This window comes from Bubalus bubalis, chromosome 4 (genome assembly GCF_019923935.1).
Source record: "Bubalus bubalis isolate 160015118507 breed Murrah chromosome 4, NDDB_SH_1, whole genome shotgun sequence".
Lineage (NCBI taxonomy): Eukaryota > Metazoa > Chordata > Mammalia > Artiodactyla > Bovidae > Bubalus > Bubalus bubalis.
Genome location: NC_059160.1, coordinates 164,752,503 through 164,896,234, shown reverse-complemented (window position 1 = coordinate 164,896,234; position 143,732 = coordinate 164,752,503). Strand labels below are relative to the sequence as shown.

Here is a 143,732-nt window from a genome sequence, read left to right as displayed (position 1 = left end):
CCTGGCTCTCCCTCCCCCTGCCCCAGGCTGCTCTGCCCTTTCCTGGCCCCTCAACTTCACCAGCCCCAGGGCACCCAACAAAGCCTTCCTCCTGCAAAATCCACCAATTGCCAATGTTGAAAACATAGAACACGCCAGGCCCCAACCTGAGGCCCACAGAGGAAAATCCTACCCCACTATTAACAGACCAGGTAAACTCAGACCCAGAGCTGTCCTGGCCCCAAACCTGGGCTCTGCCCTGCTCACTTAACAAAAAAAAAAAAAAAGCACTATTTTTCAGAGAAGTTCTGGGTTCATAGCAAAATTAAGAGGAAAGTACAGATATTTCCCGTATACCCGCTACTCCCCAGCAACACACAGCCTCCCCCCAACCAGCTCCATTAAATGGCACATTTGTTAACACTGATGAACATCGTCATCACCCAGAGTCCATGGTTCACATCAGAGTCCACTCTTGGACATTTTACAGGTTTAGACAAACACACAATGACGTATCTACCATTATGCCATTGTACAGAATTGCTTCACATTTCTTGGTACCCCTCACTGCTAGAGACCCAGGATGACCAGTGGATGTGAGCTGTGTAAAACCTTTGTGCTGGGCCTTGAGGGGAGGGGCAAGGCTTCTGTCACCTCACACCCCTGCCAGTAGGCTGTGGCCTTGGGGTCATGGAGCTGAGCTGCCAGCTGACTCAGCTGTTGAGCAAACTGTTGAAAGCACTGTCTCTCGGGCTGTCTCCATAGCAGCCTCTGGGCACACAAGCACATCCCTCCCTCTGCAGCCTGCCCAGCCCCTTGAAAGGCCCATTGTGTGATTGTTCCTGGGAGAACAAGGTGAAGTTGAGGATGAGCCCATCACAGAGTGGCCCCTGGGCACCTGGCACTTGGAGGTCTGAGCAGAGGTGACTAAGTGAGTCAGGGCCGTGAGTTCTCCGAGGAGCGGGAGTAGGGAGCTGGGGAAGGGTGCCCAGGTATTGGGAGACAGGAGTAGCAGGGTCCCCAGCCCCACCTTGTCCTCTAGCCTGGGATCCCTGTGTCTTCAGGCAAGTTCAGCTCGCAGGAGGGCTGCACACAAGAAGCTGGCCCACAGGACTGACAGGAGGCTTGTTAGTTTATGCTGAAAAAGATGCTACCTCCAAAAAGATACGGGAGTCTGAAACGAGGGTAGCTGCCGCCTACTCTGCTCATCTCATCACACAGCATCCTGTCCTCATCCAGAGATTAAGAACATCTCACCAGGTTAGGACAACAGGGGTGGCCCATTTCTGGGGCCAGTGGCTCTCTCTGACTCTGCCTTTTGGGAAGTAGGCCTTTCTCAATGAGCTCTCCTCCTGGGTACCTGTTAGTGACTCTTGGGTCAGCCCAGGGGCCGCCTTGGTCCTACGAGGGGTGCAGCCACCCTCAGCTACGGGGTCCCTGACTGGACGCTGCTCCCAAGACCTGTCAGTGCCAGGATCTGTGCGATCCTGGGCTGTCACCTTCCTCTTGCTCCAGGGGGCAACCTGCTGCCTCTTCTTGGTAGCTTTTCAGACTTCCAGGTTATTGTCAGAGTAAGAAAACAACTGTATTCTGGTCAACCTTCCTCTGTCCCCACAGTTCTGCCTTCCGGCCGCCGATGTCCTTGTCTCTCAGTTCCACTTGTTGCATATATTGATGGGACCTCACACACAGCTTCCCTGGCCCACCCAGCCATTCACAGAACTTCAGAGTCTTGTTCCTGGAACCGTTTGCTGAGCAATTGCATAACCTTCCAACCACTCTTCCTGCCTCCAGTCCCCATAGCACAGGCCAGGGACCTCTGAGCAGAATGCCTGGCGCCCAGCTCCCAGCCACCCACAACTCCAACCTCCCATTAACACATTCAAAGTCTCAAAATCTGGCCTTGACCCATCTCTCTGGCCTTGCCTAACACTGATCCCATTCTGTCCCTCTGAACTCAGGCCAAACAAAATCACCCCTGTTCTGTTTCCTCGCCCTGACCTTTGCAGTCTTGCAGCATTCCCCAGCCTTCCTTCTGTCCTCTCCCAGGCGACACTCTTCCCCAAGCACTCTGAGCCCCAGGCACCTGCACAAAGCAGCTTGCCTTCAGCTCTGGGGCTGAGGCATTGGCCTGTGGGATCCAGCTTTCTGGTTAACCACAGTCAGCAAGCTGAGTTGGGGCTTGTGCGGTCTCCCTATTCTCCCCTCTGAGACATCAGCTCAGAGTCTTGCAAGTAATACGTCTGCAATCATTATTTCCAAATGAATGATATGAAAATGATCCCAGCAGACAAACTAGTTATTTTTGCATGGGACAGTGAACTTCTCAAGGACAAGATCCCTTGACCTCAACAGACAGGAACCCATCCCTTCTGTGTGTGGAGCTGGGCCACAAGATATGCGTTTGGAAACCAGGGCCCTGCTTGTGGCTGTGCCATCAGGAGCGGTCACTTTGTTTGTCTATGTCTTGTTCGTCACTGGTAAACAAGGGCAATCATACCTCTTCACTGCATCTCATGGGGATCCAGTGATGAAAGTAAAAGGATTCAGCATAGCAGCTGCACATAGTAGGGTGGCAGATGGGGAGGCCAGTGCTCAGATAACGCTCATCCAAGGAGCCCAGTGGGGCAGCCACTTGGTACTCTGTAAGGCTGGCCCCAGGTACTTGCTCATCTGCCTCCCTGCCCATCTCCAGGCATGGCCCTGCTCAGCTGAGCTGAGATGCTAGACAGTGAGTTCATACAGAAAGAACTCCCACCCTCCTGCAGTGGCCAGGGGCAGAGCCCCGCCAAGGGCTGACCTTACCTTGGAAGTGGACGTAGGCATTGAAGAGCAGGGTGCTGTCTGGGCTGACCGCTGTCAGTGGTCTGCCCATGTTCCACCCTGTCACTGACTGCATAAACCTGTTGATCTTCTCAGCAGCGAGATTTGGGTCCGTGGACAAGTCTAGCGAGCGCGGGAGAGTGATGGGGGCAAAGGAAGAGAGGCTCTGCACAAAGGGCTGCTTCAGGTGCAGGCCAGGGGCTGTGAACAGGCCAACCACCGTGGACAGGAGCAGCCTGGCCTGACTGCTGGCCCCACCCTGGGTGACCAGAAGACCCTGGATGGTCTGCAGGGAGGACAGGACCTTGTGGCCATCCAGCCGGGAGGTGCAGCCCTGACCCTCTCCAGGGACACCCAGGAATGCCTGTAGTCTGCTGGCCGTGGGGTCTAAGGCCCCCACATAGAAAGAGGTCAGGGTGCTGAAGAGGGCCACTGGGGAGAACACAGCCCCACTGGCCACACTCCATGTCTCGCTCAGTGTCTTGTACATGTGGAAGCCCATGAAGTTGAGCAGCAGCCCCACCTCTGAGGCCCGCAGCCGATCTTCAGCCTCTAGCTTCTCAGTGGCTCGAACCAGCTGTTCCCACAGGGCCTCTTCGTCCACTGCGGATGACTTGGTCTGAATGGGTACAGGTGTGAAAGTTGGGTCTGGAGGTGTCTCCACATTGGGTTTCTCCAGCTGGTCACAGTTGCTCTTGCTGTAGACGAGGAGGTGGAAGGGGTGTACATACACCCGGTCGCCAGCAGCCAGGCCAGCCCAGGCCAAGAGGCAAAGGATGGCAGCCCCTAGGCTCAGGCCAGCAGGAGCCATCTCTGACCGAGCACTTGCTTCTGCTATCCTGAAATATTTTGTGAAGAGTTAAAAGGGATTATTACGTGTCTTCCAGCAATATTCCCTGCAACCAGTCAGCACATGAGACATCCATCCCTGTCTCATAAATTTCAAAGAGAAAAGTGGGCAAAAGAATCTACAGATACGCTCCAGTCGTGAGTACACCATCGTGGGCTGACCTGTGCTTTTGTGGGGCTTTATTTCAGGGTTGGGTTTGGGTTTTATTTTGTTTAAAGTTTAAAGTGGTAAGGATGTCTGAATATTAAGACATTTGTGGATTTTAAAGAAAAATACGAAATGGGGTTATTTTTAACGTAAACACATGTTTTCACAAAATATTGCAGGTGTTTTTGTCAAGAATATGTAAGCGGCTGATACATTTTTACCTTAGTGGTATGATGCTTCAGTAAATAATTACATAAACATGTAACAAAAGAGAAATATGGAAGCATCTTAATTTATTTTTAAAGGAACACTTTGAGTAAAAAAAAAAGTATCATGATAGTTGTTATGCAGAAATTTAAAAATTCATATGTCAAAGTTGATGGAAGAAATTTTTACATACTGAAGTATGGAGAAATCATTCTGGTTTATCCAAAATGGAGCTGGTGGCCACTGTGGATATTGTTTCAGATATGTTCATATATCACTGAGAACTTGAATTTTCTGAACCATAACAAAGTCAAGACCATAGTCCTAGCTGCCAGCTGCAGCCTTCTGGTCTCAAGGTCTCCCCTTGTAACTATGCAACCATTTTGAACCCCAACCAATCCTTGCTTAACAAACACCCTTACTTCTTGCCAGTTCCAGTCCTAGTTCTTGACAAACAACGTACCTAATTTTGCAGTTCTCGCCTTCATAAGCCTCCTCTGTTTTGCTGTCTTGTGGAACACGACTCAAGTGCTTCCTGAATCTCTGTCTCTCTGCAACAGGCCTCAGTGTGGCTCAAGTAGAACAGTTGTCTATTCTTATAGATTATTTATTGATTATTTTTGTTAACAAAGTCCTGACCCCTCGTGCCTCAAAATGTGACTGTATTTGGAAACAGTCTTTAAAGAGGTAATTTAGGCTAAATGAGGCCTTTAGGATGGGCATTAATCCAGGCTGACCGGTGTCCTTATAAGAAGAGGAGATCAGGACAGAGGGAGAACCGCATGAAATTACAAGGGGAAGATGGCCAGGAGACCACCTGCAGCCAAGGAAAGAAGCCTTGGAGAAACCAACCCTGTCAACACCTTGTTCTTGAACTACCAGCCTCCAGAATCATGAGAATACAGATTTCTTCTGTGTAAGACTCCAGTCTGTGGCTCTGTGGTGGCAGCCCATAACACCAATATGCCCACCTGTTCAAGGCTATAAATTTTCCCCAAAGAACAAAATGCGGGGCAGCAGGGGTCTTTGTGGGGCTCCAAGCCCTAGGGTAGGTGGTGAATCATTGGGATACAAGACCAGCTCTCACAGAGGTTTGTCCTGTGTTACAAATTAGCCTGACAAGAAAATAACCCAGCTGTGTGGGGAATGTGCCCATTTCCCCAGCTGAGGTGTATAATTTAGAATGGAGATCTCACATTTGTTTGGCACATGACAGTTCACAAAAGCTCTTTCCCAAAGATTATCCAGTCTAACGTGTCACGTAAGCTAAGATTGTTTCACTTCTTTGCAGACACAGAAAGGGGAGTTCTGAGATACAGAGAAACATCCCCAAGCTCATGTTACAGCAAGGATGTAACAGAGATCCGATTCCAACCTACTTTACTCTCATAGGGTATTCTCCATCCCGGTGCTCACAGGACTCACCCAGAAAGCCTGAGAAACCAACAATCTGAGTCTCACCTCCAGAGATGCCAATTAACTGACCCTGGGAAGGGTCTGAGAAAGGGTTTTTAGTCTACCGGTGGTTCTAATATGCAGCTGGAATTAAGCACCATAGACTCAACCTGGGGAAGCCCAGACATCCCTGCCTGTCTCAACCCCTCGCTAGCTCGCACCCGCCTTGCGGAGTAGATCTCCGAGGGACTCCAAGTCATCTGTGCCCAAGCCCATTCATCAACAGTCAGATTTCACTGGCCTGTGCCCAGTTCTCCCGGGAGGCGCGGCAGAGTAGAACCTCCGCCTGCCTCACCTGGGGCAGGTGGGGTGGGACTCGGCACCTCTGCCTCAGCCTCACTTCCAGCCAAAAGAACGGGCGTGGGCTGAGCTCCTGGGAGAAAAGGCTCCTGGGTCAGCTCTGCTGGCTTTTTCTGTGATGGTTCTCCCTGAGAGATGAATATGCCCTTTATGGGTTCATTCAGCTCTAGCAGTTTTTATATGACACCTCCTTCATTTTGAGGGGAGGGGAGTGCCGTACTACCAGGTAACCGCTCGGCCTTCCCATTTCCCTCCTCACTCTCCCCTGCCCTCCCAGAGCTGGCCTGGGGCTCCTTGGAGCTACAGTACATCACCACCAATTCCAGGTCGCCTCGAAGCCTAGCTGGTTCCTGCACACCCACGCACGCCTGGTCAGGTGTGGTGACTGCAGCTGCCTGGCGAGGGCCTCTGGCTGACGCGCGTGTGTACTCACTCTGCTCTAAGTGTCAAATTGCCAAGGGAACTCTGACCTCTGATCTTAACCCCCACCTACTCCCCTTCCAAGCTGTATGACTCCACCCACTGTTCCCACAAGGAGTTACACAACACGGAAGAAAAGGACAGAAACTTCTCTCTTTAAAGGCCTTCCTGTCAGGCAGGCCTAAGTTGCCCGTTGACACCACTCCTGGGGAGACTGGCAGGGCCTGAGTGTGGAGAATCCTTCAGGAGCAGGCCTAAGGGGCCTGGGCCAGCTGCCTCCCAGCTGCCTTCAGGCCCAGACCCATTTCAGGAGATTTGCCAGGTAGAACAGAGGCTGTTGTTTGCTCTCAGTTGTGGTCGGTCTCACTGGCCTAGGTGCTAAGTCAGCACACAGCCTCCCAGCCCGACAGCCACGCCTTGGATTTTCTCTTCCACCCGCCTACACCTGGCCTCCCCCTCGACCAGCCTCTCCTGCGAGGCTTCTTACATCTCAGGGCTTGTGCTCAAGGCCAATGCGGACGGTAGCAAACCAAGTGCAAGGCTGCTCACGGTTTCAGGGGCGTCAGGGTCAAGTCTGAGCCCTCACAGCAGCCTACCTTCCTGTCTGGGCCTCCCCACCGCCGGCTGCGCCCTTCCACTGGCCCTCCACGCCCGGCACTCTGGACTCACTCCTCCTGCCCTCCTCTCCTCGCCCCGTGGCGCTAGCCACCTGCAGCTCTGATCACTGAGTTACTCATGTGTTTCTTATGCTTGGCATTTATCGCCTGTCTCCTTCCACACACATGCAAATCCTGTAAGACTGAGGTTCTTGCTCTGTTTTGCTTACTGATGTGTCCCACATTCCCCAAAATACAATAAGTGGTGGCTAGATGATGCTGTCCTGCACATGAAGAGAGTAGTTCGGAGACTTGCTCAAGTTCACACAGCAAGTTCGAACTCTACTATTCGAACCTAGAGCCCCTGACTCCATACTCCACACACTTAAGCACTGATCTATACGACTTTTGAACAAGACTGTGTCTCTTTAGTTTACTCTAAAGCTTAGAAAGCACTCTCAGGTTGTACTGGCACCCTTAATTTATAGCATAGTTCCCGAGGAAGGGAGACCAGGCACTGCCGTTGGTTCCACTTTACAGATAAGCAAACCAAGGCTCAGGAGACAGAGTGATGAGGTTGACCGCTCAGACCCGGGCCTTGAACCCAGGACCAGAGCCAGCGCTGCCTCAGAAGAGTGGCAGGAAAATAGACCACTGCTCCCCTGAGCCCTGTGGGGACGCAGACCCAGGCTCACTGAGCCTGCCCTTCTCCCCAGCTCCACTGCCTGCACAAGCCTTGCTTGTCCTCTGGCTGGAGGAGGACCCAGGGGACTCCTTCTGCGCTGGCCCCCTAGCACCCAGTCCTGCTCAGAGAGAGCGGAGGACCTGGCCAGCCTGCCTGCTGCTGAAGGGAGCAGTTCCTCTGGTGAGACCCATGATATGCTCAGGGGAGGGACAGCCCGTGCCTAGGGGAGAGGCACCCTCTGAGTCTGCAGTGGTAATGTCGCCTGCAGCCCAGGTCACCACTGTCCCCTGGTTCCTGGGTGCAATTTAGCCACCGGCTTCCAGCAACTCTCTCCCATACCTGTCGACCACAGCGCCCAGCTTTCTCCTACCAGCAAACAAGGCAGCCGCATGAAGAGAGCTGGGGAGGGGTGTGTGTGGAGAGGGCCCCCACTCACCTTCTGCTCTCGTCCTCAAAACAGGATGGCCTCTTCCTCTGGCTGGGCCACTGAGGCCCTATTTATGTCTGAGGGGTGGGGATGGAGCGGTTCCCAGAGCGTCCTGTGCTCAGGCCGGGGGGAGGGTGTTTACATGACTTGGCCAGGCCGTGGGGGTGGAGGCCTCAGCAGCCTCCCAACTAGAGGGACAAATGCCAGGCCAGGCGACTCTTAGGATGGGCCTGCTTCCAGGAATCCAGGGTGATCGATGCACTGTTGCCGCTGACAGGGAACTGGCACACAGTCAAGTTACACATTTACTGAAGTTTGCTTGAGTCGGGACTGCTGTTATGGGACACGGGAGCATCCCATGTGGGTTGTGATGTGTCTCTCCCCCCGGGTGTGATGGCCAGAGGTCAGCCACCCAAGCCTTGAGACTGAGCCCCCTTGGGGTGTGCTTCTGAGAGGCCCCAAGAACATGTGGGCTCATGGGCCCAGCAGGAAGGGGAAAGCCCTACTCAGGTAGCCTGGGTACCTGACCGATGGCCTTGAGTGGCTCAGTGGTTGTCCAAATAGCCATTGGGTACCCACTCCATGTAGAGGCCTCTGATGGAGATGGGGAGAAACACACAACCCAGCAAAGCACACTCTAGAGATTGTGATTTATCCGGGGAGACCACTAGACAGCAAGAGTAGGGAGACGGGAAGGTGCTCACAAATGCTTTCAGATTGTGAGACAGTTTAGTCTGTTAGAGCTGCAGAAGCTTTCAAAGTTCTGTCTGTCATTTGAGTCACACCTTGAAGGATAAATAAGTTGGTTCTTTGAGGTTAAAGAAGGGCTTTTCAGAGGTCAAGGCTGATAAGGCAATAGCAGAGGTGGGAAAGCGTGGGGCGTGTCTAGCGGTCACCAGCAGGCCCGGGGCTGAGGGGGAGGTGCAGTGGCAGCAGCAAAGCTGCTTCTGGGCTCCCTCCTCCTCCCCAGCCCTGACGAGAGGACCCCAGACACAGAGCCGAGCCGCAGGCCGGGCTCCGCAGGAAGTAGAGTTTCTGCACAGGATGCCAGGCTGGGTCTGGGCCGTGTAAAGTGAGTGAGGGAAGGAAGGATGTTGATTAGTGCCAGACACCATGTGGGAGGGGAGAGACGATGCTGAGGAAGGGACTGAAGATGCCTGGGTGAGGCGAGGGGCATGATGCTGACTTCTGCTTTAAAAAATGTTCTCTGATAGCAATACTGTCATGAGGAAAGATGGAGAGGGTCCAGGCACCACATTTCCAAGTTCAGGCTCCTGAGAGAATGATAAAACCAATAACCCCGAGAGGGACACAGGAGGTACAAGAACTCTGGCGAAGGACTGTGCAAAGCTAAGTTTGGATGGTATTCTTTCAAGGTGTCTATTGGAACTCAGTGCTGAATACTTGCTTAGATGGTTCCAATGCTCAAGAGGGAGATCCAGGCTGGGGACACAGATGTGGAAGGCCAAGGCACCACCGTGTAACCCAAGGCCTGCGTTAGGAGGTGTTTTACCCAGGGAGAGTCAAAGCAAGGAGAGGAGAGGAGAGGGGAAGAAGGGAGAGGAAAATCTAGCGAGAGAGGGAATGAGAAAGGAGTCGGCCACCACAGGAGGGATCCAAGGGGGCAGTGAAAGAAACAGGAAGTGGTATTCAAGAAGCCAGGAGGTAGTTTCGATAGGTGAGGACTTAGGGCCTGAAAGAGGTCTTTGGGGCAGAGTCATTAGTACTGAGATGTCTCCTCCCAGACTATTTTGGATCAATCATTTACTAATGTTTCACTGCTCACCAGAGGCCAGGAGGAGCTGAGTCGGGATCACAGGCAAGTTGGAGAGCAGCCTCAGGGAAGGATGAGGGAGGGCCCAGGCTGAGACGGTTTGATAAGACCTCAGAAAGAGAAGCAGGTAGATGGAGCAGTGAGCTGCTCTTTATTGAAATGTGATCATGAAAGAAGAGGGTTATTCTGTATTTTCAACTTTAAAATAGAAGGATGAAGGAATTAACATTTATTCAGTGGTTGCTACATGCTGGGTATATAAATCTTTCAACATGGCTGCGATATAGATTTTACTGTACCTCTCAGGGGACGCACACTGACTGAAGCCGCCCCCCCAGCCAGGCACCATAGTGACCATTTGATGAGTTGTTTTACGACAGGAGGTCTTGGTCAGGGACACAGAACTAATAAGCCACCACCCACCGGGGGAGTTCAGGAAAGGTCTAACACTGTGTGTCCAACCACCTCCGAGTCCTTCTTGCTGGTGTCCATCTTGGCTGAACAAGGCGTGCACCACCAGGAAGGACTCTGAGTCAGAATGACTGGCTAAGGACAACCTGGAAACTAATCCCATCACCATAAAACCCGAGACTGCGAGCCACGTGTCAGAGCTGTTCTCCTGGGTTCCCTTACCTACTGCTCTCCACCCGGGTGCCCTTTCCCAATAAAATCTCTTGCTTTGTCAGCACATGTGTCTCCTCGGACAATTCACTTCTGAGTGTTGGGCAGGAGCCCACTTTTGGGCCCTGGAAGGGGTCCCCCTTCCTGCAACATACCCACTTTCCAGGAGAGAAAACTCAGGTCCAGAGAGGCTCAGCTACTTTCTAAATGTCACCCAGAACGAGTCCAGGTTTGCTTGAAACCAACACCCATTCTTTTCATATCACTTTTGTTCATTTGTCCACCAATTATTTATTGAAAACCCGTTACATGCCAAGATTGGAATTCATCTCTGAGGTGACAACTGGAGGCAAATCAGGCATGATCACCACCCTCATGAAACCTACAGTTTTGCAAGGTGTTAGGATTAATCAATAGTCACATAAATAATGATTTATTTGCAGTTTGGATAAATGTTAGGAAGAAAAAGAATCGTGAGCAACCTGAGGATGTAACAGTAAGCCTGGTCTAGCCTGTATAGTCAGGAAGACTCACTTGAGAAGGGAGAAGTCAGGACAAGACCTTGAGGATGGGTGGAGTGGCCCCAGGAGCAGTGCTGGGGGGGCTGGGCCCGCACTGCCCAGGTCGACCTGGACCCACATCTAACAGTCAATGATTTTTTTCAGCTTTTACTTTGTATTGGGCTGTAGTCGATTAACAACGTTGTGATAGATTCAGGCGAACATGAAGGGACTCAGCCATTCTTGTACATGTATCCATTCTCCCCCAAACTCCCCTCCCATCCAGGCTACCGCATAGCATTGAGCAGAGTTCCATGTGCTAAATGGTAGATCCTTGTTGGTTACCCAGTTTAAATACAGCAGTGTATACATGTCCAAACTCCTTAACTACCCCTTCCCCCATCCTTCCCGCCCTGCAACCATCAGTTCGTTCTCTGTGATAACAGTCTGTGATTCTTGCAGAGATGGGTCAGACTAAGGGATGACATAGTCCCATACCATCCTGGGCAGGTCTCTATCCTGCTGGGCTGTGAGTGTTTTCTCACTCCTCTCTCTGCCCTGAGTGACCATGAGTGCCCTTCTAGCCCTAGGACTCCCTTACTGTCTGTTTAGTAAACTCACCTGGCCCTGCATCTTGAGAAAAAGATGCACTCAGCCCAGGGGAGGGTCTTGGCTGAGAAGGGTGCTCTCCCACTTGGCAGTCCGCTTTCCCTTCAGGCACTTGGTGTGGGCATCACAGACGAAATTTAGATTGTGCTCGTCAGTGTAGAATTGAAACGGGTCTTAGCCTCGCTCTCAAAAGGGCCAGAATGTTTCACAAAAATGACAGTATTAGGTTGTGGGGGGATATCTGCTATCTAGACAAATCATAACGCACACATGTTTATTGAACTAGTGAATTTGGGGAAGGGCCTTGAACCGCAAATATGTGTGTTACTAGATTTTGCTGCATCATTTCAAAATGGCTCAACAGCAGTGGAGAAACTGAATCCTGAAGAGCTGAATCTTGGGACCAGAACTAGAAAAGGCCTCCCAAAAGTTCCACCCTTAGATCCCACAAGCCACTCTCCAGGCACATTCCTCTAAATGTTCTAAGTTCTCTGACTCCTGGGACCTGTGGAGTGGGAGGACCATGACCTGTGTGGTCCCTGGTTCCTGTTTCTCCCCTTCAGGGCACTCATTCTTCAAATGGTACCAGGGTTGATCATATGTCCAAGTAGCTCTGAGACTCGTGCCTATAGAACATGTCAGTTAGAGGAAGGCTGTCTACTAATGAGATCACTCTTGCTGGCTGGCACAAGATTGGTTTCACTGTCTGTGTGCAGCAGGATGTGGGGTGTGTGCATGTGTGCATACTTTGTGGTGTGTGTACAGATGAGTGGTATGTATGGTGTAATGTGTGTATTTATGTTTGGGTGTGGATGTAGTGTGGTGTGCGATGGTTTATGTGTGTGATGTGGTATGTGATATGAGTGATGAGGTGTGCGTGTGTATGTGATGTATGTGTATGGTGTAGCACGGTGTGTGTATGTATGTGTGTGAGGGGAAGTGATGTGTTCATGGTATGTGTATATCTGTGTGGTGGGCTGTGCATGTGTATATGTATGTAGTATGGTATGTGTAGAAGCAGAAGATATTAAGAAGAGGTGGCAAGAATACACAGAAGGACTATACAAGAAAGATCTTAATGACCCAGATAACCACTATGGTGTGATCACTCACCTAGAGCCAGACATTCTGGAATGAGAAGTCAGGTGGGCTTTACGAAGCATCACTACAAACAAAGCTAGTGGAGGTGATGGAATTCCAGTTGAGCTATTTCAAATCCTAAAAGAGGATGGTGTAAAAGTGCTGCATTCAATATACCAGCAAATTTGGAAAACTCTACAGTGGCCAGAGGCTGGAAAAGGTCAGTTTTCATTCCAATCTCAAAGAAAGGCAATGCCAAAGAATGTTCAAACTACTACATAATTGCATTCATCTCACATGCTTGCAAAATAATGTTGAAAAGTCTCCAAGCTCAGCTTCAACAGTACGTGAACTGAGAACTTCCAGATATTCAAGTTGGATTTAGAAAAGACAGAGGAAACAGAGATCAAATTGCCAACATCGACTGGATCATAGAAAAAGCAAGAGAATTTCAGAAAAACATCTACTGATGTTTTATTGTCTGTGCCAAAGTCTTTGACTGCATGGATTGCAACAAACAATGGGAAATTCTTAAAGAGATGGTAATACCAGACCACCTTACCTGCCTCCTGAGAAATCTGTATGCAGGTCAAGAAGCAACAGTTAGAACCAGACGTGGAACAATGGACTGGTTCCAAATTGGTGAAGGAGTATGTCAAGGCTGTATATTATCACACTGCTTATTTAACTTATATGCAGAGTACATCACGTGAAACGCTGGGCTGGTTGAAGCACAAGCTGGAATCAAGATTGCAGGGAGAAATATCAATAACCTCAGATAGGCAGGTGACACCACCAGATGACACAAAGTGAAGAAGAATTAAAGACACTCTTGATGAAAGTGAAAGAGGAGAGGGAATGAGAAAGCTGGCTTAGAACTCAACGTTCAGAAAATTAAGATCATGGCATCCTGTCCCATCACTTCATGATAGATAGATAGGAAAATAATGGAAACAGTGAAAGATTCAATTTTGGGAGACTCCAAAATCACTGCAGATGGTGACTGCAGCCATGAAATTAAAAGATGCTTGCTGCTTGGAAGAAAAGCTATGACCAACCTAGAGAGCATATTAAAAAGTAGAGACATTACTTTGCTGACAAATGTCCATCTAGTCAAAGCTATGATTTTTCCAGTAGTCATGTATGGATGTGAGAGTTGGCCTGTAGAGGAGGCTGAGTGACAAAGAATTGATGCTTTTGAACTGTGGTGTTGGACTCTTGAGAGTCCCTTGGACTGCAAGGAGATCAAACCAATCAATCCTGAAGGAAATCAGTCCTGAATATTCACTGGAAGGACTGATGCTGAAGCTGAAGCTCCAATACTTTGGCCACCTGGTGAGAAGCACTGGCTCATTGGAAGAGTGTGTGTGGCGCACAGCTGAGCAACTGCACTTACTGACCGATGCTACGTGTATGTAAGTGTATGCTAGGGTGTGATGCGTGTGTGTGGTATATATGTAGGTGCACAGGGTACATGTATATACATATGGGGTATGTGTGTGTGTGTGTGGTGGCATGTATGTGCATATGTGTGTGTGTGTGTGTGTAATCTATCTACGTATGTGTGGCAGTGTTTGTGTATGTATGTGGTGGCGGTGGTGGTGGTTTAGTCACTAGGTCATGTCTGACTCTTGTGACCCCATGGACTGTAGCCTGCCAGGCTCCTCTGTCCATGGGATTCTCCAGGCAAGAATACTGGAGTGGGTTGCCATTTCCTTTTCCAGGGGATCTTCCCAACCCAGGAACCAAACAATCGAACCCAGGTCTCCTGCACTGAAGGCAGATTCTTACCGACTGAGCTATGAGGGAAGCCCTGTATATGTGTGGTGGGATATATATATGTTTGTGGTGTATTCTGTGTGCATTTATGTGCACTAGGTAGTGTGTTTGTTTGTGTTGTATATGTATATGTATGTTTTTGTGTGTATGTACATGTGTGGTGGGGAGTGTGTGTGTGTGTGTGTGATGTGGTATATACACATAGGTGTGCAGAAAAGGCTTTTTGCAGTGTGATGTGTGTCTGTATGTCAGTGGTGGGGTCTGGGCAGTGGTGGGGAGCTGGGCATAGTGACCGATAGCTCCCCGCCCACACAAACGCCATGTGGCTCTTCTGTGAGCCCATCCTCCCCGGACGACTCACCCAGATGTTTGGCTCCTGGCTTTTCACCCAGTACTCTCTAAACTGGAGGGGGATAAACACCATGTTTACTCCCAAAGAATATCCAATTCCTTCCTCTGTTCTCCAGTCTTTCCCTGAGTCCACGAGTTGCTGGTCCTGACCCCTTCTACCCATCTTCCTGGGGACTCACTGGTTCCCCAGTTCATGCCCAGGTTAGCCCCTGACTCTGCTGGATGGCCACTCCTTTGTGGGCTCAGTTCAAAGGCTCTCCTCCCCATCTCTAGCCTTGGCCATGCCCACCACACCCAGGTTACCTCCATCTCCTCTGGGAGCTTCTGCAAACCCTACCCTTGAGTAATTCTCCTTGGAGAGTCCTGCTCACTCTCAGCTGGGAGGGAGCCTGCCCATGATCATACATCTTTTAGTATATTTGAAGCAGCTTCTCAGGGATCACAACTCATACCAAAGTTCATTCCAGCTTTGTCATGATGAGAGAGGCTCTAAACCAATGAAGAAGCTTCTGTCTTGGTAATGATATGTTATTGGGAAAAAATAAGGAAATAATCATTGTCAGGTAGAACACAATAAATTATATCTGCTTACACTTTCTGCAGGATTGGTTCAAGTCCCTTGATCAACTTTCAAGGGTGACTATCAGCTGGATGGGTTTCCTATGTGAGGCTTTTAAACTCATTAAAATAAATCAGAAAACTGCTAGAGCACTTTATCAGCATTTTATCAAGAATGTAAATTATCCTTGGCTGCTACTGCTGCTAAGTCGCTTCAGTCATGTCCAACTCTGTGCGACCCCATAGACAGCAGCCCACCAGGCTCCCCCGTCCCTGGGATTCTCCAGGCAAGAACACTGGAGTGGGTTGACATTTCCTTCTCCAATGCATGAAAGTGAAAAGTGAAAGTGAAGTCGCTCAGTTGTGTCCGACTCTTAGCGACCCCATGGACTGCAGCCCACCAGGCTCCTCCGATCTATGGGATTTTCCAGGCAAGAGTGCTGGAGTGGGGTGCCATTGCCTTGGAGCACCTGTTCCAACAAACCACAAAATTTTGATGCAGATTTAGGACAGGTGGTGCTAGTGGTAAACAACCCTGCTGCCAATGCAGGAGACACAAGAGACACGAGCTCCATCTCTGGGTCGGGAAGATCCCCTGGGGAAGGCCATGGCAACCTGCTCCAGTATTCTTGCCTGGAGGATCCCACGGACAGAGCAGCCTCTCGGGCTATAGCCCATGCGGTCCCAAAGAGTCAGACAACTGAAGCAACTTAGCATGCACGATTTAGGACACGTTCTTTCCGGTAGGTGCTGTTTCCTGTGCTTTCACTGCAGCAGTGGGCGTTAGGGACAGTTTATGTCTGGGTGATAAGGATTTGAATGAAAGTAAGTGGTGGCTGTGGACAACTTCACTTAGAGTTGGATCCACAGACCCAGCGTGGGACCAGTCAGCAGTCATGGGCTGCAGTGACGTAGTGGTGAAAGATGTCCCTCAGGCTGATGATGTTCAGGTCTTTGTGGATCAAGTCTGTTCTGTGCTTGTGAGATGAGCCTTAATCCAAACCAGAATTCCAGCTTTCCCAGTTCCTGACCAAACATCCTGTCATGGGACAAACACACACAGAACCACTGCGAAGTAAAACAGCCAATCCAGGAAAGAAGAAGTGATTTATTTACACATGTGAGGCAATCCCACTTGGAAGCAGCTTGCAGGAGGTAAGGAAACAAAGAAGGGTAAACACAAGGACTGGGATTCTATTTTTACACCCAGGACAAAGCTGCTTGTTTCACAGAGGATTTGTCTCTGCCTGAATCAGACAGTCTTACATGCTTTGTTCAAGACACATAAGCACTAAACTCATTATTTACTGGAACCAGGGGACAGGGAGAAGCTCCCTGTCCTACATCCAAGCTTTTCTGTTTGTGATGAGGACACTCCCACCCTCTCTGAGCCCTCGTTGCTGCTCACCTTCAGCAAGTGAGCTGGGACAGACCCGAGGGTCTGCCTTTGCAAAAAAGGCTCATCAGGGGAAAGTCCATTTCTTTCCAATAAAGAGCACTAACATATTAATACAAAGAGTTTTCTCAGTTGGCTCAACGAGCTTTAGATTTCTGGTAAATAAAACAAAATTGTCCCAGCCTCCCATTTCCCCAGGAGGAATCGGTAGGGGGAGAAGACAGTCATCATCCGTATAATGATGCTTGGGGCCGCACCTGCAGACTGCTGTATGCAGCCTTTGCTGGCAGAAGTGTGGCTGCTGCTTCGGAGGCAGCAAGCCATGGACTGGAGAAGATAGTAATTTGGCATAGCAAGTTCTGGCAAATGTGATTGGATCATGTTTCAGGAGTTATAGCCAAACTGATGGCTTTTCTTGGTCACTGAGTGCAGTTGTATAAATAAGAAGTGGTTTATCTATCCCTGTTAATTTTAACATTAGATGACAAAATTCGTGAATTCAGTTCCACTTTCTTGTGAAAAGTGGTGATAAACTTTATGCCAAACACAAATGGATACTGAATCCTCCTCCTACACTTTTCTCCTTTGTCCACATCCACGTAAAAACTGAGAAAAATAAGCACTCACTTTCCTAGCCTCCTCTGTAACCATTAGTAGCCAAGTAAGAGATTTGTGGCCAATGGGAAATAAACAGAAATCTGCCGAGGGCTTCTGGAAGTGTTTCTGCTTTCCTTTTATTAGCAGAATCAGTGGCTCAGACTCTATCTACCCCTTCTTCCTCCCTCAAATGTTGATGTAATGTCTGGAGACAGAGCGGTCATCTTGCAACCATAAAACAACAAACTTAAGGACCAAGGCCAACAAGAACACTAGAGTGGAGGGACAGATAAAAACCTGGGCTTTTGATTGACACGTAGAGCTGCTAAACTAGTACCAACAATCGCTCATCTCTAACATCTACTTGTCTGGACACAATTAGGGGCATTTTTAGATGGTTACATGAAGCTGAAAACATCCATAAGTAATTAAATTACAAAAATTTTAATCCCATCCAGAGGCCAGAAGAGCATTTTTAAAAAATTCAATTCCATTGATACAGTATATGTCCTGTCAAATTTCAACCTCTTTGTAATGGGTTTTCCATTTTACATTGTTTCAGTTGGTTTTATTTTAAAGGGAACATGCAAAATATAATGAAGTATATAGCAATTTCCCAATGAAGTTCAGGACTTAATCTGCTATGCCCAGATGAGGTTAATGACTCTAAACCTTGAATGAATAACAAGGTTAGTGTTATACCTTCCTTTGCTATTAGTTTTTATTTTATCATATAATATGCTTCATCCATAATTAGCCCTGTGATGAGGGTCTGGACAATGTTTCTGCCTCCATTTTCAATAAGATTGGAAAATGATTACCATCCCTATATCCATTCACAGGAGGGTCATGGTCCTTAATGTGATGCTGCAAGGTTTTGAGTTCTTGGAAGAAAGTAGGTATGATTTCATGATACACACATTGTTGGTGTGCAATGTTCCAATCACAGCGGCCATCCTGAATGACTAAGTGAAAAGAAGCCATCTCTAATGTGTATTCTAGGAGCTCCCTATTTATAGTCATCTAGCCCTGGGATTTCTTTGGAAGGAATGATGCTAAAGCTGAAACTCCAGTACATTGGCCACCTCATGCGAAGAGTTGACTCATTGGAAAAGACTCTGATGCTTTATGGAGGGATTGGGGGCAGGAAGAGAAGGGGACGACAGAGGATGAGATGGCTGGATGGCATCACTGACTTGATGGACGTGAGTCTCAGTGAACTCCGGGAGTTGGTGATGGACAGGGAGGCCCAGCGTGCTGCAATTCATGGGGTCGCAAAGAGTCGGACACGACTGAGTGACTGAACTGAACCAAACTGAACTGATGGTCAATCCTGGAGAAGGCAATGGCACCCCACTCCAGTACTCTTGCCTGGAAAAGCCCATGGACGGAGAAGCCTGGTAGGCTGCAGACCATGGGGTCACTAAGAGTAGGGCATGACTGAGCGACTTCACTTTCACTTTTCACTTTCATTCATTGGAGAAGGGAATGGCAACCCACTCCGCTGTTCTTGCCTGGAGAATCCCGGGGACGGAGCCTGGTGGGCTGCCGCATGGGGTTGCACAGAGTCAGACACGACTGAAGCGACTTAGCAGCAGTAGCAGCATGGTCAATCCTGGCAAGTAAAGGATACTTTTATAAAACAAATAGAATGAACATCCATTCCAGGAATTTGCAAACTATAGCCCATGGGCCAAATCTGGACCATGTGCAAATAAAGTTTTATTGGAACACAATCATACTCATTAGTTTTCATACAGTCTATGACTGCCTTCAGGCTACTACAGCAGAGATGACTGGTTGCCACAGACAACACATGACCTGCAAAGTCTTAAATATTTATTACCTGGTCCTTTTTAGAAAAAGCTTGTTGACTCTAACCTAATATGTTAATTCAGATTGCCAATAAAAGACTTGCATATTCTCTCCTTTTAGTTAAAAATTAGCTTTGTAAAAGTATCCTATATTTATAGCCCTTATTTCATGTATAATTCACATCATTTCATTTCTAGATGAAGAGATTACTAACCAGAGAATTCTGAATATAATGATACAAACAAAAAACAGATAACATAATGAATATGACAGGTAGAAATAGTCTACATAGCCTATCCACTGAGAATGGCTAGAACATCACGTTATAAACTTAGTTACCAGATGAAATTTGATTTTAAAAAATACAGTTGGTAAAATTTAGAGCTGAAAAATTTAAGCCTTGGATACTGGATTTGACCAAAGTGGGGAAACAAAGAAAAACAAAAGGAAATTGTGTATCTGGCCATAAAAGAAAACTTTCAATCGCAGAAGCTATTATCAGGAAAACTGAATGATGACAGAATCTTATTGATTAACCAGCTCTTCATTATAAACTCTAAATGGAAAATAATGTATCCTTATGAAAGGCACTTCTGAGAAATAAAAATGGAAAATTTTCATTAATTAATTTTAGAAAAATAAAAATGATTTAACCACAGTATATAGAAATTAAGGAATTAAATTGGCTTGTGAAGTGAAAGTCATTCAGTCGTGTCCGACTCTTTGTGTCCGACACTATACAGTCCATGGAATTCTCCAGGCCAGAATACTGGAGTGGGTAGCCTTTCCCTTCTCCAAGGGATCTTCCCAAGCCAGGGATCGAACCCAGGTCTCCTGCATTGCAGGTAGATTCTTTACCAGCTGAGCCAGAAGGGAAGCCCAAGAGTACTGGAGTGGGTAGCCTATCCCTTCTCCAGTGGATCTTCCCAACCCAGGAATTGAACCAGGGTCTCCTGCATTGCAGGAAGATTCTTTACCAATTGAGCTATGAGGGAATTTATTTCAGACTATGCTTTTTTCAATGAAAATTCATTAGGAGTCATATAATTGTGAATACAGTGTTACTTAAAATGGCACATTCTCACGTATCCTGTTTGTTTTGTGGGTGCCTCCCTAGTTCAGAAATGGCCCTGAACAGACCTGAAGAAACTTTTCTGTGTCAGTAGAGTGAGGTGCTGTGAAAGCAGATACAGAAATACTATTTCCAAGTCTATTTTTCCATTCAGACTCTCTTGCCCTCACACTACTGCAAGTGAGGTGGCTGAACTCCACGTGTTTGCTTTGGCACGCATGCAGTTGGGAAAAGTCTACCAAGGACAGTTCCGCTCACCATTTAATAAGTTTAGATAAGAAGCAGCTGTCGAAATGGAAAAAATGTTATCACCCTTTTCCCACTGAAGCCCAGCATTGTGATGATAGAAATTCTGTGCTTGTGGGCCTGAGATGCTATCTCTTATGAAAACCAAGCTCCAGAAATATTTATTTAATGATCAGCTTCTCTTCTTTGAGAATCATGGCAAAGAAATTTGGAAAGAGAAAAATTAATGCCTTCCTACTGTAAATGAGAAGGAGCAGAGGACTCAGAGTGTGGGGGGATCTGACACTGCCGGACTGCGGGGAAGACTGCCAGGACACCAACAGGAGTCTGGGTCCCTCAACACCCCACCCCCACAGTTTTGTGCAGAGAGCTGAATAGCCCCTCCTGTCTGAACATCTGTGTGAGAAGTACCCATGAGAGTCGCTTTGGTCATCTTCACCATAAGAGGGACCAGCTGCCTTATAACTGGTTCAACAGCAGATGGTCAAGCTAACTGGACATAAGACTTGGCCTTACATGTCACACTACTAGCCAAGGTGAGAGAGAGCTCTATTTGGTTTGTACTTGCAATATTTTAAATAATGAAACAAAAAAGGTTTAATTGACTATTTATATTACTTTATTATATCCTTAATCATAGTAGATGATGTGACTCTCTTCTGGCATCCTTTCTAAATATCCTTGTTCCATAATTCAGTAAAGAGTCATCTGTATATATTTTTCAACCTGAAAGACTCACAAAGGTCCACACGACCCAGGGTCAGCCATCCCATTCTTCCTCAGTTTCAGATTGTTTTCACTCCCCAGCTCTCAACAGGGCCTCACCGAGCCCAGGTACCATGCTCCCGACCCTTCTCTTCCCACCTCACCGTTCCCTTGGATCTCAAAATATTTTCCAAGAAGATACCAGGGCTATCTGAGTAAGGAATAAGGAATTTGGATGAAAAACCCAGAAGTCTTCCCTTCTCCCTCTCTTCTAGATAATCATGTCTTGGTGTCCTTCTCAAGTCAAAGTTGCCATTTCATAATCATAGTCATATCTGTACCATGATTGATGAGTGGTGGGAGTTTTGGGAACCCCAGCAGGCCTTGGGGAGCCCTAAACTCATACCAGTGGTACCCAGGTGTGACTCTGATGCTCAGAAAAGACTATTTCTCATCCTCACGATTCTAGGCAAAAGGAAAATACAACTTCCCTTAGCTCTCTGCTCCAGACATTAGAGATCCCCTGTGCCAGGAACTGATTCTCATATGTGAATCCAATTGGGTGACCCACCAGGTCAGGGCAGAGAGAGCAACTCATAACACCAAGCAACCAAATTGGGAATCCCAGATGTCTTCACCAGGACGCAGATATCCAACTGCACTCACTGGGTTATTCCACAGCCATAAGCTGAAACTATCAGTCAACGGTCAACAAGCATTTACCGAGCACACATGGACAGACCACAGTTGCGGGGAAATCAGAAAAACTGAGAAGAAATTCTAAATATAGCTCTAAGCCATGAAGGGGGAAAACCTAAGTGGCATGCATAATCCATATAATCAAAACAGGTTCAAGATGAAATAGAAATCCTAAGTAAATGAGAAGAACATAAAACATTCAGTCAAAATTCTCCCCTTTTAAGACACCATGCTGGAGTGGAAAAATGACAAGTTCTCTCCACTTGTAAAGAACCAATAATTCTCATCTTTTGTGAATCATTATTGAGCACCTACTCTATGTTAGGTCTTGACCTAGTGCTAAGGACACATACAAAATAGGAAATTCTCCAGCCTTCTCCTGTCTTATGCCAAGCTGAAAAGGTAATATTTATACACATGAGAATATAACCAGTGAAATATTAGCAACAGTAATAAGATGCTGTCGTTTACTAGGCACTTTTGATATCCTGACATCTTTGTCAAACACTTTACATCCACTTCTTCATTTCATTCTCCATCATACAGTACGCAGCACAGGGTGGCATGTACTATTTGCACTGTGGTTCTTTCGGTGCAGGAATTATTTTTGCTTTTGCATCATATATTCTTTAGATAAAGTCAAAGAACATATCTGGTGCATTTTGGCATTCCATGAAATCCCTAGGAGAAAAATTCCTGTTCCATGGTTTATTGTGAGGATAAAATTAGTTAACATATGCCAGGGTTTGGAAGAGGGCCTGGCTTGCAGCGAGTGTAGTTTAAGCATTAGCTGAGCTGCACTCACTCATTAGAGGTCAGCTGGTGGCCTGATTCTCAGCCAGCAAGCTGGGGAAAGAGAGGAGATCCCCCCAGAGCTAACTTGTCTAGGCTCACAGCAACAGCAATGCATAGGCAGGCTGACGCTCTCCTGACCTGCAGCCCACTGCCTCTGCAATTTCTCCACCAACTACCTTGCAGACCCCACTGCCCTTTGGCCACCACTTTCCACCTGCTCCCTGGACTTTCACCTACACTCAGCAAAAGCCTGATTATGCCTGCCCTCTGCTCTCCTGGGCTTCCAACACACAGTGGAACCTGTGTAAGGACAGATATAAGTCTAAAATCCTTCCTGTTAAGGGTGGAAAAGAGATTCCCTTCCCATCCTTCTTCTCAGAGCATTCATCTTAGAAAATGCCTCACTGTAAGTACTTTCTCTTCCTTTTGAAATATAAATGTTAAATGAGACAGCACCCTATCTCCCAGTTCAGTGGGCACCTGGCTCCAAGTTGCAAAACCACCTCCTGTCATAAATATGTGAGTTTGTTTTTCCACTGCTCTGTCACAGTGAAGGGGCTTGTGTAACTCGATAAAATTGTGAGCCATGCCATGCAGGGCCACCCAAGATGGATGGGTCATAGCTGATAGTTCTGACAAAACGTGATTCATGGAAGGATGGCAAGCCACCCCAGTATATTTGCCGTGAGAACCTCATGAACTGTATCTAAAAAGATATGACACCAAAAGATGAGTCCCACAGGTTTGAAAGTGTCCAATATGCTACTGGGGAGAAGCAGAGGAGAACCACTAATAACCCAGAAAGAATGACGTGGCCAGGCCAGAGAAGATACAGCTCTCAGTTGTGGATGTGTCTGGTGATGGAAGTAAAATCTGATGCTGCAAAAAACAATATTGCATAGGAAACTGGAATGTTAGGTCCATGAATCAAGGTAAGTTGGACGTGGTCAAGCAAGAGATGGTAAGAATAAATATCAATGTCTTAAACATCAGTGAACTAAAATGGACAGGAATGAGTGAATTTAATTCAAATGACCATAATATCTACTACTGTGGACAAGAATCCCATAGAAGAAACAGGGTAACCCTCATAATTGACAAAAAGAGTCTGAAATGCAGTACTTGGATGTAGCCTCAAAAATGACGAATGATTTGGGTTCATTTCCAAGGCAATTCATTCAACATCACAATAATCCAAGTCTGTACCCCTACCATCAATGCCAAAGAAGCCAAAGTTGATCAGCTCTATGAACACCTAAAAGACCCCCTAGAACTAACACCAGAAAAAGATGTTCTATTCATCATTGGATATTGGAATGCAAAAGTAGGAGTAACAGGCAAGTTTGGCCTTGGAGAACAAATGAAGCAGGGCAAAGGCTAACTGAATTCTGCCAAGAGAATGCATTGGACACAACAAATATCCTTTCCAAAAACACAAGAGATGACTTTGCACATAGACATCACCAAATGGCCAATAGTTAAATCAAATTAATTATGTTCTTTGTAGCTGCAGATAGAGAAGATGTATTCAGTCAGCAAAAACAAGACATCATGCCGACTGTGGCTCAGATCATCAGCTCCTCATAGCAAAATTCAGGCTTGAACTAAAGAAAGTGGGAGACCACTAGGCCAGCCAGGTATAACTTAAATGAAATCCCCTATGAATATGCAGTGGAGGTAATGAATAGATTTAAGGGATTAGAACTTGTAAACAGTGTGCCCGGAGAATTATGGATAGAGGTCTAATGTTGTACAGAAGGCAGAGAACAAAGCCATCCCAAAGAAAGATAAAATCAGGAGGGCAAACTGGCTGTATGAGGAGGACTTACAAATAGTTAAAGAAAGACAAGAAATGAAAAGCAATGGAGAAAAAGAAAGGTATATCCAACTAAACGCAGATTTCCAAAGAACAGCACAGAGAGACAAGAAGCCCATCTTCAGTGATCAGTGTATAAAACTAGAAGAAAACAACAGAAAGGGAAAGACTAGAGATCTCTTCAGGAAAATTGGAGATATCAAGGGAAGATTTTGCCCAAGGCACAATAAAGGATATAAATGGTAGAGACTTAGTAGATGCTGAAGAGATCAAGAAGAGATGGAAAGAATACATGGAAGAACTGTACAAAAAATCCAAATGAACCAGATTGCTACGATGGTGTGGTCTGCCACCCAGAGCCAGACATTCTGAAGAGTGACTGTCTGGTGGGCCTTCAGAAGCACTGCTGTTAATAAAGCTAGTGGATGTGATGGAATTTCAGTAGAACAATTCAAAACCAGAAAGGATGATGCCATCAAGGTGTTGCATTCAGTATGTAAGCAAATCTGGAAGACCCAGCAATCGCCACATGACTGGAAAAGGCTGATCCTCATCCCAATTCCCAAGAAGGGTAGTACTAAAGAATGTGCTAACCATCGGACAATTGCACTCTTCTCCCATACTAGTAAAGTCATGCTTAAAATCTTTCATGCTAGGCTTCAGCGTTATGTGAACCAAGAACTTCCAGATGTCCAAGCTGGGTTTAGAAAAGGAAGAGGAACCAGAGATCAAATTGCGAAACTTCACTGGATCATAGAGAAAGCTAGGGAATTCCAGAAAAACATCTATCTCTGTTTCATTGATTATGCCAAAGCCTTTAACTGTGTGGATCATAATAAACTGTGGAAAGCTCTTAAAGAGATGGGAATACCAGACCATATTACCCGTCTCCTGAGAAACCTATATGCCGGTCAAGAAGCAACAGTTAGAACCCTGAACAACTGATTGGTTCAAGATTGAGAAAGGAGTATGACAGGGCTGTCTGCTGTCACCCTGTTTGTTTAACCTATATGCTGAGCTCATCATGAGAAAAGCCAGGCTGGATGAGTTACAAGCTGGAATCAAGATAGGTGGGAGAAACATCAACAACCTCAGGTATGTGGATGAAACCACTCTAATGGTAGAAAGTTAAGAGGAACTAAAGACCCTCTTGATGAGGGTAAAGGAGGAGAGTGAAAGAGCCAGCTTAAACTAAATATTAAAAAACCCTTAGATTGTGGCATCCAGTCCCATTATTTCATGACAAATAGAGGGTGAAAATGTGGAACTAGTGACAGATTTCCTCTTTTGGGGCTCTAAAATCACTGCAGATGGTGACTGCAGCCATGAAATCAGAAGACATTTGCTTCTTGGCAGGAAAACTATGACAAACTTAGTGTGCTGAAAAGCAGAGACGTTACTCTGCCAACAAAGGTTCGTATTGTCAAGGCTATGGTCTTCCCAGTGGTCTCCTATGGTTGTGAGAGCTGGACCACAAAGAAGGTGGAGCACAAGACAATTGATGTCTTTGAATTGTGGTGCTGGAGAAGACTTCTGAGAGCTTCCTGGACAGCAAGGAGATCAAACCAGTCAATCTTAAGGGAAATCAACCCTGAATACTCATTGGAAGGACGATGCTGAAGTTGGAACTCCAGTATTTTGGTCATCTGATGGGAAGAATGACTCATTGCAAAAGTCCCTGATGCTAGTAAAGATTGAGGGTAGAAGGAGAAAAGGGCATCAGAGTATGAGATGGCTGGATGGCATCACTGATGCAATGGACATGAACTTGGGCAAACTTAGAGATGGTGAGAGACAGAGGCAGTCCATGGAGTCTCAGAAGAGCCAGGTGTGACTGGGCACCTAAACACTAGCAAGGCCAAGTGGCCAGCACAGATGTTCCCCAGTTACCAAGTAAAGCTGGATGAACTCTGTGTGACCAAGATGCAATCAGGTCTGTTCACATGAGGTCTGATTACTGTTTATCATGAGAACATACATGGGATTGATTATATTTGCTTGTCTGTAGAAAAAGGGTAAGGTTGCTTCTTGTTTTTGCAGTCCCTTAGTAGGTTTCCTGTGATACCCACAACATTCTGGGGTAATGTTTATTCAGTAATAAAAGTGTCTCCTTTCCCAGCTACTTTGTGGAGAGGATTTTGGGGGTTGGGAGATGACTGTGGCCCCAGCGGTGCCCTGTAACTGCAAGGTTGCTGCTGAACCCATGAAAAGATACCAGGATTCCTGGCCTCCCGGGGAAAAGAATTCAATCTGGGGCCAGAGACGAGGCTTGATCGCTCAGAGGTTTTGTGCAATAGAGTTTTATTAAAGTATAAAAGGGCTAGAGAAAGCTTCTGACACAGACATCAGAAGGGGGCAGAAAGACTACCCCCTTGCTAGCGTTAGCAATGGAGTTATATACTCTCAAATTAGTTATTACAGTGAATCAAAAGAATGTCTGGAGGTTGTAAAGACCTCACCAGACCTACTCCCCTAATTTACATTTTGAGATAACAGAATTAGCCAGAAGGTTTTTTCCATAGACTGTCCTCAAGCAGGATACATTATTGTTATATAATCTTAAGGAATGTAGAGGGGAAAAAAAGTTTGTCCTTTCTTCCTCCTTGAGAATTCCAGACCCTTCTCTCCTTGGGGACCCCTAGACTTCCTATCAACCTGCCTAGGAAATGACTGTCTCATAACTCTGTCTGACGTATGCGTGGCTCCTTCCACAGGCCTTCTGACCAGGCTTCCTGTTTTCCCTGCTGCCCCTTCCATCTATTATTTATGTGGCTCTCAGTGGAAATCAAATCACATCAGAGAGTGAGAGTACATAACTCCATTGCTAATGCTAGTAAGGGGGTACTCTTTCTGCCCCCTTCTGATGTCTATGTCAGAAGCTTTCTCTATCCCTTTTATACTTTAATAAAACTATTGCACAAAAGCTCTGTATGATCAAGCCTCCCAGAGTTAAAGTCCCCCAAAGGCAGCTTTCCCACGAGCCAGCTGCTGCCTGTCTCTACACCTCGCCCTGAGCCCATCCCTGTCCTCTGGACTCCAGCCATGCTTTCTCTGTCCCCTGAATACAGGATCTCAGTGCTGCCCATCTCCCCACCTCTCTGTGCCCCTCCCCACCCCACCACAGCAAGGTTTCTTTCTGGATCCGAAGCAAGGGCTCCTCACTACTCAAATCTCAGTTCCTTTGCTTATGAGGGTGTGCTTTGCTGGGCAGTGTACCTGGGGCAAGCTATTTTTGGAGCACCCCAGAGGCCAGGCTGTTAACTTCGAACTGGAGTATTTTCAGAGTTTGCATACTGGTTTTTAACTCTTGTTCTGTTACTATGGAAAGATTTAAGATTACTTTTTCCAATTCATAACCTCTGAAGTTTGGGAGCAAGATCTTCAACACTGAAAAGAACTCGGAGTCGTGATACACAAGCGGATTCTCTACAATTTCTTAACTGGCACAATTATATGGCACCAATATTATGAACAAAGAAGCCCAGGTTTATAACTTGGTTGGCATTTGGGGTGAAGAATTTGGTGACAGAAGAAACCAAGTGCCCAAGTCTATGTTGTCCAGACCATTGAGATGGGAATTCTTTAAATAGTTTCCACATAATTTTTTTTTTTTTTTTTTTTACAAAAAGTGTGCTTGTCAACAAGTTTAGAATGGAATCTGTAATTTCCAGGGGTCTGGAGCATTCTATGGCCATTGTCGTTGGTGTCCCCAGACCTCCATTTCCCATGTGCTTCTGCCAATATTTGAGAACAAAACATATTTGCAAAATAGCTGGTACAGGAGGCCTGTCATTTGGTTTTGGTAAATGTATGGTTTGGTTCTTTCACTTAACCAACTAAGTCCAGATTTTTGATCCACCCATATATAGTCTGGGTATTGGTCAGCTTAATTATGCAAGGTAGGTACAGTTCCTCCAGGTTGTACAAGGATGGTTTATGAGCCCTTCGGAACATGTGATTTGGCAGACATTTGTGCCAAAAAGGGAGGTGCTGGAGTTGCTCACATCTTTATTGAGAGGTTTGAGGATGCCACCCATGGGCTCAAACTTCAGGGTTTGATTGCAATGTTGTCCTGGAATGTCACATGTTCCTTTTCAGTGAGAAGGGAAAGTTTCTATTGTCCTTATCTGAGTAAGTGACAGACCACCCTAGGGCTTCTGTGGAGTTTTCTGGGGCCCAAATGACACTCCAGAGAGAAGACAAAGCATGACACTGGACCATTCCTGGAGTGAGTTTTCTGCTAAAGGCCCTGCTGTATGCCCAGGCTCCTGGTCTAAAGGGATGGAAGCCTTGGCAGTCCGTGGAAGGCACACCCCATTTACCTGCTGGCAATGTTAGGCTTCAGCTACACTTGTTAGTTCTTATATCTAGTGAGTTATAGCATATTTAATCCCAGAATGGCAGGTTTACAGATGCCAGAAGGCATTGGTTGTCTAAATACTAGTTCAAAAGACATCAATTCATGTTCCCTATTTGGAGTATTAGAGATCACAGAAAACTAACCAAACTAATCAAATGGATCACAACCTTGTCTAACTCAATGAAACTATGAACTATGACAGGCACAGCCACCCCAGACAGACAGGTTACGGTGGAGAGTTCTGATAATACGTGCTTCACTGGAGAAGGGAATGGCAAACCACTTCAGTATTCTTGCCTGGAGAACCCCACAAACACTATGAAAAGGCAAAAAGCTATAACACAGAAAAATAGATATGACATACACGCATGCACACAAAAAGATATGACACAGAAAAGCCTCCCCAGGTCGGTAGGTGCACAGCATACTGCTGGAGAAGAGCGGGGATACAGCCCCAGAAGCAATGCAGAGGCCAAGCCAAGGGAGAAGCAACGCCTGCTGCAGGTGTGTCTCGTGGTGAAAGTAGTCCGATGCTGTAAAGAACAGCACTGCACAGGAACCTGGAATGTCAGGTCCATGAATTATGATAAATTGGAAGTGACCAAACAGGAAACAGCAAGAGTGAACACCAACATTTTAGGGATCAGCGAAATAAGATGGACCTGACTGGGTGAATTTAATTCAGATGAAAATTATGTCTGCTACTGAGGACAAGAATCCCTTAGAAGACATGGATTATCCCTCGTAGTCAACAAAAGGGTCCAAATGCAGTACTTGGGTGCAATCTCAAAAACAACAGGATGATCTCTGTTCATTTTCAAGACAAACCATTCAGTATCACAGTAATCAAGTCCACGATCCCAAACACTAATGCTGAAGGAGCTGAGTCTGACTGGTTCTATAAAGACCTACAAGAACTTCTAGAACTAAACCAAAAAAAAAAAAAAAAAGATGCATTTTTCATTATAGGGAACTGGAGTGCAAAATTAGGAAGCCAAGAGATACCTGGAGATACTCCAAGGTAAGTTTGGCCTTGGAGTACAAAATGAAGCAGAGCAAAGGTTAACAGAGTTTTGTCAAGAGAATGCACTGGTCATAACACCCACTTCCAACAACACAAGAGATGACTCTACACATGGACATAACCAGATGGCCAATACCAAAATCAGATTGTTTATATTCTTTGCAGCCAAAGAAGAGGATCTATAGATTCACCAAAAATAAGAGAAGAAGCTGACTGTGGCTCAGATCATGAACTCTTTATTGCCAAACTCAGATTAAATTGAAGAAAGTAGGGAAAACCATGAGACCATTCAGGCATGAGCTAAATCAAATCACTTAAAATTATATGGTGGAAGTGAGAAATAGATTCAAGAGATTAGATCTGATAGACAGAGTGCCTGAAGAACTATGGACAGAGATTTGTGACATTGCACAGGAGGTCATGATCAAACCATCCCCAAGAAAAAGAAATGCAAAAATGCAAAATGGTTGCCTGAGGATGCCTTACAGATAGCTGAGAAAAGAAGAGAAGGTAAAGGCAAAGGAGAAAAGGAAAGATATACCCATCTGAATGCAGAGTTTCAAAAGACTAGCAAGTAGGGATAAGAAAACCTTCCTAAGTGATCAGTGCAAAGAAATAGAGATAAAAAATAGAATAGGAAAGACTAGAGATCTCTTCAAGAAAGTTAGAGATACAAAGGGAACACTTCATGCAAAGATGGGCACAATAAAGGACAGAAACGGTATAGACCTAACAGAAGCAGAAGATATTAGAAGAGGTGGCAACAATACGCAGAAGAGCTGCACAAAAAAGACCTTCACGACCCAGATGATCACGATGCTGTGACCACTCACCCAGAGCCAGACATCCTGAAGTAAAAAGTCAAGAAGGATCACTATGAACAAAGCTAGTGGACGTGATTGAATTCCAGCTGAGCTATTTCAAATCCTAGAAGATGATGCTGTGAAAGTGCTGCACTCAGTATGCAAGCAAATTTGGAAAGCTCAACAGTGGCCACAGGACTGGAAAAGGTCGGTTTTCATCCCAATCCCCAAAAAAAGCAATGCCAAAGAATGTTCAAAGTACTGTACAATTACCCTCATCTCACACACTAGCAAAGTAATGCTCAAAATTCTCTAAGATTGGCTTCAACAGTACATGAACTGAGAACTTCCAGATGTTCAAGCTGGATTTAGAGAAGGCAGAGGAACCGAAGATCAAATTGCCAACATCCTTTGGATCATTGAAAAAGCAAGAGAATTCCAGAAAAAGCATCTACTTCTGCTTCATTGATTATGCTAAAGCCTGTGACTCTGTGGATCACAACAAACTGTGGAAAATTCTTAAAGAGATGGGAATACCAGATGACATGACCTGCCTCCTGAGAAATCTGTATGCCGGTCAAAAAGCAAGAGTTAGGACCAGACATGGACTGGTTCCAAACTGGGAAAGGGGTATGGTAAGGCAGCATATTGTCACCTTGTTTATTTAACTTATATGCAGAGTACATCATGTGAAATGCCGGGCTGGATGAAGCACAAGCTGAAGTCAAGATTGCCAGGAGAAATATCAATAACCTCAGATATGCAGATGACACCACCCTTATGGCAGAAAGCAAAGAGGAAGTAAAGAGCCTCTTGGTGAAGGTGAAAAAACAGAGTGAAAAAGCTGGCTTAAAACTCAAGATTAGAAAAACTAAGATCTTGGCATTGGTCCCATCACTTTATGGCAAATAGATGGTGAAACAATGGAAACAGTGGCAGAATTTATTTCCTTGGGTTCCAATAACTCTGCAGATGGTGACTGCAGCCATGAAATTAAAAGATGCTTGCTCCTTGGAAGAAAAGCTATGACAAATCTAGACAGCATATTAAAAAGCAGACATTAATTTCCCAACAAATGTCTGTATGGTCAAAGCTATGGTTTTTCCAGTAGTCGTGTACAGATGTGACAGTTGTCCCATGAAGAAGGCTGAGCCGAAGAATCCCTGCCTTGACTGTGGTTCTGGAGAAGACTGTTAGAATCCCTTGGACTGCAAGGAGATCAACCCAGTCAATCTTAAAGGAAATCAACTCTGAATTTCATTGGAAGGACTGATGCTGAAGCTGAAATTCTGATACTTTGGCCACCTGATGCAAAGAACTGACTCATTGGAAAAAGCCCTGATGCTGGGAAAGATTGAAGGCACAAGGAGAAGGGGCATCAGAGGATGAGATGATTAGATAGCATCACCAACTCAGTGGACATGAACTTGAGCAAACTCCGGGAGAGACTGAAGGACAGAAGAGCCTGGCATGCTGAAGTCTATAGTGTTGCAAACAGTCAGACAAATTCAGCAACTGAACAGCAACACAGATGAGAAAGTTTGTCAAAATTAGGTAAGTCGAGAGCTGGGGGTGTGGATAAAGCTTATTTTAAGTTTTCAAAGGAGGTCCATGTCTCTGGAGGTCAGGAAATGGGCTCTGGGGTGGTCTCTGGGAGGCATCCATGCAGAGGCTTAGCAAAGGCTGCAAAATTAGAATTTCATTGGCAGCAATAGCCACTGCTGATGGCTACTAAGATTTAAAATTCTGAATCACTACACTGTACACTTGTAACATCTAATATTGTACATCAACTCTACTTCAGTTAAAAAAAAAAAGGAGAGGGGAGTCTATATAGATTCAATTCCTGGCTTTGCATCCCTAGAGAGGAGCATTGAACTACACTTGGAAATGGTCTCTTCTTTTTTCAGTAGCATGAATATGTTCTACACTCAGTAACAATCCTACTTCATTTGCTTGTGAAGCTCAGAGTCTAACTGGGACAATTTTTTTTATTTTTAAAGAACTCATCTCTTCAGAGACATTTAAGTCAAGATGAGTTTCCTTTTTTTTTTTTTTTAATTTTATTTTATTTTTAAACTTTACATAATTGTATTAGTTTTGCCAAATATCAAAATGAATCCGCCACAGGTATACAAGATGAGTTTCTAGTAAGGAAAGTAGAAGATTTGAGATTTGGTCTGAGAGCAAGGATGAAAAAATGTTTTTCTCATTACAATGTACAGTGGCATTAAATTTACACAACAAATCTGTGCTGAAAAGATTTGCTGGTGAGCAGTTAGAAAGTAGAAAGGTGGGTGCTCAGAGGACCTGACATTGTGGGGAAGAGCTGAGGTGTGTGCAGGGACCCAGCCCAGAGGCTCCGACAGCTCAGATCGTATCAGAAGTGACAGGTAGAGAGAAATCCTCTGAGCAAAAAGAAAGTCACACCAGTGTCAACTGCGCTCTCCAGTCCCCGGGCCTCCATCTTAAATCGAACGGCAGCCTCTGGGGTTTGACCGAGGATCTGCTGACACCCTCGCTTTGGAGAAAACTGTCCCTCAGGTGGAGACAATGAAAATTCTGGGGATGCTGAGGCCTAGGAGGGTCTTTCTTTAAACTTTCCTTTCTTGTAAATTCAGGGCAATTTCTCTCCCAAGGTTCTGCCTTCTTGAAAACTGGCAATTGCATGCAGGTACATGGAGAAGGCACTGCCTGACCTTTAAATTATCCTCAGAGTCATACTTATTTTTCCTAAAGATTCAAGTTGCAAAGCAGGAATGTGTGTGTTTGTGTGCTCAGTCGTCTCTGACTCTGTTACCCCAAGGACTGTATGCAGCCTGCCAGCCTCCTCTGTTCATGGGATTTTCCCAAGCAAGAATACTGGAGTGGGTTTCCATTTCCTTCTCCAGGAGATCTTCCCAACTCAGGGATCAAACCTGCATCTCCTGCATTGGCAGGAGGATTCTTAACCATTAGGGCCACCTGGGAATCCACCTGAAAGCAAAGCAAGAATGGTCGCTTTTAATTTCCTTCCCTTCCTGCTTTCCTATAAGCTGTTTCCAAAGAATTACATGACAGTCTCCACTATTATGTTTAATGGCTGTCCTGACTAATTAACCATGCTATTTTGAATTTGCTTTTTTATTATCAAAGAGAGAATTTCCTACTAAGTAGAAATTAGGAGACTAATTTCTGAAGCCTCTGCTAGGGTTTCCAGATTTAAATGCAGTGAGACTTTGAAAAGTTTGTACAAAAGATTCAACAAATAAAATTTTTTAAAGTTCAACAAAGGCTTTTGGATGTTCTCTTTTCAGAGTGCACAATTTCAATCTCTGACCAATTAACTCAGGAGAAAATGCCTCTGAAATTGCCCCTACTAAGCTATGGTTTTTTCCATTAGCCACGTATGGATGTGAGAGTTGGACCATAATTAAAACTGAACACCGAAGAATGATGCTTTTGAACTGTGGTGTTGGAGAAGACTCTTGAGAGTCCCTTGGACTGCAAGGAGATCAAACCAATCAATCTTGAAGGAAACCAGTCCTGAATATTCATTGGAGGACTGATGCTGAAGCTGAAACTCCAATACTTGGGCCACCTGATGTGAAGAACTGACTCATTGGAAAAAGACCCTGATGCTGGCAAAGATTGAAGGCAGGAGGAGAAAGGGACAAGAGAGGATGAGATGGTAGTGTTAGGTAGGTAGAATAGGGAAAAGGAGTCCAAAATGGCGGTGGCTAAAAGACAAGGAAGGTCAAAGGAAGGTCCGAGGACCAGAGTGAAAACTTCAGGCAGAACGAACAGCACTCCGGGCTAAGCCCAATTTGCATAGGGCAGGCCCAGGTGGAGGGAAAAAACATATAAAAGGAGGAGCCAAAGCGCTTTCTCATGGTCTCTCTCTCTCTCTCACTCTCACTCTCTCTCTCTCCCTCTCCCTCCCTCCCTCCCTCCCCACACACTCCTCCACTCTCTTCTCTTCGAGTCTTGGATTCTCCTGCTATCTTCTAAATAAAATGGAGCTGTAACACTGATTTGCCTAAGAGCTGTAGCACGGTTTGTCCAAGACCCGAGAGCTGTGACGCGCTGAGGGCTTTAATGTCTGTTGCTCCAAATCTTTGTTGTGATGAGACAAAGAAGTGAGGAACATACACTCGCGTGACAGTAGGATGTCACCACCGACTAGATGGACATGAGTTTGAGCGAACTCCAGGAGTTAGTGATGGACAGGGAAGCCTGGTGTGCTGCAGTCCATGAGATTGCAAAGAGTCGGACATGACTAAGCCACTGAACTGAATTGAAACCTTGCATATTAGCCTGCAGTAAAGCCATCGCTGGATTTCCCTGGTGGTTCAGAAGGTAAAGAATCTGCCTGCAATTCAGGAGACCCAAATTCAATACCTGGGTCAGGAAGATCCCTGGAGATGGGAATGGCTACCCTCTCCAGTATTCTTGCCTAGAGAATCCCATGGACAGAGGATCCTGGTGGGCTACAGTCCACTGGGTCACAAAAGAGTTGGACACGACTATGCAACTAACACTAAAGTCATTTTCTGGTCATTGACAAAGGGCCTGGAAGAGGGTGTGGCCATCTATTACCTCTGGTTGGGTAGAGGGCTTCTTCAGGGGCTGCCTAGACTGTCTGATAACTATAGGATGTGTGCTCAGTCCCTCAGTTACGTCCAACTCTTCACGACCCCACGAACTGTACCTTACCTGGCTCCTCTGTCCATGTAATTTTCCAGGCAAGAATACTGGAATGGAGTGCCATTTCCTACTCCAGGGGATCTTCTTGACCCAGGGATTGAACTTGTGCCTCTCAGGTCTCCTGCATTGACAGGAAGATTCTTTACCACAAGCACCATCAAGCTACAGTGTAGTTGTGGGCAGAAAGAATGCCTGCTATTAGCCAGTCAAGGGGTCTATGGGTGGGATAATGAATAGCAATTAATCTTTCCAATTCCTCTATGAATTTTGTTGGATCTTCTAAGTGGCAGTAAGAGCATTTTAGATTTTCAAAGTCAACTGCTATCCAGGGGACTCGAATTCTCTGGCGTGGGGAACATTTCAGGGCATGACCACAGAGCCTTGGAGAGTAGGAGGAATCACAGGGACAGCCAAAGGAGCTGCCCTGCTCTTGGTTACTTCTGCTAAGCTCACGTCTGACTTTCAGCATTGACACAGGTAACCTCTGTGACCCTGGCTAGAGGCCAGGCCTGAATGCCCTCTGCAAGTCTTCTTGAGGAAAGGAGGTTGAAGCTAGCAGTTAGACGTTTTCTGTAGAAGCTGGGGTCTTAGGATCTAAGGGAACTGTTTGAGGATTTTGCAATGGGGGTTAAACCAGGGACCGAGAGATCCAGAAGACCTTCTGTGGAATCAGGGAGTTAGGAACATACAGGAGTATAGGAAGGAGGAAAAGGGTTTGTTTTTTTTTTTTTAATTTTTATTTATTTTTTATTGAAGGATAATTGCTTTACAGAATTTTGCTGTTTTCTGTTGAAAAGGGGGATTTATATCAGATTTAGTTTTTAATTTTGTTCTAAGTCTGACTGTGTTCTTTCATTTTATTAAGGGAGTCCCTGAGCCTAGGTATTATAGCCCTTCTTTGGGTTTTCTTTTCAATTTGATCCTCCCAAAATACCAGTAAGGCAGCTGCTTAGTGTTGATGGAAAATTAGCCAGTCAATGTAAGAGAGGAATGGAAAATCTTCATTTGAGCCAAATTTGAGGCTTACTAACTGGGAAGAACATTTCAGAAAGCCACGGGAACTGGTCTACCCATTAGCAGTCCAGACACAGTTATGTTAGTGTTTTGAGGCAGAAGGCTGGACATCAAATGACATATTACTGACAGTTTACACAATCCAGATCTAAAGTCACTGTGGCCCCTTAGAAGATCAAGAAGGAATGTAACCTTCAAGGAGTTGTCTTGCTGATGCTGGGAGAATGTTGCTCCTTATGGTTGAGTGGGTATTTCTGCCCACAGGAGAGGTTTGGTGAATGCCTAATGCAGATACACACGCACAGTATGGAGAGAGAGGAGGCCAAAGTGTAAAGAAGATTTTTCTATGTTTAAAATTTCTTGTCTTGCCATAAAATACAAATTTTTATTTCACATTAACCCTGAAATTTTTTCCAGTTTCTTTTCAATTCAAAAGATCTGTCTTTTGGCCACTGATGAGTAAGAGCTCCATTAGAGTATTTATTCCAATAGCAACTCAATCTGAAAATTAGCCAGACCCTACGGGGCTCCGGGGCATAGAAGCCTTTCTGTGTCCCCTGTTACTTGTTTGTAGGGGACAGACTCCACCTTCCATGATCTTTCCTGAGTTCCAAAGGGCAGGTTAGAACAGTCGCTAATCAGGGAAGGGAAGGGATGCACAAACAAGGGAGGAACAGTTAAGAAACAATACTGCAGCCTTGAGGCAGAGTCCTGGTTCCACCCCAAGGGATATACACAAGGCATATTCCTCAAGGGATACACTTTTGGGCTATTTATAGAACTAAAAGCCCCAGAGAATGGAAGATGAACCAATCCTCATTCCAGAGAGAAGGTCACAGTTTGATAATCTTGAGGACAAGAAAAGTTTATCTGGAGACCACCTGAGACCAGATTAAAGGAGTACAGGCTCTGCGCATACCCTAATATTATCAGCAATCCCACCCTTGAACTATTGCTATAAAACTCCTTGACAAAACCTCCCAGGTTAGGAAACAGTTTTTGAGGGTCACAAGCCTGCTGTGACCCTTTTCTACCTCAGCTAAAACTCTGTCTCTGAGATTTGATTCAGCACCACTGCACAGAGGTTGAGCTTTCAGGATCAATTTCAAGAAGCCTATTTATGAAAATAAGCAGAGGTAATTTTCCAGGTTTAGAATAAATCTTTGCCACTGATGCAAGAGGCATCCCTGGTGAGGCGGCAGAGGTAGACCCTATGATTCAAAAAGGTATACTTCCAGAAATAGTCTAACAAAGTAAAGACCTTCATCGCATAGGTGGTAAGGATGGTATAGTGAAAACAGTACCCCTGGTCTCCAGCAGAAATGCGGGGTAAAGAAAGTCTTAGTCAGTCATGTCCTACTCTTTGTGACCCCATGGTCTGTCCATGGAATTCTCTAGGCAAGAATACTGAAATGGGTTGTCTTTCCCTTCTCCAAGGGATCTTCCTAACCCAGGGATCTAACAGGTCTCCTGCATTGCAGGCAGATTCGTTATTGTCTGAGCTACCAGGAAAGCCCCAATTGTGGGGTACCTCTGCCTACAAAGCTGCTAAGCTATGGCACTGGGCAGGTTCTACTGGAATGGGACATTTCCAGCAGTAACAAGAGGCAAATGTTGAGACAACAAACATACAGGAGCCAGCTGTGGGGCTGGAATGGCTGGACACAGAGAGTGCTGCTTGTGACTGTGTCTCAGAACGCTGGTCTACTCAACTGGCCATGAAATGCAGCCCCTCTAAGTGCACCTTCTAGAGGGCAGAGACCAGAGAGAGTTAGCCAGATCCGCCCTGGCTAACCAGTCAAACTCTTAGGGACATAGAACAAGACAGAAGGGAAAATTTCATCCAGTTTTTTTTACATGCACTTGAACAGCTTTGCCTAGGTCTTGGGTTTCTTGGAATCAAGATAATGCCTGAGGGGTTGGGGGCTGAGTAACATTTTATAGAGTATCTGTGGCATGGAAATTTTCTTGAGGTTGGTGGGTGAACTAGTTGTTTTGCTGAAAGTTTTCACTTTTGTCTCAGGCTCAAAAGATTTGTTGATAAAATAAGCTAGAACTAGACTTGGAACAACAGACTGGTTCCAAACAGGAAAAGGAGCACGTCAAGGCTGTATATTGTCACCCTGATTATTTAACTTCTATGCAGAATACATCATGAGACACGCTGGGCTGGAAGAAGCACAAGCTGGAATCAAGATTGCTGGGAGAAATATCAATAACCTCAGACATGCAGATGACACCACCCTTATGGCAGAAAGTGAAGAGGAACTAAAAAGCCTCTTGATGAAAGTGAAAGAGGAGAGTGAAAAAGTTGGCTTAAAGCTCAACATTCAGAAAATGAAGATCATGGCATCTGGTCCCATCACTTCATGGGAAATAGATGGGGAAACAGTGGAAACAGTGTCAGACTTTATTTTTTGGGGTTCCAAAACCAGTGCAGATGGTGATTGCAGCCATGAAATTAAAAGATGCTTCCTGGCTTCCCTGGTGGCTCAGAGGTTAAAGAGTCTGCCTGGAATTCAGGAGACCCGGGTTTGATCCCTGGGTTGGGAAGATTCCCTGGAGAAGGAAATGGCAACCCACTCCAGTACTCTTGCCTGGAGAATCCCATGGAGGGAGGGGCCTGGTAGGCTACAGTCCATGGGGTCGCAAAGAGTCGGATACGACTGAGCGACTTCACTTTCACTTACTCCTTGCAAGGAAAGTTATGACCAACCTAGACAGCATTTTCAAAAGCAGAGACATTACTTTGCCAACAAACGTCCGTCCAGTCAAGGCTATGGTTTTTCCAGTGGTCATGTATGGATGTGAGAGTTGGACTGTGAAGAAAGCTGAGCACTGAAGAATTTATTCTTTTGAACTGTGGTGTTGGAGAAGACTCTTGAGAGTCCCTTGGACTGCAAGGAGATCCAACCAGTCCATTCTGAAGGAGATCAGTCCTGAGTGTTCTTTGGAAGGAACGATGCTAAAGCTGAAACTCCAATACTTTGGCCACCTGATGTGAAGAGTTGACTCATTGGAAAAGACTCTGATGCTGGGAGGCATTGGGGGCAGGAGGAGAAGGGGATGACAGAGGATGAGATGGCTGGATGGCATCACCGACTCGATGGATGTGAGTCTGAGTGAACTCTGGGAGTTGGTGATGGACAGGGAGGCCTGGTGTGCTGCGATTCATGGGTCACAAAGAGTCGGACATGATTGAGTGACTGAACTGAACTGAACTGATATACAAATAAATAATACAAGTATTTATCATAGAATTATTTAGCTTAATTTCAATATACTAACATGAAAAGAAAAGAGAAACAGAAACAGCAGAGGATACATCACCAAATTGGGTTTTGACCAACATCCAGACTCAATCAGCATTGGGAAGTCCTGTGTCGCAGCACATCTGGAATCCCAACCGGGAAAAGGTCCCAGGCAGTGACTCCACTCTGTGGGTGAGACTTCAAAGACTGCCACTCAATGTTCCCATTTATAATCCCAGGAAGCAAACAGATATCATCATCAATCTTTGAGCAAAACTGCAGCTCTGGTATTATGTTAAATTTTATAATGTTGTTTGCTTTGTTCTGAAATCTTGGACTGTTGCTAAGTCCAGGGAGTCCTTGGCCAGATCTCCTCCAGGGACTTAAAAAATTCCAAGATCCCTATCTATCTACTGTGTTTCTCTCCTGACACTCACAGCAGGCGTGGCTGGCACCTATAGCAGTAGTCAGGGCAGCGTCCAGATGGGTTAGAAGCAAGGTCAGAGGCCTGCTCTGCTTGTCTCTGAAGCCTAAGCAAGACTATCTATTTAATTTCCCTAACACTAGAGTCAACCTGATAGGTTCAAAATGAAGCAGGGAAAAAGCTAACAGAGTTTTCCCAAGAGAATGCATTGATCATACCTAACACCCTCTTTCGACAACACAAGAGACGACTCTACACATGGACATCACCAGATGGTCAACACCGAAATCAGATTGATTATATTCTTTGCAGCCAAAGATGGAGAAGCTCTACACAGTCAGCAAGAACAAAGCTGACTGTGGCTCAGGTCATGAGCTCCTTATTGCCAAACGCAGACTTCAGGTGAGGGAAGTAGGGAAAACAACCAGGCCATTCAGGTGTGACCTCAATCAAGTCCCTCACGACTATACAGTGGACGTGACAGATCCAAGGGATTAGATCTGATAAACAGAGTGCCTGAAGAACTATGGAAGGAGGTTCGTCATGTACAGGAGTCTGTGATCAAAACTATCCCCAATAAAAAGATATTCAAAAATGCAAAATGGTTGTTTGAGAAAGATTTACAAATAGCTGAGAAAAGAAGAGAAGTGAAAGACAAAGGAGAAAAGGAAAGATACACCCACCTGAATGCAGAGTTCCAAAGAATAACAAAGAGAGAGGGAAAAAATGCCTTCCTCAGTGATCAACACAAAGAAATGCAGGAAAACAATACAATGGGAAAGACTAGAGATCTCTTCAAGAAAATTAGAGATACCAAGGGAACATTTCATGCAAAGATGGGCTCAATAAAGGACAGAAACAGTATGAACCTAACAGAAGCAGGAGATATTAAGAAGAGGTGGCAAGACTACACAGAAGAGCTATATGAAAAAGATCTTAATAACCCAGATGATCACAATGGAGTAATTACTTACCTAGAGCCCAATTCCTGAAGTTCGAGGTCAAGTGGGCCCTAGGAAGCATCACATTGAACAAAGCTAGTGGAGGTGATAGAATTCCAGCTGAGCTATTTCAAATCCTAAAAGATGATGCTGCAAAAGTGCTGCATTCAATATACCAGAAAATTTGGAAAACTCAGCAGTGGCCACAAGGCTGGAAAAGGTCAATTTTCATCCCAATCCCAAAGAAAGGCAATGCCACAGAATGTTCAAAGTATTGCACAATTGCACTCATCTCACATGCTAGCAAAGAAATGCTCAAAATTCTCCAAGCCAGGCTTCAGCAAAATGTGAACTGTGAACTTCCAGTTGTTCAAGCTGGAGTTAGAGAAGGCAGAGGAACTGGAGATCAAATTGCCAACATCATGAAAAGGAAGAGAATTCCAGAAAAATATCTACTTCTGCTTTAATGACTATGTTAAAACCTTTGACTGTATCACAACAAACTGTGGAAAACTCTTAAAGAGATGGGAATACCAGACCACCCGATCTGCCTCCTGAGAAATCTGTATGCAGGTCAAGAAGCAACAGTTAGAACCAGACATGAAACAATGGACTGGTTCCAAATTGGGAAAGGAGTTCGTCAAGGCTGTATATTGTCACCCTGCTTATATAACTTCTATGCAGAGTACATCATGTGAAATGCCAGGCTGGATGAAGCACAAGCCGGAGTCAAGATTGCCGGGAGAAATATCAATATCCTCAGATATGCAGATGACACCACCCTTATGGCAGAAGGCAAAGCAGAACTAAAGTACCTCCTGATGAAAGTGAAAGAGGAGATGAGAAAGCTAGCTTAAAACTCAACATTCAGAAAATGATGATCCTGGCATCTGGTCCCATCGTTTCATGGCAAAAAAATGGGGAACAATGGAAACAGTGAGACTTTATTTTCTTGGGCTCAAAAATCACTGCAGATGCTGACTGCAGCCATGAAATTAAAAGATGCTTACTCCTTGGAAGAAAATCTATGACAAACCTAGACAGCACATTAAAAAAAAGACATTACTTTGCAAACTTCTATATAGTCAAAGCTATGGTTTTTCCAGTAGTCATGTATGGATGTGAGAGTTGGCCTATAAAGAAAGCTGAGCACTGGATAATGATGCTTTTGAACTGTGGTGTTGGAGAAGAATCTTGAGAGTCCCTTGGACTGCAAGAAGATCAAACCAGTCAATCCTAAAGGAAATTAGTCCTGAATATTCATTGGAAGGACTGATGCTGAAGCTGAAGCTCCAATACTTTGGCCACCTCATTTGAAGAACTGACTCATTTGAAAAGACCCTGATGCTTGGAAAGATAGAATACAGGAGGAGAAGGGGAGAACAGAGGATGAGATGGTTGTATGACATCACCAACTCAATGGACGTGAGTTTGAGCAAGTTCTAAGAGTTGGTGCTGAACAGCGAAGCCTGGCATGCTGCAGTCCATGGGGTCACAAAGAGTTAGACATGATTGAGAAACTGAACTAAGCTGATCATGTAATATGCCTGGCTGGATGAATCACAAGCTGGACTTCAGACTGCTGGGAGAAATATCAGCAACTTCAGACACAAAGATGATAGCTCCCTAATGGTAGGAAGTGAAGAGGAGTTAAAGAGCCTCTAGATGAGAGTGAAAATAATGGTTTAAAACTCAACATTCACAAAAAGTAAGATCATGGCATCCGGTCCCATCACTTCATGGCAAATAGAAGGAGAAAAAGTGGAAGCAGTGCCAGATTTTCTTTTCTTGGGCTCCAAAATCACTGGAGACAGTGACTGTAGCCATGAAATTAAAAGACGCTTGCTCCTTGGAAGGAAAGTTATGACAAATCTAGACAGCCTAATAAAAAGCAGAGACATCACTTTGCTGACAAAGGTCCTTATAATGAAAGCTATGGTTTCTCCAGTAGTCATGTACAGATGTGAGAGTTGGACCATAAAGAAGGCTGAGCAGTGAAGAATTGATGCTTTCAAATTGTGGTGCTGGAGAAGACTCTTGAAAGTCCCTTGGATGGTAAAGAGATCAAACCAGCCAATCTTAAAGGAAATCAACCCTAAATATTCATTGGAAGGACTGATGCTGAAGCTCCAATACTTTGGTTCCCCGATGCAAGAGCCAACTCATTGGAAAAGACCCTGAAGCTGGGAAAGACTGAAGGCAACAGGAGAAGGGGGTGGCAGAGGATGAGAGTTAGATAGCATCATGGAGTCAGTGGACATGAATTTGAAAAAACTCTTGGAGATAGTGAAGGACAGCAGAGCCTGGCATGCTGCAGTCCACAGAGTCTCAAAGAGATGGACATGACTTAGTGACTGAGCAACAACAACAACAATGCTTAGGAGCGGAAATGCCAGGTTATACAGCATATGTTGTGAAATAAAACTCACATTTTATGGCAAGAGAACAAAATTTAATCATAAAACCTCTTCTCTGCCCTTTGACCTCCTCTCGCCATTCTGTGCCTGTCTGTTGTTCAGTCACTAAGTCGTGTCTGACTCTTTGTGACCCCATGGACTGCAGCCCACCAGGCTCCTCTGTCCATGGGTTTTCCCAGCACCAGGCACTGACCAAAGCCCTCTCCATGGGCAGAAATGCCTGCCCAACCATAAGGAGCAACATCCTCCCAGTATCAACAATTCCTTAAAGATAGCATCCTTTCTTGGTTTCTTAAGGAGCCACTTAGATCTTTATTGTGTAAACTGTCAATATGTCATTTGATGTCCAGCCCTCTGTCTCAGAAAACTTATATAACTATGCCTGGACTGCTATTGGGCAGAACAGTTCTCAACGCTTTTCAAGATGTTCCTCTCAGTTTATAAGCCTCAAATTCGGTTCAAATAAAAAGTTTCATTTCTTTTTTAAATTGACTGACTAATTTTGTGTTGACTCTGTTTAATCATTTGAGGAACCACCAGACTGTTTTACAAAGTGACTGTTTCATTTTAAATTCCTACCTGCTTGCATGTTTTTAATTACTTAAATTAAATAGGAAATTATATTCATAATCAGTCATAGTAACTGAACTTGTTACTGTGGTAGCTCATACCATAGTACTCAGATGAAAAAATAAGTCCTATCAAAGAATAAATGATTATTATGTTACTTTGTGTCTTTACAGCTATGACTGACAGTCAGTGACTTTTAAATTATCTTCTCATAGGAACCTAAGCTAATGCATTCCCTTTGAAAGTTGGATCATAAAGAGTTCTATAAGAATTTATGAGTGTTTTCTCTTTATCAGAGAAATGCAAATCAAAACCACAATGAGGTACCATTTCATGCGAGTCAGAATGGCTGCTATCCAAAAGTTTACAAGCAATAAATGCTGGAGAGCGTGTGGAGAAAAGGGAACCCTCTTACACTGTTAGTGGGAATGCAAACTAGTACAGCCACTATGGAGAATAGTGTGGAGATTCCTTAAAAAACTGGAAATAGAACTGCCTTATGACCCAGCAATCCCACTGCTGGGCATACACACCAAGGAAACCAGAATTGAAAGAGACACATGTACCCCAATATTCATCACAGTACTGTTTATAATAGCCAGGACATGGAAGCAACCTAGATGTCCATCAGCAGATGAATGGATAAGAAAGCTGTGGTACATATACACAATGGAGTATTGCTGCCAAGTTGCTTCAGTCGTGTCCAACTCTGTGCGACCCCATGGACTGCAGCCTACCAGGCTTCTCCGTCCATGGGATTCTCCAGGCAAGAACACTGGAGTGGGTTGCCATTTCCTTCTCCACAATGGAGTATTACACAGCCATTAAAAAGAATATATTTGAATCAGTTCTAATGAGGTGGATTAAACTGGAGCCTATTATACAGAGTGAAGTAAGCCAGAAAGAAAAACACCAATACAGTATACTAATGCATATATAGAGAGAATTTAGAAAAGTGGTAATGGTAACCCTGTATGCCAGACAGCAAAAGAGACACAGATGTAAAGAACAGTCTTTGGGACTCATCGACTTGATGGCCACGGGTTTGAGTGAACTCCGGGAGTTGGTGATGGACAGGGCGGCCTGGCGTGCTGCAGTTCATGGGGTCGCAGAGAGTCAGACATGACTGAGTGACTGAACTGAACTGAACTGGAGAGGGCGAGGGTGGGATGATTTAGGAGAATGGCATTGAAACATGCATATTATCATATGTGAAAAGAATCACCAGTCCAGGTTTGATGCAGGATACAGGATGCTTGGGGCTGGTGCACTTGGACGACCCAGAAGGATGGTATGGGGAGGGAGGTGGGGGGTGGTTCAGGATAGGGAACACGTGTACACCCGTGGTGGATTCATGTTGATGTATGGCAAAACCACTACAATATTGTAAAGTAATTAGCCTCCAATTAAAATAAATAAATTTAATTTAAAAAAGAGTTTATGAGTGTTCTTTATCACTGAGCCACCTAGGAAGCCCTAGCCTAAAGGAGGCAGACAGTTCTTTCCCTGAGTCACTCATCCACACAAATGTAGCATGTTTGCTGCCTACTGCTGCCTTCCCAAATCAAGAGGATACACGATTTATGAGAATGTGACAATGGTATATTAAAGAGAGGATAGTGACAAAAGAGAAGGCACAGGAGGAGATGCTGAAGATAAACCTTTACCACAAAAAGATAAGAATCAAATAAGATCTATGTCACATAATTAACTATGCAACTGTAGCTGTAAGAGAGAGGTCCAATGAGGCGTTTCCAATTACTTCAATTAATTTAATAACCCAGAAGTATTATACTTGGAGAATACATCAGTTAAGATCAGTTCAGTTGCTCAGTCATGTCCAACTCTTTGCAACCCTGTGGACTGCAGCACACCAGGCTTCCTTGTCCATCACCAACTCCTAGAGCCTGCTTAAACTCATGTCCATAGGGTCGATGATGCCATCCAACCATCTCATTATCTGTTGACCCTTTCTCCTGCCTTCAATCTTTCCCAGCATCAAGGTCTTTTCCAATGAGTCAGTTCTTCGTATCAGGTGGCCAAAGTATTGGAGCTTTAGCTTCAGCATCAGTCCTTCCAAACAATATTCAGGACTGATTTTCTTCAGGATTGACTGGTTTGATCTCCTTGCCATCCAAGGGACTCTCAAGAGCCTTCTCCAACACCACAGTTCAAAAGCATCAATTCTTAGGCACTCAGCTTTCTTTACAGGCCAACTCTCACATCCATACATGACTACTGGAAAAACCATTAGATGGACATTTGTCAGCAAAGTAATGTCTCTGCTTTTTAATATGCAGTCTAGCTTTTCTTCCAAGGAGCAAGAGTCTTTTGATTTCCTGGCTGCAGCCACCATCCGCAATGATTCTAGAGCCCCCAAAAATAAAGTATGTCACTGTTTCCATTGTTTCCCCATCTATTTGCCATGAAGTGATGGGGCCAGATGCCATGATCTTTGTTTTCTGAATGTTGAATTTTAAGCCAGCTTTTTCACTTTCCTCTTTCACTTTCATCAAGAGGCTCTTTAGTTCTTCTTTGCTTTCTGCCATAAGGGTGGTGTCATCTGCATATCTGAGGTTATTGATACTTGTCCCAGCAATCTTGATTCCAGCTTGTGCTTCATCCAGCCTGGCATTTCACAAGATGTACTCTGCATAGAAGTTAAACAAGCAGGGTGCCAATATACAGCCATGAAAAACTCCTTTTCCAATTTGGAAACAGACCATTGTTCCATGTCTGATTCTAACTGTTGCTTCTTGACCTGCATACAGATTTCTCAGGAGGCAGGTCAGGTCGTCTGGTATTTCCATCTCTTGAAGAATTTTCCACAGTCTGTTGTGATCCACATAGTCAAAGGCTTTGGCGTAGTCAGTAAAGCAGAAGTAGATGTTTTTCTGGAACCCTCTTGCCTTTTCTATGATCCAATGGATATTGGCAATTTGACCTCTGGTTCCTTTGCTTTTTCTAAATCCAGCTTGAACAATTCTCTATAATGAGAGGATTTTTTTATTATGTCTCCTTCAGCTATAGAAAAACTTCACAAATTTTTATCTCAAGTAGCAAAGAACCTGATTTGTCAGCAGTAATTCATGTTAGTCATGCTCTTGCTACTGTGCCCTGTTTGCAAGTACCAATGACTTCATTGCTGTTCCCAGTAATTAAAAATACCAAATGCCCAGTCATTAATATTGTTAATAATAGGACACATGTGAGGAGAAAGTATCTCTTTTGTTCTGCTTAGCATTTTGTGTTACTGAATCTCAAAAATCACAAAAATGTCAGAACCGGAAAACTATATGGGAAATAAGTAGTTTTTAACCCAAGGGGAAACAAGCTCATTTGGGAATCTGCTGAAAAATGTAGACTTTTGGCTAGAAAAATGAGTAGCAACCATCAATAGTATCAGGGCTGCTAGTTAGCTATCCCTTACTCAGCTTAACCAGTAGGGCTGTGAGTGACAACCAGAAACCCTTACCTGCAAGATTCTCACAGAACAGATGACCTTAGAGTCTGCTGGTGGGGCAGAAAAAAATTGTAGGTGGTCAGAGGCTCTGGAGATTAGCCCCTCCAGGGCAGGCAGGCAGATCGCCTCCAGTGGCAAACAGTTGCCCGTTTAGAAAAATTACGTATTAAGGGATCTTCGGGAGCTGACTGTTCCGAGGGGAGTCTGAGACTCAGGCTCAGAAAGAACAAAGCCAGAAACCACAACTGCCTGTAAGGAGGCTGCCTTAGAGAAATGCTGCTGTCACTGACGCTCACAGAAACATTGCTCTCCAGCCGGTCCTTCCTTCCTGCTTCTTTCTTCTCATCACCGGCTCTGGATCAGCCTCACACAGGAGCATCTGATGAGCAGGTCCCGAGTCAGGAAGCCGGGCCACCAGGAAGACCCAGGAATGAGATCTGCTTCCAATGAGACCCAGGAATGAGATACGGGGCTTATAAAATGAGCAACTCTCTAGCTAGGAAGAAGGATGCCAGGCAGCCCAAACACAACAATTTCCACTATTAGGGAGGGGATGGCTGAGACTGAAGAGCTGGGGAAGTGACTGATGGAGAGGCCTGGCAGAGGCTTCTCACTGGGGGAAAATGTTGGATCCAGGCTGAGCCCTGGGAAAGGGCAATGCATGGTCCGGGATGAGAAAATGAGATAACAGTTACACCAGATTTGGTCCTTCCCCAGAGGCCCCGAGGCCCCACCCTGGTGCCCTGGATACATAAGATCCATCCCCCATTCCTATGCCACTACTGGAAAGAAAGGGAAAGGAAGACGATGAGTGGGAGAAATGGACCTTATAGAGTGTTTAAACTTTCAACTGACTGCTAATTTACAAACAGATGGACAGAGAGGGAGAGATTATTTTAAAATGAAAGATTGTGACATACAGCAAAATTTGAAATGAACTTTTAGCACTGTATGGAACAGGAGCTTCAGAGCAAGAGGAGATAAAATATATAGCTTAAAAATTAAAGTTGGAGTGTTTGCACCTTAAATTATGGGGAGTAAACACCCAGGGTTCAAGTGACCCCAATTGCTGTGCACAGGGGCCCCTGACAGCCCCTGGAATGAGATCAAGTGGCAAAGAGAGAAGCGCTGGGACAGGAGAAGGAGCTGGGGAATATTTATCTTCTGCAACACTTTTTTTTTTTTTTTACTTTGTTTTCATTGAAGTATAGTTGATTTACAATAGTACATTAGTTTCAAGTTTACAGCATAGTGATTTAGTATTTTTATGGATTATACTCCATTAAAAGTTATTACAAGATAATGACTATGATTCCCTGTGCTATAGAACATATCCTTGCTGTTTATCTATTTTTTCTATTTTTTATTGATGCATAGTTGATTTACAATATTGTGTTAGTTTCAAGTACACAGAAAAAGTGATTCTGTTACACATATATATGTATATATCTGAATGATTTTTTAATTTTTTTAATTGCAGTTCTTTACATGACACTGAATGTAAATCCTGCTATTTATCTCTGTTACACATGGTAGCATGCGTCTGTCAATCCCAACATAGGAGTTTTGAGGAGTGGAGCTCCTTCTTAGGGATGCAAGGGCAATTTCAACAGTGTCAGGTTAGGCCTAGAGTTTACTGGGGAAAGTAAGCCTGCAGAGGAAGCTGTGTTCCACAACAGAGCCTTCAGGCAGCTTCCTCAGCTCTGGGAAGTGGGAGGGAAGTTCATGATCTGTATCTCCAAACTGGAATCACTCTGGAGCCAACAAGGCCCATGACTGGGAGGAGGGCATGGGGGTGGTGGGCAGACGCCTGAAGATGATCTCTCGCTCTGTGATGTGATGCCTTTGCCAGGCTCATTCCCACCCAAGAGATGATGGACTCCTGCAGGGGGAGGGGTGGACAGCCCAATGAGGGATGGCAGGCCGCAGGGAAGAGAAGCGGGAGCCTTGTCTGGTGGCCAGGTTTGCTGTATGAATTTGGGAGGTAAGAGGCGGCACACAAGCCCTCACTTCACAGGGCACACCGTGATGTGCATGCCCACAACTGGGCCTCCTGTGCAAGCCCAGACTTCTGGGGGAGGCCCCAGGAGGGGGCAGAGCTCAGCCAGAGCAAGGACATCACTGCTCAGCTGTGTGCTTCAAGCTAGACTTCTAAGTCTATGACAAGGTTTTGGACAGCTGGACTATTGATTGAGAGCAAAGGATTTCTCAAAACCCACAAGTGACACTTTTTTAACATCAAATCTTGGAGAAGTAACTGGAGAGTAAAGCAAATGGCCAAGGGACAACAGTTATAATGTAAAAGTCATTTCCACCTAAGAGAGAAAGCCTCCTGGGGCTGGGAGCCATGAGGACTTGGGGAGGACCACAGCAGCGGGTGGGCTGAGCAGAGGCCTGCTCCCTGCACCTGTAAGCTGACAGAGAGCCCGCAGCAACAGAAACACCGCAGACGGTGCTCACTCTGAGATGACTCGGCTTTTGCTGTGAGAGTAACTGAGACAGTCATGCTTAAAACTGACAGAAAACTTACTGCATTGGGCTGAACGCTCTGTAGAGGGCCAGGATGTCTGTGTCTTCCATGCAGTTTTGGAGCTCAAGGGCTAGCGGGAAAGCAGGTGCTAGAAAGGAGGGAATAGCATTTCTGTACACGTGGGATGCAGGGTGTGAATTCTGAGACACCAGACCCGGCTTACTGCAGAAACTGACGATTCTCACCCTGGGTGTGTGGAGCTCCTTTGTGCCTGCTGTGAGTGCCAAGTACTGGGGCACAGGTTGAAGGAGGTGGCCAGGACAGCCAGTACGGGAAAAGTGCAGGGTGTTCCGTGCTGAGGGAAGGCAGCCACCAGGATCCGAGGGCAGGGGGACTGGGAGTCTGAAAGAGGAAGATAGGGCAATGGCAGGGCCTCCTCCTCTGTGAAATTTGCCTGTTGTCTAACCACCGCTGGGAGTTACCCTTTCATGGACATCTCAATGTAAGAAGAAATTCAACCAAATAAGCCTAGGGAGTTACGAGTGAAAACGCTGCCCCTGTGTTCAGCCCACCCCTCTCACTGTGCCTCATGTAATTCCCTGGTTCTGCTCTGTGGCTGCCTGGTACCCCATTTCATGGCTGGTTGGACCATAGCTGTTTTATTTATCATCCCCCCAGAGGTGTGTACTGAGTGCTTTCCAACTTGTTTCTAAAGTGAGCAATGATGCAATGAAATGGATTAACTTGAACATCCTCACTTTTCAGGGGTGCAGGTTTGTCTGCAGGATAAGTTGCTAGCAGTAAGTGGTTGGATTAGAGAGTCTGTGCGTTTGTAATTTTGATATTAATAAACTGCTCTCCAAAAAAAATTATTCCCATTTCACTCCCACCAGCTATTAGGAGGGAGTTTCTGTCTCAAAGTTTTGAAGCTGTCTTCCAGGTCTGCCCCTCCATTCTCCATTTGCTCAGGTCCAATCTTGCCCTCAGTGAAGAAGTGATTTTCTGAAGAGAATCTGCCTCTTCCTCTTGCGTTCTCTCCTACCACACCTGGTGTGAGCCATGGCCCCACTCACTTGGGCACCTGTGTGGGCCTCCCAACCCCCTCCTGCTTGTACCTTCCTCCACCTCTTCTCCACATGCAGGCAGCGGGGTGCACACCTCACCCAGAGCCACAGGCAGCTCCTTATCCCTTCCCACAGGCAGCCACAGCAGAGCGCCTCCCACTGCAGGCTCATACGCTGTGCACACCTGTCTGCTCTGCTGTAACTTCCGGGTCCACCTGAGTCCCAGGACAAGGTCTCTGCACCCAGGTGAAGATTCAGAGCACTGTTCTTGGGTTCTGCCCAGAGGCCTCACAGATCTACCCAGGGAGCTTCTTGAATCCCGCTGCCCTGCTGCACACACACACACACACACACACAGGCTTACTCAGGCCTCTGCTGGAGAAAGAGAAACATAGCCGCCTCTGCAGGCCAAGGGTGTGGAGGAGAGAGGAAGAAAGGACGGGAAGTCCCCTGGGCCAGGGTGAGGGTCAGTTAACCTGGGGGGTACTTTACAGTTGATCTTTAAGGGAGGAGCACGGCTAAAATGATGAGTGGTCCCTATGGAAACCTCTAGCTTCCCACCTCCTGGTTGCTGCCAAGTGGGAAGAGCTTGTGACAGGAAACGTGCACTGTCCTGCCCTGTTTGTGAGCAAATCTGGGCCTTGCCTTCCAGAGGGCACTGCTCTTCCCAGCGTATGTTTGGGGCTGCATGGAGGAGGCTGAGATCCCCCTGGGCCTCCAGATGGCATGGCTTGAGTTCCTCTAAATATTACACCCAGTGAAGAAGCAAAGGTTTGGAACATTCAACTGAGAGGCTCAGGTATGGTGTCTGCTTTCTATGTTCCCACAGCAAATGTGCGTCCAGCTACTCTTGCTGGGCTGAGTGGAGTGGGGCTCAGAGCACAGGGACGCAGCCCTAAGTTGGGGCAACAAGCTCTGCTGAGTGCCCGTGCCTGCGACACGGTGAGGGGAGGGAGGGGGGAAAGGCGGCCACTCTCTCCTAGGGACCCTCCCAGCAGCCCCTTGCAGGGGCAGGCAAGCAGACCTGCCAGGGCGGAGTCCTGGCAGCAGGCCTGTCCCTTGCACTGAGATGATGGTCCTGGAGAGCAAGGGGGCGGGATGACCTATAGGGGGCTAGGGCATTGCTCAGTCCTTTTAGTGAATTTCCCACTCCTGGACATTTTTCCTTAGTCACAAATGACAATGCAGTCTCTGATTACCTAAGATAAGCTTTAAATAAAAAGATGTGTTCATCCAGTCCACAGGCGAGACCAACACGGAAGGGCAGGACCCCTCACCTGAAGAGTTAGGGACACTGTATTCAGACACACATTCCTAGAGCCTGGGGAGAGTCCAGTATCCCGTAAACCCTTTATGACATTCAGATTGTGCTGAATTTCACTTCAAGGTTCTTTCCCCCAGTCTTGGGGGGGGGGGGGTTGAAGGGGAAATTCTGAAAAATCTGGGCTGATGATCATTTCCCAGACCAAGGTGTCACCAGAATGGATGACATTGTCCAACCTCGCATTGTCGCATCTGTCTCCCTGGCTCTTCTCCTCAATTACCTGGAAACAGAGATGCCCGACAGGATGCCTGCAGCCCTACCATCTCAGTCCAGAATCCTTTATTGTCTGGTCAAAGAAACGGAAGAAGTCTTTATTAGAGGCAGCAAAGGAGGCTCAGGAGGGGCGTCCTGAGATTTGGTGTCTAGGATGGGGCAGGGGCAGGGGGCAGACGGGGCAGGGGACAGACGGGACAGGGGACAGACGGGACAGGGGACAGACGGGGCAGGGGAGGAGGCACCTGCGGCTCCCGACCAGCCCACACACTCTGCTGGCTGCTTTGCTCCCAGCCACACATCTCAGCCCTCAGAGTCACCTGTTGTTCAATTCACTGCAGAACTGGGGGCAGAGGGCTCTTGCCCAAGGTCACCTCAGGCGAACCTGGGCATCCAACACGGATGTCCCCAGCTTCAGTGTCTGTACATCCCTGAGGACTATATGCAGGATTCACTTGACAGAAAGTGTGTGAAGTCAAGTGACCGTTCCTGGGAATGGGGGGGAAGGGGTCATATGAAAACTCATGCCACAGTTTTCTAATCACAGCTATTATTCCAGACATCTTGACTCCACAGTAAAGAGCTTATAAGCCCAGGGTTTCACACGGCAGCTGGGATTTTTATTAAACTGCTGCCACTGACCATCATTTCTCCTCAAATGTGAGAGCCTTTTGTAGAGTTTGGCAGGGGAAGGAATTTCATTAATGCAATGTCTGTCTTTGCAGCTGTTTTCCAAGACCAGCTGCAGTGGATGACGGAGACAGAAGAATCCATGTCCTGGGAGAGGGGAGGTGGACGGATGTCACCTGCAAGCGGACCCACATCAGGGTCAGACCCACCCAGCTCCGGGTGGACGAAAGTCAGCCCTTCTGCCGGGTAAGCGGAGTCGGCCTGGCCACAGTCCTGCTCTTTCATCCATACAGCGTCGTGGCTGCATTTGCTCTTCAGCCCGAAGCTGAGTAGTTGCAGCACAGGCCGCATGGTCCACCAAGCCAGAAAGATTTACTCTCTGGCTCTTCACAGAAAATGTTCGCCAGCCCTGCTCTACATCAAAATGTGAGACTATGAGCAATCTGTCCATGTACCATGGACTACTGTGACTCACTGAGATCCCCTTCGCCAACAGAACTCCACGTTTGTCTGATTTAAGAAGTGAGTCAAGATCACCCCGTGCCCTCTCCCCACAGGAAAGCCAGCTCTGCCGCCACCTGCTGGAGCAAGTTGGTACGGCACGCTCTTTCTCCATAAAGCAGTCTCTCTCCCACCAGGTCTCTCCCTTCACTAAGCAGAGAGCACTGCTCCACCCAGGACTGGCCCAGCCTCAGGGCTCCCCCTGTGCCTCGGGAGCCTCCGGGAGGGCGGAGGGCTCTGGGACAGTGTGCCATCAGGGTGTGCCCCATTTCCGTCTAACGGGGAGGTTCCCAGAAAAGCAGGTTGAGGTCAAGGGCCAGTCAGTCCAGTGCTGCCGTGCTGACTCCTTTTGCATGGCACATACATCTCATCTCTTCCCATCCATCACTGAGCCTGAGCCCATGGTCTGAGGACAGCCATACCTTACCTCTACCGGGCCTCAGGGCCTCAGGAGCCTGCCACCCCCAAAGATGCCCACATCATCTACTCTTCCGGCCAGAACTTCGAGGAGCTGAGGCAGGCGTGTCTGGAGAAGGGCGTCCTGTTTGAGGATGTGGGCTTCTCAGCCAACAGCACCTCTCTATTCTACAGCGAGGGGCCCCAGATCCCCTTTGTGTGGAAACGGCCAGGGGTGAGTGCTGACAGGAGGGGTCAGGGCAATAGAGAGGGGGTATGCAGTTCGGTGCCCAGGATGGGCAGTGAGGAAAGGGCAAGGGGGCGGGCGATACACAAGCTGGACTGAGACACAGCTGCCGAGCCCACTGCCAAGGAGTTGTGTGGTGTGACGGCTGCAGCGGTGTTCAGGGGCCACCAGCTGCTCTGGGGGTGCCCCCTGCCCCCTGTGCCCCGCCCCGTGATTCCTCGAGACCCGGGACTCAGGGTCAGAGACGGTCTTGTCAGTAGGTGGTGAGTGGCAAGCAAACCTTTATCCAGGAGTGTCAGGCGACATGTCCCACTACAGCCCAAGAGTACACATGCAGAAACGGGTGGGAGGCGGTTCCCTGCAGATCCTTCATGCTATTACTGAGGTGATGCCTGGGCTGTGCTCAGTGTGGACGGAAGATCACTCAGCAAGCACTTAAGACGTGTGATGGACAGACGGCATGTGCAGCAAGAGTTCTCTCCCTGAACCACTTCCCTTTCAGGAGGGGAGCAACTGTCTGTGCCACGCTCCACCCCACACCAGCAGTCCAGAGGTGACGGTCACAAGTGGAACCAACTGGTGCCTGGGACCAGGAGTCAATGTTTGCCATGCTGGATTGGTCAGGGCTCAACCTCTGACCATGGAGAAGGCAATGGCACCCCACTCCAGTCCTCTTGCCTGGAAAATCCCATGGACGGGGGAGCCTGGTGGGCTGCTGTCTATGGGGTCGCTAAGAGTCGGACACGACTGAGTGACTTCACTTTCACTTTTCACCTTCATGCATTGGAGAAAGAAATGGCAACCCATTCCAATGTTCTTGCCTGGAGAATCCCAGGGACGGGGGAGGCTGATGGGCTGCCGTCTATGGGGTCGCACAGAGTCGGACACGACTGAAGCGACTTAGCAGCAGCAGCAACAGCAGCAACCTCTGACCAGGCACTGGATGGCTCTCCTTTCCTTGGGATGGGTCCTTGTCTGAGAGCATCTCATGTGGGGCCAGGATGCTGTGGGCAAGGCAAAGGGTGGGACCTAAAGGGAGACCCTATGGCAAAGCCTTTGACTGTGTGGATCACAACAAAGTGTGGAAAATTCTGAAAGAGATGGGAATACCAGACCACTTGACCTGCCTCTTGAGAAACCTATATGCAGGTCAGGAAGCAACAGTTAGAACTGGACATGGAACAACAGACTGGGTCCAAATAGGAGAAGGAGTATGTCAAGGCTATATATTGTCACCCTGCTTATTTAACTTATACGCAGAGTACATCATGAGAAACGCTGGGATAGAAGAAGCACAAGCTGGAATCAAGATTGCCGGGAGAAATATCAATAACCTCAAATATGCAGATGACACCACCCTTATGGCAGAAAGTGAAGACTAACTGAAGAGCCCTTGATGAAAGTGAAAGAGGAGAGTGAAAAAGTTGGCTTAAAGCTCAACATTCAGAAAACTAAGATCTTGGCATCTGGTCTCATCACTTTATGGCAAATAAATGGGGAAACAGTGGCAGACTATTTTGGGGGCCTCCAAAATCACTGCAGATGGTGATTGCAGCCATGAAATTGAAAGACACTTACTCCTTGGAAGGAAAGTTATGACCAACCTAGATAGCATATTAAAAAGCAGAGACATTACTTTGCCAACAAAGGTCCATCTAGTCAAGGCTATGGTTTTTCCAGTGGTCATGTATGGATGTGAGAGTTGGACTGTGAAGAAAGCTGAGTGCCAAAGAATTGATGCTTTTGAACTGTGGTGTTGGAGAAGACTCTTGAGAGTCCCTTGGTCTGCAAGGAGATCCAACCAGTTCATTCTAGAGGAGATCAGTCCTGGGTGTTCTTTGGAAGGAATGATGCTAAAGCTGAAACTCCAGTACTTTGGCCACCTCATGGGAAGAGTTGACTCATTGGAAAAAACTCTGATGCTGGGAGGGATTGGGGGCAGGAGGAGAGGGGACGACAGAGGATGGGATGTCTGGATGGCATCACTGACTCGATGGACGTGAGTTTGAGTGAACTCCAGGAGTTGGTGATGGACAGGGAGGCCTGGCGTGCTGCGATTCATGGGGTCGCAAAGAGTCGGACATGACTGAGCAACTGAACTGAACTGAATATTCCATTGTCTGAATATACCAGGTTGAGTTTATCTATTCACCCATTGATGGACATTTGGGTTGTCGCCATTTTTTTCATTATTATGAATAATGCTGCTATGAACATTCATGTACAAGTTTTCTTTTATTATTTATTATATTTATTTATCTTTTAATTGAAGTATAGTTGCTTTACAATGTCGTGTTAGTTTGTGCTGTACAACAATGTGAATGAATCATATGTATACATGTATCCCATCTTTCTTGAACCTCCCTCACACCCACCCCAACCCACACCTCTAGGTCATCACAGAGCATTGAGCTGAACTCAATATGCTTACAAAGCTTCACACTGGCTATTTTACACGTGGTAGTGTATATAGCACTGGGAGGGATTGGGGGCAGGAGGAGAAGGGGACAACAGAGGATGAGATGGCTGGGTGGGATCACTGACTCGATGGACGTGAGTCTGAGTGAACTCCGGGAGTTGGTGATGGACAGGGAGGCCTGACGTGCTGCGGTTCATGGGGTCGCAAAGAGTTGGACATGACTAAGCGACTGAACTGAACTGAGTGTATATAGGTCAATGATACGCTCTCAATTCATCCCAACCTCTCCTTCCCCACCCTGAATCCACAAGCCTGTTCTCTACATCTGTGTCTCTATTTTTGCCCTACAAATAAGATGTACAAATTTTTATGTGACATGTGTTTTCATTTCTTTTGTGTATCTAGCTAAGACATTGCTGGGTTAATACAACTTTATTTTTAATGTTTTAAACAGTTGGCTATTTTCCAAAGTGATTTTTAGCCTTTTCACTAGCAATATGTGAGTGTTTAAAATTTTTCAGTAATTTTCAGTTCAGTTCAGTTCAGTCACTCAGTCGTGTCTGACTCTTTGAGACCCCATGGACTGCAGCATGCCAGGCCTCCCTGTCCATCACCAACTCCTAACGTTTACCCAAACTCACATCCACTGAGTCAGTGATGCCATCCAACCATCTCATGCTCTGCTGTCCCCTTCTCTTCCTACCTTCAATCTTTCCCAGTATCAGGGTCTTTTCCAATGAGTCAGCTCTTTGCATCAGGTGGCCAAAGTACTGGAGTTTCAGCTGCAACATCAGTCCTTGCAATGAACACCCAGGACTGATCTCCTTTAGGATGGACTGGTTGACTCTCCTTGCAGTCCAAGGGACTCTCAAGAGTCTTCTCCAACACTACGGTTCAAAAGCATCAATTCTTTGGCACTCAGCTTTCATTATAGTTCAAATCTCACATCCATACATGACCACTGGAAAAACCATAGCCTTGACTAGACGGACCTTTGTTGGCAAAGTAATGTCTCAGCTTTTGAATATGCTATCTAGGTTGGTCATAACTTTTCTTCCAAGGAGTAAACGTCTTTTTATTTCATGGCTGCAGTCAGCACTCCATCTGCAGTGATTTTGGAACCCTCAAAAATAAAGTCAGCCACTGTTTCCACTGTTTCCCCATCTACCTGCCATGGAGTGATGGGACTGGATGCCATGATCTTAGTTTTCTGAATGTTGAGCTTTAAGCCAACTTTTTCACTCTCCACTTTCACTTTCATCAAGAGGCTTTTTAGTTCCTCTTCATTTTCTGCCATAAGGGTGGTGTCATCTGCATATTTGAGGTTATTGATATTTCTCCCGGCAATCTTGATTCCAGCTTGTGCTTCTTCCAGCCCAACATTTCTCATGATGTACTCTGCATATAAGTTAAATAAGCAGGGTGACAATATGCAGCCTTGACATACTCCTTTTCCTATTTGGAACCAGTCAGTTGTTCCATGTCCAGTTCTAACTGTTGCTTCCTGACCTGCCATAGGTTTCTCAAGAGGCAGGTCAAGTGGTCTGGTATTCCCATCTCTTGAAGAATTTTCCACAGTTGATTGTGATCCACAGTCAAAGGCTTTGGCCTAGTCAATACGGCAGAAATAGATGTTTCTCCGAAATTCCCTTGCTTTTTCAATGATCCAGTGGATGCTGGGAATTTGATGTCTGGTTCCTCTGCCTTTTCTAAAACCAGCTTGTCTTTTAAACTTAATTTTTATGTGCATTTCCCTAGGTCATTATATATGCTTTTCAAAGTTTGCTTCTTAAGTATGGTGTAATAATCCATCCTGTGGGTATAACCTAACTATTGTCTATGCCCTTCCATTGGTCATTTACATCATTTCTAAGTTTTTGCCATTACAAGTAACTTGATGATAACAATTTATATTTTTTGGCTGGGATTCTTAAAACTCAGATAAAGGATGGAAAGATATCCCAATTTTAAAGCTTTTTTCATATTTTAAATATTCTCCTCCCCAAAGGCTATGTTCTACTCTCACCAGTATCTTAAGGGTGACCACATCACCATCCTCACCTCCCCTTATCTAACCAACCTATTGGAGGAGTTTCAGCAGATGGGGATGTGTTTACCTTATCAGGAGTCAACTGAATTCTGCTTTCTTTTGTGATTTCAGAAAAGGACGTAAAGTTCAAGAAGCTAAGCCTGATTTCCTGTAAAAACATCATTTCTCTAATGGATGTATGCTTCCAAATATGTGGCCACAAATAGATGTTAAGAATTGTTCCGTAATACGGACTTCCCTAGAATGTGGATAGTCTTCTTCACAGAGAATCACCAAAGCCTGGTGGCGCTGGTGCCAGAAGTGGAACAAAATCAAGTGGCACAGACTGGCCAGTGGGGAAAATGTTTGTGTAGGGACTTGGGAATCTTGGTGCCACTTTGAGATCCTATTGAAGGGAATGTGAGTTTTGTGTGTGTGTTGTGCATGTTTTCAACTGTTCTATTGCCATCCCCCTTCACCCCTGCCATAATCCCTCTTCAGAGATTCATGGCTTAATAATTAAACCACCTCTCTCAGAGCCCTGAATCTATGTCAGTCATGTCACCCATGTCAGCCCATTGCCTTCCCCCTCTGCAGCCTCAGGAGCATGGGTTGAAATGATGCTTATGTCTTCCTTTCTTTCTTAATGGACTTGGCACAGACCAGTTGCAATGCGAAGCTAGAGTTTGGTGAATTCAAAGTTTTCTGGGACAAGTTGAAGAAGTGGACAGTGTGTAATCAGTAGGTGCCAGGGGGACTATACAAGCCTAGAGCTGTGCTGCCAGCCAGAAGGGCATTTGAAAGGGTGGAAGTAAGGAAGTCAAGGTGGAATTCCAACACTTACTTCTAGTACTTATGGAAGGACCACAGTGCTTCCACCCCAAAAAGGAAAACAAAGAGACGCACATATGTGGAGGCCCTTAGCCAAGCATTGCCCTTTCTCTCCTGGTGAGGAATCTCCCTCCTGCGTGCGCCCCACTAGTGCCATCAAGAGAGCCTCAGAAGCGGCTTCTGCTCTTCCTTCTTAGTACCTCTGCTCTCTCCCTACAGAACCTTTTCCTTCAGTTTGATGCTGACAAATCCGGCACCATGTCCTCCTATGAGCTGCGGACCGCCCTGAAAGCAGCAGGTAAAGAAAACCTGGGCTGCCAACTTCAAGCTGACTGCAGGTCGGGTACTGTCTGTGGAAGCCACTTGCCTCTCATGGCCTGGAAAAGAGGCTGGACTTTGACCTGAATTGATGCTTCAGCCCAGCCTCAGCTTCAGGACATGCTTACTCTGATCAGAGCACATGTTTTAAATCACTGCACAGTATTGGCAGGGATGTTAAAAGTGTATCCATTAAGGATGAATTTAGCCTAACCCCTGAAGGCCTCAGCCTCTGGCCAACTTTCTGCCCAAGCAGACTTATATATGACTTTGGTGGCAAGCTCCCAAACCTCTAATATTGGCTTTCAGATGGCAGTTAACACAGAAGAGGCAGGGCATATTCATCCCATGGTTTGGAGCCAGGGTTAGGATACACAGTTTATGTGCCCCTCTGTCACTGGGGCCCTGTCTCTGGCTTTGTCACCAGTAGACTGAATCCACACCAGTGAGTCCGTCTTAGCTTACATCCATTTCCTTCATGAAGGAGAGGCTCCAGGTGGCGTTCCTAACCCTCTGGCTATCACTGCCAGGACACTTTGAGTCTTTAGGGCTCAGCTGTCCATTGCACATGATGGCCACTGCAGCCTACATCCAACCAGGTCACAAAGTGTTTCTCACAAAGCATTCTTCACAGATACGCCCCTAAAATCTGGTTCCTTCCCAGGTAACACAAACATCAGGAAGTACCGTCAGCTCAGATCTGATAACAGGACAGAATGTACAAAATCAGGACCAACTTGGGTCCTGTGTGAGGCCAAAGCAACAAAATTAGTTATAAATGTAAGAGTGCCACAAAGGAGAAGGGCCTGATCTTCTTAAGAGCTGGGTAATCTCGGTGAGGAAGCAGTGAGTGGTGGCATGAGGTGAGATCTTAATTCCCTGCCCAGGAATTGCACCTGGGTAGCCTGGATGAAAACTGGGAATCCTAGCCACCAAACCAGCAAGGGTTAGAGGCTAGAAGCTGTTTTCCCCTGGATCTTTGCCCCAGTGAAAAATGCACTTATCCCGGAGGCAGAGTCTGTAAACGTAGGTACAAAGTTTATTATTAGAGACACAGCACACGTGGGAGAGCACACAGAGAAATGTTTGTACTTGAGACTGAAGCAAGGCGGAGACGCGCACCCAGAGAGAAAAGGATGCGGGCGTCCTCCTTAGTGAGAGGGAGCACAGGAAGGAGCCAATTAAGTCATTCATGTGGAGCAGCTCTTCTTTTCTTTTCCCACACCTAACCTACCCTGGTACTCTCCTCTGGGTTGCACATGCACCCCTCAACCAAGAAGGATCTCTAAGTGAAGGCTTCTGGGAGGAGCGAGACTCATTACGGTCTGGCCTTACTCCTTGACTTTTGACCCACAAGGGGCCTTTCTCAGCATGTTTAGTGTCTTCCTTGTCCCAAAAGAGGGGGAGGAGATTCCTTAATTCTTTACTCAGGGTTTTGCCTCTGCCTCTCTTTGTCCTTGCCATGATTGTTTCCTTGAGATGTTTACAAGAGGTAGAGACTGGATATTTACCCTGCTTCTGTTGTTATATCCATTTGGAGGCAAACAGGAGGCTGACTGTAAATGCCTCAACTGGAGCCCACCTAACTCTTATCTCAGGAAATGCAAACAAGAGGCTAATTGTAAATGTCTAAACTATAGCCCATCTATCTCCCACATTAACCACCTCCCCCCCCCCCATGAGAGATATGAGCCCTAATAAATCTTTACTGGGCAGATGAAGAGCAAAGGTCTGACTTCCATAACTTCTTCAAGCTGGCAAGGGACTCGTAGACCCTACCTAGTGGGGGTCACAGAGCCTTCATGCTGTCTTATTAAGTGGGCTCCAGGGTAACTTCTGTTGTTGTTCCAGCAGGGTTTCTTCCCAAGAGTGGTTGGAATATCTGCATCACCATTACCTTGTCTGGGAAATCGTCGTGTCCTTAGAAAGAACAAACTAGACAAGTTGATTAAAAAGATGGGTACCAAAGATGAATAAAAAAATTATTATAACCAGGTTCAAGCAGGAGTAAAAACAAGGTTACATTTGGTAGGAACTTTGACCCTGGTCCAGATAGAGTCAACATTTGGGTTACCCTGTTCCAAAGAATGGAGCCATTTGGCATGGTCATATACATTTTTAATTTTTTTTTTATTAAACCAGTGATATTGATGTAGGTACAACAGACCCAGTTAGAAGCAGCTGAAGGAGTAATAATCTGAATGTTAACAGACAACATAAATCTCATTTCTTTTTAGGAGAATGAGCCTGAAACCCGATTTGGACCTGGTGCTTTAGGGAGACTTGTAGCCAGGTAGTCAGTTGTCCAGGTTTGTCCAAGAAGTTCTACCTTTTTAATGTGGCATATAAACCAAAGCAGTTGTCACCATTAACAATTTTAGTGTTTTTCTAGGGATGATAAGATGCAAGAATTTGGGCTCAAGGAAATCCTTTCATGAAAATATCTAACTATCTGAAGGCCTGTTGTGTCCATTTTTCCAGAGCACAGAGTGAGTGTCTAATTTGTGATATCCACCCTGAATTCCGCTCAGGGGATATTGAAGGTCAGCTGCTATAGAGGCTGCTATAGAGGGAACCTTTATGGTCATAGTTTGACCATGGTTTGGCAGCATTTCATGGCCATTTTGTCCCACTGTGCTGGGAATGCTTATTCCCAGGTCTGGTGAAGATTTCACCAATTTGGTCACTCAATGTGGTATTCCTGGACCAGGCCCATGAGTAGCAAAAGTCTCTGGACCATACTATCTTACTGGCCTCTTGGTCCAGGAAAATATTCCCTCTTGTTGCTTCTTCTCCTGTCTAGAGTCACATAATTACAACCATTGATCTCATATGGAACTACATGTCATCATTTTATCAGTGGCTCAGTCACGCACTTGGTAATGTAAGGGGCAACACTTTTTGAAATAGGCAATGTAAAAACAGTATAGCTAGCAGTAATAGTAAAATCATAAGTAAGAACTTAGGAACAGCCCAGTAAATACCTAAGTTATAGGTATAGCCCAGTATATACCTGTTATTTGACTTAGTCTGTTCTGTGTGTGGCAAAGTAGCCTCAGTTGTGTCTGACTCTGCAATTCTATGGACTCCAGCCCGCCAGGCTTCCCTGTCCATGGGATTCTCCAAGCGAGAATACTGGTGTGGGTTGCCACGCCATCCTCCAGGGAATCTTCCCAACCAAGGAATCAAACCTGCATCTCTTGAGTCTCCTGCATTGGCAGGTGGGTTCTTTACCACTAGTACCACCTGGGAAGCCCCTGTCCATTTTGTACTGATCCTTATTTCTTAGGGAAACTATGGCTGGCATTGCCCATGAGGCAAGCCTAGTTTACGAGCGTTACTAGATTGCTTATCCTTAGTATGATTTAATTGTTCTCAGCATAGAGGAGCCTTTACATTTAAATTACCATAAATCCATCCCATAACTGTGGGAGGTTTTATTCCTTGGTTGAAATTTTGTTTGTTTCTCTGATTGAACTTGAGTAATAGAGAAAAACTTATATTTATGGCCAAGATCAGAGAAGGAATTATTAATTGGTTGAGTGAGGGGATCTCATCTAGTAATACCAACATGACTAGTATTCTAGTAATGAATATGACTATAATTTTTCTTATTAAGATACATTTCCTAAGAGTCAACCAATTAGAGCCTTGGAGCGAAGAAATCAACCAAGGTAACCCAGAAGTGCTAGACTATTTAATTAGCCACAGACCCATTAGACTGATTTTTAAAACTAGCATAGGATCATGTCTATGATAGAAAATTATTTGATAAATATGCAAAGGTCAAAGAAGTGAAAAAGAAATGTTATAAAAAGTCATACAAATCAGGTCAAGATCTTTGGCAAGTTGTCTACTCCTGATGTCACCTTTTTATCCTCATGTGAGTGTAATTCTTCCTCTAAGTGTTGTTTGAAGGTGGTTTTGAGATCAGCAGTCCTCTCTATAGGTTAGTCCACTGCAGGGACCTTTTCTGAGGGGAAATTAATCCAAGAGTTACTTCCCTTCAGTCTCACTGTGTGTGAGCTAGTTAAAAGTGCCTGATAAGAGCCCTTCTGCCCAGGCTGGTGATAGTGGTAGCTTATGCTGAACGGTGTCAGAGTCCCGATCTCTGAAGAAGACAATTTGGCTTTGGGACCAGAGATGAGGCTTCAGGCACTCAGAGCTTTCTGTGGCAAAAGTTTTATTACTGTGAAAAAGGGTTGGAGAAAGCTTCTGACATAGACATCAGAAGGGGCCAGAGAAAGTCTTATCAAGGCCTTATATACTTTTGCAATTGGTTACTAGCAATAGAAAGGTCTTACCAGACCCACTCCCACAACATACATCTTAAGATAACAAAATTAGTCAGAAGGTTCTTAAGGAGAAACACGTCCTCAAGCAAGATACTTTGTTGTCATATAACCATTAATATAACCAAACCATTAATAACCCAAAGAAAGGCAATGCCAAAGCATGCTCAAATTACCACACAATTGCATTCATCTCACACACCAGTAAAGTAATGCTCAAAATTCTCCAAGCCAGGCTTCAGCAATACGTGAACCGTGAACTTCCAGATGTTCAAGCTGGTTTTAGAAAAGGCAGAGGAACCAGAGATTGAAATGCCAATATCCGATGGATCATTGAAAAAGCAAAAGAGTTCCAGAAAAACATCTATTTCTGCTTTATTGACTATGCCAAAGCCTTTGACTGTGTGGATCACAATAAATTGTGGAAAATTCTGAAAGAGATGGGAATACCAGACCACCTGACCTGCCTCTTGAGAAATCTGTATGTAGGTCAGGAAGCAACAGTTAGAACTGGACATGGAACAACAGACTGGTTCCAAATAGGAAAAGGAGTACGTCAAGGCTGTATATCATCACCCTGCTTATTTAACTTATATGCAGAATACATCATGAGAAATGCTGGACTGGAAGAAGCACAAGCTGGAATCAAGATTGCCGGGAGAAATATCAATAACTTCAGATATGCAGATGACACCACCTTTATTGCAGAAAGTGAAGAGGAACTAAAAATCCTCTTGATGAAATTGAAAGAGGACAGTAAAAAAGTTGGCTTAAAGCTCAACATTCAGAAAGCAAAGATCATGGCATCTGGTCCCATCACTTCATGGCAAATAGATGGGAAACAATGGAAACAGTGCCAGACTTTATTTGGGGGGGCTCCAAAACCACTGCAGATGGTGATTGCAACCATGAAATTAAAAGACACTTACTCCTTGGAAGGAAAGTTATGATCAACCTAGAGAGCATATTAAAAAGCAGACATTAGTTTGTCAACAAAGGTCTGTCTAGTCACGGCTATGGTTTTTCCTGTGGTCATGTATGGATGTGAGAGTTGGACTGTGAAGAAAGCTGAGCACTGAAGAACTGATGCTTTTGAACTGTGGTGTTGGAGAAGACTCTTGAGAGTCCCTTGGACTGCAAGGAGACCCAACCAGCCCATCCTAAAGGAGACCAATCCTGGGTGTTTATTGGAAGGACTGATGCTGAAGCTGAAGAAAGTCCAATACTTTGGCCACCTGATGCGATGAGTTGACTCATTTGAAAAGATCCTGATGCTGGCGGGGATTGGGGGCAGGAGGAGAAGGGGACGACAGAGGATGAGATGGCTGGATGGTATCACCGACTCGATGGACATGAGTTTGGGTAAACTCTGGGGGTTGCTGATGGACAGGAAGGCCTGGCGTGCTGCGATTCATGGGGTCGCAAAGAGTTGGACATGATTGAAAGACTGAACTGAACTGAAGGAAAAACTTACCCTTGAGCAAGATGTATTAATTTATTGTATAATCATTAGCTCTGGGCTTAAAGAAAGTTCGTTTTAAGGATGGTTGTCATAACAACTCAAAACACAAGAAAAAACCTTTTATGTGACTAAGACAAAGGAATGGGGGGGGGAGGGGAATTGTCCTTTTCTCCTCCTGGAGATCCCGGGACCCCTTTCTCTTCTTCTAGGGTCCTGGACTCCGTATTAACGTACCTAAGAATAAACTCTCTCAATAGTCCTTTGAATTCTTTCTTTTCCAGAATGTATAATCCTTTCGTGGCAGGTTATAAGGCATCTGATGTTCATCCAAAAATAGATTGCTGATATAAACTTTAGAAATAAACTTAAGAGTGTCCCTTAATAGATTGGTTAAACTTTTTAGCAATATAATGTAACAGCAAGGAACTAACTGGAAAGTGAGCCTTGGCAAACAAAGGCCTTAATTTCCAAAACCAGAATGCAATATTTAGTGAAACATAAAAATTTTTTTTCCATTGTGAGAGCATTAATCCTGAAGCCAAGGAAGGTTTTATCCCATCAAATAAAGGAGGTTTGTCAGGGGGCCAGAAAAAAACCAAGTGAATTTTTCATAACCCTAACTGATTTACAGCTATTGTTTACCCATTTTAAATTCCCTGATTTTGGAGTAGACTGCTGCCATGTTTTAAGGACATCAGGAGAGCAAAAGTGTGACAATGAGGGGTTACTTTTTTTTTAATTAATTTATTTATTTTAACTGGAGGCGAATTACTTAACAATATTGTAGTGTTTTTACCATACATTGACATGAATCAGCCATGCGTGTACATGTGTCCCCCATCTTGAACCCCCCTCCCATCTCCTTCCCCATCCCATCCCTCAGGGTCATCCCAGTGCACCAGCCCTGAGTACCCTGTCTCATAAATCAAACCCTGATGGGCAATCTGTTTCACATATGATAATATACATGTTTCAATGCTATTCTCTTAAATAATTCCACCCTTGTCTTCTCCCAAAGAGTCCGAAAGACTGTTCTTTACATCTGTGTTTCTTTTTCTGTCTCTCATATAGGGTCATCATTACCATCTTTCTAAATTACATATATATGCATTAGTATACTGTATTGGTGTTTTTCTTTCTGACATACTTCACTCTGTATAAGAGGCTCCAGTTTCATTCACCTCATTAGAACTGATTCCAATGCATTCTTTTTAATGGCTGAGTAACATTTCATTGTGTATATGTACCATTTCTTATCCATTTATCTGCTGATGGACATCTAGGTTGCTTCCATGTCCTGGCTATTGTAAACAGTGCTGTGATGAACATTGGGGTACATGTGTCGCTTTCAATTCTGGTTTCCTCGGTGTGTATGCCTAGCAGTGGGATTGCTGGGTTGTATGGCAGTTCTATATCCAGTTTTTCAAGGACTCTCCACAATGTTCTCCATAGTGGCTGTACTAGTTTGCATTCCCACCAACAGTGTAAGAGGGTTCCCTTTTCTCCACACCCTCTCCAGCACTTATTGTTTGTAGACTTTTGGATAGCAGCCATTCTGACCAGCATGAGATGGTACCTCATTGTGTTTTTGACTTGCATTTCTCTGATAACGAGTGATGTTGAGCATCTTTTCGTGTGTTTGTTAGCCATCTGTATGTATTCTTTGGAGAAATGTCTGTTTAGTTATTTGGCCCATTTTTTGATTGGGTCATTTATTTTTCTGGAATTGAGCTGCAGGAAGTACTTGTATATTTTTGAGATTAATTTTTTGTCAGTTTCTTCATTTGCTATTATTTTCTCCCATTCTGAAGGCTGTCTTTTCACCTTGCTTATAGTTTCCTTCATTGTGCAAAAGCTTTTAAGTTTAATTAGGTCTGATTTGTTTACTTTTGCTTTCATTTCCATTCCTCTGGGAGGTGGGTCATAGAGGATCCTGCTGTAACTTATGTCAGAGAATGTTTTGCCTATGTTTTCCTCTAGGAGTTTTATAGTTTCTGGTCCTACATTTATATATTTAATCCATTTTGAGTTTATTTTTGTGTATGGCGTTACAAAGTTTTCTAGTTTCATTCTTTTACAAGTGGTTGACCAGTTTTTTCAGCACCACTTGTTGAAGAGATTGTCTTTTCTCCATTGTATATTCTTGCCTCCTTTGTCAAAGGTAAGGTGTCCATAGGTGTGTAGATTTATCTCTGGGCTTTCTATTTTGTCCCATTGATCTATATTTCTGTCTTGTGCCAGTATCATACTGTCTTAATGACTGTAGCTTTGTAGTATAGTCTGAATCAGGCAGGTTGATTCCTCCAGTTCCGTTCTTCCTTCTCAAGATTGTTTTGGCTATTCAAGGTTTTTTGTATTTCCATACAAATTGTCAAATTATTTGTTCTAATTCTCTGAAAAATACCATTGGTAGCTTGACAGGGATTGCATTGAATCTATAGATTGCTTTGGGTAGTATACTCATTTTCACTATATTGATTCTTCCAATCCATGAACATGGTATATTTCTCCATCTATTAGTGTCCTCTTTGATTTCTTTCATCAGTGTTTTATAGTTTCCTATATATAGGTCTTTTGATTCTTTAGGTAGATTTATTCCTAAGCATTTTATTCTTTTCATTGCCATGATGAATGGAATTGTTTCCTTAATTTCTCTTTCTGTTTTCTCATTGTTAATGTATAGGAATGCAAGGGGTTTCTGTGTGTTAATTTTATATCCTGAAACTTTACTATATTCATTGATTAGCTCTAGTAATTTTCTGGTGGTGTCTTTAGGGTTTTCTATGTAGAGGATCATGTCATCTGCAAACAGTGAGAGTTTTACTTCTTCCTTTCCAATCTGGATTCCTTTTATTTCTTTTTCTTCTCTGACTGCTGTGGCTAAAACTTCCAAAACTATGTTGAATAGTAGTGGTGAGAGTGGGCACCTTTGTCTTGATCCTGACTTCAGGGGAAATGTGTTTAATTTTTCACCATTGAGTATAATGTTTTCTGTGGGTTTATCATATATGGCTTTTATTATGTTGAAATATGTTCCTTCTATGCCTACTTTCTGGAGGGTTTTTTTTTTTTTTAATCATAAATGGATGTTGAATTTTGTCAAATTCTTTCTCTACATCTATTGAGATAATCATATGGTTTTTATCTTCCAGTTTGTTAACTGGTGTATCACATTGATTGATTTGCAAATACTGGGTTAAGTTTTGTAGAAGTAGAATAAGCTTCATCTATGTGTGCTGTAATCTTTATAGATCATTGTGAAATAATATTTATTTACTATATCAAAGTAATAAAATATTTTAAAAACAAATATAAATCACTTAAAGGCAAAGAAATTCACAGTCTGTTATAAAAAGCCACACTACAAGAAAATCTTGTTCTCTTAACAAAGAGAGAAAACCAGATTCCCGTTTGGTGTCAGCTTATTGTTAACTACAAAATTTGTTTACCTAGTTAATTTCAATTTAATCTTGCAAAACATATTTAAAAAATAAATCTTGTAGAAGTAATACTTTTGCAAAGGCATCAGAGGTTAAACCATAGTCATCTGTAATGATAGGCTTAAGAAGACACATTTGAAATCTGATTACAATGCAATAGCTTGGTTACTGCTGTGACATATAACACTTTAAAATAGCAATTAGAATTATGACTGGCAACATTTGCCAGGAAATATCAGACCTTTATGAATTTCATCTAATTGTTAAAACATCTGCATTAGTGATAATACCACACAGCATTCACTGTGAAACAATAGTTATTCACTTAGCCTAAGTAACACTGAAGGGTTTCAAAGGCCGTTCAAATCTTAAGAAAACTTGTACCATGTACAGAACTCTTTTCTCAGTTTCCACTTTCCACAAACCTTCCTTTTACTTTCTATATCCATCAATTTTCCCAGTCAGAAACAGTCATCTGTAAGTCACACCTACTTCCTTTTTCCTTAATAAAGTGTAATTCCATTTCTCATATCTTATTTACCAAAAACACGCAACTTACTCTCTTTAAGCAACCATGAGCTGTCCTTTATCAGCTCTCTATAGATTGTTAAACATAGATCACCCAAAGTTCTTATCTTATTTGTATTTTTTTCTTAAAAGTCTCTTCACATCGAATTACTTTCCTTGGTGACAATTTGTAACAAATATAGCATCCTATTAGTGTATATTAAACCTAGGCACAATAAAAGTATTACACAGTGTTGATGACTGAAGACATGTCTCTATTGATTAGATCAAGCAAACAGAATAGAGTTCATTTACAAATGCACTCTTGCCATCTCCTGTTAGACAACTTCCAGTTTACCTTTTTTTCATGGACCTAACAATTCAGGTTCCTATGCAATATGGTTCTTTATCACATCAGACTTTACTTCCACCACCAGACATACTCACAACCAGGCATTGTTTCTGCTTTGGCTGAGCCTCTTCATTCCTTCTGGAGCTATTTCTTCGCTCTTCTCCAGTAGCATATTGGGCACCTCCTGACCTGGGGAGTTCATCTTTCAGTGTCACATCTTTTTACCTTTTCATACTGTTCATGAGATTCTTAAGGCGAGAATGCTGAAGTGGTTTGCCATTCCCTTCTCCAGTGGACCAGAACTTTCCACCACATGACCCATCCGTCTTGGGTAGCCCTACAAGGCATGGCTCATAGTTTCATTGAGTTAGACAAGGTTGTGATCCATGTGATCAATTTCATTAATTTTCTGTGTGTGGTTTTCATTCTGTCTGCCCTCTGATGGATGAGGATAAGAGGCTTGTGTAAGCTTCCTAGTAGGAGGACTGAAGAAGTAAAGTGAAGTCTCTCAGTCATCTCTGACTCCTTATGACCCCATGGACTATAGCCCACTAGGCTCCTCCATCCATGGAATTTTCCAGGCAAGAGTCCTGGAATGGGTTGCCATTTCCTTCTCCAGGGGATCTTCCTGACCCAGGGATTGAACCCAGGTCTCCCGCATTGCAGGCAGACGCTTTACTGTCTGAGCCACCAGGGAAGCCCTGGTTGTGGGTAAAACTGGGTCTTGTTCTGGTGGGCAAGGCCATACTCAGTAAATCTTTAATCTGCTGATGGGTGTGGCTGTGTTTCTTCCCTGTAGTTTGGTAATGGAGGTAATAGCAGCTTCCTTCAAAAGAACTTATGCCAGCACACTGCAGCTCCTAGGACGGTTGTAGTCAGTGCCCATGATGCTGCACCAGGACACTGTTAACCCACACCTCCGCCAGAGACTCCTGGGCACTCAGGCAAATGTAGCTCAGTCTCTTGTGGGGTCACTGCTCCTTTACCCTGGGTCCTGCTGTGCATAAGGTTTTCTTTATGCCCTCCAAGAGTCTGCTTCCCTGGGGGTTCTCAGTCCTTTTGCCAGATACCGAGGTTGGAAAATCTGTTGTGAGCCCTAGAAATTTTGCAACAATGTGAGAACTTCTTTGACATAATTGTTCTCCAGTTTGCGAGTCATCTGCTCAGCAGCTGTGTAGTGGAGCTAATGGTGACCTCCTCCAAGAGCACCTATGCCACATGTCACGCCTCCCAGCTCTGCTGAGGTCAGAGCCCCGTCCCCAGGGCGGATCACTGCTGACCCGTGCCTCTGCAGGAGACACTCAAAGTCAGCTCTGGCGCAGTCTGCTGGGTGGGGGTGGGGGTGGGGTCGCTGCTCCTTTCCCTTGGTGTGTGTAAGATTTTGTTTTCTCCCTCCAAGTGTCTCTGGTGGGTCTGAGATTGGTTTTTAAACATGATTGTGCCCCTCCTACCATCTTGTTGCAGCTTCTCCTTTGTCCTTGAATGTGGGGTATCTTTTTTTGGTGGGACCCAACAATCTCCTGTCAATGGTTGTTCAGCAGCTAGTTGCGATTTTGGTGTTCTCACAGAAGAAGATGAGTGCAGGTCCTTCTACTCCACCCTCTTGAAAAAAAAAAATGTAGGAATCAGTGAACTAAAATGGGCCAGAAAGGGTGAATTTAATTCAGATGACCATTATTTCTACTACTGTGGGCAAGAATACCTTAGAAGAAATGGAGCCATCCTCATAAACAACAAAAGAGTCCAAAATGCAATACTTGGGTGCAGTCTCAAAAATAATGGAATGATCTCTGTTCATTTCCAAGACAAATCATTCAATATCACACTAATCCAAGCTTATGCCGCAACAACTAATGTGCGAGAAGCTGAGGCTAACTGATTCTCTGAAGACCTGCAAGAACTTCTAGAAGTAACACACCCTCAAAAAAGATGCCCTTTTCATTATAGAGGACTGGAATGCAAAAGTATGAAGCCAAGAGATACCTGGAGTAACAAGCAACTTTGGCCTTGGAGTACAAAATGAAGCTGGGCAAAGGCTATCAAGGGAATATTTCATTTAAAAATGGGTACAACAAAGGACAGAAATGGTATGGACCTAACAGAAGCAGAAGAGATTAAGAAGAGGTGGCAAGAATACAGAGAACTATACAAAAAAGATCTTAATGACCCAGATAGCCATGATGGTGTGATTACTCACCTAGAGCCAGACATCTTGGAGTGTCAAGTCAAGTGGACCTCAGGAAACACCACTAAGAACAAAGCTAGTGGGGGTGATGGAATTTCAGCTGAGCTATTTAAAATTCTTAAAGATGATTCTGTGAAAGTGTTTCACTCAATGTGCCAGCAAATTTGGAAAACTCAACAGTGACCACAGGACTGGAAAAGGTCAGTTTTCATTCCAAACCCAAAGAAGGGCAGTGCCAAAGAATGTTCAAACTAACACACAATTGCACTCATTTCACATGCTAGCAAGATAATGCTCAAAATTCTCCATGCCATGCCTCAACAGTAGGTGAACTGAGAACTTCCAGATGTACATGCTGGACTTAAGAAAAGGCATAGGAATCACAGGTTAAATTACTACATCTGTTGGATCATAGATAAAGCAAGATAATTCTATAAAAACATCTACTTCTGCTTCATTGACTATGCTAAAGCCTTTGACTGCGTGGATCACAACAAACTGTGGGAAATTCTTAAAGAGATAGGAATACCAGACCACCTTACGTGCCTCCTAAGAAACCTGAATACAGGTCAAGAAGCAACAGTTAGAACTGGACATGGAGTAACAGACCGTATAAATGTATAAATTTGCACACAATTACACCTGTCCTTTTTACTTGTCCTTCCTCCTGCTGAGTCAGAGAATCAGCTTTAAAATAGAAAAGCTATATTTATTTTGCATAATACTGCTACAGCAATGGCTAAAAATAACTCTGATATGCTCTTAATAATTAAGGCTGCATACCCTGCTCTAATTGAGAAGTAATTCATAAACTAATTTGGATATCTGGGAACTAGTAACATGCAATAGAGCCTTCTTTCTTATTTTTCTCTCCCTTTCATCCTTTTGTATACTGTTTTAAAAGGCAAAACCCTGTGAAGTGATAAAGACCCTAAGTAAATAAAAATGGTTTGAAGGAAAAAATTACACATGTAGCTTTCTTCATATATAATTCATTAAAATCTTGATTTACAGGAAAGATAAGCTAGGAGATATTCAGATTATAATTTCTTTCTTGTAGTGCTCAATTAATTGCTATACTTCTATAATTTGTGTGTGTTTAGGAGTCCAGAATTACATCTATTCCTCGTGCTAAACCTATTTGATGATTGCTCCTGTTGTAGCTGTATTATTTATCCACTATAATTAGAAAAGCAACACTGCTTTCTCTTAGGAATATTTTTTCTCCAGGTGATATCTATATATCTAACTCTTATTCATCAGGGAATTATCTTGGTCTCTGACTGCTGCTGCTGTTTACTGGTGCTACCTTCAGCTTTACCACTGTGCAAGTATCAATAAACCACGATCACTGCATGATGAACATCATATATATGTTCCCAAATTTTACATGGTTCTCATGTACCTGTCCCTTTCACACATAACTGTCCCTTCTATCTATTGGCAAACGATACTTTTAACAGGTAGTTGATTTTTTCTATGGGGTCAAATTGGTATATAAATAATTTGTGCAGAACTAATCTTTTTACATTTTTTATCTCCTTCTTTGTCTCCCTCCCTCCATCTGTCCATCAACCATGTTCAATGTATCAATACTACGCTAATACTATAGGGAACAGAAAGAAGCATAAGACTTAATCTTGTCCTCAAGTATAGTTTACCATTGGGACCTCCTTGGTGGTCCAGTGGTTAGGGCTCCATGCTCGCGATGCAGTGGTCCCAGGTTCCATCTCTCTTTAGGGAACTAGATCCTGCATGCCAGAACTGAAAGAAAAACAAAAAAAAAAAAAACAAAAAAACCCTATATTCTGCAACTAAAAAGATCCTACATGCTGCAACTAAGATCTGCAGCCAAAACAAATAACTTTTAAAAGTATGGCTTACCATCCATTGAGGGAAAAAAATGTGCATATGTGCACATAAAAGATCAACAACCAGAATGCTGTATGATACGTCACAAGTAACCAGCACAAATCACACAGTCTAGAAGATCCAAGGAAGATATCTGGGGCTGGAATGATGTGATGTGTTGACTGAGTCTGAGGAATAGTCTGATATAAAGGGAAAAGCACAGCCAATAAATTGGAAGACCAGGTGTTCACGTCCACAGCTGACTATTGTAACCTAAATTTAATTTCTCTCATCTGTAAGTTGGGAACCATGATTATAATAATACTTCTCTTCTACTTCAATTTATGAATCATACAATCAAATATGATTATATAAAGATGTTCTGAAAACATTAAAAAAATTCCAATCTAAGGGTGTGTTAATTTTCATCACCTACCATAGTGTTTATGTTCAAACATCACTAATAATTAAGAAATGTTAAAAGTTCAATAGGAAGAGGGGAGCAATGCTGATATATATGTTATTTAATTGGGAGAAAAAATGACAAAATAAAAGGGCTGTCATAAAAATATGACTTTTTTTAGGTACAATCCATACTATATTATACCTATACTTAATTAAAAGTTAATAACTGTTATGAATAATGTGGGGATAATGATAGGCAATACTTACTGAACTTTCACTATGTGCCAGGGGCTGTGCTAAGAACTTTTTATGTATTGTCTAATTTAATCTTCATAACAATCCTAAGACTCTATCATCATTGTTCCCATTCCACAGAGGGGGAAACCCTGGGTCAGACAGATTTTCATTTGGCAAAGTCACACAGCTAGTAACAAGCACAGGGTTTGAATCTAGATCTGTCTAACTTCTAAGCCTCTATTTTTTTTTTAATTATTTATTTATTTTTGGCTGTGCTGTGTCTTTGTTGCTGCATGGGCTTCTCTCTAGCTGTGGCTAGGGGCTGTCTCTTGTTGCTCTAGGGTGAGGGTTTCAGTAGTTGTGGAAGGTGGGCTCAATAGTTGCGGCTCCCTGGCTCCATAGTTGTGGCACACAGGCTCAGCAGCTCCGTGGAATGTGGGATCTTCCTAGATCAGGGAATGAACCCATGATTCCGGCATTGGCAGGTGGATTCTGTATCACTGAGCCACCAGGGAGGCCCTAAGCCTGTATTCTTATCCAGCAATTTTCATAACTTTGGCATGTCACACAAAAGGCAGTGATAAAGTCAGAACCAAATTGAAGTGCTTTGATGTATTTTTTAAATCAGATAAGAAATTGATATTTAAATAATAAATTATTACAAGCAAAGGTGAAGTGAGGAATGAAGCTTTAGAAGGAAGAGAAAGGCCAGTGCATAGATGACCTAATTTGCCATGTATGATAATTTAAATTTGATTCTGTGGGTAATAAGGAGCCACAGAAGGTTTTAAGTACAGAAATGTGATCACTGCCTGCCTGGCATAGTGTTGGTGCTCCATACACACTTCATGAACAAATGAATGAATGGAATTTGCCTTTTAGAAAGACTGACCTAAGGACATTGTGAAATATGGTTTGGAGGGAACTAAGACTGAAAGTAGAAAAGCTCCTGTAAAAGTTTGGGAAAAGCAGCAGAGCTGTACTGGAGCTGACCAGCACTGGTTTGAAGAGGCAATCGTGTATACTTCTTCCCAACCTCAGGTTCAGTGACATTCAGTGGATGGTTTGAAACCAGCCCTGGTGGGGTTATCTACACCACAGATCTCAGCAAACACTACAGATCAGGGCTCTCTTTTTGGAGAGCAGATTTACCAACACACTACTGACCTGAACAAAAGCTACAGCAATGAGACAGAAGAGGAAAAAATACTTACTAGAGGGGTTAATGAAGTAGAATCAGCAATACTTATCATCAGCTGGTTGATGGGTGAGGAGGCTCAGCGAGGGAGATCACACAATGGTTTATCAGGTTATTGGCTTGCATGATTCCAACAGGATACTGGTGCCTCTTACCAAGAAGAGGAGTTCAAGAAAGGCAAAAGATAGTGAATTCTGTTCAGGAAAAACTGAGGTATTTGTGAAACATGATGGTAAAGATGTCCAGAAGACAGTGGCTACATAGATGTGAGAGTACAAGGAGAGGTATGGATTCAATATGAAATATGGGAACCATGAGGCTGTAACTGATAGTGGAAGTCAGTTGGAACTGAAACACTGGGAGTAGATGAACTTTTAAAGCAAAATAAAGGGACAGAACCCTGAAAAATGCTGTGGTAAGTCTTCAAGTTTTATAAAGTAAATATACATAAAGCCACATGCTCTTTTGTACAAAGACAGTTTGGGTAAGTAGGTAGAATTATATTTTCTGTGTAAATACTGAATTGGGAATTAAATTATCACAGCAATTATGAGTCTTAAAGAATATTCACATCTGATAAAAACAGATTTATAGATCAGATTTATAAGAACTTTATAGCAAGGTTTATCAAAATGACACTTTAAAACAAGACTTTAAATATTCAAAAAAAATTTTATATCTATCAAACATCTGAAAGAATAAAAACACTCTAGAAAAATGTAAAGAAAAGTTGTTGCAGAAATCAGCTAAAATGTAATTATAGGGAATTCTATCCTATACTCTTAGCTTGACATTGTAATGTAACTGTTCATTTCTTTGCCTCTGCCACTAGACTTCACTGGTGGTGAAAAGAAGGCTGTGTTTTTTATCTAAGTTTGTGGCCTTGTACATAATGTGTACTCAGAAAATAATCAAACAAACAAAATCCAACCCTGTCTCTCCCATGACAGAGTGAGAGATTTGGACAGATGACCTAAAAGGTCCCTTTCAATCCTGAGAATCTTTGAAGAGGAAGTGGTGATAGTTGCTTACCACTTAAAAGTGCGCTTGGTGGTCGCACCAAAGGGCCAGTGAAAGACTCTCAGCTCAATATGACACTAGTAAGAATTTTTTTACAAAACTATCCAACAGAGAAAAAGCTGTTTCAGGAAGTGGCTCTTTGAAATAAATGGAACCTGAGAGCTATAAGTGTCCTTAGATAGCTTTAGATTAGGTTTTCCCAATCTTTTTTCATGCCATTGTCCACATGGAAAATGGGGGTACTGCACATCGATCAATATCTCAAGGTATAATTGTCACACGTTCTCAGAGCTTTGGTTGGGAAGACTGATCTTGTCCAACATCCTCGTCTGCAGTGGGGGAAATTAAATCTTACAGCGGGGAAGTGATATTTCCAGATCAAGACGTTAATGCAAATGATGGAGCTAGAACTCTAGTCTCCTCCCCACAAAGTAAGCCGTGTTGGATGTCAAGTTTGACGATTAGGTCAGCGATAGTCTCAGTGGATGGGGCTATGGTCTGGATCTGTGTTGCTTTAAATGTGGTCCCATAACCACTGGCATCAGAGCTTGTTAAACCTTGAGGAACTTGTTAAAAAAGCTGAGACATGGGACCCACACAAACACTGAATCAGGCTCTGCGGCAAGGCCCGGGAATCTGCATTTTAAGGTTTGAAACCGTGATCCACCCCACCTCCTCTACGGTAATTTTGGACTATGCGCTCCGACTTGAACTGAGGGACTCTGCTGGGCGCATATCGCCCAGCAACCTGACCTCAGAGCAGCGTGGGCGGCATAGCTACCGCCGTTCTAGCGGTAAACTGTTACGTACTAGCCCTTCCAGTCGTCACAGACCAGCCAGGGCCCTATCCTTGTGAGGACACCGCCGTGCCTCCATCAGCCTCCTGGCCGGGCGGCTGAGCAGGCTGCCGGAGGGGTGGGGGGGGTGGGGTTGGGACAGAGGCGGCTCGGCTTCGCCCCCTCGAGGCCAGGTCCCTCCGCAGGCTAGCTGGGCTGCAGTTTCCCTTCTCCGCCTTCGAGCGCCTATTTCTTCGTAGTCCCGCCCACCAAGGAAGCCAGTACAGCGCCTGCGCCTTCTACCTTGCCCCGCCTCCTATCTAATCGCAAATTAGCCGATTTCCCATAGTGCCTCGCGAGTGGCGGGCATGCTAGTAAATCGGGTAGGCTCTCTCGCGGGTTTAAGGCGGCTTTGTTGCGGTTTCTCTTGTGCCAGGGCGCTGTAGGGAATTGGGGCCTGGTCAGTGCTTTGTCTGCGGATGCAATGGCGCTTCTCCGGGGCGTATGGGGCGTGCTGAATGCACTGGGAAAGTCAGGAGCGGATCTCTGCGCGGGCTGTGGCAATCGACTGCGCTCTCCCTTTAGGTAAGCCTGCTTGCCTACACCTTCGGAGGCGGAAGGGTTCAGGACGCCTTGGGGTTAGAATGTAGCCGCTGTTCTCCGCTTTCTGTCCCCCCTGAAATGGTCAGGACTGACTTGGCCCTGTGATTCCGACCTCGACCTTGTCAAGGGGATGATAGCTTTGAGACCAGGCCTTACTGCATCAGTACCCCTTGCCTTCCTTCCGGCCACCTTTCCCCTCCTCCCGTCCCTCCTCATTCTCGTACCTTGGAGCACCGGGTTCGTTGTCCCCTGCGAAGTCGCTCCAAGAGTCTCCTGCCTTCATCGAGCCATTGAGGCAAGGCCCAGGAGCTGGAGATACATGCTTTCCTTCACTCTCTGCCCTTGCTAGGAGGTTAGGGCTTTGAGACTTCAGTTTTGCAAGCTCTTTCCCCTGGATAGGACAGGATTTTAAATATCATTAGTGTTTTTGCCGAAGGTGTTAGGTGTCAGATATGTAGCATCTTCATATCTTGCTTGGCATCTGTGTTCACATAATTATGAATACGGGTACTTAAATGTTTAACACTGGTTATTTTCTTTTTATTTATATGTAGTTTTGCGTATGTTCCAAAATGGTTTTCATCCAGCTTGAGTGGTTATCCAAAGAAGCCTATGACTTCATACGTTCGATTTTCTAAAGAACAGCTTCCCCTATTTAAAGCTCAGAACCCAGGTAAGGAGTTTGGGTTATATACTCTTCTCTGATGTAGTAAAGATGCTACTAAGCAGTTAAATTGCAGACTTGATTTTCAGTGTCAAGGCATCTATTGAATGCAGAAACATAACCATTCTGTTTGATGGCCTGTAAAATAGATATAACATGGGCTTGTATGAAAGCCACCTGCCAATGCAGGAGACATAGGAGTCGCGGGTTCAATCCCTGGGTGGGGAAGATCCCCTAGAAAAGGGAATGGTGAGCCGCTCCTTTATTCTTGCCTCGAAAACTATGGACAGAGGAGCCTGGCAGGCCACAGTCCATGGATTTGCAGAGTCAGACACGACTGAAGCGCCCTCGCAGGCGTGCATAAGAAATCAGTGTACGCACAGCAGCAAGGTAACTTTACCAAATAAAAATGCTTTAAATGGAATTGAGAACTGGTGAAAGCTATTTTAAAAATAGCATGTAGAATGGAAAGGACTCAGGAAAGAGGATGAAAAAGCTAAATTTGGGGCCTTGTGCCCATTGGCCCAGAGGACCGTTGACGAATCATTTTACCTCTTGCTTAGCTCCTGCTTCTCCCACTGCAAATTATTAATAAAGTTGCAGTGAAATAATTTATGTGGATGTGTTGCATAAACTTTAAAGCTGAATACAGGTTATTGTTAATGTTAAGAGCTTTTTGACTGAAGGCCAGTTCTTGAATTTCTGAAAGATTTCCAGTTAGGTTTGTTGACTCCCTAGAAAGACTGGGTCCTTATTGGTGCTGTAGTGTAAAGATAGTGACCAGACTAGTCATGGCTGAGCTTTCCGTGTAATCCCTAAAGCTTTTTCGCATGTATTACCTCACAGGGCACTTAGGAAACCGTGAGGGCTGTAATAGGCATGTAAAGGGCTGGTTTAAGAGACACGCTTCAGTACTCACGTCTTTTGAAATGTACGAGTTGAAACTAACAAGTGGTTTGTTAAATCATTTATACCTTGTCATTCCAGTTAAGATGGGAAGGAGATGGAGAAAAAGGATTTGGTTCTAGAATAATTTAGCTTGTTTGCAAACAATATTTCTCTAATTTAAATACAGGTGGTATTATATGAATCAAGACTATATTTTGTTGTTTAGTCAGGTTTTATGAACTTGGTCATTCCTGAAAGACTTGAAAAAAATGTTTTTGATTGAAATATGAAGTAGAAAACTTGTAGACAATGATTCCCCAATTGCTTTAACTTAGTAATCAATTCCTGAGGACCATTTTGGTGGTAAGTGATACTATTCCTTAATTTAATCATTAGATAATAGACTTTAACAATGTTAGATAAAATATTAAATTATTTATTGTACTTAAATTAGTTGGTTAAAGAAAAACTAAATCATTTTAAGTTGTGTGTGGTAAAATGTCTGTAAGAATACTTAATTTTAGAGCTAATGGATTATGCTTTCCTGAAAGTCTTTAGAAATTGATCCTGAGATGTAAAATGGTGATATCAATTTTTATTTCATTTCATAGATGCAAAAAATTCAGAACTAATTAAAAAAATTGCCAAGCTATGGAGGGAACTTCCTGATTCAGAGAAAAAGGTAAGCATATAAATTTTCAACATTGCTGACCAGTTATTTTGCAGGTAAGGACAACTGTCATGTCCTTTAAGGAACCAGATGCCCCAGAGGTTTTTGGTTTTTTTTTTGTTTTTTTTTTTAACGTTTGTTATCTCAAAGGAATGTCATACTTTCTCATCCACATACATGATGAGAATATGGATAAATGGCAGTGGTGATGAAGCGTTGGTTTTTGAAGCAATTTGAAGTTGGAGGCCAGTTGCTAGACCTTCACCTTGGATAACATATTTGAAGAACACGTGATTTATAAGTGGGATTTCAGAGTACATTTTCCACTTGGTGGTTCAGTCACTTTGCTGAAGTTATGCAGTTGTCCTTCCCTGTCAGGTGTGCTGTGTTTAATCGGCCGGCAATAGTTTATTACCTTCTTACTTGGATTTTTTTATAGGTATATGAAGATGCTTACAAGGCAGACTGGCAGGTATACAAGGAAGAGATAAACAGAATTCAAGAACAACTAACTCCAAGTCAAATGGTATCTTTGGAAAAAGAAATCATGCAGAAACGTTTAAAAAAGAAAGCATTAATAAAAAAGAGAGTGAGTATGGTTGAAATAGTCTTTTCCTTTGGCAAAAAACTGAAATTTAAATAGCTATAAATACAGGTTTGTTTTTTTTCCCTTATTTTGCTGATGTGGTAGAGAATGTACTTCAGTTAGGAAAAAACAGGATAGTTTCCTTCTGCCACTAGGACCACGTGCCTTTGAGTATGTTGTAAACCGTTTTTGCTCCTTTTGGATGTGTCTGAGTTCCAGATACATAATTAGGACCGGTGTGAAAGCTGTAGGAACAGAGTTAGGAAACAGGAAAATCAGGAATAGCAAAAGTCTTGCTTCTGGGTCTTTTCTAGAGTACCTTACTGATTTGAATTGTTCTATGGGGGATGGTGAATTTGATTCTGAATATTGCTGAATGGACTGAATTCATTAACTTATCAATGTTTTAAAAATACCTATTGTAGCTAATAAAGTTAAAGTGCCTTTAGGATGAAATTCAATTTTTCCTCATTAAAAATCCCACATGGTTCAAAATTAGTGGCTTCCAATTTAAGGTATTAGTCCATATAAATTCTATTGTTTGACAGACTATATCTTTCCATACTATTAGGTGTGAGGTGGTGAACTTGCTGATCCAGTATATGTACCATAAAAAATGGTCATCAGAGCAAAAACTTACTTCTCTGAAAAATTAGATTCCAGCCTTTAATATGAAGTGATGGGATCTCTCTTCCTGATCCCTGTGTCTTAAGCCCTCCTAGCTCTTGGGTTGAGGACTCACCCAATTTCAAGTCAATGATAGTAATCTGAGACTGCTAATCCAATCAGTAAAAGGAAGCCAGAAAAAATAGGGATGGTATTTGGAGGGTGGAAAACTAGGGTTTATTCTCTCTCTTGAGCGTTCCCTTGCTCTTTAATGTACCCAGCTAGTACTTTGAGTGGGGAGGACCAGAAATGAAGATTGAGCAGATATAAGGAGTTTCTTATTCAGGTATTTCTGTTCCTTTCTCTGTTCTCCTCTATTCCAGTTCAGTTGCTCAGTTGTGTCCGACTCTTTGGGACTCCATGGACTGCAGCACGCCAGGCCTCCCTGTTCATTACCAACTCCCAGAGGTTACTCAAACTCATGTCCATTGAGTTGGTGATGCCATCCAACCATCTCATCCTCTGTCATCCCCTTCTCCTCCTACTTTCAATCAGGGTCTTTTCCAGTGAGTCAGTTCTTCGTACCAGATGGCCAAAGTATTGGAGTTTCAGCTTCAGCATCAGTCCTTCCAGTGAATATTCAGGACTGATTTCTTTTAGGATGGACTGGTTGAATCTTCTTGCAGTCCAAGGGACTCTCAAGAGTCTTCTCCAACACCACAGTTCAAGACATCAATTCCTGAGCACTCAGCCTTCTTTATGATCCAACTCATATCCATACATGACCACTGGGAAAACCATAGCCTTGACTAGACGGACCTTTGTTGGCAAAGTAATGTCTCTGCTTTTTAATATACTGTCTAGGTTGGTCATAACTTTCCTTCCAAGGAGCAAGCATCTTTTAATTTCATGGCTGCAGTCACCATCCGCAGTGATTTTGGACCAAAAAAATAAAGTCTGACACTGTTTCCACTGTTTCCCCACTATTTCCCATGAAGTGATGGGACCATATGCCATGATCTGTTTTCTGAATGTTGAGTTTTAAGTCAACTTTTTCACTCTCCTCTTTCACTTTCATCAAGAGGTCTTTAGTTCTTTACCATCTGCCATAAGGATGGTCTCATTGGCATATATGAGGTTATTGATATTTCTCCCAGCAGTCTTGATTCCCGCTTGTGCTTCATCCAGCCCAGCGTTTCTCTTGCATGTGTGCTGTACATATTGTAGTTGTCCAGTAGTGGTTGGATGTTCTTTTTTTTTCCCTCTTCAGTCTTTGTTTTCTTTACTTTTGGATTTTCAAGGATTTTTTTTTTTTTTTTTTAGCCATGCTGTGTGGCTTTTGGGATCTTAGTCCCTTGACCAGGGATTGAATGTGTGCCCCCTGCAGTGGAAGCTTGGAGTCCTAACCACTGGACTGCCAGGGAATTCCCTTTATCTCTAGCACTTCTTTTGGGTTCTTTCTTATGATTTCCCTCTGCTTACAATGCCTCTTCTTACAGGCTGTCTAGAATCCTTACCATATTAATCACAGTTGTTTTAAAATCCTGGTCTGATAATTTTGTATCCCTGCCAGTTCTGATGCTTGTTTTGTTTCTTTATGTTAGGCTTTTTGTCTTTTAGTATGCTTTGGGATTTTTTCTTGATAGTTAGACATATGATGTGCTGGGTAAAAGGAACTGCTGTATATGGGCCTTCATAATGTGGTAAGGCATGGGGCAGGGGAAGCATTCTACAATCTTATGATTAGGTCTTGGTCCTTTAATAAGGGCTTCCTTGGTGACTCAGTGGTAAAGAGTCCACCTGCCAATGCAGAAGATCAGTCGGGAAGATCCCCTGGAGAAGGAAATGGCTACCCACTCTAGTATTCTTGTCTGGGAAATCCCATAGACAGAGGAGCCTGGTGGGCTACAGTCCATGGGGTTGCAAAAGAGTCAGATATGAGTTAGCAATTAAAACACAAAAAAACCTTTAATGAGCCTGTAGCTTTGCGCTTAGGTGGTACAGGATGGCTAAAGTAAGCTGCAGTCTAGTATTTCCTTTCATTGAAGTCTTTTAGCTCTTGATAGTATAACAGCAGGTTAGGTTCTAAATGTTTATTTATGTGTTTATTTTTTATTTGACTGCACCAGATCATTAGTTGCAACACGTGGGATCTAGTGTCCCAACCATAGATTGAATCCCAACCCCCTGCATTGGGAGCACAGTCTTAACCGGTAAACCACCAGGGAAGTCCCAGCAGATTAGGTTCTGATTAACTAGTTTCCCTTGAGGGCAGGCCTTCTTAAGAATAATAAAGTACTCTGGCATTTCGAAATGATTCCTTTTCTTCCTGCTGAAAGCAAGAGGGTTTTTTTCCCTTGATATTTACTGTGGGAATCTGGTCAAGTTCCTGGAGAAAAACCTCACAGTATTATGAGGCTTTCCTCTGAGTGGTGGTAGCTCTCAGAGCTGTCCACATGGAGCGTCCAGCAGTTAGTCAGCTGTGGTTCAGTTTCCTCCACACCACTGGTTTCCATTCCTCTATCTGTTCCAGTAAGTCTCGACTCCCTGTGTTCACCTGTCTGTGTCTGTCTCTCCAATCTTGGGAGCAGCAGTTCGCCCTGTGTCCCCTCTTCAGTGGATCCAAGAGAGTTGATTTTGCAGTCTGATCAGCTTTATACTTATTGGATGGAGTGCTGACTTCCAAACTCCTTACATGTAGAACCAGAAACTTGAAAGTCTGAGTGACTTTTCCCTAAGACTTCCATTTGCTCTCCCTGTTGGAATTTTTCTTCCCATTAGATTCCCAGTTCCAACTGCTTACAGTTTAGGTGAGAGGTGTGGGGACCAGGAAGTTGCAAGTAAAGCACCTAGAAGAAATACGTAGCGGTAGCTCTAGAAACAAAAGGGGAAATGCAGAGTTAGGTTGGGAAATGCCTCCTCTCCTGAGAGGTTCAGGGCTGAGAAAGTAATCTCTATATGTCAATCAGAGGAGCCCTGCTTATGAATGAAAGTTGGGTTTGTTATTGACTGTAAACCAAATTGCCATTAAAACCCCCATCATTTTATAAATTTCTGTCTAAGCTTAGAAACTCTGTTGGTTAGGATGGTGCCGTGTCCTTCGTGAGATAATGCGGCAAATGCGCTAACGTTCTTGAGCTGTCACGTGGAGGTACGTAGTGCTTTGTCCAAGAAGTGGTGCCTTACAAGGATAAAAGTTTTTTTAATGTTTAAAAAGATTTTGTACATACTGCTCATTTATTCAGTTCATGGAGACCATGAAAATAATATGTAAAGAAAATGTTTCTGTATGAAAAGTAACTCATAAAATCTATTAGAATTTTCAAAACAGTACTATCAAAAATTCTGATCCCAAGAGGGAACAATCGCATACTCATAAAGTTCATTTTAAAGAATATTCTGTAATTCATGGTAGTGAATGAAGTTTCTCTAGGTAAAGTTAAGTATCATAGAGTTTAAAACTTTATCTCATCTTTCATTTTTTTTACTCAGGAGTTAACAATGCTTGGAAAACCGAAAAGACCTCGCTCAGCTTATAACATTTTTATAGCTGAACGTTTTCAGGAAGCTAGGGATGGCACATCACAGGTAAAACAAAACTCTGTATGTTTTAAAAATGTTTATTCTAGTTTTTAAAATAGTATAGACAGGAAACTTTAGGGGTGCAACCTGTCAAGTGGTGGAAAAAAGTGGTAAATTACTATAAAGAAATAGTATATATAAATAAGACCTAAAAATCCTTTTTCTTACCACATAAAATGTTTAAAATTTGAATGTGTATATATACATATTCAGCCATGTATATACATAGTCAACTTTTTAAATTAAAAAACAAAATTTTCACCTTTATAGGAGTGTTCAAGTTCTGGAGACTTTTCTTATCCAGCACTTCTGAATGGTTTTACAATCACTGGGAGAGAATGAGAGATAGAGGTATAATGTTTCATGCTGGGATTTGAGTGTGGCTTCATGTTACGCCCTTTAAACATTTTTGGTTATCCCATGGTAATGAATGTATTATATTACACATATGAATGGCATCTATGACTGCAGAAAGAAGAAAAAAGCTTGTCATTCTTGCTGTGGCTTAGTCTTTCCTTTATTTCCTTTTTAGAGGCTCCAAATTGTCAGTTGTATTATTCCTCTTATAATATGCCACGGTAAGAAAAGTTGTCTGCTCGGATTCCTAATTCTTGTCAATGTGAGATGAAGGTTTTTGCCACTCTGATTCTTTGGGTTATTTAGATCTGTAGTTCATTTCACAAATCCTGTTGGACATATGATTAAATGATGTATATATGTAATGTATTTTTCTGGCTATATATGATTTCACTGATTACTTCCCTTGGGATTTTATTTTCCTTTTGAAAAGTAGTACCATTTTATTTAGTGTTGTAGGACATTGTAGGTTACTTCTGAAAAACCAAAAGGGGATCTTCTCGGATCAGGGATTGAACCCATGTCTCCTGCATTGGCAGGTGGATTCTTACCACTGAGCCACCAGGGAAGCCCTGGATTTTAAATTTAGTTTCCATGGCCCTACATTACTAAAATAGCAGGCCTGTTTATTTTTTTAGTTGGAATTTGCTCAGTCACTAACTTACCTTGGATTTCGTTTTATTAGTATAAGAAGGTTTTGTGTTAGAGAATCCTTCTGAATCAGTAGTTCTCAACTCTGACTGCATCTTGGAATCACCTCAGAAGCTTCCTGGCTGGCCTTTATCTCTGAAAATTAAAATTAATTTAATTATATCATTTTTATTCATGTAAAAAAGTGCATACTCATAGTTTTAAAGAATCAGACTGAGGCTTGTTATGAAAGATGCACGTTTTACTGTGCTTCATATTCCTTACTCCAGAGCAAATGCATCTATTTTAGCTGATTCTGGTAGGATTTACCTCCATATCTCTAAACAATATTCTTATATTGTTACTTCCTGATTTTTCTAAAATTCTAAGCATTACCTATATTTTAGGCATTATCTCTCACTATGTAAGATGAACATTTAACTCTATCTCATTGCACTGTTCACTCTTCTATCACTCTACCTCCCAATATAGTTACCATAATTTTGGATAGATCAGTATTGAGTACTTAATACTATTATGTGTGCATGCTAATTTGCTTTAGTCATATCTGACTCTTTGTGACCCTATGGACTGTGGCCTTCCAGGCTCCTCTGTCCATGGGATTCTCCAGACAAGAATACTGGAGTGGGTTGCCATGCCCTCCTCCAGGGGATCTTCCTGACCCAGGGATCAAACCAGTGTCTCTTAAATCTCCTGCATTGGCAGGTGGATTCTTTACCACTAGCGCCATCTGGGAAGCTCAGTGGCTCAGCCGGTAAAGAATCTGCCTGGAGAGGAGAGCCGGGTTTGATCCCTGGGTCAGGAAGAATCCCCTGGGGAAAGGAATGGCTACCTACCCCAGTATTCTTGCCTGGAGAGTGCCATGGACAGAGGAGCCTGGAAGGCTATGGTCCATAGGGTTGCAGAGGTGGACACAACTAAGCGACTAACACCTTCCGCACTTGGAGCGTGGGAGGAGCGCTGCTTTTCTGCTCCGCAAATGCTCTGTTGGTAGTGTCCTTTCCCATTGTCTTTGTCGCTGTGGGTTTTATGCCTTTAGAAATTTTAGTTGTTTAATTAAAAAACATAAATCACAGAAATGAATTGCTTACAGTTCTGAAGGTTAAAAGTCCATGATCAAGGCCACATCCTGGTGAGGGCCCTCTTCTGGTTCATAGCTGGCACCTTCTCTCTCTGTGTCCTCTCATGGTGTGAGTGCTCATTTAATGTGATTTTAGATAGCACCAGAAGTAAATACCTTCCCATCCCTTTAATTTTTTTTTCCATAAATTAGTTTTTTAGGTGAAAGATTATTTATGCATGCAGCTTCATAAATTATTGTTTAACACACTGAATATGAAACTTATGGATTAAATATAAGCAAAAAGATGCATTATGAAAGAACTAAAAGCATGAAAGCAGTTCTTTCCAAAGCTAAGAGAGCAGTTATTTAATGAGTAACTATCCCTGAATATACTAGATGTATTTATAAAGGTAAGCTTAAAATACTCAAAATAGGCTCAGATACTAATCTGGGTACCTCACTTTTTGTTGATAGGAAAACAAAATTCAGTGAAAGTTCTGGTCAGAATAGTGAAGTTAATAGTTTTAACTCTACTTCTTAAAATCACTGATGATATCCTCCTGCCTTTCATAGGCACTTTACATCCCCCTCTCCCTCACATTCTCCGCCTGTCTCTCTCTCTCTTCTGTGCTCCTCATTCTCCTCTTCAGTCTTTGCTCTCTGGTAGCAACACCACAGGCTGTGTGAGGTGTACTCACTGTCTCTCTGCCTCTCCTCCAACTGTGGGATTCCTGCATCCCTTTAATTTTATAGATTAAAGCTCCCAAACCTAAGGGAAGTCATGGAGCTTTTTCCGGGTCACATAGCTCAGCTCAGCTGTGTAGGAGAATCGGTGCTGTGTGGCTCCTGTGATGAGAGCTGGAGCACAGCGCACAGGCATCAGAGCTAAGAGAGCACGTGCGCCATGGAGGGGACGGAACTGTGTTTGAGGCGAGTCTGTGACAGAGGAGCTTATATTTTAATATTAATATCTTTGAATTCAAAAAGATAAATATCTGCACAAACAAAGGAACCATCAACAAAATGAAAAGTAATCCTACCAAATGGGAGAAAATAATTTGCAAATAATTTAGAGAACTCATATGACTCATTCCCCCACCCCAGAAGAAAAAAATCTGATTAAAAAATGGGCAAAGGACCCGAATAGATATTTTCCCAAAGAAGACATAGAGATGGCTAACAAGTATATGAAAAGGTGCTCAACATCATTGTCAGGGAAATGTAAATCAAAACTACAATGAAATACTCCCTCATATTTGTTAGAATGGCTATTATAAAAAAACAAGTATTACTGAAGCTGCAGCAGAAGGGGAACCCTTGTGCTGAAACGGTAACTCAGAGAGCACGTAGACACGAGCAACACGTTGGTGACTGCGCGGCTGCTGGCTGGGGTGGGAGGGTGGGACGGGCACAGGCGGTCGAAAGGCACAGACGCCAGTAACCACTGCACTGTGCACCTGAGCGTATTGTTACGTGTCAGTTACAGCTCAGGTTTTTGAGGAGTCTTTGCCTGTGATTCTTGATATCTGAGTGTGTGTGGTTGGAATGATTAATAAAACAGCATCTTTCTTTAATCACTGAAGTCCCTATATCTGGTACTTAAATGTATATTGTTTTACAGGTAAAGCTGAAAGCTATAAATGAAAACTGGAAAAATCTCTCTAATTCTCAAAAGCAAGTAAGTAGTATGGTTTTAGTCCCAAATGCCTAGTTAGGATATCTGTGAGAATATATTAGGGCAAGGCTTGATTCATGTGAAAACAACTTTATATTACACAGTGTTTTAAAATCATTGTCATATTCTTGGAACCAGTTGGGCTTTTTTCTTTTGGTAGTTTTTGATTCCATATCAAACTGGTGTTTAAAACAGTGACCCTCGTGACTTGGTGTCATCGTACCCAGTGATGATCACACCCTGCGCCTGCTGCTTTTCCACACTCCAAACCCTGAAATTGTAGCAACTTCATTAATACTTAAAAACCTTTATCTCTTATCTGTTTCTCATCTAATTTTTATCTCACAAGAATATTTCTTTCCAGCCCCCCTTTAACATATAGAATAGTAAAATAATTTCTAGAATATTTTTGGAGAGCATCCCAGAAATTAACTGCAAAGATTCCGCTAAAGAAATCATTTTAACAATTACACTCTTTCTCAGGTATATATTCAGCTTGCTAAAGATGATAAAATTCGTTATTATAACGAAATGAAATCTTGGGAGGAACAAATGATGGAAGTTGGACGAGAAGATCTTGTACGTCGCTCAATTAAATACCCAGCAAAAAATGACCCTGAGAAGTTTTAAAATAGAAGATTGAGTTATGTTCATAATGGATAGACATAAGAAACCAACTAGGTCTCAATACCGGAAGCTGTTGTAAAATTAGAATGGATAAAGTTGGTGAACATTTATATTTAATTCCTTTTCTGTAGCCCATGGACTTCTGCCAGCCAATTCAATACATTTTGTATTGGTGTCTTGCTTTTGAAAACCCAAACAGATAAGAGTGCATGTGGAATTTATTTTGTGTTTAGGAACTACTGAGCATCAAAATAATCCATGCAATGTAGCAGTGAATCATTTTACCTTTGATAAAGGTAAATCAGACTGTGAAGTTTTTTTATACTTGGTGATTATGGAAAAAATATTCTTGTTTCCTTATATTATGGAAGCAGGAGTTTCCTATTCATAAGTATCTCAAAGTTTGTAGAAGCCATAGTGTTCTATGATATAACTGCATTTTTAAAAGATCATCCAGAACTCATGCTGGTAAATTCCAAATCCTGGGTATAATTCATATTATAATCAGAGTTGATGGTTGTACATTTGAGGAATTTCTGGTGTCAGTTGCAGCTTTTATAAAAGGGATAGATTTATAAACCTTTTCCTTATTATCTTTTTCCTAAATTAAAAACTAAAAAATTATGTACCAAATCTATGCATATTGTTTTATATTGCATAGAATAAAAATTATGTGTTTCCTAATTATGTTTTAAGGTGAAACATTCATTTTATAGCTTTCTGGGATTTTTGTTTGTTTTTTTAAACAAAGTAGGAGTTTGTATACTGAATTATTTTTTATCTTATGTAAATATATTTATCCAGAAAGTAGAGAACTTACTTGGTGTAAGTTTTAAAATGAGAGATCTAAAAAAATCATGTCTCCAAAGTCTCTCAAATTGGAACCTATAATTTTTAAACATTTGCATAACATATAAAAGCCTGTATAATAATTAATAGCCAGTTCTAGCCTAATGCGCACATCCAGCCCACTGCCTGCTTTTCATGGCCTTGTCAACTAAGAATTGTTCACAGTTTTAAATAGTTAAAAAAACTAAGCATACTTCAAGACACATGAAAATTAATATGAAATTCAGTGTCCATAAAAAAATGTTTTATTGGAACACAGCCACACTCATTGTTCATGGCTGTTTTTGTACAATAGTGCAGTTGACTTAGTTGCTAAGGAGAGGTGCAGCCTGCAAAGACTGACCCGTATAGTGTGGAATGAGATGCTCTTAAGTTACTTGCTGTGGCTCAGTAAAATACATCTTAACAGTTTTCCAGTTAGCATTTAAACCTTACACCTTCTAGCATTTGATTATCTTCTTAACAAGAGTCAAAGGTTTTCAAAATCCACACCAGCTTTTTGAGCAAAATATTCAACTGTCATCGTCAGTTCACATGAATTTATAACTCAAAATTTATATATTTACTTTGTATTTTGCAAAATATGCAAAAAAAAAAAAAGTGTGTATTCTAGATCTCCAGAAAGAAGATTTTTGTAGTTTGTGGATAGAAAATAAGTAAAAGAATCACTAAAAAATGACTTGTTACGTACTGAACTTGGCAAAGGTCGGGACTGTAGAGGAAACTACAGCTTTAAGAGGACTAGCCTAAGATTTAAATATATGGAGTTGTTTGAAGTTTTCAAGCAGCTTTCCTCTGTGAATGGTAATGCAGGACAAAGCCTGCCATTAGGTAAATGACCCTTGGTCTGAGGCTAGAGTGTTCTGGGGAAGAAGAGATAGGGAAGAAAAGGACATTTGCTAGTGTCTCTCTCAAGCTTTCTCAATTAGGTTTCCAGGAGAGAATTAAGCCCTAATTCCCTATGGCTTCTAAATGGTACCGATTTTGTACCAGCCTTAGGAGAATGGAGAAAATAATCACTCAAATAATTTACTGTATTCTGTGCTTCAGAGGAGCCCAGGGAGCACATGGGAGTCAATGTTCATAATATTATAGAATGGGTGAGAAAGAGAAATGAATTATAAACTCCTGTAGCACAAATGTATAAAGCACGTCTTTGTACCTACCTTCCGAGCTCTAGGCATTTAGCTGCCTGTACTGTTTTACACCAAACACATTCAAATATCTTCCTGAATATACTGGGAAGTTCAGTGTCTACTAAGTTCTCATGTATATACTTCTTAATATAGGGAGGACACGTATGAAACAGTGAAAGGAGATATAGCAAAACCGTTTTGTTTCTAAAAGGGTGTCATTGTTAGTACTTTAAATATTAGGATAATCTGATTTCACACCTTTCTTAATAAACTTCAGTACATGGCATACCATGTATTAAATGCCATCCAATTTAACAGTATATACAACTACTCTGTTATGAAGAATGAGAGCTTATATCAATAACCAGTGGCTAGGTGTGTAACCGGTGGCCATTCTTAAATTGACTGAACAAGAAACTAAAAGCTAAAGAATTGTGACCAGGGAAAAGAAGCTTAAGTGAGAACAGTGTTTATGCTGTCTGAGCAGTCAGTCACAGAGACGCTTGTGTTCACTAGAGTACCAATATTAGATTTTATAAAGTAGTTTGACAAGGGTGTGTGTAATTATTTTCTGATGTTTAAGGTATATGTGCAGATTCAGCCTACTGTAATAATGTAATTTTGCCATTGCTTTTGGCTAACTCCTTTTTTGGAAATGCCTTTTTTTTTTTTTTTTTTAAATAAGGTATATGCTTTTTTAAATAGTTGGCCATGAATGTGTATATTTACATTTCTGAATTAAAATGGAGTTAAAGTAACTAGCAAATTTTATTGATATTTCTGACATTTACTGTACCTGAAATTAATCACCACCAGATTGTGCTAAAGCAGCAAGAACTTCTTATATAGGTAAGTAATTACTTTCCATTATTTCTCTTAATTTTACCAGTCTTTTTACTGTAAGACTACTCCAACAACAACAAAAAATACTCTCTTCCTTCCTTTTCTCTCCTCACAGCCACTATTCCTCTTCCTTTTCAAAGCACCAAGCTCTTACAGACAAATTTGAAAATGTTACAAGTGCAGATAATATGTTTTGAAATTTTAAAGCAGTAATATTCTTTTAAATTGAACTTTTGGGAAGAATAAGAAATGAACATATTTATTATTATTTTCAATTTGTAAAATTTTCCAAATAGTAAAACTGTACAAAGTTAGTATCATCATTCTCTCACATTGTTCACAAATAAAATATTTTTGGTAATTAAATCCTTGATTATATTTGATGGGAAATACATAAAACATGAAACCATCTTCTAGCACATTAAAAATACTTAAAAAAATTTTTACTGGCTAAGAAACTACATACTTAAAATTGACTGTAAACAAAAATTTTAAATAGGCTAAACATTTAAAAATTACCCTAATGGCAGAAAGTAAAGAAGAACTAAAGAGCCTCTTGAAGGTGAAAGAGGAGAGTGAAAAAGCTGGCTTGAAACTCAACATTCAGAAAACTAAGGTAATTGCATCTGTTCCCATCACTTTATGGCAAATAGAAGGGAAAAAATTGGAAACAGTGACATGTTATTTTCTTGGATTCCAAAATCACTGTGGATGGTGACTACAGCCGTGAAATTTTAAAAGACACTCCTTGGAAGGAAAACTATGACAAACCTAGACAGTGTATTAAAAAGCAGAGACATTACTTTGCTGACAAAAGTCTATAGCCAAGGCTGTTTTTCCAGTAGTCAGGTACAGAAGTGAGAGCTGGATGATAAAGGAGGCTGAGCACTGAAGAGTTGATGCTTTCAAACTGTGGTCCTGGAGAAGACTCGCAGACTGCAAGGAGATCAAATCAGTCAATCCTAAAGGAAATCAACCCTGAATATTCATTGGAAGGACTCATGCTGAAGCTGAAGCTCCAATACTTTGGCTACCTGATGTGAAGACCTGACTCATTGGAAAAGACCCTGATGCTGGAAAAAATTGAAAGCAAAAGGAGAAGGGGGTGGTAGAGGATGAAATGGTTAGAATCCAAACTGTGTCCGCTGAAATTCATCCACCTCTGAGCCCTGCAAAGAATTGCCTGTTGAGTACAGTGCTGTTGCATTTTATGGAAATATAAATTATGCATATTTAAAATAATATGAATAAATATTTGAAAGTTGTATATTATGCACGATGTTTGAAATAGTACAATATTAAAATTTTTAAAAATGGCTTGGAGTCATAGAATTTCAAAACACTCTTGAGAAGCAAAGTGAGGGTAGTGTTTGATATTACTATATGCAGTCACCTTTAACAGAAAATTTAACTATCATGTGTCAGTTTCCTATATATGTTGTGTATGTGCTTTGAAAGTTTTGTAAATGATCTGCTGACTTGTACTGCTATTTTAATGTTCAGTGTTGTTATAATTCAAAAATTTTTTTTAAAAATCAGCTAACCCAAATATTCATTTAGGAGTGGTGGTAATGCTTGTGCTGTAAAATATTTCTAAAACTTGGTAACGGGAACAGAATAATGTTTGTAATAAAATTTAATTCTGATGCACTGTTTAGTTGCATTGATAGATAATAGCTTGGGATACTTAGAACCTATGGAGCAGATTAAAGCAAAACTCTATCCTATTTGTAGATTATGATTTTTTTAAATTTATTTTAATTTGAGGCTAATTACAATATAGTAATTGTAATAAAGTAATATTGGTTTTGCCATACATCAATATGAATCTGCTGCGGGTGTACACGTTTCCCATCCTGAACCCTACTCCCACCTTCCTCCCCATACCATCCCTTTGGGTCATCCCAGTGCACCAGCCCTGAGCATCCTGTATCATGCATCGCACCTGGACTGGCGATTCGTTTCACATATGATATTATACATGTTTCAATGATGGACTCTGTGGGAGAGGGCGAGGGTAGATCTATGATTTTTAAGAATTCTGTCTCTGGAACCCTCCTGGCAGTCCAGTGGTTAAGACTCTACAGTTCCATTGCACAGGGCATGGGTTTGGTCTTGACCTGAACTAGGCTCCTGCATTCTGCCTGGCACAGCCAAAAACAAAAAGACAACAAAGGAATACTCTCTCTGCACTTTTTTCCAATGGGAAAATTAGTACTTGATGAGTGAATCTTGTCCACTCCACTACTGTGTATTATATAATACATGGGCTTGTTGAATCTTGGTTTTAAAAAGACAGCTTCAAAAACCTAACACAACCTCTGTAAGACACTCTTAGGATGAGGCACTTAGAATATGGACTTTGTATTAGATGCTGTTTGTGGTTAAATTTTCTAGGTGGGATAATGGTATTGTGATGATGTAAAAGTACGTCCTTAGAAGACACGGGATGGCACATGTAGGGCTCCAGTTTCCTCACAAGTAAAGACACATCAGATAAAGCCAGAGAAAGATACCAACATTTGGTGATTCCAGATGAAGTATGCCTGCCCACTGAATCTTCTAAATTTTCTGTTGAAATTGTTGAAATATTTGGACAATTTTAAATATATTGGGAAATATATTGACCAAGAAAATGTTTATATTGCTTACTGAAATTCTTATGGCTTGGAAATCCCATTTGGGTAAAACATCAAATGGTTGTGCATGTTGGAGAGATGATACTTTTTTTCAGTTGTGCATTTTCACTCATCGAACAGTTTTGTGTATTGCCAATGTCAACCGAAAAAGAATGCACAACCTAAAAGTTGAGGGTTGTTTTATACAACAGACATTCTTAGGACTTCAGGCCTGGGAGGCAGCCTCTCAAGTAAGCTTTGAAAAATTGCTCCAAGGAGGCGAGGGCGTTAGCTAGGATATACAGGGGTTTTGCACAAAGGGTAGATAGTCTGAATGACACAAAATTATTGTAAATTAAAGGAAAACCAAACATCTCAAGGAATTTAGCGCTTTTCTAGGCATGGGAAGATAGAGGAGTCTGGGCTCAAACCAATCCTTTGATATGCACCTCGGCTATCGGCCAGTATCCTGAGCTTCCTCAGGGCGCAGGGGGTGTGGTTGCAATCTGAAGGCTGCCAGAAGACAGGTATTCCTTGTTTCCTTTCTGAGTTCCCTTCAGTTCCGTTCAGTTCAGTCGCTCAGTTGTGTCCGACTCTGGGACCCCATGAATCGCAGCACACCAGGCCTCCCTGTCCATCACGAACTCCCGGAGTTACTCAAACTCATGTCCATCAAGTCAGTGATGCCATCCAACCATCTCATCCTCTGTCGTCCCCTTCTCCTCCTGCCCCCAATCCCTCCCAGCATCAGAGTCTTTTCCAATGAGTCAACTCTTCTCATGAGGTGGCCAAAGTACTGGAGTTTCAGCTTTAGCATCATTCCTTCCAAAGAACACCCAGGACTGATCTCCTTTAGAATGGACTGGTTGGACCTCCTTGCAGTCCAAAGGACTCTCAAGAGTCTTCTCCAACACCACAGTTCAAAAGCATCAATTCTTCGGTGCTCAGCCTTCTTCACAGTCCAACTCTCACATCCATACATGACCACAGGAAAAACCATAGCCTTGACTAGACGAACCTTTGTTGGCAAAGTAATGTCTCTGCTTTTGAGTATGCTATCCAGGTTGGTCATAACTTTCCTTCCAAGGAGTAAGCGTCTTTTAATTTCATGGCTTCGGTCACCATCTTCAGTGATTTTGGAACCCCCCAAAATAAAGTCTGACACTGTTTCTACTGTTTCCCCATCTATTTGCCATGAAGTGATGGGGCCAGATGCCATGATCTTCGTTTTCTGAATGTTGAGCTTTAAGCCAACTTTTTCACTCTCCTCTTTCACTTTCATCAAGAGGCTTTTTAGTTCCTCTTCACTTTCTGCCATAAGGGTGGTGTCATGTGCGTATCTGAGGTTATTGATATTTCTCCTGGCAATCTTGATTCCAGCTTGTGCTTCTTCCAGCCCAGCATTTCTCATGATGTACTCTGCATAGAAGTTAAATAAGCAGGGTGACAATATACAGCCTTGAAGTACTCCTTTTCCTATTTGGACCCAGTCTGTTGTTCCATGTCCAGTTCTCACTGTTGCTTCCTGACCTGCATACAGGTTTCTCAAGAGGCAGGTCAGGTGTCTGGTATTCCCATCTCTTTCAGAATTTTCCACAGTTTATTGTGATCCATACCGTCAAAGGCTTTGGCATAGTCAAGCAGAAATAGATGTTTTTCCGGAATTCTCTTGCTTTTTCAATGATCCAGTGGATGTTGGCAATTTGATCTCTGGTTCCTCTGGCTTTTCTAAAACCAGCTTGAACATCTGGAAGTCCACGGTTCACGTATTGCTGAAGCCTGGCTTGGAGAATTTTGAGCATCACTTTACTAGCGTGTGAGATGAGTGCAACTGTGCAGTAGTTTGAGCATTCTTTGGCATTGCCTTTCTTTGGGATTGGAATGAAAACAGACCTTTTCCAGTCCTGTGGCCACTGCTGAGTTTTCCAAATGTGCTGGCATACTGAGTGCACCACTTTCACAGCATCATCTTTTCAGGATTTGAAATAGCTCCACTGGAATTCCATCACCTCCACTAGCTTTGTTCGTAGTGATGCTTTCTAAGGCCCACTTGACTTCACATTTCAGGATGTCTGGCTCTAGGTGAGTGATCACACTATCGTGATTATCTTGGTCGTGAAGATCTTTTTTATACAGTTCTTCTGTATATTCTTGCCACTTTTTCTTAGTATCTTCTTAAGTTCCTGCATTGCCTTAGGGCTCACCAATTAATGCTTAAAGGTGGCCATAACCACAGATGACTATGACGTCCTTTGTTTACTGATATGGCAGGCAGTATTCCATTTCTCACAAGTAATTCTGAGAAGCTGGCATATTTTATCATGATTACTACAATTGCGAACACCACCACACTGAACTGCTGTGCCTCCTGGGAGAAGCCCTATTGCCAACGGGTTTTCAAATTTTGCATTCTAGGTCTCTTGTCCCATCATTTCTTCCACCTGCGTCAGGATCTCAGCTAGAGGAACAGCCACCTCACATCCCCGTCCCTACTCTGATCGACGGTTTAGGTCTCACTGCCAGCTGGCACCCCACTCCAGTACTTTTGCCTGGAAAATCCCATGGACGGAGGAGCCTGGTAGGCTGCAGTCCATGGGGTCGCGAAGAGTCGGACACGACTGAGCGACTTCACTTTCACTTTTCACTTTCATGCATTGGAGAAGGCAATGGTAACCCACTCCACTGTTCTTGCCTGGAGAATCCCAGGGACAGGGGAGCCTGGTGGGCTGCCGTCTATGGGTCGCACAGAGTCGGACACGACTGAAGTAACTTAGTAGCAGCAGCAGCAGCCGGCTTGTGGCCAGGACACCGCCTGTAGGCCAGATGTGGCAGTGCCCTTCAAGTCGGACAGGCGCTCTGGCGCATGCGCCGCCTGGCGCGCAGCCTCAGTCCGGTGCGGCGGGAACGAAGCGCTCTTGGGGGTGGCCGGTGCGAACGGCAGGTCGAGCTTGCGTGAGGGCCTGCTTAGGCCTTCCCTTCTCCACTCTAATAGGTCAGGAAAGATTCAGAGAGGCCAGCTAGTGCCTCAAAACCGCACCGGCAGTGGGAGACGGCGCCAGGATGCACATCTACGTTAGTTTCCTCCCCACAAAACCATCTGCTTAGTCTGGCGTTGTATCTGTCCCTACACTGAGCCAGAGGACATCACTTGCTGTATAACGTGGACTCTTACCACGGGGCACTTGTATTTCTAGGTTTCTGGGTGTTCCTTAAGGGCTCTGGGATCACAATTCAAATGAGTTATGGGCCTGGCCTGATGTGTCCACCCTGTCTGTTTTCAGAAGTCCTGATTTGAATTTATTGAAAGACCTACCTGAGATGTGGGAGCTCTGGAAGTTGGATTCCTCAAGTAGGTTCCAACTAAAATGATTTTGTCCCTTAGGTTCAGCTCCTGGTTCAAAGCCGATCTTATAAGGTTAAGAGGAATCTCACCTGGAAAGTGGCTCATCCGAGTGGAGACCTCCCACCAGGACCGCGGAACCCATGAGGAACAAGGCCAAGAAAGCAGATCCTAAATTGGCACAACTGATAGCACAAAGCAACCCTTGTGCTCTCCAAGCCTCCCTTCAGACTGTGGCAACCTGTTTGAACTGGAGAGGAGAGATGAACTGGGCTAGGCAAGGGGAAAATTTGCCTAGGACATCACACTTTTGAGGGTTTGAGAGAGCATAGTATGGGGGAAAGATATACCACTTACCACTAAGAAAATGTTATCTCAGACATTCTTAAAAGCCCTTGACTTATTTCAGATTCTCCACTCTTTCCAGTTCCTGAGGAGGCCTCACAACATGCCCCTTATCCCATGGAGCACTGAGAGCTGTGTGTGCTTCCTTCATCCTCACTTCACAGACACAGGAAGTGAGTGAAGGAAAGAGCTTCCTGGATTACTAGTTTCTGCCCAGCACGAAAGATGAAGAAAACTCAGCCCCAGAGGATGAATGTCCAGGTCATCCCATTCTTAGCAGCCTAGCCAGTAGTCAGATTTTCAGACACAGTTAAGTCAAACTTAGTTCCTATCAAAAGACTGAGAAACTACTGCCAAGGTAGTTAAGGACCAAAAGATGTTTCTAAGGAGGACATTTCATCTAGCTAGTGTACGGAGCGTATAGGTAAGAGAACCAGGAAATGCAAGGCAGGTCAGATCTCTTGTGATCTATTCTTTCTCCTCCAGCCCCACTCTTGTTCTCTACATGTAGTGTCCTTGATCCCACAGAAAATAACAGATCTAAAGTGAGTTATTCTTTTTCTCCTTCGTTTAGTGTCTTATATGAGACTTTTCAGGGTTAGTAAGTTAGAATGGAAATACAGAAATAGATGAAAACCAACTTCAAGGATAATATACAGGAACACATCAGTACCGGGATGAAGTAATATGCAGAAATACGCAGGTTGTATGCTGTTACTATTCTGTGCTATTGTTGACCCAGTTTGCGTTTTCTCATAGTCATAGCAAAAATGCAAATATTGTTACATGATTTGTGTTGGCCCTTAAATCATCATGCTAATTCCTCATGAGAAGGTAAGAATCCTAAAAAAAAGTTTCTTTCCTAATCTTCCTGTAGGTATCACAGTAAATAATCTTTCAGTGACTATGGGAAATGGGTGCAACCAGCTGCTGCAATTGCCCCTCCGGGAAGCAGCACTTTGTGTTGAAGGAGAGTCCAGTCAGTTCAGGTTTCCAGGGGATGCAAGACTGGTCTTGCAGACCTCTTTGGCTTTGGTATGTAGGCAATGTTGGCTCCTAAAATAAGTTGGAATGTGTTTATTCCTAGAAGAGTTCATATAGATTGTTACTATGTCTTCCATAAATGTTTGGCAGAATTCACTTGTACCGTCTGGCCTGTACTTTGTGTGGGAAGGTTGTCAGCTACAAATATTAGTTTAATAGGGCTATTCAGTTTTCTCTTTCTTCTTGAGTGAGCTTTGGTAGTTTGTACCTTTCAACAACTTTTTCTATTTCAACTAAGTTGTTGGATTTATTGGCATAATTAATAAAATTTTATGCTACTTTAGCCACACCCCACACATTGTTATAATTCAAAATATTTTCAGATTTTCCTTGTTATTTTCTCTTTATCCCATGGCTTATTTAGGAGTCATTAACTTAAATGGTGACTCTATATCTGTTAGCAATTTCTAATTAAGTTCTGATCAGAGTGTATCTTGTATGATTTCCATTCTTTTAAATTGTTTGCAACTTTTTTTTTTTGCCCATAACATGTACACTTGGAAAGAATGTGTATTATGCTGTTGTTGGACTATTCTATAAATGTTAGTCAAGCTGGTTGATAATCTTATATATCCTAACTGATTTTCTGTCCATTTGTGCTATCAATTACCAAGTGTTGAGATTGATAATTTGCCTACAGCTATTTCAATTTTGTTTTTATTTCATGCATTTTGAAGCTCTGTTATAAATGTATTGGAACTAGAAGATAACTGTTTTTCTGTTGGACTCACAAAAGTAGAATGCAGGTCTGTCCCTAAGGGCCATTTGATTTCTACAGAGAAGAAATTTCTCATCTTCTGCTGGTTGACAGTGCACATGGGTTAGGGGAGGAGGACAAGTGTGTTTGGAATGAGGGGACTGTCCCAAATACAACTGAACATTAAGTTCACTGCTTTCCCTTTCATGTCTCATGTTCATAGTATTACGCATTTCTGAGCCTGCAGCCAAACTGGTTCCTTTTTGTCCTTAATGTAAGCCATATAAATGGCCCCTGCTTCTGCTCTGATACAATAGTTGTCTTTCATATTTCAGTTTTTTATTGAGACCTCCTATTTACTGGTGGTTTTTCTCTTGTTCACTTCATTGCTGTGGTTTTATAAATGTAAAGTTTCTAGCATTTTAATGCTGTCCAGAGAGATGTTCAACACAGCACATTTTCTAGTCCTTTCCCCTTACCTTTTTGCTTAGCTGACCAAACCCTGAATGACTTCTGTAGCGGCTGGAATCAGCTGCCGCACACTCCCTATGTATTAGCTTTTCCCAGCTCTATGTCTTGAAGCTGCTTGTCAGTATCACCTACTCCCAGGTACCACTCCAATGCCAGTTTTACTCTCACAACTACTTTAGGCATGTTGCTTTGGACTTTCCCTGGCTCTCATTACCTACTTTGCCTTCATGCTCAGTCATGACTCTTTTTTGCCAATGAAAGTACAGTAAGAAAGGTCATGAAGCTGCGAATGTGAACTTCCAAATTTCTCTCTGGCTGTGCTGGGTCTCTGTAACTGCACAGTCTTTCTCTAGTTGTGCTAAGGGGGCTTCTCATCGTGGTGGCTTTTCTTGTTGCGGGGCATAGGCTTGAGAGTGGACTTCAGTAGTGGCGGTATACACGCTTAACTGCCCCTCAGCATGTGGAATCTTCCCAGACCAGGGATCAAACCATGTCCCCTGCATTGGTGGGCAGATTCTTAACCACTGGATCACCAGGGAAGTACCGCATTTCTTTTTATCCCCTAACTCTGTCAGTGGTTTAAAAGATTATAATTTAGAAGTGTAACTGCAAGTAGTAATCATATATTCACCAGTATTCTGAACTTAAGATCTTAAACAATCCATATAGAAAGTAAAAGCACCTACTGAGTAGGTAAGAATTTTAAGAATTTAGTCTGTAACCTAGATTCTTTGCCAAAGGTCTTTGTTCAGGTACCAGTAAAGGACCAATCTTAGGACAACCCTTGAATTCTGAAAAGAATCATTTTGAAACACATCTGTTTTGTTTTTGTTTTTGTTTTTTTTTCATTTTCACATGTCTGAAGTTGAGATGTCTTAAAAATTAACAAAGTGTTTTCTCTTTGTCAATCTATGGCATCTTTAGGACTTCATGAAATGTGAGACATGCCCTGTTCTTTCTGCATTTTCTTTTTAAAATAATTTTACTTTTGGCTGTGCTGGGTCTTCGTTGCTGTGTGGGCTTTTCTCTAGTTGCAGTGAGTAGAGGCTACTCTTTGGTTGCAGTTCGAAGGTTTCTCATTTGCTGTGGCTTCTCTTGTTGCAGAACACAGGCAATAGGGCATGCAGGCTTCAGCAGTTCTGGGCTCAGTAGTTGGGGCTCCTGGGCTCTAGAGCACAGGCTTAGTTGGTCCAAGCCATGTGGGATATTTTCAGATCAGGGATTGAATTCATGTCTCCTGCATTGGCAGGCGGATTCTCTATCACTGAGCCACCAAGAAGGCTCCTTTTCCTGCATTTTCATGTACAAGTTCCTTTTTCTGACTTTCCCTCCAAACTTCCTTACCACAATCAGCAAAATGCTTCCCAAGGACTCTGACCACATTTCAATTTTTTAAGAAAGCTAATGCTTAAAAGAGAACAATAAAAGCTAAACAGAGTTAAAAACATTGCTAAATTAAGGTATGTATAAAAGGAGACTTGGAAAACAGGCTAGTTTATAATCATTTGAGACTTGGACTTTAGATCTACTCTCTGTACTCACTACACATGGATTCTTATGATCATATTTGGCTCTAAGTCCCAAACAGATTATACATATCAGCCAATTAGAAGACATATGTGACAAACAAGAGTCAAATCCAGAAGAGATGTTCACATAGAATCTTATGAGGCCAGGAGGAACTGGGAGGGATTCATAATTCTAGCACTCACCAAAGCAGAATCACATCAGTTGTGATACCATCTTATGGTATCCAAACTAGTGAGGGTATTATGCAATGCCAAAGCACAGATGCTCAGTCACTACCCTAATCATTCTATGTGGGCTCCTCTGAGTTGGAGTCAAATATTCTGGGATTGCCTCTTGAAGGAAAGCAAGTCTCAATCTGTCACCTTCCTCCATTTCTTATTAGACATTAGCTACATTTCCTCTAAATTTAACATGTCACTTTCCTGTTATCCATGTCCAGTTAACTGTTTCAGGTTAACTTTGATCAGGATGTACCAGTTATAACCCCACCTCCTCAAGGTAATAAATATTGCATCTATATTCCCCCCACCATTTTTTCATGTATGGATACTAGTCACTGGTGAATAACTAAACTATAGGTGACTAGGGAGCCTCTTAAGCATCACTTGGGGAATCAGTCATTGTTTAGAAAATCAGGGTTGCAATTAGTTCATTGTATAGTAACTTCTGCTTTACTTATGTATTCACTAAAAAACAATTAATTTTCTCTCAACTATTTTACAAGCTTACTGTTTTACCTTCTAGGAGATGATCCTTAACCCTCTGAGGTGTCCTAGCTCCACACCCCAATTGAATTATGTGTGGTAGAGTGCATATTTTAAGCCTTGTCATCTCAAAACATACTCTCCAAGCCTTCCTCAAGTTCCAAAGTGTAAATTTAATCAGAGAAGAGAGAAAATACAGAAAGAAAGGAAAAAAGCCAAGCAAAACAAAACAATAATAGTTTAGCCATTAAGTGAAGCAAGGACCTGTAATTCCTCTAGAATATAGATAATATTCTGAGCCATGTCATTTGAGCTGTTTTGCAGATACTGAAACTGCCACCAGATGCAAGAAGTTGTTTGCTGCCCATAAGCAAGCAGACCCCAGATGGGTTGATGATATTGACTCTTAATTGCCTCACCATCAACCAATGAGAAGAATGTCCATGAACTGATCATGCACCCCACAGTCCCCTGTTCCTCACCTTATGTTTCTCTGAAAGCCATCAGTTTGGGTCTGATGAGCACCAGCTGCTTGGACTCCTTTGGTGCCCTGCAGTAAATGGTGCACTTACTTTACAACCCAGTGTCAGTAGATCGGCTGTACTCTGCTCGGCCAAGAAGACCCAAGTGTGGCTCAGGAACAATGTTGCAAAAGCAAATGACTTTTGGGGGTTATAGCAAATATTAAAACATATTGTGCAATCATAATTTAAAGAGGGCTACTCAGGGCTGGAAGGAAATATGAAAAACACAAGGCACACGATTTGAAGAGAAAGCCAAAGTCCCAGATTCTCAGAGAGTGTGAACAAAGGAAACGTGTTCTGCTTAGACAAATATAAGGTTCTTGCACTTAGAAATGCTGAGTAGGATATGTAGCTCTAGTAACACTGGGTGAATGGCAAAGTACAGACGTTTTCACTCTACCCATCTAAGCAACAAGAACAATCAATTCACTGTGTAGCATAACAAAGTGCTTGGTACTTAAATACCTTGAGTGAATGACTTTCAGTGAGGGAACATATCTGAATAACTCTTACTACATCCTGAGAATGTGAAAGTAAGAGTGATGTTAGAAATATTGAAGTCTTTGGAGTAAGAGCATGTGATTGAAGACCTCATTTAATGGGGATCTTTCCTGTGGACCCGCTGGTGGATGTGGAGGTTGGAGCTCTGGCTGAAGCCCTTCCCACATTTGTTGCACTCGTAGGGCTTCTCTCCAGTATGGACTCTCTGGTGGATGAGGAGTTTGGAGCTCTGGCTGAAGCCCTTCCCACACTTGCCACAGTGATAGGGCTTCTCCCCAGTGTGGACTCTCAGGTGGATGCGGAGGTCTGAGCTCTGGCTGAAGCCCTTCCCGCACTCGTAGCACTGGTAAGGCTTCTCCCCCGTGTGTGAACAGCGGTGGATGTGAAGGTTTGAGCTCTGACTGAAGCCCTTCCCGCACTCCCCACACTTGTAGGGCCTCTCCCCTGTGTGGATGCGCTGGTGGATGTGCAGGTTGGAGCGCTGACTGAAGCTCATGCCGCACTCCCCACACTCGTAGGGCTTCTCGCCGGTGTGCACTCGCTGGTGGATGTGCAGTTTGGAGCTCTGAGTAAAGCCCTTCCCGCACTTGTCGCATTTATAAGGCTTCTCACCTGTGTGGACTGAGTGATGAATGAGCAGACTTGAACTCCTGGTGAAGCCCTTCCCACACTTATCGCACTTATAAGGCTTCTCATCTGCGTGGACTTCACGGTGGATGAGGAGACTTGAGCTCCTTGTGAAGCCCTTCCCGCACTGATCACATCTGTAGGGCTTTTCTTCAGTGTGGTCCCTCTGATGAAGGACTAGATCTGAGCGCTCACTGAAGTCCCTGCCACACTGACTACATTTGTATACTTTCTCTGAAGGGCGGATTTTCTCACCAGGGTGACCACCTGGGCTGGCGGTACGTGTTTTCCCACAGTCTTGATGGCTACAGGGCTTCTCCTCTGTATGAGCTCTCTGATAATGATGACTGGCCACCCGGGATTTCCAACCACAAACGTCTTTGTGGTTATAGTCAAAGGGCTCCAAGGATTCTTTCAACTGGCCAATATGGCAGACTGTCTCCCCTTTGAGCAATGGCAAGACCACTTCTTTCACATCAGCCACAAGTTTATCTTGAAGGTTCTCTGAACAATGCTCAATGGGAGGACTTTTTGCCCCTGTCAGTTTCCTCTCAGTGCTTTCTTCAGTTACAAACAGACTTTTGCTTTCCTGAGGATCCTGGGGCTCTTTCTTACAGAATGAGGAGTCCTGGGTGGCCATCTGGATTGGGACTTTCAAAGATGAATATTCTTCACTCTCCATGTTTTTTTAAATCACCACTCTGAAGAGTCACCACACTGCTTGTGGTTCCTGGAAATATTAGAAGATACTTTTCTCCACTTCTGACAAGTAGAAAGATCCAGTTCAGGGTTACTTACACCTCCCTGTGAATATTCACAATTTAATTCTGACTCCTCGTTACTGTACTAAGCCACCTCTTCCAAAATTTGCCAGCAGGAAGGCTCTTGAGGTAATAGATAATGTAAGTACTTTATCTTCATTTTCCACAAAATTTTCATTCAAGTCTCCTAGGAAACAAAGGGAATTCAGTGATAACAAACAAAATTTCAAGATTTCAGAGCTGCCTAAGGTAACTAGCAAAAAGTTCAGTCTTGTCCTTTACTCATGTCCTTTGGGTTAATGTCAGGAAGGGAGAGGGCTGGGTACACAAAACAGAAGTCTTGTCTCTGCTTTTAAGTACTGCCAATAAAAGCATTTGTACCTTAGCCTTGTAGAAGGCTATGAATCCCACATCCTTGTTATCCCACAATTAACATTTCATTCCATTTTATCAATTAAATGTCAATTAAAATAAAATGAAGTACTTGACTTTAATAAGTGCTTGGGATACAAAGAAGAAAATACAAATCCTTTTGCTTGATAAGCTAGAATCTACTGGGAAGAAAGACAAATAGGTCAACAATAATGCCACGTAAGTGCTTCTATATAGATGCATGCATAGCTAGTCATGGGGACATAAAAGGAAGGGCAGTTGGCTCAAACCTTGGGGAAGATTTCTGGGAGCAAATGTAAGGGGAAAAAAAGTGGAATGTGGAGAGAAAATATGACATGTTCTGGAAAAGTATAAGTAGTTTCTTGTGAAGGAAATAAAACAGGTAACAGTGATTATAAATACCATCATAAATGAGCAAGACTTTAAGGTGGAGAGAGAGCTGCTGTAGCAAATCAGGAGTGTGATGAGGAGGATGGTTACGGACAGAAAGGGAGAGATTTGTTCTAAATCACATGACAACTGACTAAACTCAAAAGGGAAAGCAGGCCCCAAGCATGACCCTCAAGTCCCTTGAATGAGTGACGAGGTATGGGCTACTATCTCATAAGACAGGGGATCTTAATCTCCAAGGCTAGAGTAGGGAAGGGGACAGAAAACAAACTCGGAATCTCACTTTTTAAATTTGTGGTGCTGGTGGGATATTCTGTTCAGTAAGTGAAACATGTGGGTCTGGAGCTCCTGGGAGAGAACTGTGCTAGGAATATAGATTATAGACTTACTATAGATGGTCCCTGACTTACGATGGCTTCACTTACAAATTTTCGACTCTATGGTGGTGTGACAGTGATATGCCTTTGAATTTTGGTCCTTTCCTGGGCTAACAACATGCTGGACAAACTTCCCTCATGATGCTGGGCAATGGCAGCAGCTGCGGCTCCAAACAGTATGCTTCCAATCACGGTCTTTCCCTTTCAGTACAGCGTCCAATGAACTACATGAGATACGCAACACTATTATAAAACAGGCTTTGTGTTAGAGATTTGGCCCAACTTTAGGCCAGTGTAAATGTTCTGAGCATAATTAAGGCAGGTTAAGCTAAGTTATGATGTTCAGTAGATTAGGTGTATTAAAGGCATTTTTGACTTAAAAGTATTTTTCCATTTACAATGAATTTATGGGGATATAACCCAACTATAAGTTAAGGAAGATCTGTAGTATGTATGTTAATCAAAACAATTAGGGTAAAGATCCTTATATTACACTGAAATGACCAAAATAAGAAAACCCACAATGGTCTTGGAAAAAAGGAAAGACTGCCATTACTAGAATAAAATCGCTAGGGAACTCCTTGTGATAAAGTGCAGATGGATGAGGTCTAATGGAGAAACAAACAAACAAAAAACAAATGCACAGCTCAAATTACGTACAGAAAAAGGCTCCTGAAGAAGATGGAGAACGTCTGAAGAAGTCCGAGAAATTAAAATTCCAAGCTTAGAATCAACTATTCTGAAGTAAGAGGTTTGTTCTGGAAGTAGGTTTATTATATCGTGCTGGGCATTTCTAATGTCTTGACTAGTTGCCATTAGCAGCGCCACGGTCCCAACTACCCTCTTCCCCACAAAAAAATGAAAAACTAGGAGGTTAAGGGTAGTGGCCCCATATAAAGCTTCAGAAACAAACTGTGTGCAAAGAAGGGCTCCTAATAGTATGATCTGGGCTGAAGACAGCAGCATAAGTTGAGGAAACGCCAAACCTGCACAATGACAGGGCTGAGGTACAAAAAGAAGCAGCCGGCGCCACGTGTGCCCAGGATAAAGCCGCAAGCTGATCTGTGAGGCGGGATTTCTGACAAGAAGAACATCCCAGAGCTGGAAACTGAAGCAGGGCATGTCCCAGATAACATACTGGCCTTAAGAGGCAACCTCAAAAAAAGGGTCTACATCGTAACTCACCATCTGGATTCTTATTAGATTCATGCCAAGCCCAGTCAGCAGAGGTGTCCCCTGTGAGCTGAATACACGTGCACCAAGAAAGGGCTGAGCATCAGCTGAGGGTGGTGGACTCCAGTATCATGCTGCGGACATAGGGCTTTCGGAAAAAAAAAGAGACAAGAAACATAAGGAAACAAACAAGAAAGGTAGAAACTAACGTCAATAAAGAGAGGTGCAAACTCATGAAACAGTAAACAGAGGTAACAGAATTTAAAAGATTCATAGTGAAAATCCCAGAGAAATCTGAGGGGATATCACATCTAAAAAAACTACGACCTAATAATAAAATATAAACACAGTGCTATAAAGAATAATTAGAATTTTTCTAAATTAATAAAAAGATTGAAAACAATGATAATCATAATATTTGAGACTTGTTCAGACACCGAGTTGTGTTTGACTGCAGCACGCCAGGCTTCCCTGTCCTTCACTATCTCCCAGAGTTTGCTTAAACTCATGTCCACTGAGTTGGTGATGCCATCCAGCATTTAAGGTTTACTGTCCTCACGTGGAGCACTCAGCAGATGCATGGGCCTACGTGAGAAAAACTGTTAGGACACTCGCTCTGCACTGGAGGAACCACGGTTAAAATGGCCGAGTAATTTGTGTCATAGCTACTGTCAGGCAGCCTGCTTCTAAGGTCTGCAGTCTAGATGGGTTGAACAGCTAAACGAATATCCACCTAAAATGAAGACGGAGGGGCACTCAAGGAACGCAAAGTAAAGGTAGACAGATGGATGACAAGAGCCTGCCTTGTGCGAGTTTGATGAATATAGTGCAGGCAGAATGAAGAGAAAGAAATGATCAAAGAATTAACAGGGAAAAAAATTTTCTTAGAATTCAGGAGTCAGGGCTCACTAAATGTTAAAAACTGTGAAACCTCAGGACTTCAACGAAACAAAAAAAACTCAAAAAACCCCCCAAAAAACCCAGAAAATGCTAAACGTATCTAAACAGAAAAGCCAAGTTATGTGCAAATACAAATGAGAATTATATTGACAGTGAACTACAGAACAGCAGTATTGTATACCTGAAGATAAATGAGCAATATCTTCTAATTTAGGAAATAAACTGACTGTAAAATTAGCCTTCTATCTCATACCCAAGTCAATCAGTAGACTGGCTAGACACTTTTTCAGATAAGAAAGGATTTTAAAAATTACTGAAACAATTATTCAGTAGTGTACGGTAGTAAAAATTTTTTAATTAAGAAAAAGATGACATATAAGAAATAGCAGTGAGCATTAAGAAATCAGTAAAATAGACAAGCTGAATCAACTGTTGATATACAAAAGAAAACAGTAATTAACCAAATCAACTAAAATGCTCTAGAAACAGAATGGAAAGGGAAAAACCTCAAATTAAATATATTTTGAAAAGCAAAAATTAGTTGTAGGAAAGGGAAAAAACAAAAAGACGAACTGTAATCTATGTATACTATTTGACTCTGCAGGAACAAGAGTTATGAAGTCAAAGCAATGTAAGTATTAATCACTGATGTGACTCTGATGTAAACTCTCGGGATGATGGGCATGTTGGGGGAAATAATGAAGTCAATACAAAATGTCAAATATTGATAAACTGAAAAAATAGCAGTATATCATAATATAATAAATTAAAACTAAAACTACCTGTTAACACTGGTTAAAAACCCAAAGCCCGCTGACACATGTTGCTTGTGAATGTAAATTGGTATCACCCCTCAAGAAGGACATTTTAACAATTATGTCTCAAAATCACAAATCTATGCACTCAGCAGTCCAGCTCGGGGGTTTTACTCTTCAGATTTCTTGGCACAGTTGTGAGTGCTACTTGCACAAGATTTATTCACTGCAGACAGCTTGTGACAGCAAATGATCAGAACTCGAAGTATAGACCCCACCTTTACTTTTGCCTCTCTGCACACCAGTCTCTTATCAAGCAGTCCCAGTGATACTGGGTAAATAAGTTCATACCATTGTATTGTCCTAATGGCTTCCCACTGAACTCAACACAAATTCACATTTTTTTACCAATGCCTTCAATGCCACGAATGAACCAACCCCCACTCTGTTCTTCCCAGACGCTTCCTGTGTTCTAGCCACACTCCTTCTTTTAGGTGTCTGGGTCTCCTCATGAACTATTCTCTTGCCTGGAATATTCTTCCCCTACCCAGTCACCTGTTTAATGCCCACTAATGCTTTAGGTCTCAGTTTAAACACCACTTCAGAGGCTTTCCTTGAACCTCTCAACAACACATTTATCACTCTTGTCCCATCCCATGCCCTCATTCTCTCAGAACACAATTCTCCATCCTTCACAGACTTAATGAATTCACAGTAACACGCTGTGTTTACTATAATGTCTCTTTTACAAGACTATAAGACATATTTCTTTGCTGCTAAACTCCACAGCAGTCAATTTTTAAATCTTGATTCCCTGGTGGCTCAGACTGTAAAGAATCTGCCTGCAATGTGGGAGACCTGGGTTCAATCCCTGGGTCGGGAAGATACTCTGGAGAAGGGAATGGCAACCCACTCTAGTATTCTTGCCTGGAGAATTCCATGAGCAGAGGAGCCTGGAGAGCTATAGTGCATGGGGTTGCAAAGAGTCGGACTCGATTGAGCGACTCACACACACATGTGTACATAAAGCAGTGGAGTATTAGATACATTGCTTTCCCTCCAGAAACCTGGCTGGAACCAAAGAAAATAAATCAGACTTGCAGATCTAATGGTTAAAATAAAAGTATACAAAAATATGTAATCAGGTAGGAGCCTGTGAGATATAAATTGAAAGTTCCGAGAAAAGAAGGAGATCGAGGACTTCCCTGTTTGGTACAGTGGATATGAATCTGCCTGCCAATGCAGGTGATACAGGTTTGATCCCTGGTCCAGGAAGATTCCACATGCCACGGAGCAGCTAAGCCATGCACCACAACCAATGAGCCCATGTGCCTCAACTACTGAAGCCCACGTGCTCTAGGGGCTGTGCTCCCCAACAAGAGATGCCACGGCAACGAGCAGCCTACTCACCGCAACGAAGAGTAGTCCCTGCTCCCTGCAAGTAGAGAAAAGCCGGCACACAGCAACGAAGACCCAGCACAGCCAAAGATAGATAAAATTAACAAAAAAAGGAAAAGAGAAGGAGATGGAATGGGGGTGGTCGAAGATCTCACACAGGTAAATTACTTCAAATAAAATCTTAACAAACAGAATTCACAAGAAACCAGAACATGGCAATCAAGGGCCCCAGAGCAAGGAAGCATGGAGACCTCAGGAAAACAGGCTTAGCTGGAAAGGAGGGCGACCGTCGGGCAGCAGAGAATAACGCTCTGTAGTAAAAGTAGAGCTTGAAAGGCTCTGAAGGCGAGGGGGAGTTTAGAGGCTCTACCCCAGCAACTAAAGGTGATGGGCATGGAGAGCTCTCCATTATCCTACAACCCTCAACTTGCTCCAGCTGAGAGAGCACATCGGAGACACACAGGTGTGGGTGACTGTGCAAAAAGAAAAGCAGTCTCAAACTCTGGCTTATAAAGGGTGGACCACGTACGGTTTCTTGGACAATTCTCCAAGTAAGGCTACCATTCTCCAGTTCTCACCAAGTAAAGCTCTTTAGGGTTTTCCAGGTGGCACAGTGGTGAAGAACTCACCTGCCAGTGCAGAAGATGCCAGAGACATGGGTTGGACCCCTGGGTCAGGAAGATCCCTTGGGGCAGGAAATGGCAACCCACTCCAGTATTCTTGCCTGGAAAATTCCACGGACAGAGGAGCCTGGCGAACTACAGTCCATGGGGTCACAAAAAGCTGGACATGACTGAGCACACACACACAAAGTTCTTTAGCTGCTTAGAATAATCAAAAACATCCTTTTCTGCCAAAAAGAAATTAAGAAAGTGATTCCTCAACTATAGCTCCTGGGGCCCCATCGATATTTAAAACTGAAGAAACAGAGACTCCCGGGCACTGGTGTTCAAGTTCATGTTCTTACCCACTGAGGCCAAGTGGCTGTAGTTCTCCAGCATCACAGCTCTGTGCAGCTTCCTCTCTATAGAGTCCAGCAACCCCACTCTTTCTTGGTGAAGTCCACAGAGGCATCCTTGAATGCTACTGGTTCCTAAAACATTAAGACATTCCTCCTCAACTGACAACCATCTGAACAAATGCCCCAGAAGGAAGGTGAGGTTGGGAGCACCGGAAGAGGGGAGAAGGATACAGAGTAAGGGTGCAGTTCAGGCTGATCTCAGTCTAGTCTGGATGGAGAACCTTTCCTTTCTCATTTCCTTGCTGGGCTGTCCTTTTGCCTCGTTCCTACTATTATCCTGATAACCTTAACACTCAGGAGAATGATTTACCCAACATGCTAACCTCACATTTCTTAATCTCTTTAATGCCAATGATCTTTGCCTCATTTCAAACTCAGGAACCACAATTAGGGCCATTTCACTATTTGGATCACTCTGTTTTTGAAATATTATCTCAAAATGCACACCTTAAAAACATCTTCCTATTTTTTCTTCTCTTCCTCCCTCACATCTATTTTACCAAGATCATCATCCTTTACTCCTCCCTTTTTCCTCTCAGCCAAAGTATACTTCTGAGATCAATTTTTCCCCTAGTCATATAAATCATATGTCCTTTCTTCTTCTAAACTACGTAGTCGAACATTCCTAGAAAAAATAAAATAGCACATTTACCCACAACCATAGAACACCCTCCTTAAGTATTCCCAAACATTTATCTCTAGTCCTAATCTTTCTTCTCAATTCCAGGCTCCAACTTCCCATCTACACTTGGATGTCTAAAAGGCACTTAAAACATACCAAGCCCCAACAGAATTTTTTTTTTTTTAATCTTTTGGCTGTGCCGCATAGCATGTAGGGATCTTAGTTCCCTGACATAGGATCAAACCCATGCCCCCTGCTTTGGCAGTTCGGAGTCTTAACCACTGGACCACCAGGTAAGTCACCCCAACAGAATTCTTGCTCCCACAGTCTCCATCAGTATCTGCTCTTCCCTTGTTGTCCCCCAAGTGCCACACAACCTACTAAATTGCTCAAGCCCAAATCCCAGAAGTCCTTTTGATTTTCTTCTCACTTCCTCACATTTTATTCATCACCAAGTCATCTCAACTCTGCCTTTAAAACATATCTGAAGCCACCCACTTCTTTCCAGCTTGCACTATTATCATTACAAGTCCCAGCTGTCGTTAACTTTCCACCTACACCAACCTCCTAAATTTGTCTTCCCCCACATGATGAATCTTCCACACAGCAGAGAGGGTGATCTTTTAAAACACGTACCATGCCAGGCATGAAACTCTCCAAAGGCTTTTCCATGCACATGGAATAAAATCCAGACTCTTCATTCTGGCCTGCAAGGCTTTACAGACTGGGGTCCTGTCAATTCTTCAAGCTCAGCCTGCGTCCTTCCCCCCTTACATTTCACCTGGCTTCTGTGACCACACTCAACTAATCTTTAAATCCTCAGCAAACAGCAAACCTGACTCAAAATCTAAATGACAAATATTTATTTATAAATTCACAATTAAAATCATGAAATGATACAAGTAAAAGAGAAATCTCGAGATCATCCAACTCGGCACTCAATTTACACATGAGAAAACTAAGGTTCATAACTGCAAAGTGACTCATTCAAAGTCACAGAGGAAGAGAAGGGTTAAATGGGACTCCTACCTTTCAGCAGAATCAAGGACAATGTCTGGTATACAGAAAACAGTAAGTACTGATGGAATGAAGTCCTTTCTTTAAATTAAAAAAATTATTAACATATGCCAGGATCTCAAAATGTCACTGTTCTAGCAATCCCCAACTTCATCACAGTGCATAATCATTAGGGAAGAGATAGAAGAAAAAAAAAAAAAGAGCACAGGTTCTTATGTCAATCTTTGCTGAAGTTCTCAATTATATTCAAGACACAAATATCATGCTTTCAATACTTTGAGGCAGCTTACCGTCCTCTAAAGAAACTGATTTTTATAAGAACTCATGGTACCTTTCTATAGATGTGGATGTGAGGATGGTTTTTGCCAACCAAAAAGATGGTCTTGCCGGTGGTGCTGTTAAGAATTAGTTTGTTTTCCCCCCCACCCCTTAAAATCCAGCCTGTATGCCTGAAACACTGTAAATCAACCATACTTCAATTTTTTAAAAATCATCTAATATTTAAAAAAAAAACCCAGCCTGATATTTTATTCAAATAACTCCTGGCGTGATGACCTGTTTAGTTACAGAGAAGAAACAGCACGAAGTTAGAAAACATGGGGTTGACATCTGACTTTGCTGTTCTCTGCAATAACACACACGAATTCTGCTCCCTCAGAATTAGAGCTCTCCTCTGTAAGATGATGGCACCAAGGCAGAGAGCTAAGAGGGGCTTCCCTGGGGGCTGGCTAATCCCTTCCTTTTCAAACATTCTATGATACTAAGTATCAGTCTTGAGGTAGCTTTCTAGAAGTGGTTTTGTGCAGACAAATGACAAGCTTTTTAAAACAGCCTACGTGGTAACTCAACAATTCATTGTACCAATTAAAATGTAGATACGTTGATAAAGGGAACAAAACAAGCAGAACTCAAAAGATGAGCAACCCATCCTATCTACCTTAGTGATGCTCACATCAAGTATGCAGAGAAATACTTCACAATAAATACAATAAATCTTTGGGTTGTACAAAGATCAGAGATAAAAAAGAAGTGAAATTCTCCTTTCAGGTGGTCTAGGGGAATGTTGCTTAGGAACCTTTAATTTTTAAAGAACACCACAGATAATTCTGATGCACAGCCTGGCTGAGGAGGATTTCTGGGAGTGACATGGTAATTACTGAGATGTTATGTAACACATTTTCTCATGTCTTTAACTCAAGTTTAATAAATGATTATTGTTAATGTGCATACTTTTTCCCACACACATCACATGCTCATGAAGAAAAGCACTGCAGTTTATAATTCTATTTGCTTTCCTGAGACCACTTAGCACTAGACTGAACATGTAACAGCTTTGGATGACTTTCAATGTCAGAGAAATGTCTGGCAGGAAAAGGCATGCTTCCAGAGATTGGACCAAACATGCTGTGTGAAGTCTTGCAATAAAAGAGCATAGCCCAGTCCTCTGAGGAGTGAATCAAACTCAAGGAGGCAGGGTAGTTCAGTGAAAACAGGGGTAGAATTTAAAGTCAGCAGATTGTGCAGACCCAGGTGACATCATTTGATAGGTATATGCTCTTAGTATCTTAATGTTCCTATACTGACATTGATAAACACTATATGTCTCACGCTTAAGTCCGACAAAGTAAAAAAAAAAGAAAAAAAGAAAAAAAACAGAACCAAGACAGGACCTGACACCAGATACACACTCAGTTAATGCCGATGTCCTTCCCAAAAAAGAAAGGATATTTCCATTCTCAGAGAAGAGAAACCCCAACTCACCTGGAACTTTGTCATTTTCTCCTTTCAGGAAGGACAGATTCCTGGAAAAGTGGAGTTAAGGGAAGCGAAAGAGCCGTGAAAATCAGGTCCACTTTGATGGACACAGACTAGCCAGTCCAGCAAGACTGCCGGGGGAAAAACGTTATCAGGTCCTGTTGCCTTTACACACCCTCTCCTGGGATGCTTTTGCTGTCTCTTCACGCTGCGCCTCCCTCGCCTCTCTCCACGGGGCTCTGGATCAAACAGCCCAAACCTCCCTCGCAAACCCATGAAAGTAAGAAAATCCCACTGCCCCCAGCAGCTCTAAGATGTGCCTACTTCCCCAGCCGTCGCCCTCAAGTTCTAGTTAGAGCAATAGCTCTCCGGATGAATGTGTCGCCTCTCGGAGATATTTCGGCTGCTCGAGACGCCTGAAAGTGACTCTATCGGGGATGCAGGGGCTCTGACGCAATCTCTTTTCAGCGAGGGCAGGACTGTGGGGACGGGAGGGTTGGTCCCTCACAGGGGCCCCTCTCGGTCCCCTAACGTCCACCGAAAACCTCCTTCGAATAAGGCCAGTCATCGGCGTGTAAAAGGCCGGTGTGGCCAACTGCGAAGCTCCCAGGCCGGCCAAGGCCGAAGCTCAGGCAGTAGAGAGGAGGACCCCTCGGAGCCACTGCCGGCTCAGAGCTTGGGTCCGCCTGGTCTCAGTTGATCACCGCTAGGTCTGGGGAACGCAGCGCCGGCCGCGGCGCGCGGACACACGTGCGGCCCTTGATCGCACCTCCGCCAGGACGCGCGCCCTCCCACGGCCACCCGCCAGGCTTCCGGGCCCCCGCAGCCCAGCGCCTCCCCCGGCGACACTCCCACGACTCAAACGCCAGACGCCTCTCAGCCGGCTGCGCAGGCTGCGCTGCTTGCCAGGCCTTTCTCACCTCTCACGTGGAATCCGATACCTGGAAGCGCAGGACTCGTGATACTGACCCGCGCCAGCGCCTAGGGCTCCGAACTACAAGTCCCAGAAAGCCGCGGGAGGGCCACGCCCACTTCCGGCGCCATTCCCGGGGCTTTGCCAGAAGCTGCGCTGGAGGGTAAGGTGCAGTTCCCTGTAAAGTGTTCTTTGAAATTCGCAACTAGTTCCTTCAAGTTATCCTCATATGTGGTATTTTCTTTATTTCTTTCTTGTATTTATTTTCAGTTCAGTTCAGTTCAGTCCAGTCGCTCAGTCGTGTCCGACTCTTCGCGACCCCATGAATCGCAGCACACCAGGCCTCCCTGTCCATCACCAACTCCCAGAGTTTACCCAAACTCATGTCCATCGAGTCAGTGATGCCATCCAGCCATCTCATCCTCTGTCGTCCCCTTCTCCTCCTGCCCCCAATCCCTCCCAGCATCAGGGTCTTTTCCAATGAGTCAACTCTTCGCATGAGGTGGCCAAAGGACTGGAGTTTCAGCTTTAGCATCATTCCTTCCAAAGAAATCCCAGGGCTGATCTCCTTCAGAATGGACTGGTTGGATCTCCTTGCAGTCCAAGGGACTCTGAAGAGTCTTCTCCAACACCACACTTCAAAAGCATCAATTCTTCGGCGCTCAGCCTTCTCCACAGTCCAACTCTCACATCCATACATGACCACAGGAAAAACCACAGCCTTGACTAGACGGACCTTTGTTGGCAAAGTAATGTCTCTGCTTTTGAATATGCTGTCTAGGTTGGTCATAACTTTCCTTCCAAGGAGTAAGCGTCTTTTAATTTCATGGCTGCAGTCACCATCTGCAGAGATTTTGGAGACCCAAAAATAAAGTCTGACACTGTTTCCACTGTTTCCCCATCTATTTCCCATGAAGTGATGGGACCGGATGCCATGATCTTCGTTTTCTCAATGTTGAGCTTTAAGCCAACTTTTTCACTTAAGTGCTACTGGGGGAAAAGAACGGAAATATCACCTGCAATTTCTTTCTCTTTAAAAACATTCTGAAATGAGTATCCCCCTTCTCACCTCTGAAGTTCGTTCATTTAGCAAACATTTGAGATCCTGCTATGTTCCAGGAACTGTCCAAGACGCTTACGCAAAAAAAAATCACCGTGGATGTTAAATTCTAGTGAGATCTCCCACTAGAGCAGTATACAATTTTGATAAAAGGTATAGTGTGTTATAAAAGTTTTATGTGTTATGGAAAAAGCGGCGTTTAGTCGGGGTATTGAAGGTGTTGGGGATGTGTGGATTGAGACATGCTGGAACAAAGACTGAGGAAAGAAGGGAATCAGTCAGTTGTGTAATACTCAGGGGTTCGAACTCTTTCCTAAATGTACACAGACATGATTGTACAAACAGATACACTTTTTAAACAAAAATGGGGTCATACTGTGTATGGTAGTACTGTGTATCATTGATTTACATGGAAACCTTGCTGCCTGAGACCCTTTTAGTTGTTAATGCCTTCAAAGAAATGGCACCATAATTCTCCCCAGTGGTGTCTCCATTATTTTCACTCCTCACTGAGTGACACAGGGCGTCTCGGTCTCTCCAGAATACTTTCTCTTCAGATTTATCCTGGGGGTGAAAGAGCTGTTGCCTAGACCTCTCCTCTGTACCTTTCCCCTTCCTGATGTATTAGCTTCCAATTGCTAGTGTAGTAAGTTACCACACATTTAGTGACATACAACAAACACAGGTTTATGCTCTTACAGTTCTGGAGGTCAGATATCTGAAATCAGTTTCACTGAGCTAAAGTCAAGACGTGGACACTGTTGGCTCCTGGAGGCTCCAGAGGAGGATCTGTTTCCTTGCCTCTTTCAGGATATGTTATGGCCTATATTCCTTGGCTTGTGGCCTCTTCCTCCATCTTCAAAGCACATGACTCCAGTCTCTGCTTCTGTCAACACAGTATCTTCGGGGCTGATTCTTCCTGTGTCTGTCTTTTGAGGACTGATGTGATTTACATTAGGCCCACCTGGTCAATTCAAGATAAATCTCTCCACTTCACAACCTTTAATCACATTTGCAAAGTTCCTTTTGCCGTATAAGGTAACAATCACAGTTTCTGGGGATTAGGACATGGAGACACTTTTGGGAGGCCCATGACATGTGGAGAGGCTCCTCTTCAGGGATACTCTCCTACCTTTTGTCTGAGGAACACAAACTATCTCCCCAGGACTCACTGCTTGCTGATTCATTGATTCTATCACTCTTGCTCTGATGCTCATGCCTTCATGTTCTCACATCCCTCCTAACCCAGTTTAAAGATAATCGCCCATCATTATGATCAGTCTTTTGCCCCATCTTACCTGGTTTTATTCTCCTGATAAAACATTGAATCTAGTTGAATCCAGCTCCCTGCCTGTTCCATACTTGTACCTGTGTAGCAGATGTGGCCTGAGAAAAATGCAAGGCTCTGATGATTGGTCTCACTTTCAGTTTATGAGTGCTAAAGTCAAGTGGGCCCTTAATGCTGTCAAACTATCCTATTACATCTTCTTAGTCCATCCATCCTCCTCAATGACTATCTCACAGTTTTTCCTCTTTCTTCATACCTCCAACAACTGCTTCTTCCATCTTGCTCACAAGTGATGACTTGCTTTCTATGGGAAAAGAGAATTTTATACCCTCACACAAGTGCATTTACCCGCATCTCTCCATTGGAGTCTGTATGCTCTACTTTCCATTCTGAATGAACAGCCCCCATTTCTGTTTAAGAAAACCCTCTGTTTGTCCCTGAATCTTATCCCTTTTCTTACACATGAAGGCATTCTCCTCTCTCATCTATATTAACAGTTTTCATTCTATAAAAATTTGGGAGGTCTTAATTTGTGGCTTACATCTTATGCATGTTAAGGTCTTGGGATCCGGGGAAGCACTAGTTAGGGAGCACCTGAGGCTTTAGATCTTATCTGGGGAGCCCTTGGGTGACACACAGAAAGAAAGGGGAAGACACGTCCATTTCCTTCTGGGTGACCTCCTCTGGGCTTGCAGTCCAGTGTTCATCCTTGCCTATGAGCAGCACTGTGGAGTAAGGGTTCTTCCTCACTCTTAAGATGAAGTCACAGAGGATGAGAGAAAGAGAGGCAGTGACTTGCCCAAGATTCTGCTTCTGGCAAATGGCCAAAGCCAGGGACCAAGCTCAGCATACTGCGTACTGAACTGGGGTCACTTCCACTATAGCGTGACTGTCGCCTCCTCTTTTCAGGGCATCACAACTGAATAGGTCAGGTGAGAGATGAAGAAAGGAGTTTAGGACCCCTTGGGCCCTGCCTCCAGTCCAACTTGCTGGGGGATTACTCCAGACGAAGGTGGGCGCTGGCAGATGCAAGTCTGCCATGCTGGACTGCCTGGAAAGCTGGAGAAACCACAATTGGAGCTGGAAAGGGGAGTCCAGGTTTCCTATGTAGATATGAGCCCTGTCCCCAGCAGGCTGGCTCCTGACTGGAGCAAGGGCACACAGAGCTGCCTCCTTCCAGATCTTTGTAAGTTCAAAAAGTGTCTACAGCTCTAGTACCCAAACTGTTGTCAGGATGTTCTCAAGAGCCATGGAAATGGGGAGGGTGATAAGGAGGGTCTCATCCAGTCATCTTCAGTTTTCAGACTGAAAACTGAGGCCCAAAGAAAAGAAGAGACTTGTTCAAGGGCACCCAGGCAAGCAGCAGGGGCAGCAGGAGAGAAGTTAATCTTGCCGAGTAATAAAGGGCTCTTGGTGCTGCCCTGTGAGGAGCCCAGGGAAGATGGCCTCAGGGCTGCCGAAGCCCACTGTTACAGCGTACATGCTACTAGAAGCGGCTCGGTGTCATTCCTGCATCTACTCATCCAGACGTGCTCAGTGAGTATACTCAGTGCATCTAGTCACGCGAAAGGCTGTCTCTCCACAGCGCTTGCTCCACCAGCGATGGGAATGAGGAGAGTTTCAGTGGTTTTCAGCATTATGAATCCTCTCTCCTCCCCCATCAGCCTCTTCTCCCTGACTGGGCTGTTCCTTCATTTCTCACCTTTATTCATACTCCACCTGTCCACTTTTTGAAAGATGCTGGGCACAGCCAACTAAGTCCTCTAATAAGTAGGTAACAACTTAAAGGGTGTCCCCCTCAATCCAAGGTTAAATGTATCATAGGGTATCCCAAAATATCTAGAAATCTTAAAACTAAAAAAACTGTGGCTTTTTAGATATTGTATTAGGATAAGAGAGATGTTTTTTAGAAAAGATCTATATGGAATGAATAGGGTTGGGTTGCCAGATTTAGCAAATAAAAATATAGTATGCCTAGGTAAATTTGAATTTCAGATAAACAATGAGCAATTTTTAGGAAAATATGTGTCCCCTGCAGTGTTTTTTCTGAAATTCAAGTGTTACTGGGTGTCCTGTATTTTATCTGACAACTCTAGAGGAGCGGTATGCTTCCCAGAACTCCTGGAAAGACTAAGTAGGTAATTGACCTCCTGTAAGCCAACCCAACAGAGAAGGCAATGGCACCCCACTCCAGTCCTCTTGCCTGGAAAATCCCACAGGCAGAGGAGCCTGGTAGGCTGCAGTCCATGGTGTGGCAAAGAGTCGGACACGACTGAGCGACTTCACTTTGACTTTTCACTTTCATGCATTGGAGAAGGAAATGGCAACCCACTCCAGTGTTCTTGCCTGGAGAATCCCAGGGACAGGGGAGCCTGGTGGGCTGCCGTCTATGGGGTCGCACAGAGTCAGACACGACTGAAGCGACTTAGCAGCAGCAGCAGCAGCAGCAAGCCAACCCAAAAGATGTGCTAAGCCCTGCCTTCAACTCAGTCACATACTACAGAGAAAGAGGATCTGAGGCTAGCTGCCCAAAGCCCCTCAACAGGAGGAGACCTAACCAGCCTCTTCTGGCTCACCCTGTCCTCTGTCCTCTCTTCATATTTAGTGAAAATTCACACTTTCATTTCAGGAGCCAACCCAGAGCAGCTAAAGGGAGGGGGTGTGGATGAGACAGTCTGGGTTCAAATACAGGTTCTGCCAAGAGAAAACTGCACCATCATGAACAAGTTTATCAGTCACTAAGCCCTGATTTCTTTCTCTTTAAAATGAGGCTCACAATACTCGCCTTTTTGGCTGTGGTGAGGACTGCATAAAATAACGTGTAAGGTACTTATCGACATGCGTGCTCAGTCACTTCAGTTATGTCCGACTCTTTGCAACTCCGTGGACTGTAACCCAGTGGAGTTCTCTGTCCCTGGGGATTCTCCAGGCAAGAATACTGGAGTGGATTGTCACGCCCTTCTCCAGGGGATCTTCCCAACGCAGGATTGAACCTGTGTCTTTTATGTCTCCTGCATTGGCGCGGGTTCTTGACCATTAGCACCACCTGGGAATCCCACTTAGCAGCGACCTTGACAGGAAAAGTTAGCTGTGCTGTTCTCATTATTGGCCTCCAGGTGGCAGCAGTCACTAGGGACATGGCCTTGGATGTTTTGCTCACAATTCAGGCCTTGCTTGTCATGTGAAAATACATAGTGGAGAGAAGCCTTAAATGTAATGAATGTGTGAAAGCTTTCAGGGATAACTGAGCTGCCTTGGAACATCAGAGAATACATACTGGTGAGAAAGCATATCCTTGTAATGAATATGGAAAATCCTTTAGGAAAATTCCAAGACTTATTAATCATCAAAGAATGCAGACAGGAGAGACACTGCCACTGTACCAGATGTGGAAACTCTTTGAGGTACAGTGTATGCTTCCTGGGCATCAGAAAACTCATAGTGGGGATAAAGCCTGTCAACATAATGATCATGGGAAAGCCTTTATGAGGAGCTCAGCCCTTATTGAACATTGGAGAATTCATACTGAAGAAAAACCCTATCGCTGTAAGAAACATAAGAAATCCTTCAGGCGTAACTCTGGCCTTGTTGAATATCTGAAAATCCATCCTGGAGAAAAACCTTATGAATGTAATGAATGTGGGAAGGCTTTCCCTCAGAATTCAGGCCTTAAATGATATAAGAAAATTCATAATAAAATTCAGAATTTGAGCTATCAAATGTGGTTTGGTAAATCATGCAGAGATAGTTTATTTCTTTTTGACCATAAAAGAGACATTCAGTAAATCCCATACTTAACAAATGTATTCTGTGACCCTCTGTCCTGGAAAACGTCTCACTAGTGATGGCATTCATTGCAGTGTTTACTACTATCTGGTTTATACCAGTGAAATATTTGAAGAGCCTAAATGTCTGTATGGAAACATTTACTACAGAATGCTATGTAGCACGGAGAAGGCAATGGCACCCCACTCCTGTACTCTTGCCTGGAAAATCCCATGGATGGAGGAGTCTGGTGGGCTGCAGTCCATTGGGTTGCTAAGAGACAGTCACGACTGAGTGACTTCACTTTCACTTTTCACTGTCATGCATTGGAGAAGGAAATGGCAACCCACTCCAGTGTTCTTGCCTGGAGAATCCCAGGGACAGGGGAGCCTGGTGGGCTGCCGTCTATGGGGTCGCACAGTGTCGGACACAACTGAAGCGACTTAGCAGCAGCAGCAGCTATGTAGCAAGTGAAAGCAATGAGGCACAGGTCTATTTACAATCATAGAACTATCTACATGATACCTTGTTAAGTTAAAAAAGCAAGTTGCAAAGAATTAATATTGTATAAAAATGGCCATACTACCCAAAGTAGTCTACAGATTTAATGCAATCTCTACCAAATTACCCATGACATTTTTCATAGAATTAGAACAAGTAATCCTAAAATTTACATACAACCACCACAGACTCAGAATTGTGAAAGCAATCTTAAGGAAAAAGAACAAAGTTGGAGGCATAACCCTCCCATACTTCATACAGTGCTACAAAGCTACAGTAATCAGAACAGAACGGTGTTGGCACAAAAACAGGGATCAGTGGAACAGACTAGCGAGCCTGGAAATAAACCAACACAACTATTGTCAATTAACCTTTAACAAAGGAAAGAAGAATGCACAGTGAAGAAAAGACCGTCTCTTTAGCAAGTGGTGTTGAGCAGGCAGCACAGTCGATGCAAATCAACGAGGTTAGAACACTCCCTCACACTGTACACAGTAATACACTCAAATGGCCTAGAGACTTCGATGTAAGACATAACATCTTAAAAATCCCAGAAAAGAGCATAGGCAAAACATACTCTGATACAAATCATAATAATATTTTCTTAGGTCAGTCTCCCAAGGAAAAAGAAAGAAAAGGAAAAACAAGCAAATGGGATCTAATGAAACTTTGCACAGTAAAGGAAGCTAAACAAAAGGAAAAAAACAATCTATGGACTGGGAGAAAATATCCGCAACCGGTATGACCAACAGGGGCTTAATTTCCAAATATATGAACAGTTCAGACAGCTCAATAAAAAGTAAAAGCCCAATCAAGAAAATGGGCAGGAAACCTAAACAGCTATTTCTCCAGAGAAGACATCTAGATGGCCAACAGGCACGAAAAGATGCTCAGCATTGGCATTTATTAGAGAAATGCAAATCAAGAATACTGTATGCACATATATGCATGATAAGTGAATCACTTCTGTCGCGCAAAGCAGGAACTCTCTGCATGAAAGCACAGCCACTTTTGACACACTTGGTCACAGCATCTCCATACACTGTACAATGTTTTGTTTGCATTTCAGTTTCATTTTTACCGTTCTTGAAATAATAAAGCATAAGATGCTGAAAAATATTGCTTTTTCCCTTCTGTCTTCAATATTAAAATGGCTACACAAAAATTCACTGATGATGACAAGTTTTTAAAAAAGGCATACTGATATGACAGCTATCACAATACAGTCTAATAAAATTGCTCTGAGTGAAGTTACAGACGACTAAAGCACTGCTAGATCCATCTTATGGGAAAAACCAAACAAACTTGTTGGCCAACTCAAAACTTCTTTATTTTGTAACTTGGATTGCATCTGTGTTAGCTGATCTAAACCTTACCTCCTGTTTTGTCAAAGGGAATGTTTATTTTTAAACCTTGAGCTTTCCTGTGAACCATAAAACATAGTTTCCTGTTTTTATTTAATCAGTATTAAGTTGCTCCCTAGACTTTTCATTTTTTCAAAATAGTTTATCCTTAAGAAATATCTTAATATTGCTGTATAGCAAATAACCTGAAAATTTAGTGGTGTAAAACATATCCTTTAATTTTTTGCATAATTTTCTGTGTTTGGAAGACACAGAACTAGCGGGTTTCTCGTCTAGTTTTCATGAGATGTCATCTGCGGCTTTAGTCCCTCTGTAGATTCTCCTGGGCAGGCATCTACTATGGCTCGCTCACATGGCTGAGAGTTGATGCTGACTGTTGGGAAGTAAGGTGAACCTGTCCACTGGAGCACTTACATACTGTTTGTCCAGCAGAGTGGCCTTGAGATAGTCGGGAGTTTTTTACTTAGCACCTGGTTGTCTCCAGAGTAGGTGTCCTGAGAATCATGCAGAACTTTTCAGACTTTTAAAGGGCTTTTTAGACCTGTTCTGGGAAGTCATGAGCATCACTTCTACCATGTTTTGTTGTTTGAAGCTGCCACAGGCCTACCTGGATTTAAGGGGAGATGATATGGACATGAGATGGGTATCAAAGAACTTCTGGGCAGTGTTTTAAAATTATTTCATTGTTAAACTTTACATACACTATACTTTATCTATAAAGTGTACTTTACATATCTACATGCATGCATAGGTTCTAAGTGTTAAGTTCAGTTTTGACAGCTGTATAGACCCATGCATCTATCACCTGAAGGATAGAATATTTTTTCTTTGTGAGCTTGCCTTGTGCTTCTTTCAAGTAAGTCCCTCCCTCATGTCCATAGAGGCAACCACTGTTTGATGTGTTTTAACACAGATTAGTTTTTTTCTATTCTGTGAAATCATATAAATGGAATTATGTATTTTTGTGTGTATGTTTGGGTTCTTTCACTCAACACAAATTTTTGAGATTTTTTTTCTATGTTATTGCATTTATCAGTTTTAAAATTGCTGAGTGGTATTTTATTATATGACTGTACCATAGTTTATTACCTTGCCTGTTATTGGACCTTTGGGCTGTTTTCAATTATAAATAAATAAGGATGATATGAACATTTTTATATGCATCTTCAAATATTATCAGGGTACTTTAGGAGCAATATTGTATTACTGTTGAAACCCAAGGGGTGTCCCTGGTGATTCAATGGTAAAGAATCCGCCTGCCAGTGCAGGAGATGTGTGTTTGACCCTTGGATCAGGAACATCCCCTAGAGAAGGAAATGGCAATGGTATTCTTGCTTGGGAAATTCCATGGACAGGGGAGCCTGGTGGGCTGCAGTCCTTAGGGTCGCAAAAGAGTTGGACATGACTGAGCAACTAAACAATTCAAACCCATAGTGTTTCTATGTTCAAAGATCTTTTGATAAAATTTGCCTATTTTCTGTCAAGTTTCTTGGGATTAAGGAGCCTCCAGCCTATTAGGATCTACTAGAGGAAACCTATAGTTTATAAAAACCTACAGTTTATAGGATAAAGAAAGAATGATAATCTTATCAAGAAAACCATTCTATTTACATCATTAATAATTTTAATTACATAAAAGCTCACAATGAAAATTTAGAGATAGCTAAATTTAAAAAATAAAAACGGAAATTCTCCCTTAAAAGTAACTTGTCTTCTCTAATATTCCTCAAATCTCACTACTAAAGGTTAAAACAAGTTAATAGATTATCCTTCCAAATTTTCCTCCCTTATGTCCATGCGTGTGTGCAGGTAGAGGACTGTGCTGTTGGAGGACTGGATCTTCATTACTGACTACAAATCAACTTAGTAACGAGGACACTTATGCCCTTACTGGGCTTACCAGGTGGCCTAGTTGGAAAGAACCTGCCTGCCAGTGCGGGAGATGCAAGAGTCATAGGTTTGATCCCTGGGTTGGGAAGATCCCCCGGAGGAGGAAATGGCAACCCGCTCCAGTATTCTTGCATGGAAAATTCCAAGGACAGAGGAGCCTGGCAGGCTACAGTCCCAGGGGTCGCAGACTCGGACACAACCGAGCGACTAAGTGCACACACACGTGGCCTTACTGGGTGATTCTGAGATATTGCTACTGCTGCCAAAGGGGGGTGAAAGTCATCGTATCTCTTCCCAACCTTTAGATACTTTTCTGCTCTCTGGCTATAGGCAAGTAATCTCTATCCTAGTTAGGGGTGGAAGACTGAAGTGATCCACAGTGCAGACTTAGAAAGGATTCTGTTTTGTAAGGAAAGGTTAGAGCCTCTGCTATGAACATGGGTGATTTGTTAGAATATGCTCTGGAGGCTATCATCCAGATAATACAGTGTTCAATATGAGGAATTATTAAATTTGCCTCATAAATTCTGCCCACTGGTCTTGGTAAAACAAAATTAATTTGAATATGTAGAGAAGAAAAGAATCTTGGGATTGGTAAGGGGCTGCATTTTTTGAATAGGCCAGTGGTGTCAATTGCAAATATAAAACCTGTATCTGCTACATAAATCTCCAATTGTGTACTAAATTAATGGAGGTACTTTGGGAAATCAAGTCAAAATAAATGGACAGAAATTATGAACCATACGTGATAATGATAATAAACAAGACATTTATTTTTCATACTCATTTGGGGGGAAAAAAGAAAACTCAGTTTGCTCTACCCAGTGATGGTCTTTCTGAAGGAGTCTCCATTCATTCCATAAAATTGGATAGGCTGTTTAATCTCAGATGATTTTATGCTGTTAATTCATAAAGAGAACTTCCTCTGAAGAGAGTGGTTACAGGGTGAGCCTTTGTGAGCAGCTTCGCTGGTGCACAGCCAGACTCCCTCTCTGAGTGAAGCTTTTCCCACACTGGCCACACAGATAGGGTGTCTCTCCTGTGTGGATTTTGCCGTGCAGAACACAATTCCCCCTGGTGTGGAAACTCTTTCTGCATTGTGCACAGGCATAGGGTTTCAGGCCTGTGTGGACTCTGATATGAACAATTAAGCTTCCTTTCTGACTGAAGGCTTTTCCACACTGATCACATCTATAGGGCTTCTCACCACTATGAACTCTTCTGTGAACAGCAAGGTTACTTTGATTCCTGAAGCTTCTCTGACAAATAGCACACTCATAGGGTTTCTGTCCCGTGTGGAGTCTTTCATGAACGGCCAGACTACCTCGTTGACTAAAGCTTTTCCCACACTCCTTGCACTGATAGGGCTTCTCTCCTGTGTGTATTCGTTGATGTGTAACAAGATTGCCTTTGGCCCTAAAGCTTTTTCCACAATGGGTACACTCAAAGGGCTTCTGACCAGTGTGGATTCTCTCATGTAATGTTAGACTACCCTTCTGCCTGAAGGATTTTCCACATTCCTGGCACTCATAGACCCTCTGTCTCACTCCAGGTGAATCTTCCTGTAGTGTCTTAGAATCTGGGGATTTTTGTTCCAGCTTCTCTCTTCTGAAAGAACTCTGGAAATCCCAGCTTGAGGATCCTGTGGCCTCAGACTGATCATATTTGTGGTGGGCTTCTGTCATCACATCTGGTAAAATGAGAGGGAAGTCATGTAAGATGCACCAATATGCTGAGTGAGAAGAACAGGGAAAAAAGAAACAATGCTTTGAGTGCTTATTATGTGCCAAATATTATACTATAAACTTTGCATAGATAATTTAATCCTGAAAACAATTTTTTGTTACAGTTAAGGAAATGAACGTATAGGGAGGTTGTCAAAGATCACTTGGCTAGTTAAGCACAGAATTAGGATTCTGACACAGGCATGCCCTGTAACAGTGTACTGCCTCTAAATCTAGTTTAATTTAGCTTCCCAAATAGTCTTGTGTATAGACATGATTATCTCCATTTTACAGATAAGAAAACAAGCCAGAAAAATAAAACTATATAAGATCACATTTAGTCCCATACCGAAGTTTTATCTGACACCAAGACAGGTGTGGATCCAGGTTGTATGGGGCCTAAAGTTTTAAATTTCGGAGAGATTCCCATTAAAAAGCAGTATAAAAGAAGGGATAGGACCTTGAAGAGACCAGTGTAAGGGAAAGCTCCTGAAGCTTAAGTTTTATAGGCTTCATGAGAAATCTACCTCTGCTCTAGTCTGCTCTTCCTAACAGTGGAGTAGAGTAAGCCTATGCTGTCAGGATATATGTAGCAAAATCCTAGGTACTTTCCATCTATTAATTTTAATCACTGCAGACCTGCACGATAGAGCTTATTGTCCCATTTTGCAGATGAAGAGCCTGGTACTCAAGAAGGTTAAATGACTTGTCTGATACCACAGATCCAGTCATGGCAATCATAGAATTTGATCCAAGGAATTTTCCCCTTTAAAATCCATGCTGTTTCAATCTGCTAAGCTATGGTGAAACTGAAGTCAGTTTTGGTTTGGAAGTTTTTCTCAATCCTTCCTATGCAGATATTGACAGTACTTCCCAACATTGCCCTGTATATGAGCCTCCTACTGCACTTTAAATATGAGTCCATTCATCACTAATAATAGTTTCCTTGGAGTCATCCTAGGTAGATTTCAACTTGTTCCTCTGTCTTACCATTTCTCATTAGTGACTGTGCTGAGATTTAAAACTGCTCATTCATTTTCTCAGATACCACCTCCATATCAAGACTGTTCCCTTGCTGTTTCTAACTCAAGCTTGTAGGCTTTCCCTGTAACCCCTAAAAATAGTGAGCTTCACCAAAGGAACATCTTCTCTGCATCCCCAGCCTGTTGTCCAGTGCTGAGAACAGGGACACTGATTATTGTGACTTGGCATCCCAGCAATCAACAGACTCACTGAAAAAGGCTACATTCTGGGCATATCTTCCATGACAGTCCAGCAGGGTAGCTGTTGGAAATCCAAACATGTCCACTCCTGCTGTATGAGCTTAATCACCACCTCTTCATATGATTCTTCCATGGGCTGTACTTGAGTACCTAGGGAGGGAAAAACAAAAACAGGAATGGATAAGAGAACCTATAAGTGAGAACAGTCAAGAGGAGCTCTGGTTTGGGGTATGAGTGAATGGAGGAAATCTTGTTTGCCTGATACAATACCAGTCATCTATAACATAACTGCTAAATGGGCCAAGAGGTACCATAGCTACTTATAAATGAGTCCAGGAGGAAGCAAGAAGTGCAAAAGCAGAGAAGACAAAAAGCAAACATGTTTCTCTTCCTGCCAGTGCCAAGAAAATGGTCCTTACTATTTGTACCTTAACTTTCGCACGGGATTGGAATCTTCCACTTCCTTCCCCCGCCTAACTGCCTGCTATTTTATCCTCCAAGTTCCAGAGGAATTCAGAATATAAAAAACAACATTTCAGCCTTAATAATTGGTTCTGTGATTGAAATGTCTGACTCTCCTCTCCAGTCCCCTCTAGATTATTAGGACAGAACAAGAGCTTTCATATTTCCTTTTAGCACTTCTTTGGAGGCTCTTCAAGATATGAGAATACTGGTTCTGAGGAGGCATACTACTTGTCAATTCTTGGAAAAAGAAGAACTAGTCCAGATTCCAAATCCAAGTAACTTGCCCCAAGTCCCAGAGCCAGTATGGAGTCAAGGTGGAGCAAAGGTTCAAATCCAAGACTTCTTGGATCCAAAGCCTATGTCTAGACTAATCTTTACTTTCTCATCACTAAAAAGTGAATGCAACAGAGCTTGACCAGACTTTACTATTCTTCCAGATCCTAGGAATCCTCCTGCTCCATATTATCATTTTCTATTTTGGGGGGGAATATTCTTATTTCTGGACCCTAATTACTGAATTCTTATACTTAATGCAGTGGTTCAGTGTGTATAATCTTTGTTTCCCTCTAACATATCCCATGAACACGCTGGCCTCCTGATTTAATGAAATTAGCAGTGTGATGCTACAGTTCCTTGTTAACCCAAGGATCTGGTCTTCTTGACAGCTGCACTTTCTGTTACACGTTGTGATGACTGTAGAGACATTAAAAACTCTAATTTGAAAGACTCAGCTCCAGTTTGCATTGCAAGCCACAAAGCAATGCCCTATTGGTGTCAGGACATCATAGCACCATTCACTTGGAAGTCCTAGGTGTTACTGATGAACCACACATCCACCAAGAGTCACTGAAAAGTACATAGGTACCTGCTGCCCGAGGCTGGACCCTGTCCTTGGTGAGTCAGCAAATAGTTTGCTCAGAACACCTTGGATAGAATTTCCAGCTGTGCCTCTCCACATGCTGTGAGATATTCAAGTAACAGCTCAGCTATGTTTCAAGAACCTCCTGATTGATGAAGGGAAATTTCCATATTTTTCTCCATAGATTCCACAGGTGTGCGGAATCAAATTCTTGAAGATTCTGTAGAAAGACACTTTATAATAGAAAATGGTGTTTTTTCCTATCAAGAAAGCCCTTATATCCTGCTCACAATGAGGCTATGAGAGACAAATCCTACGCTCTGTCTCCCCTTAACCGACACTGGGGAAGTAACCAAACAGCCCAGACCTATTCACTACTTAATAAATGCTGTAATATCCAGTAGCTTCTGGGAGGCTCAGAGAGTCCAGCGTGAAGGGCCTCTGACATGACCTAACAGACCTAAGGCCTAAAGTTGCGAGTCCTCGGTGAAGGACCAGGACGGGGGACCTCTGCTGTACCCGGGGCATAGTTTCAGGACTAGGAGATTCTGGGGAGGGGTGATTATTTTCCCCGCACACCGGAATTCACTTTGTCCTCTCCCATTTCCCCACTCAGAGGAATTTGTGCTTTCTTTCACCCAGCCTAGAGACTGCACTTCCCGTCTCCATCTTCTGAAGCCCTCCCCGCGGGCCCAGAGGCACAGCTGCCCGTGGTCCCTCCCGCGTCTCCAGCTGCGGGGCCTTCCCGCACGCCCCGGCCCGCCTTGCGGAAGAGGGGCCCCTGCTCCTCCCCACAGACTCTCTGCCATTCCCGCCTCAGCGGTTTCCCCACCCGGACCCGCGCCGGACCTCAGCACCCCGCTCTCCGGTCCAGCTAGACCTTGTCTTGCGGGCCGCAGACCTCTCGCCTCGCAGCTGGCCTCTCTTGGGAGGCTCCAGGCTGGTCAGGCCTGCTCAGGGACGCGAGGGGGTGGGGGTCGGAGGCGGCGGCCTGAAGGCGGGGCCCTGCCTCGTCTGGGTGTACTGACCCAGCCAGCGGCCTCACTCACCACAGCCGCGCGCGCCCGCAGACAGACAAAGGCCGGCACCGAGCCCTTAGGAACGCCGGCGCGAGCGGACCGGACTACAACTCCCAGGAGGCTCCGCGCGAGCCCTAGCCCCGGGCCTTGGCGGCCCCGGCTTCCCCGAGCACTGTGGGAAACGTAGTTCGGCGATGCGACCCGCCGCTCGGGCTCGGCGGGTCTAGGCGAGCCCTGGGCGCTCAGGTCACTCCTGTTTGGACCGAGTAAGAGGCGCCGACTTGTTCGCGGTCGTAGAATGATGACCAAGAGCGCCAAATGGCCACTCAGATTAGCCAGGCATGGGATGGCAGCTTGGTGAAGCCATCCTCCGAACCAGGGTTCTTGCATGGCATTGTGGAAGGGCAGCGTTGGGAAGAAATGAGTTGATCAAGCCCGGAGTGCTTAGGGTTTTGTGTCGAGCAGTTTCCTGAGCCAAGACTAAGTGTTCTGAAATTAGAGTTCTGAAGCAAGGAGCAAATATTTCAAACGAAGTCTGTGGGAGAAGAGAATTTGAAACACCACTGGAGAACTCCAAGACGTAGTGTCGGAGAAGGAAATGGCACCCTACTCCAATACATGGAAAGGCCCATGGACGGAGGAGCCTGGTAGGCTGCAGTCCATCGGGTTGCTAAGAGTCGAACAGGACTGAGCTACTTCACTTTGACTTTTCACTTTCATGCATTGGAGAAGGAAATGGCAACCCACTCCAGTGTTCTTGCCTGGAGAATCCCAGGGACGGGGGAGCCTGGTGGACTGCCGTCTATGGGGTCCCAAAGAGTCGGACACGAAAGAAGCGACTTAGCAGCAGCAGCTTGGCAAAGATAATACAAGCTGGAATCAAGATTGCTGGGAGAAATATCAGTAACCTCAGATATGCGGATAACACCACCCTTATGGCAGAAAGCAAAGAGAAACTAAAGAGCCTCTTGGTAAAAGTGAAAGAGGAGAGTGAAAAAAGTTGGCTTAAAACTAAGCATTCAAAAAACTTAAATCATGGAATCCAGTCCCATCACTTCATGGCAAATAGATGGGGAAGCAGCCGTGACATTAAAAGACGCTTGCTCCTTGGAAGAAAAGCAATGACCAACCTAAACACCATATTAAAAAGCAGACATTACTTTGGCAACAAAGATCTGTCTAGTCAAAGCTATGGTTTTACCAGTAGTCGTGTATGGATGTGAAAGTTGGACTATAAAGAAAGCTAAGTGCCGAAGAATTGATGCTTTTGAACTGTGGTGTTGGAGAAGACTCTTGAGAGTCCCTTACTGCAAGGAGATCCAACCAGTCCATCCTAAAGGAAATCAGTCCTGAATATTCATTGGAAGTACTGATGCTGAAGCTGAAGCTCCAATACTATGGCCACCTGATGCGAAGAACTGACTCATTGGAAAAGACCCTGATGCTGGGAAAGATTGAAGGCAGGAGTAGAAGGGGATGACAGAGGAAGAGATGGTTGGATGGAATAATTGACTCGATGGACATGAGTTTGAGTAAGCTCTGGGAGTTGGTGATGGACAGGGAGGCCTGGCGTGCTGCAATCCATAGGGTCGCAAAGAGCCGGACACGACTAAGTGACTGAACTGAACTGAACAGATATTTTGGGGTCTTTCTTTGGTTTCACTTATGACCACCAGAGGGCACAATAAAATAAAATTTTTTTTCCCTTCCCTTTTCTTTGCTGAGAAGTCCTGGATGAGTTCTGGGCTGTTTATTTGACAGGCAATTCATGGGGTCGCAAAGAGTCGGACACGACTGAGCGAGTGAACTGAGCTGAACTGATGGGGTTTGTGGTGGTGGGGGCGGTGGAGTGGAGGAAGAGCCAGGCTGCTTAAATGTTAGTTTCAGAAGGGATCGAGGAGATTTGGGTTTGCCCACCTTCCATTGGACCTAGTGCATGAGTGCTTGGTGGTGTTTGACTCTTTGTGACCCCATGGACTGTAGCCCAACAGGCTTCTCTGTCCATGGAATTTTCCAGGCAAGAATAATGGAGTTGGTTGCCATCTCCTTCTCCAGGGGATCTTCCTGACCCAGGGATCAAACCCATATCTCTGTGACTCCTGCATTGGCAGGTGGACTCTTGACCAACTGTGCCACCTGCAGATTTTTTACAGTCTGAGCCACCAGAGAAGCCACCAGGGAAGGCCACCTTCTGTTGCAGGGAACATCAAAATGAGGATCCTAAAACCCTGGCGGGAAAAGAAAAGAAAATGACATAATTTATAGCAGGAATTAGTAAATGGATATAATTTCCAGGAAAAAAAAATAATGGATTTCTGAACAGGAAAATCTGCTAGCTCAGATTGCAGTTGAAGTTCACTCCTGGAGCACCAGAGAGGGGGGGATTTTGCTTCTCTTCTTTGTGTTGAAAGTGCTTCAGAAACTCAGAAGGGCAGAATTAACCGATTCTAACTCACCCAAGCCCCAAGAGGGCAAACAATCCTTCCAGAATAACAGTGCTAAATTAGAAAAGAAATTTATCAAAGTTCCTTTCCGGCCCAAAGATTTTTTTTGAAATCATTAAATAACTTCCAAGGGCCATCTTCGGCCCTATGGTAGAAAGTGTACCAATATAAAAGTCACACACCTGTCATAAACCCATCCTTTTGCGACTTTGGACAGATCACTTCAAATGACTCAAATAATGACAACGATCTTGCTTGTGTCATGGAGTGGTGAAGGTTAATTCTGGTAGTAACGTTTTGCTTTTTGAAAACATAAGACAGTCAGTGTATGTAAGGGTTTCATGTTGCCCAGGGGGCCTAGAACTAGTCTCTCTCCCTTAGACCTCCCACAGGGCTGTCAGTATGCAGTTTATGATCCTTACACCCTTCTCTGCTACATCAGCAAGTTATATACATGTCTCCTCTTGACTATGAGAGCAAGATCTTGACCCGGGGCATTTGTGAACCTCTATTCCTGAGCAGTGTCATACATGTTCAGTTCAGTTCAGTTGTTCAGTTGTGTCCGATTCTATGGACTGCATTACACTGGGCTTCCCTGTCCATCACCAACTCCCGGAGCTTACTCAAACTCATGTCCATCAAGTCAATGATGCCATCTGACCATCTCTTCCTCTGTCATCCCCTTCTCCTCCTGCCATCAATCTTTCCCAGCATCAGGGTCTTTTCCAATGAATCAGTTCTTCGCATCAGGTGGCCATAGTATTGGAGCTTCAGCTTCAGCCTCAGTACTTCCAATGAATATTCAAGACTGATTTCCTTTAGGATGAACTGGTTGGATCTCCTTGCAGTCTAAGGGACTCTCAAGAGTCTTCTCCAACACCACAGTTCATAAGCATCAATTCTTTGGCGGTTAGCTTTCTTTATAGTCCAACTCTCACATCCATACACGACTACTAGTAAAACCACAGCTTTGACTTAGACAGACCTTTGTTGGCAAAGTAATGTCTCTGCTTTTTAATATGCTGTCTAGGTTGTTCATAACTTTTCTTCCAAGGAGTAACCTTGGAAGACATCTTTTAATGTCATGGTTGCAGTCACCATCTGCAGTGATTTTGGAGCCCCCCAAAATAAAGTCTCTCACTGTTTCCATTCCTTTCCCATCTATTTGCCATGAAGTGATGGGATTGGATTCCATGATCTTAGTTTCCTGAATGTTGTTTTAAGCCAACTTTTTCAGTCTTCTCTTTCACTTTCATCAAGAGGCTCTTTAGTTCTTCTTTGCTTTCTGCATGTCTGAGGTTATTGATATTTCTCCTGGCAATCTTGATTCCAGCTTGTGCTTCATCCAGCCCAGCATTTCTCATGATGTACACTGCATATAAGTTAAATAAGCAGGGTGACAATATACAGCTATGATGTATTCCTTTCCCGATTTGAAACCAGTCTGTTGTTCCATGTCCAGTTCTAACTGTTGCTTCTTGACCTGCATACAGATTTCTCAGGAGACAGGTCAGGTGATCTGGTATTCCCATCTCTTTAAAAGTTTCCAAAGTTTGTTGTGATCCACACAAAGGCTTTGGCATAGTCAATAAAGCAGAAGTGGATGTTCTTCTGAAACTCTCTTGCTTTTTCAATGATCCAGTGGATGTTGGCAATTTGATCTCTGGTTCCTCTGGCTTTTCTAAATCCAGGTTGAACATCTGGAAATTCACAGTTCATGTACTGTTGAAGCCTGGCTTGGAGAATTTTGAGCATTACTTTGCTAGCGTGTGAAATAAGTGCAATTGTGCGGTAGTTTGAGCATTCTTTGGTATTGCCTTTCTTTGGGACTGGAATGAAAACTGACCTTTTCCAGTCCTGTGGCCACTATTGAGTTTTCCAAATTTGTTGGCATACTGAGTGCAGCACTTTCACAGCATCATCTTTTCAGGATTTGAAATAGCTCCACTGGAATTCCATCACCTCCACCTCCAGTGGCATACATGCAGCAGATACTCAAAGAATATTTAGTAAGGGAGTCCATGAAACTTTGCTCAGTAATACCAATGACTCTTCTCTTATTCTAACCCTAGAGTAGCAAAGCATACAGATTGGGAAAAACGTGTCATCAGTCACTGTCATGGTGATATATGTAGAAAATCCTGTAGAAAATAAAAGTAAAATCACTAGAAAATACTTTGAATTTTGTATGGTCACAGGACACAGTCAGTTAACAATTGTATTCATACATAATGACAACACAGAATTAGAAAATGAAACAAAAGCACTTTTTATAATAGTGTCAAAACATCAACTATCTATGAAGAAATTAACAAAATACATACAAGATCTCTATACTAAAAGCTGCAAAACACTGCTGAGAAAAATTAAGGCAGACCTAAGTAAGTGGAGAGCTATATTATGTTTATTGATTCAGTTAAGATGGCATTTCTCTTGAAATGGACTTATAGGCTCAGTGGAAGTCCCAGCAAGACTTTTTAATTTATTAAAAAAAATTATTTTATTTTTGGTTGTGCTGGGTCTCCATTGCTGCACCTGGGTTTTCTCTAGTTTTGGAGAGCAGGCTTCTCATCGTGGTGGTGCCTCTGTTGCAGACACAGGCTCTAGGCTTGAGGACGTCAGTAGCTGCAGCAGGAGAGCTGAAATGTGCAGGCTCAGTGGCTGTGGCGCCCGGGCTTCACAACTGCTGCTGCTGCTCCGAGGCATTTGGAATCTTCCCAGACCAGGGATCAAATCTACGTCTCCTGCATTGGCAGGGAGATTCTCACCCATTGTGCCACCAGGGAAGTCCCCAGCAAGACTTTTTAAGACGTAGACAGCTGATTCTAAAATTTACAGAGAACGGCAAAGAATCTAGAATAACTACAGCAATCTTAAAAGAGGAACAAAGTTAGAGAACTTATCTAACCTGATTACAAGAGTTATTATAAACTAAGTAATAAGGAGAGTGTTTATTGGCACGAGAATAGACAAACCAATGGGACAGAATAGAGAGTCAAGAAACAAACTCACACAAACAGTCAATGAATTTTCTACAGCAGCACCAAATCAACCCAATTGGGAAAGAAGTTCTAATAAACACAGTGTTTAACACTGAATAATTGTACTTAAAAAAAAAAAAAAAAGAAACTCAATCCCTATCTCACTACATACACAAAAATTAAGTTGAACCATAGCCCTAAAAATAAAAACTAGGACCACAAAGTATCTACAAAATTACATAGGAGATTGTTTTTATGACTTTGGAGTAGGCAAAGTTTTCTTAGATAGGACAGAAAAGCACCAATCATTGAAAAATAATAAATTAGCCTTTGTAAAATATTTCTATTAAAATGGGAAAGGGACTGAAAAGGACGTGAATAGACATTTCTCCAAAGACCATCTACAGATGGCCACTAAACATACAAAAAACACACACATCACTAATCACTAGGGGAACTGAAATCAAAACATATTGAGGTACCACGTCACAGGCAATAGGATGGCCATTATACACACATTTATGTCAAGGGTTTTGGTGAGGATGTGGCAAAACTGGAACCCTTGTGCACTGTTGGTGGAAATGTAAAATGGCACTGCCATTGTGGAAACGATACGGCACTTCTCAAAAAAGTCAACATAGCAATTCCACCTCTGGGTAAATACCTAGAGAATCAAAGCACGGACTGGAACAGACATTTGAATACCAATGTTTATGGCAGCATTATCCACAATAGCCAAACATGGAAACATGCCCATCCATGGATGAATGGATGAGCAAGACGTGTGTATACCTGAAATGGAATATTATTCAGCCTGAAATAGGAAGGAATTCTAATACATGCTACAGCATAGGTAAGCCTTGATAACCTTGAAGCCAGTCACAAAAGGACAAATGTTACGTGATTCCATTTATGTGAGGTACCTGGAGCAGTCCAATTCATAGAGAGGAATTTGAATGGTGGCTTCCAGCAGCTTCAGAGAGGGAAAAATGGGAAGTTACAGTTTAATGGGTACAGAGTTTAGTTTGGGATGATGCAAAAGTTCTGGAGATGGATAGTGCTGATGGTTTTACAACAATGTGAATGTTTATTCCATGCCACTGAGCTGTATATTTAAAAATGGTTAATTTTGGCATGTATATTTAGCTGCAATAATACAGAGAGTAAGAAAAATTTCATTAACACTGTGTACATATTTGTCATCACGGAATTTGTGAAGGCAAAGGCAAGCCACAACTTCTGTGATGCGTCTAAAGGACGCAGCAGAGGCTAATGTGTGTCTTTAACGGCATGCCCAGCGTGTTCCAAAGTTCCTCAGAGGCGCCTGCGCTAAACACAGCCACCTAACGCTTCCTAGGAGCTTGCTCTGTGTGTGGACCCTCTTCCAAGTGCTCGATGGGTGGAGTAATTTTTATTTATTTATTTGGTTGTGCTGGGTCTTTGTTGTGGCACCCAGGATCTTTTAGCGGTGGCCTGTGGGATCTAGTTCCTTGATCTGGGATTGAACCTTGGCACCCTGCACTGGGAGCTGAGACCCTTAACTACCTAACCATCAGAGAAGTCCCTCTATGGGTGGTGACTTGTGTTTCCTCTTCACAGCTTTAAGACGCAGGTAATTACCCTCCTGAGGAAGGGGGTTAAATCAGGGGAGCCATGGTGATGAGCATGCCACAACCCCCAAGGCAAGAAGCGGAGCCGCAAAGCCTCTGTGGTCCAGCCCCAGGCTCATACCTCTGACCACTGGACACCCTGTTTCCTGCATATCCCCTTCCAGCTCCCTCTGCCACTCCTCAGGCACTTGCGGTCCTCTTCTCACGTACAGGATCCCCGTCTGTTTTGAGGACGTGAACACCGCGGGTCTGCGCCCCCAGCTCTTCTGGACCGCTGCTGCCACAGGAGCCCTTGTGGGCCACCTGACGCTTCTGGAAGCAGACAGAAGGTCAAGCACTCTAACCTGCTTGCCTTCTTGGGAGACTTGTTCTTTCATATATCCTCTCTTGTTCCCAAATGTTCTTTCTTTTTTCAGAAAAAGATGTTTTGGGGATAAGAACAATACAAAAACAGAAGAATACTGAAACAAAGAAGAAAAATTTGTTACTAATTCTGTCAAACAGAATTGGAGAAGGAAATGGCAACCCACTCCAGTGTTCTTGCGTGGAGAATCCCAGGGACGGGGAAGCCTGGTGGGCTGCCGTCTATGGGGTCGCACAGAGTCGGACACGACTGAAGCGACTCAGCAACTGTCAAACAGAGAAAAGCATCACGAACATTTCTGTTAAAGGCACAATGTGGTCATAGTGGTAAATAAAAATTGCCCATCCAATCAAATGGATATTATTAATGATAACATAATCATCCCCACACTGTTGAACATTTAAGATGCTTCATATTTGCAATTTAATGTTGAGTGGTATTCTAAAGCCTACACCCCCTCCTCCCCCAATTAGGATAATTTTACACTCTTCTCTTGTTGAAGCAGCTTCTGTTGCTGCCCTTCCCTTCTGGAGGTCCCTTAGAGGTACTCCTGCCCACTTAGAGATTTTGGATCCCCCCAGTAAGTTGGTCTCAGAGACTCCCTGTGGCCAGAAGTCACCTTGGAGCCCTTCCCTGCCTGAAAGTCTCTTCGGCTTATATGTCAGTGGATGGAAAACGGGCAGCCACAGCGGACCCCAGAAGCAGCGGAGCACGTGTTGCCACACAGACACAAATCACCTCCTTGAGCAGCCTCTTGGCTCAGATTTGGTACCCACAGTTGGCAAGTTGGTGTGCCCTCTGGACATCTTGTGGTCTGTAGGCCCTGTGGAGGGTCCCAGAGGAGCTCGCTGAGCCCAAGTGAGCGTCTGTCACACAGTGATTTCCAAGAATTAAGAACGATGTTACTTAGAAGACCGCTTAGCAAGTGCTTTATAAAGACAGATGCGTTAGCAGTGGAAGCGCGGACGCCCGGCGGGCTCTGAGCACTGCGCTCGCCGGGCGGGCTGACGACTGCAAAAGGGCCCGCCGTGGACCGAGACGCGCCTTTCCTGGACGCTTCCAGCAGGGGGCAGGGCAGGCACGTTTAGGAACCTCTTTCCTGACTGCACCGGGCTTTACATTGCAGAATCACTGAAAAGGTTTGGAACGCACTATCTTTATTTATGAACTTAAGTTTATTGACTTTCCAAACAGAATCATTCCATCCCGAAGGAATTCTTTTAAAAAACAACAGCATGTGTTACGATCAAGTGGATCCGGTGGAACTTGCTTGCTCACCTTTCTTTGGACTTCATCCCACGGATGTGACATCCAGAGCGCGGGTGGGGTCCGGCCTGTGAGAAACGGCAGGGGAGGTGGATTCCTCCTGATGCGGCCGCTTGAGGGTGCTGATTAAACAGACTCGCAGATAGGGGGAAATGCGTTTGTACTGGTCCACAGCTCCCAGTTAGACTTGGGCATGAAAGAAATGTAAGTATTTTCCATAATTCCAATCTAATTTCTTTCCATTTTATGCCTAACTCAACCACTTCTTGGTTAATTCTGCCTAGTTAGTGATGGTTCAGCCATTTTAGATTTAAAACTGGCTGGCACACCCTCACCTCACCCTTGGGTTGACTATAGCTGGGAGGAACGGGCCTGGCTACCACTGCACACGTGGTCCCATGGGGGCGGCTGCGTAGAAAGTGCTGATGGGTGAGCAGGTGGGGGCTCCTCCCTTCCTGTATGGATCAGAATGGATTGACCACTGGCCTGTGCTTTCTGTGCCAGAGGTGTTATGTGCCCTGTGCGCAAAGAAGGCAGTCTTCACAACATGTCTTCCCAGAGAAACCTCATATTCCTAGATAGAAGCTTCAACATGGAAGTTTAGTCTGGAGACGAGGAGATGGAAACTAGTTTTTAAAGCTGATCAAGGGCCTTGACACTCATGGTGGACATGGGATTGGGTGAGCCACAATACTCAGCCCTGCCCGCTCAGCATTCCCCTCCTGAGGTCCTGGAGAACGCTCACACTACATCCCCCACACCGGCCTTTGCCCACAAAGGACCCATTGTCTCTGCACCAGAGTGCTGGTGCTGAGCTGCCCCGTGCACCTGTCATAACACTGGGATCTGCTGGCTCTTCCTTGGACAATTGAGTAACCAGATCTGGGTCTGATGTTTGCACTTTCTGCTTGACCCCTACCCCTGGCCTGACAAGGGGCTCTCTGCATCCCAGGTCCTGTGAATTCCAGCTGACAGGCACCTTAGGCTTCCCAAGCCTTCACTGTGCCCACACCTGTTTTGCTGTGGGAACTCTTGACCTGGATTCACAACCTGCCTGGGAGCACTGCAAATGTCCAGAGACTTGGGGGCAGGGAGAAATAAATCACCCCCTGTTTCTTCTTTCCCTGCTTCCCTAGAGTAAATGGCAAAGGTTTTTGTTTTAAATTTGGAATGGTGGACCCTATAGTCTTTGAAAATATCCCATGATCTCATTCTCTGACCCTTTTCCCTTTTCATTTTGACACCTGGGGATTTGTTGCTAAGTCCTGAAAGCCTGGAGCCATGTCATCGAGTATCTTCTAGTGTTGCGTGCTTTTCCTATTACACTTTACATGAGCAGAACCAGCTCTTTTGCTTTCACCTCCTGTTCTCACTCCAGCCTTTGGGTCAGGGGATCGCACATTCTGATAGTAATGCTGTGCAAAAAGTGTTCATTTCACTGTCACATAACTTCTATGACACAGCAACATTTTGTTGTGTTGTCCTCTAAGAAACAGAAAAACCAAGGCAGGATGAGGCCGGGTGTTGGCCAAGGTCAGTGAAAAAGGTGAGCCTCACTCAAGTTCTTCTGGCTCTCTGCACCAAGTCTTTTCAGAATTAATAGAACCTCAGTGCTATGTGGACTGGCTGTGGCTTAGAAGGATTGTCATGCAATATGCCTTGAGTCGGCAGGTGCTCATGGCCTCTTCCCCTCTCTGTCTCTCCAGGGTCTCTGAAGGCAAGTTGGTGGGACTCCCATTTACCTGAGAAGGGCCTTCTGCAGAACACCTTCATCATAGGTGAATCCTTCAGACACTGAACGAGAACAGCAATGAGATCTCTTCTTTCCTTCCTTCCTTTCTAGAAAGGAAAGGAAGCTGTGGAACAGAGATCTTTTCGTCATTTGTGTGACATCTTCTGGGATTCCTGTGAGTTAGTTGCTTCCCCTTCTATATTTCCCAATCCCAGGGCCACTGCTTAAATTGAGCAAATGATCATTGCAAAACTTGAAGTGAGTGCTATTCTAATTCATGATCGGGGTGGATCTCTTTATTACTATGATTTTCCAGCAGATGGCAGGGAAGTGTCATGAAGAGCAGGCGCCTTGTTCTCATTTGTGCGGCATCTCTGAATTAGCAGTGGATGTGCCCTTGTTACATCTGAGCTGGTGCCATAGCAGAAAGATGGCCACCATGAGCAAGACCTGCACCTTGGTGCCCAGCTGAGGGAGCAGGGTGCCAGGGCCTCCCTTCCACTGCAGCCAGATGGGGCCAGGGCAGTGAGGTCTGGTCCTCAGGATTGTCTTGGTAGCTACAAAGCCTCTTCAAGACATATGATTTAGTCCAGAGTTTCTCAAACTATGGCTGATGAGCCAGTCCAGCCACTGTTTGTTTTTGTTTGGCCAGAAAGACAAGGATGGTTTTTATATTTTTAAATGGTTGGAAGAAAAATCAAAAGAAAATGATATTTTGAGACATCAGAAAGCTATATAAATTCAAATTTCAGTATCTACAAATGAAGCTTTTGGCACACAGCCATGCTCATTTGTTTACATATTGACTCTAGCTGCTTCTGACCTTCAATAGCAGAGCTGAGAAGTCATGACAGATGCCACAAAACCTCAAATATTTTTCTCTGGCCCTTTACAGAACAATGTTGCCAACCCCTCAATTAGTCCTTTGGGACTTGCATTGGCTCCAAGCTATCACTGTATTTTTGGGTGTGCATATCTAAGCAGACGGTGAGCCAGGGCCAGAATGGAGCAGGAGACCCAGGGGCTGCTGATGCATGGTGGGTTCTGGAGAACCTTGGGAGTTGGAGATTATGGGTCCTATTCCAGGCCATATTACCCTATCCAGAGGGAGCAATGCTTTGGGGGAAAGTGATTTCTCCTCAGCCCAAGGCTTGCCTGCAGTTGCTACAGCCCTAGTTTTCAAAGGTGGGTTTTTGTTTCAGTATCCCTGTCTGCCCATACACCAGCCATGACTCCTGGACCCAGCAGAAGACATCCAGCCTTTCAAATGCCTTTGGTGACAGATTTGAGTGTCTACAGATGACTTGTGCATGCTAAGTTGCTTCAGTCGTATCGACTGTTTGTGACCCCATGGACAGTAGCCTGCCAGGCTCCTTTGACCATGGAATTTTCCAGGCAAGAATACTGGAGCAGATTGCCATTCCCATCTCCAGGGGATCTTCTCGACCCAGGGATGTCTCCTGCATTGGCAGATGGGTTCTTTACCTCTAGTGCCACTGTGTCTCAACCCTGCATAAACTGTCAGGTGATTTCTAGCAAAGTGTAACGGAGAGCCTCCATGACCTTCTGGATAATAAGGTGGAGCTGGATGTACACAAGAGCTAGCCATACTCTGAAAACCTAAACTTGAAGCCCTTGGGTTCTCTATAGAAACATCTTCAACAGATCAATTCAGTGAAAGTAATTTCCGCAACCCAGCAGTTGACTTCCTGGGCCATGTTCTGTTTGAAATAGATATGCTTATAGGATCAAAGATGCACCATCTGTCAGGAAGCCTGGTTGTCTTCACTTTCAAAAGATATCCAAATTTCAGTTTTGCAAGATAAAAAGAGTTTGGGGATAGATGATGGTGATGGTTGCACAATAATAAGAATGTTTTTAATACCACTGACCTGTACACTTAAAAGGTTAAGATGGTAAATTTTATATTATATGTATTTTATCACAATAAAAAAAAATGTAAAACGGAAGTCCAGAATCCAACCACTTACCTCCTCCTCTGCTGCCACTTAGTACGAGACACTGCTATTTCATTCCTAAGGATTATTCTAAGAGCTTCTAAACAGATTCCCGTCCTTC

At 43.6% G+C, this 143,732-nt stretch overlaps 4 protein-coding genes and 1 long non-coding RNA gene across 21 annotated transcripts in view; 2 read left to right on the top strand and 3 right to left on the bottom strand.

Annotated features, from left to right (window-relative positions):
• AGT (angiotensinogen) overlaps positions 1 to 8,051 on the bottom strand; it is an 11,153-nt gene extending 3,102 nt beyond the window's left edge. Inside the window, exons 1-2 of the mRNA XM_006065037.4 lie at positions 7,899 to 8,051; positions 2,785 to 3,641 (exon numbers count right to left, since the gene is read on the bottom strand). Coding sequence (XP_006065099.1) covers positions 2,785 to 3,613 — 829 coding nt within the window. The 5' untranslated portion in view covers positions 3,614 to 3,641; positions 7,899 to 8,051. The remainder of the gene's footprint in view (positions 1 to 2,784; positions 3,642 to 7,898) is intronic.
• A 69,542-nt stretch (positions 8,052 to 77,593) lies between these two features.
• LOC102414372 (transcription factor A, mitochondrial) lies at positions 77,594 to 92,137 on the top strand. 2 transcript variants are annotated; one of them, XM_044942467.2, is made up of 8 exons: positions 77,594 to 78,007; positions 78,580 to 78,698; positions 80,189 to 80,259; positions 80,687 to 80,836; positions 84,932 to 85,027; positions 85,554 to 85,599; positions 88,714 to 88,770; positions 89,251 to 89,390. In XM_044942467.2, the coding sequence occupies exons 1-7, from the start codon at positions 77,907 to 77,909 to the stop codon at positions 88,734 to 88,736; spliced, it is 606 nt and encodes a 201-aa protein (XP_044798402.1). In that variant the 5' UTR covers positions 77,594 to 77,906; the 3' UTR covers positions 88,737 to 88,770; positions 89,251 to 89,390. The 2 variants fall into 2 exon arrangements, with proteins under 2 accessions (XP_044798402.1, XP_006065096.1); XM_006065034.4 differs by lacking the exon at positions 85,554 to 85,599 and having other exon boundaries at positions 77,599 to 78,007; positions 89,251 to 92,137.
• Positions 92,138 to 97,517: 5,380 nt separating this feature from the next.
• On the top strand, positions 97,518 to 99,137 carry LOC112584718. Its single transcript, XR_003109124.3, has 2 exons — positions 97,518 to 97,912; positions 98,223 to 99,137. It is a non-coding gene; the product is annotated as an uncharacterized LOC112584718 (long non-coding RNA).
• A 3,987-nt stretch (positions 99,138 to 103,124) lies between these two features.
• ZNF239 (zinc finger protein 239) lies at positions 103,125 to 116,334 on the bottom strand. Of its 11 annotated transcripts, XM_045165592.1 has the most exons (6): positions 116,106 to 116,209; positions 115,192 to 115,232; positions 111,738 to 111,863; positions 110,783 to 110,807; positions 107,730 to 107,865; positions 103,125 to 105,571 (listed from the first exon to the last, which is right to left on the bottom strand). In XM_045165592.1, the coding sequence occupies exon 6, from the start codon at positions 105,303 to 105,305 to the stop codon at positions 104,091 to 104,093; it is 1,215 nt and encodes a 404-aa protein (XP_045021527.1). In that variant the 5' UTR covers positions 105,306 to 105,571; positions 107,730 to 107,865; positions 110,783 to 110,807; positions 111,738 to 111,863; positions 115,192 to 115,232; positions 116,106 to 116,209; the 3' UTR covers positions 103,125 to 104,090. The 11 variants fall into 11 exon arrangements, 10 of the variants coding, with proteins under 10 accessions (XP_045021527.1, XP_044798396.2, XP_044798397.2 ...); XM_044942461.2 differs by lacking the exon at positions 110,783 to 110,807; XM_044942462.2 differs by lacking the exons at positions 110,783 to 110,807; positions 116,106 to 116,209 and adding an exon at positions 115,361 to 116,073.
• Positions 116,335 to 126,715: 10,381 nt separating this feature from the next.
• On the bottom strand, positions 126,716 to 131,433 carry ZNF32 (zinc finger protein 32). Of its 6 annotated transcripts, none has more exons than XM_006065028.3 (3): positions 131,287 to 131,433; positions 128,924 to 129,063; positions 126,716 to 127,698 (listed from the first exon to the last, which is right to left on the bottom strand). In XM_006065028.3, the coding sequence occupies exons 2-3, from the start codon at positions 128,991 to 128,993 to the stop codon at positions 126,905 to 126,907; spliced, it is 864 nt and encodes a 287-aa protein (XP_006065090.1). In that variant the 5' UTR covers positions 128,994 to 129,063; positions 131,287 to 131,433; the 3' UTR covers positions 126,716 to 126,904. The 6 variants fall into 6 exon arrangements, with proteins under 6 accessions (XP_006065090.1, XP_006065095.1, XP_006065094.1 ...); XM_006065033.3 differs by having other exon boundaries at positions 126,716 to 127,656; XM_006065032.4 differs by having other exon boundaries at positions 131,266 to 131,344.
• Positions 131,434 to 143,732: the final 12,299 nt, after the last annotated feature.

What these genes read in the sequence shown, in the direction of transcription:
- ZNF32 (XM_006065028.3), bottom strand. Translation starts at nt 128,993, where the DNA reads ATGTTTGGATTTCCAACAGCTACCCTGCTGGACTGTCATGGAAGATAT. An exon ending in CCAGAATGTAGCCTTTTTCA is followed by an intron (nt 127,699 to 128,923) that starts GTGAGTCTGTTG and finishes CTTCTCACTCAG; the next exon opens with CATATTGGTGCATCTTACAT.
- LOC102414372 (XM_006065034.4), top strand. Translation starts at nt 77,907, where the DNA reads ATGGCGCTTCTCCGGGGCGTATGGGGCGTGCTGAATGCACTGGGAAAG. An exon ending in CGACTGCGCTCTCCCTTTAG is followed by an intron (nt 78,008 to 78,579) that starts GTAAGCCTGCTT and finishes ATTTATATGTAG; the next exon opens with TTTTGCGTATGTTCCAAAAT. An exon ending in ATTTAAAGCTCAGAACCCAG is followed by an intron (nt 78,699 to 80,188) that starts GTAAGGAGTTTG and finishes TTCATTTCATAG; the next exon opens with ATGCAAAAAATTCAGAACTA.
- ZNF239 (XM_045165592.1), bottom strand. Translation starts at nt 105,305, where the DNA reads ATGGAGAGTGAAGAATATTCATCTTTGAAAGTCCCAATCCAGATGGCC.